At 29.1% G+C, this 121,896-nt stretch overlaps 3 protein-coding genes across 3 annotated transcripts; 1 reads left to right on the top strand and 2 right to left on the bottom strand.

Annotated features, from left to right (window-relative positions):
* The first annotated feature begins 25,983 nt into the window (after positions 1-25,983).
* Positions 25,984-83,416, top strand: LOC135957240 (uncharacterized). Its single transcript, XM_065507946.1, has 11 exons — positions 25,984-26,128; positions 58,805-58,984; positions 64,452-64,664; positions 70,700-71,518; positions 71,582-71,761; positions 71,826-72,185; positions 72,249-72,723; positions 80,186-80,287; positions 81,769-81,927; positions 81,995-82,062; positions 82,170-83,416. Exons 1-11 carry the CDS (start codon positions 26,047-26,049, stop codon positions 82,283-82,285), a joined length of 2,754 nt encoding a protein of 917 aa, XP_065364018.1. The 5' UTR covers positions 25,984-26,046; the 3' UTR covers positions 82,286-83,416.
* A 2,971-nt stretch (positions 83,417-86,387) lies between these two features.
* On the bottom strand, positions 86,388-101,950 carry Ggt-1 (gamma-glutamyl transpeptidase). The gene is made up of 6 exons (XM_065509047.1): positions 101,814-101,950; positions 93,185-93,343; positions 92,894-93,108; positions 92,149-92,542; positions 89,989-90,667; positions 86,388-89,926 (listed from the first exon to the last, which is right to left on the bottom strand). The coding sequence occupies exons 1-6, from the start codon at positions 101,816-101,818 to the stop codon at positions 89,636-89,638; spliced, it is 1,743 nt and encodes a 580-aa protein (XP_065365119.1). The 5' UTR covers positions 101,819-101,950; the 3' UTR covers positions 86,388-89,635.
* Positions 101,951-112,073: 10,123 nt separating this feature from the next.
* Positions 112,074-117,673, bottom strand: LOC135959271 (scoloptoxin SSD14). Its single transcript, XM_065510394.1, has 5 exons — positions 117,543-117,673; positions 116,878-117,486; positions 116,045-116,464; positions 112,780-113,020; positions 112,074-112,378 (listed from the first exon to the last, which is right to left on the bottom strand). Exons 2-5 carry the CDS (start codon positions 117,480-117,482, stop codon positions 112,100-112,102), a joined length of 1,545 nt encoding a protein of 514 aa, XP_065366466.1. The 5' UTR covers positions 117,483-117,486; positions 117,543-117,673; the 3' UTR covers positions 112,074-112,099.
* Between the last annotated feature and the right edge of the window lie 4,223 nt (positions 117,674-121,896).

A 121,896-nucleotide genomic window follows, 5' to 3' on the forward strand; every position in this document is an offset into this window, starting at 1 on the left:
CTTTTACGCTCACATTATACATTCAATTTGGGCATGAAATATACCATTTTAAAGGGATTTATTCCCAGAAGTGCAGAATATATATTTTATTGACATCGGTTCAGTTTTTTAGGAGTTATAAGCGTTTAAAGATGTTACTAACATATATGCAAAAACGTGTACATGTGAACCTTAAGCTAAAACGTAAACAAAGCAATGCGTGTTTGTCGAATTTGTTGTTGTAAATAAATAAGAGAAAAAATTAAACAGTATTGATTTCGCTCTGTTTTAAGTGAGAGTTGTTATAGAAAACAAAGAAGAAGACTTTAGTAATTTAAATTCACTTAAATAAATATATGCATATCCCATATGCATAAACAATTTTTAAATTTATCAAAGGTTTATAAAACAAAATTTCCATTCAAAATTTGTTTTATAAACCTTTGACAAATTTAAAAAACTGTTTATGCATGTGGGAGTAAATATTTAATTGTACATAAGTAAATAGTTATTTTATAATATGTGCAGAACTATAATTGTGACGATTTTCAACAGTTTATCACTGCATGAAGTTTAATGAAAAATGGGACGGGTCGGAAAAAATGATGAGTCGCCTCCCATACAAAGTAAATAGTTATTTCTAAATATTTTGTGAACTATAATTGCAAGATTCTTCAAACTTAGTCTAAATGGCTCTCTTATAATTTTGCATAGTTTCGCTGAAATTGTTCGGGAATATCTGAATTAATTTCGAATATCTGTAGAACTATAATTGTAAAAGTGTTTAAGCTTTTAGCGAATTAATTTCTTATTACTGTGCGGAGTTTAGCTGAATATAGACGGAATTAGATTAGAGGGCATAGCACCTCCCATACAGAGTAAATACTGATTTAGAATATCTGGGGAACCAAAATGGGAGGGGCCGAAAAGGAGGTAGTCACCTCCCATACAAAGTAATAATTGCAAGGTTCTTCAAACTTTCTCCGCATAGCTCTCTTACCATTTTACACAGTTTGGCTGAAAATGGTCGGGATTGCATTGGTGGTTGTGGCACAAAGTAAATAATTAATTTTGAATATCTGGAGAACTATAATTCTAAAAGAATCAATCAATTTATTACCATTCTACGGAGGTTAGCTAAAAACGAATTTATTCCTGTTCCCTGTTCGAAGTTTAGCTAAGCATGATCGGCTTAGTAGGAATGACCCCTCCCTTATAAAGGAAAGTTAAAGTAAAGCTTGATATTTACATAAAAGGTTTAAAAATGGGTGAGATCAGAGCAGTGGAGTGGTATCTCCCATACAAAATTAGTTAGTTATTTTCGAATATCAAGTGATCTTTAATTGAGAGATTCTCAAATTTTGTATGTGTTATTTTCGTATTTCCTTTCATATTTTTTTAATTTTACTAGGGTAGGGGTAGCGAAGTGCACCGGGTTATGCTAGTGAAGATTAATTCTTCATTTTAATTATTGCCTTTTATTCAATTCTACATTCAACATTGTTTATTATATAAAAATTATATAAACATAAATTAAATGTGTATAATCTTATAAGTATGTTAACGGTAATATATAATTACGTGTGCATAAAATATCGACAATTGTTATACATGTTAGAAGTTACTATATGGACCTATAGTTAAAAAAACAACATTTCTTACTTTATGCGATAAATATATAAATGTTGAAAAAAAATTAAAAAGGAGACATTCAAAATGTTAATGATGTGGACAGTATTAATATATACAGTATTAATATTAAATACATATAATGAACCAAAATTTCAAAATACTTTCTATCATACAAAGTATAGAAGAATGTAAAAATCTCTCTTATATAATAAAAAGAAATAATACAATTTAGGAGAAAACTTACATTTAAACATTTCTATATACTAATTTAAGTTTGAAATTAAGGAATTTATTTGGGGACTATCATAATCACAATTAGTTTTAGTTTTATAAAAATATTTCTGAATGAAGAACAAAAATAGTATCGATATTGTATTTCTTCAAAATATACCGCGATTTCTTGTGGTTCTAAAAAAGAACCTGAAATTAAAATTGATGGTTTGAATTTGGCAGGCCGCAACTGTGCTTCCATCAATTATGAAACTCTTTTGTGAGTCTCTTATGGAGAACCTTGTACATATCTTTTTTCTATTTTTCATATTGAGCAAAATATACCAAGGAATCGGTCATCTGAAAAGATTCACAATTATTAATACTAATGTATTAAATGATCAATATAATAAAACCTACTTTGAGTTATATTTGGTTGGATTTTTATACGCTCTTCAAAGACAAGAATAATTTTTGATGAAAACGACTCAAGGCCAGCATTGAAAACATTCGCATGTGGATATAACTGCTGAAAATCTATATCAACAGCCCATGAACAACAGTTGTCGTTTAATATTGCTTCAATGCTTTCATCAATATTTACTTCTGGAGGATCTAAATATAATACTTAATCACAACTGATATAAAATAATACACATTTTAGAATTCTTACCTAGATTAACAAATCCCTTTTGAACAGCTGGAGAAGACTTATTGCATTTACATCTATACATTCACCTGCAAAATACAAATTAAAAATTGATTAACAAAATGTTCATTTCTCAAATCCATTGTATATATTACCAGAATGTACAGGGAAAAGACTTCCAAAACTTCATTCGTTTAGTAGTTTTTTAACTTCTTCTTTGGCATTTCGTGTCATCCAAGAGTTTGAACATGAATTAATATTTGTGGAGTCACTGGGTATTGTAGCTAATGTTGCCAAATTGATCTCACTGCATTTCGGGATATTATTGAGAATTTTATAATAGTATAATATAACAGTTCTTTCGTGATTATTCAATTGGATATGTGATGCTTTTTCGCATGTGTTATAGATGAGAAATTTTTCGTCCATGCTTTTTTACATTTAAAACACTTCATAACCATATATTATTTATAAACTATATGTTCCTGACTTTATATTAATAAAAACAAACATAATCACCACAAACATTTTCAATTTGAATAAATTTAGGTATGTTAATTTGAATAAATGCATGAGTTATTTTAAATAAATATTTTAACGATGAGTTACCACCCTTTTAAATAAATTTTTGTTGATTTGACAGAATTTGTGTGTTATTTGTAAGAAAATTTTATTCAAATTAACAAATGTGACTAAAATAATCTTTTAACTAAAAGATTTTGTTTATTTGAATAAAAAATAGTTTATTTGAAGAATGTTTTCGTGTATTTCAATAAAAACCCAGTTGATTTGAATATTTTTTTCGTTAAAATATACCGATGTTATTTTGTTATTTTTACCTACGGATATTTGGTACAGTGCAGTGGACATAATATCACTGATCACATCCGGAAACAGTCCTGATACGAGTATCACCACATCGTCCGCATAAGCGACAACTTTTATTCCTTTTCTGTCTAGATCAATGAGAATCGAGTTAATAACGATAAGCCATAGTAGTGGAGAGGTGTGCCTCTTCCAACTTGCTTGGACTTAACGCCATTACCAAGATTTGCTGTAACTATTCTTGATTACGACATGGTTACTAACCAGTTATTGATATATTCTTCAACGTCTAGATTAATAGGGCTTGCTGAATTGCAAGAGTAGTTACATTATTGACAAGGCTTTGTTGTTACTTGTAAACAACAAGCGTTTACAAATTGACAAGGCTTTGTTGTCAACGTTGGTGTTAATTTGAATGTGTACAAATTGACAACGATTTGTTGTCAAATTTTTGTGTCAACTTGATAACGTGAAGAAGTTCTTGTAAAACATAAATATGGAATCCATGTTTGAACATTTAAAAAGTTTCAACATTATACATATATGAACGAAAATAACTATAATTCAAGGTTAGCAGGCCCGCCATTAAAAGAGTATCAATTTACTAACTTAAATGATACACAAAACCTAAATTTAAAAATTGGATTAAATACAATATACTAATTTTAAAACAAAAGTCGGTGTGAACAGTTTTGTCCATTGTTTCAAAAACAGAGTAATTTTAAAAGGTAATTAATATTTTGTATGACCACCACGTGATTTTTTAGAGCTTTGATTCTATCCAAAGGTGCTAAATAGGGTTTAAATCTGTGAACTGGGAAGGCCATTCGAGCAATTTGATTTCGTTATCAACAAACCATTTATTTGTTATTTTCGCGGTGTTCTTAGTATCATTGCCCTGCAAAATATTTCTTGTTGACCACGTACAACACCGAATATATCCATACTCGGCAGTTAAGAGGCCTCCAATATGGTAACACAGTTTGTGGCACTAACAATACCATTGATACGCCGAAGTACACCGAGCTCACTGCCACGAAAACATCCCCAAATCATACATATGTTGCGATCTTGTCCATCTGACACCATCCGATTAATTTTAGTTTCATCAGACCAAGTAACTTATTTCCAATCGTCAATGGTGAAGTTTTCGTTCGATTTAAGACATCTTCGACATCTTTTTAAGACATCTTCGAATTGTTTTGTTACTGACGTTGACTCCATGGGCCTTTCTAAGCACTTAATTAATATAATTGCAGTTGAAACTACAGTATTTGTGGCTCCTAAAACGGTTAAGCGCCTTGCAATTCGAGCATCAGCAGAAGATAGCTTCGGTGGACGACTACCACAATTTCGTGGGACTGATAAATTATTTTGTTTTTTTATTTTATTGTAAAGTCCGATAGAAATTTTGTAGTTTTTAGCAATTAATCGGTACGAAACGCAATTTTGTATATCTTCCAGGTTGGTTTTCTTCAAAACAGAACTTATAGCTTTATCCATTATAAAGTAACTGAAGATTTATTAAAGTGCTTTATTTTGTGTTTTTTTTTAACTAATACATACATTGAATATAAAATATGTCCAGTTTTTCGTTATAAAACGTGTCCAGTTTTTCTGGACACGTAATAATACATTACCAGTAGCGATGAAGGGCTATGTTAACAAATTTTTAAAAATAAATCATAGATATTCCTCCAATAAGTACTACATACATACATATGCATGTATATATATACATATATTTAAATAACTTTCACTCGAATGTACACTTGTAGTGCGCATTGAACTTGAGTTTAAAGATAAAAGATATTACTTAAGATTGAATACAAATTTCTTGCCGCATTAGTCTGGTCCAGTTTTTATGGTTCTAAAAAAAGGATGTCGACGATGTCACATGTTTACATTTCTTATTTTTCGCACGATCATATATATCGATGTGCATATACATTAGGGTGGAGTGATAACGTATGAATTTTTTTATTTTTATTTGTTTTCAACGGCATAGCAATATAAAGTTGCCTTTTAATGAGTAAATTAAACGTACTTTAGTTATGTTGAATATAACTATTTTTCTGTATTGTTAGATCAATATAATTATATCCAATAATTAAAAAAAGCAAACAATTTTTTTGGAAATATTAATTTCATATGGACATTGGCCTTTCAAAAGCTGGACAAATCAAAAAAAAATGGGACATTAAAAAATTACCGAGAAAATGTTAATTTTGGTTTTGTGTAGTAAATAATTTTTTTTAAATATATTTTTGTCCATTGTAATCAAAATATATATATATACATATATACAAAATACATATATGTATTACACGGTGCGACAGTGAAAAAATTTCAGAAACACCCTAAAATTCAGAAGTTATTCCAAAAAACCGTTTTCAGTGATGTTCGTCAAGTAACTCAGTCAGTTTTTGTCCGATTTTAATTTTTTAATGGGTTTAGAAAAAAACTGATTACGCTTTAATAATACCTACCGTAAAACAATTATTTCAAAATAACTAAAAATTTTGATGGTGTTTAAAAATCTTTGAAAACGCTATTTGTATGTCCTCACTTGTTCGCTTTCCCAGTTTAAGGTTTTATTACCTACTAAAAAAACCTTAAAAAATAAAAGTTGAGAAAAAGTAAATTTGTTACTTTTTCTGAAATTTGGGCGCCTCGACAATTAGTTTTTTGATATGTCCTCATGCCAAAAACTATCGAAAAATCTATGGCACAATATCTCAATCGAAATAATTAAAAGTAATAAATTAAATACTGAAAACACTGCCACTTTATTTCGTTTTTGAGCTTACGGATTTGGAAAATTCCAAACCTTTAGGGATTTGTAAACAATTTTGAAAATCTGTAGAAGATTCCTCTAAATTTGTTCGTATTGGTATTTGTTTATAAGCTTCACGAAGGAGCAGTAATCGATAGATAGTTTATTGTTATATTCCATATGAAATTCCATATGACACGTATTCCCATCAACATTTTTGGGATTTTTTTTTGTTCCTTTCTTCAAAAAATACATACACGTTTTTGCATATGTTATTACTGTGTACTAATTAGTAGTAAGTAAATATTCATTTATGGATATTATTGTCCAAAATTTCTATTTAGCTGGACAAATTCAATTTTAGCTTGAAACTGTATAGGCATCAAAAAAGCTTAACAATCCAGCCAGGCTGGCAACCCTAATTAGAACCCACATATGCTGAAGTGGCTATTCTTATACCCAATCCACAAAATCGTACTTGTAGCTTAGGAAAATGGGCCTAATCACTTGGTTATTTTTTTACTGATAGAGGACACCTAAGATTACTAGACACAAGGAGGGCATTGATGACTTCCACTCCCACCGTTTTCTAGAGCCGTTTATTTTTTATTATTATAATGATGTTGGGGCACCTCTATATATACTATAAACCAATGGAAATTTTTTGTGTATATTTAAAGAGCAACTTTTAACAGGTATTCCAAAGCGATTGCGAAAAACAGAAACAAAAATCGCTCTACCCTTATATACATACATACATACATACATACATACATACATACATACATACATACATACATACATACATACATACATACATACATACATACATACATACATACATACATACATACATACATACATACATACATACATACATACATACATACATACATACATACATACATACATACATACATACATACATACATACATACATACATACATACATACATACATACATACATACATACATACATACATACATACATACATACATACATACATACATACATACATACATACATACATACATACATACATACATACATACATACATACATACATACATACATACATACATACATACATACATACATACATACATACATACATACATACATACATACATACATACATACATACATACATACATACATACATACATACATACATACATACATACATACATACATACATACATACATACATACATACATACATACATACATACATACATACATACATACATACATACATACATACATACATACATACATACATACATACATACATACATACATACATACATACATACATACATACATACATACATACATACATACATACATACATACATACATACATACATACATACATACATACATACATACATACATACATACATACATACATACATACATACATACATACATACATACATACATACATACATACATACATACATACATACATACATACATACATACATACATACATACATACATACATACATACATACATACATACATACATACATACATACATACATACATACATACATACATACATACATACATACATACATACATACATACATACATACATACATACATACATACATACATACATACATACATACATACATACATACATACATACATACATACATACATACATACATACATACATACATACATACATACATACATACATACATACATACATACATACATACATACATACATACATACATACATACATACATACATACATACATACATACATACATACATACATACATACATACATACATACATACATACATACATACATACATACATACATACATACATACATACATACATACATACATACATACATACATACATACATACATACATACATACATACATACATACATACATACATACATACATACATACATACATACATACATACATACATACATACATACATACATACATACATACATACATACATACATACATACATACATACATACATACATACATACATACATACATACATACATACATACATACATACATACATACATACATACATACATACATACATACATACATACATACATACATACATACATACATACATACATACATACATACATACATACATACATACATACATACATACATACATACATACATACATACATACATACATACATACATACATACATACATACATACATACATACATACATACATACATACATACATACATACATACATACATACATACATACATACATACATACATACATACATACATACATACATACATACATACATACATACATACATACATACATACATACATACATACATACATACATACATACATACATACATACATACATACATACATACATACATACATACATACATACATACATACATACATACATACATACATACATACATACATACATACATACATACATACATACATACATACATACATACATACATACATACATACATACATACATACATACATACATACATACATACATACATACATACATACATACATACATACATACATACATACATACATACATACATACATACATACATACATACATACATACATACATACATACATACATACATACATACATACATACATACATACATACATACATACATACATACATACATACATACATACATACATACATACATACATACATACATACATACATACATACATACATACATACATACATACATACATACATACATACATACATACATACATACATACATACATACATACATACATACATACATACATACATACATACATACATACATACATACATACATACATACATACATACATACATACATACATACATACATACATACATACATACATACATACATACATACATACATACATACATACATACATACATACATACATACATACATACATACATACATACATACATACATACATACATACATACATACATACATACATACATACATACATACATACATACATACATACATACATACATACATACATACATACATACATACATACATACATACATACATACATACATACATACATACATACATACATACATACATACATACATACATACATACATACATACATACATACATACATACATACATACATACATACATACATACATGATTGGACTTGCTAGTACACAGAAAAAATTATATTTCAATGCAAACATTTATCCCATATTGAACTGGTTTCAATTATTTCATAATTAAATCAAGTATTCATTTGATCAAAAACAAAATTTCTTGATATTTTCTATTGAATTTTGAGTTTTGAATTTGATTGTTTCCCCATTTCTTGGCCAAAATGTAAAATTTAAATTTTTGAAAAATGCATTTTTTATGCTTTAGTATAAATAAAAATATAACAAAGTAAACATATATTTTTAAATTTTGCAAAAAAGTTGATTATTTGTCACTTTATCAGTTGTTTTATGTTCGATTTCTAAATAAGTTTTCATATAACGATTGAGTGCAGCAAATTTTGATACAATTTCTAATAAAAGTTTTCATAATAAATATATAAAGGGTACTCATTTAAACGCTTAAGTTTCCCATTTGTTCAATTGTGCAAATTTGCGCGACGTGTTTCATGAACCCACCTTTTCAATTTTGTGCAAGTTTATACATTAAATTTCTCTCTATTTGATAAAAATGTCAAATAAAAATAAATTCAACAAAAGCTTTAAAAAAAGTTTTTCAAATTGTATAATTTTAAATTCTAGAAATGTTGAATGAAAATTAAATCTTTGGAACAAATGGTGGTATATATAGTTTGGAAGATTTTGTTTATATTCTAGCTGTTAGTTAATATTTTCATACACAATGCCATTTAATACAATCATTCTGTTCCAAAGTTACACAATTTTCACATGCACAAAATTTTTATATTTTATTTGATTTTTATTTCTTATAAATAAAAGTAAACAAAAGCAGCTGATTCATCAAATGCACAATAAATTCAAGTTTGCGAGTCTAAATTGTCGCGCAAACTTATCGGAGTTGTGCAAACGAATTTCCATACATTTTTTGACATTTCATTTGCGAGAGTGTAAAAATGCACAGATTGCACAGTTTGCGAGGCTTTTAAGCGTTTACATGAGGACCCTTATAGAGTTTTTAAAAATTAAAAAATGGAAAATAATGTTGAAAGTGAGTACTTTATTAATATATAGAGAAATCTTGGTGAACTCGGCTATTAGACCGATTAAATTGGAAAAATTAAAGTGACCTTACAATGAAATAATAAAATTATGCATTCCCGTTGAATGCTTCGGTGAAGACGCCTCTGAATCGCATCATAAAATATATAATTCTGATAGATTGTTGCATGCACGAAAAAGCAGCCGTGTGAATAATTTGACCGACGTTTTTAATAGAGCATCTGATACATCTGATCCTTTCATTTCCAGTATTTCTCTGAACAAACGGATTAAAAAACAGAAGAAATTAAAGCTTCCTACAGAAGTAATCAATATGCAGAAATCTTATCCTAGTTCTTTAGAAAATTACCAAACAGATGAAGAGCAATCGGAAAGTGAAGATGAAGAAATAGAATCGAGCGTTCTTTTGAACCCTTGTTTTTAAATATGGTTGATAATTTAGAATTAGAAATTCAAATTGATGAATAAATTAAAATTTTAAACATAACTAAGTTTGTTTTATTATCAAAAGTTAGTTTACACTCAAAAAACAAAATAGAAGAAAAGATTTTAGGCAAATACCTAAGAGTTACAGGTATGAACTGGATCCAGATCCAGTTTGGAAGAAATTTTTAGTTAATTTTATTTTTATCTTTGAAATTTTTTTTTTCAGTTTATGGAAAAGTTTTAATGGTCCCTCCCTCCCTTTAAGAGTCTTCAAAAATTCGAATCCAAAAAAATTATTTAAATCGGTCCAGCCGTTTGGCTGTAATTAATTATGGCCAAAAAATGGGGAAAATTTCCTATAGTGCGCTGGTTGGATTATAATATTTTATTTCGTTAATCTGTATTACTTGGCCATACGTGAGTTAGTTCTCTATAAAATTTCAGTAAAACTTTAAAAAATTTCTTTGACAATTCCTTAAATTATGTGTGTGCCCATTTTATGAAGACTCAAATTTGTTTTAACGTTTTTATTTGGTTTATACTCGTTTTACTGAAATGGACAATGTTATTTCTGTTATTGCTGGTTTATTATGTACATATGTGTTTAGCATAAATTAAAACAGATTCATTTATAGATAGAATATATCTTTCAATGACCATTTCGTTCGGTCGTTGCCACAGAATAGAGAATGCCAACAACAAAATTATTCAATTAGCATTTTGTTGTGGACGACGCGTCGTGTCGTGACAGAAACAAAAACATTGGGTATAAATAATTTCTCTTTTCACTCTTTTTTTTATACAATATTTTAATATACAAATGCTATTCGATTAACATTTAAGTATGTACATTGTACTTACTTACCTTTTTTTTTTGCCTTCCTTAACATTGTTTACAGTTTTATTATCTTAATTGGAAATAATGAAATTGTGATGATCTCTAAATATGTAAATACATACATACCTACTTACGTTTATTTGTGTCATGTTTTAATTTTAGTTTTACTTTTGCTAATTCTGTCAAAACTTAACTCAAAAACATTTAGACCTGTTCGGATATTAAAATTATTATTGTTCGTTGGTTTATTGTTTTAAAACGGACGTACTCACAGGTCATATACGACTACCTATACATACATATATATGTATATGGGGGATTTCATGTCAAGTGAACCAACTTTTGAAATCGATGTCTTCCGATCGGGATGAAATTTGCACCAAGGTTAGCTCTATTGGATAGTAACTCAGACACAATTTTTCAACAACATCGGTCGAGAACTCTCTGAGTTATAGGGGGTAAAATTTTGACAATTTGGTCAAACAGGGGTTTTTTCTTATCCATGTAACTTATTACCTATTGTTCTTAGCAAAATGTGTTCCAAATAGTATAGATAGCTATTTCTTCGATCTTTCGAAAAAAAATATTTAAAAAAAAAAATAAAAAATTTTTAATATTTTTTTTCCGAAATCAAAAACTTTTTTGACTTTTTTTTAAAATACGCTATTTTTTTTTATTTTTTTTTTTTTCTTAAAATAAAGTTTAGATATTTTCCTTGAACACCTACTTGGTCGCTTAGTGGGATGCGAGTGGGATATCTATCAAAATAAATATTTTGTAACTCAAAACATAAAATTTTTGACTTTTTTTGCAAAATCAAAAACTTTGTTGACTTTTTTTTTTCAAAATGGACCCTTTTTTAATCTTTTTTTTAGGTCAAACAAAAGCTTAGATATTATCCTTGAAGACCCTTTTGGTCGCTTAGTGGGATGCGAGTGGGATATCTATCAAAATAAATATTTTTTAACTCAAGACTTACAATTTTTGACTTTTTTTTTTGCAAATACGATTTTTTTTCCAAATGGGCCCTTTTTTTAAAATTTTTTTTGTAGTCAAAAGAAAGCTTAGGTCCATTCCTTTAAGATATTTTTAGTCCCTTAGTGGGATGCGAGTAGGATATCTATCAAAATAAATATTTTGTAACGCAAGACATACAATTTTTTAATTTTTTTTTGCAAAATCAAAATTTTTTTCCAATATGGGCCCTTTTTTAATTTTTTTTTTTGCTCAAAAGAAAGCCTAGGTCCATTCCTTTAAGATATTTTTAGTCCCTTAGTGGGATGCGAGTGGGATATCTATCAAAATAAATATTTTGTAACGCAAGACATACAATTTTTTAATTTTTTTTTGCAAAATCGAATTTTTTTTCCAATATGGGACTTTTTTTTAAAAATTTTTTTTGCTCAAAAGAAAGCTTAGGTCTTTTCCTTTAAGACCTATTTTGTCACTTAGGAAGATGTCAGTAGGATATCTATTAAAATAAAAATGTTGTAACTCAAGACATTCAATTATTGACTTTTTTTTTGCAAATTCGAATTTTTTTTCAAAATGGGCCCTTTTTTAAAAATTTTTTTTTAGTCAGAAGAAAGCTTAGGTCCATTCCTTTAAGATATTTTAGGTCCCTTAGTGGGATACGAGTGGGATATCTATCAAAATAAATATTTTGTAACTCAAGATATACAATTTTTGATTTTTTGGCAAAATCGATGGATATATCTTTTGACTTTAAAAAAAGGGCCCATTTGGAAAAAAAATCGTATTTGCAAAAAAAAAAGTCAAAAATTGTAAGTCTTGAGTTAAAAAATATTTATTTTGATAGATATCCCACTCGCATCCCACTAAGCGACCAAAAGGGTCTTCAAGGATAATATCTAAGCTTTTGTTTGACCTAAAAAAAAAGATTAAAAAAGGGTCCATTTTGAAAAAAAAAAGTCAACAAAGTTTTTGATTTTGCAAAAAAAGTCAAAAATTTTATGTTTTGAGTTACAAAATATTTATTTTGATAGATATCCCACTCGCATCCCACTAAGCGACCAAGTAGGTGTTCAAGGAAAATATCTAAACTTTATTTTAAGAAAAAAAAAAAAAAAAAAAAAAATAGCGTATTTTAAAAAAAAGTCAAAAAAGTTTTTGATTTCGGAAAAAAAATATTAAAAATTTTTTATTTTTTTTTTTAAATATTTTTTTTCGAAAGATCGAAGAAATAGCTATCTATACTATTTGGAACACATTTTGCTAAGAACAATAGGTAACAAGTTACATGGATAAGAAAAAACCCCTGTTTGACCAAATTGTCAAAATTTTACCCCCTATAACTCAGAGAGTTCTCGACCGATGTTGTTGAAAAATTGTGTCTGAGTTACTATCCAATAGAGCTAACCTTGGTGCAAATTTCATCCCGATCGGAAGACATCGATTTCAAAAGTTGGTTCACTTGACATGAAATCCCCCATATATATATTATGTACTGTGGTTCATTATCTGCCAAAATACTGTGAATCCACTTGACATTGAGAAACAATACGGATGAGTCGTAATTATGGCTTTTAAAAAAATGTTTTTAAAAATAGAATTAATTTATGACAAAAAAAATTCGGCTTAAAAAATATTTTTCCCGATTTTGACCCATTGTATGTCCCACTTATATATAGCCTTATATACATCGTTGCAATGGACTTTGAAATATCTATCATACGATATCCATATTGTCTATATTAATGACTTAGTAATCCAGACATAGATCAAATATAGGTCAAAAATCGTGGTTGTCCTGGTTTTTTCCTTATATCTCAGCCATTTGTGGACCGATTTTAAATAGCAACCGAGCCGGAAGAATTTGGGAGATATTGGCTTCTGAAAGTTGATTTCAACACACAGACGGACATGGCTATATCGACTCCGCTATCTATAACGATCCATTACAAACGGAATGATATATACCCTGCCATTCATGGTGAAGGGTATAATAATATTACTCATTCGTGGCCATACAAAAACATTAATTTAGAGGATACAAACACATTTTTTATATAAGAGGATTCCCTAAGCATTAAAACTCTAATCTAATGTATGTATTTCAGTATTGTTACATGCTTAGAAAACATATGTATGTAGGTAGGTATGGAGTGAAAAACAATTGTTATAGAGCTTTCTGAGTTTGTTCACGTTACAGAGTAAACAAAAGCTTGTTCACGTTAGACGGTATTCACGTTACCGCGAGTGCACTGTATGAGCTAAAAATTTTAAAAATGTGCAATTATATTTTTGAGCAGAATTATAAACATTTTAATCTCTCAATGCCCAAAAATTACAAATTATACTAACAATTAATACATAGATACATTTTTAACATTATAATTGTTTTTCTGAGAAAACGATGGATATATTAATTCTGATATCTTGGAATTAATACTTGTTTAACCCCATAAACATTAAAGCCTCCATCATTTTGAAATTATAATTTTCAATTGCTGATAGAGAAATGAAGAATTCTTACTGCATTTGATGCTACTTTTTCCTCTCAATTTTTTACACACTCACACTTTTAAGAATTGAACCGAACTTGCATTCAATTTCTCTTTCAAGTTTGTGTTTCAATTTTCAATCAAGAAAACATCTGATTACATTTTTGTTTAACAATTTGTAATAAAATTGCTTTCAAGACGCAGGGTAATAATTTTCATTCATAGGTACTTTTATGCTATTCGAAGCATTAACTAGCATAAGCACCTACATATGTATGTATGTACTACATATTTTTTAGTATCTATGTTTACGTTTTTTATTTAATATACATATGTATGTATGTTTGTATATGTACGATCATTCATCCATACATCAATAGAATAAGTACATACGAGTATTTACTTCCTATATTAAGTTTAATACATCCCAGCAGTTAAGCAAGTAGTCAATGTATCCCTTAAAGACAGTAATTGTCATAAATGTCTTATCACTTGGCTGACTCCAATTTATATATGTTGGTCATTTGACACGTATGTGCTCTTTGTAGTGCAGAGAGAAAACAATTGGTTACTTAATACATCCCAAGTAATCTAGCGAGAAGACAATTGTCACTTAAGTGTCTCTAAGTAATCTGGAGTGAAGTCACTTTAAACGTTTTGTGAGTAATTCGTACAAACTGGTTTTATACAAATTGTGTTGATATAATTCTCATACAGTTTATTTTTGCTTAAGTATACTGATATCCCATGTAACATAGCATGAAGTCAATGTCACTTTAGTGTCTCTTAGTTACCTATGGTGAAGTCACTTCAAACTTTTTTGTACTGCATTTTATTTTACCCACCAGAAGCGTTGACTACTTTCGATCAGCTATCAGACAGTTTCATTGTAATCAAAAATGGTCAATTGATGTCTTAGGACATGCACGTGTTAAAATAACTACTTACGTAGCTGATCAAGTTACCAGTTACAAAGCTAGTAAGGTAACTGACGCTATGTAACCAGTATGTGAATCCAATGTGTTGCCTACTTTGGACCAGCTATTAGACAGTCCCATTGTAATTAAAAAGGGTCAATTGACCACCTGCTTAGGACATGCACGTGTTAAAATAACTAGTCACGTGGCTATTGAAGTAACTAGTTCCAACCCTAAATGATGGATAAAATCTCTAGTTCGGGACTGTCTCCTAGAACTGCAGGGATGCACCTAGATATGTATGTATGTACAATAAACTAAAGAAGAATTGTTCATAGGTTTTATTGTTTTTTTTTTGGGTTATTAATATAGCAACCATTGGGTATTATTTTATGCAAATAATTTTACGCATTATAATAATTACCTCGAAAAGTTTAAAACGGTATTAAAAAAACTTTTTATTTCTAAGTACGAAATACGAGTAGGTATCATTTATTGACCGTTATTTTTTTGGGGTAATTATAATAAGAAAGTTAGGAATGTTATGGTCGATAAAGCTCGACCGACCTTAAAGTAATATAAACATACATAATTATTGATTTAGGCTGTTCTCAATTACTGAAAACTTTCGCTAAGAGATTGATTGCAACCTTTGTTAAATAAATCGAAATACTTATACATACTATGCATCCCACATTTGGGTAAAATGCGGAAAAAATTACGATTTAACAGAATTAACTATTTATTTTGGTTATGTTTTCAATCAGTACGAATTGTTAAAGCGTCAATCAAAAGCAATACCTGCTTTGCCGAGGATTCCTATCGACACTATAGGTTAACTGACTACTTTTTCTGTGCTAAATTAATAACGACTACAAAATCATGGTATTCAAACCAAAACCTTAAAGAATTTCGAAAGTAAGAATAATTCTATTAAAAAAATGGATTTTAATCCACTAACGACCAAAAATTAACCCATTTACAATCATTAATGCAAACTTAATACATTAATTTATTTTAATTATACTAAATCTTTTAGTAATTGCTTAAATCTAATTCATTTTGTAAATTTAAATCAAAAAGGTCCTCTTCGCTTTCATTAATTTCATTGTTTTGGTGGCTAAAGTGAAATTCTTCCATGGGTTCACTGCAACATAACAGTTGAATTACTTCTGGTAGAAATGTGGAACGTTTCCGGTTTTGTAAGCGCCTATCTAAAAATGATGTGGAAATTAATGGATCTGAGGTACAGCTTAATATTAATTCGGAGCTTAAAAAATATGTCTTCTCCGCTTCCATTACAGCGCACAGTGGTATGAGAATAAACAAGTAAGAGTGCTATATTCGGCTGTGCCGAATCTTATATACCCTTCACCAAATTATACCTTAAAATTTTAAATGTTTTTAGGTAAACAAAATTAAATTTTTTATTTTTTTGGAAAAAATTTTTTTCAAAAAAAATTCGGGTTAAAATTTTTTTTTTTCCGATTTTGACCCATTGTAGGTCCAACTTACTATGGTCTTATATACGTTGCAAATGTCTTTGAAATATCTATCATTAGATATCCATATTGTCTATATTAATGCCTTAGTAATCCAGATATAGGTCAAAAATAGAGGTTGTCTTGATTTTTTCCTCATATCTCAGCCATTTGTGGACCGATTTTGCTGATTTTAAATAGCAAAATTCTCGAAAGCATGTCTGACAGAATTATTGAAGATTTGGATCCCAAAGATATCTGGGGTCTTCAGAAAATTGATTTCAACAGACAGACAGACGGACATGGCTTAATCGACTCCGCTATCTATAAGGATCCAGAATATATATACTTTATAGGGTCGGAAATGAAAAATGTAGAAATTACAAACGGAATGACAAACTTATATATACCCTTCTCACGAAGGTGAAGGGTATAAAAAAGAGGGAAATAAATCTGTAACTTCTAAAGCCTTACGCCGATTTGAATGAAATTTTACATGCGCAAAGAGGAAGTGTAGTCGAGTTTAAGTTTTGAATTTGGACCTCATGGCCCCACCAGGAGCGGTTCCCAAAGTAGGACACCTCGGGTATGTTCAATTTTTAAAATGATCATATTTCTTCGTTTGTGTTCCGATTTAAAAAAAATACACATACAGAATCTCCTCGTCTACTACATAAAACCTCGTCGTAGCTATCAATTATCGCTTATAGCTTAGGAGATATTCGCATTAGAAAATTTAATTTTCAACATTTTTACCCACCCCACACCAGTTTTTTGGTTTCCGCGGTTCCAAATATTCTCCGATTTTATCCATTTTTATTTTATAGGATTAACAATAGATCTATATATCAAATGAAGAAAGAAGTGTTTAAAAATCACAACTGAGTCCAAAGTTACATGCATTTGAATATAAAAAAATTAAAAAATGCGATTTTTCGCAATTTTTTTGGGAAAGAAGTACTTTTATTCTTTTTAAGTTATCTAAAAATGTTCTAAGAGGATGTATAATGAATTTATACTTTTTGAAAAGCCAACTTTACGCCAAATATCTTAAATGAAAAAAACATTTATAATTTTTGATACCGACGGGATCAGGTTCATTCAAAAAATGCCTATTTTTTATGTAAAATTCAGCTTTAGGGCAAAAATTCTCAAATCGCATACTTGATATCAAAATATAGTAACCTATTTTAGATGGCCCAATAAGTTCTTAATTATCTTGTAAAGGGTTCCGATAATCCCGACCCTATTATGGATATTATAGCCAAAAAACGAAAAAAACCCATTTTTGGGATTTTTCAAGATTTTTTGGGAATTGCGGGATACTTGATAACAAATTTCAAAATTTGTATCTATGCAAAATTCAATAAAAAGCATTTTTTGTCATATTTTTCAAAAAAGTATTCCATGAATTTTTTAATTGTCAAAAGTTATATACACTTCCTGTTTGCGCATGTGAAATTTCATTCAAATCGGCGTAAGGGTTTAGAAGTTACAGATTTATTTCTCATACCACTGTGCAGCAGTAGGGTATAACAAATTTATTGTTTTCGTTATATGCTTCTCCACTTCATCTGAAAATATGTTTAGTTCAATTTTGTCCACTACATGTTTGAAAACGGCATAATATTTTTCTTTTTTTGAATTTTCGTTAAGTCAAATTTCAAACATTAACCTAAAAAAGATAGTATTATTCGAAAGCGTCTAAAAATGGCTATTATGTGTAAATGAAAATTGGTTTATAACATTTCAATATATTCATTTCTGATTTCATTTAATCTGCCGAACTTTGCCGAAATTTTAAAAGCTTCCACGAAGTTACATTTTGAAAACAATCGCAGCACTTTTAAGGTTATGTTAAAAAAGTGGATTTATTTCAAGCAAGTTAAACAATTTTATCACATTTTTTAACAAAAAACATTACTTACTTACTTAGTTTATTGTTCTCCATTTTCACTTTCTTGTTTATAACTCGCGAAATTATTTAAACATGCAATTGAAAATTTGAAAGCAATACAGGCTTTTCAACAAAAGCTGACTTAGTTAATTTGGATTATTGGTTACAAAATGGCATTCAAAAAAGTGCAATATATGCATTCGAAAAATTGGACTTTAGCACAGTTTTGGTAGCCGTTTAACCTATAGTGCATTTCTAGGAAAACGTAAAATTCTTGAAATTATTGGTAGATTCCAAGAATTGGCAAGAAAATTCGTAATTGCGGATTAGGAATGATTCTTCAAATCATTGGCATTTAAAAATAAGCTAAGAGACCGGTTAGCATATTTTTCAATTTATAACGTATTGCCAAAAAATATGGAAAAACATAGAATTTTTATGTAAATTTTGCATTAATTAACTTTTAATATGAAATTGGACTCATCATTCAGTCTCAAACTACTTATGTCTTGGTCATGTTTTCATCAAAAAATGGTATATTTAATATAGTTTTTATTTTAATACCGTGTTTACATTTTCTCACATGTTTTATGTGCATATTTTCGTTTTTTTAGTGCATTCAAATCTCAGCCCTGATGATAAGTTAAAAATGGAATTTCGTATAAATATGTTGCAGCTCATTTTTTGTCTCTCTTGTAATATTTCTGAAAAGGATCATAGCACGTTTGTACACTAAGCTAGTGATATGATAAATAAAATAAAATTTTAGGAACAAAATACACTAATGAAGTCAAATTTATTGAAAGATATTTACATCAAATTCAATTTAACATTTGGTAAAATCAACATGAATCATTAATAAGATTTAACCTAAACTTCTAGAATTAAGCTGTATTTAATTTTTCATAGTTTCATTGCGTGTAATTGATTCTGAAAAAAGTTTTTAAGGAAACTCGTCGAACACTACTATTTACAATCATTGTAATTATTAAGCATTTTTATTGAAAGGGTTTTATATTGAATATCAGCGGACCAATTTTTTTATTTTTTTTATTTCATATTTTATTTATTGTATCTTCACAAAATAATGTGAACTATCAATAATTTGTTCAAATCTTAAATCTAAATATTATTTTTTATTTACGTCCCACCACAGTTGGACGAAAAATTATATTTAATTTATAGATCCTATCATTAGCGCAGGTCTGTTGGATTCCTTCTTCTTAGTCGGATGTAGCCATTACTTCTCATTAATGTTCGTGCAAGTGGGTTTGGGTGAACTTGTTTTTTTATTTCATTTTTCACCAGGGAGACACCTAGGTCCTTATGAATGTTAATATTTCTCACATACCAAGGCGCTGCTGTTATCATTCGTAATATTTTATTTTGGAATCTTTGAATTTTTTCAATATTAGAAGCTGAGGCCGTGCCCCATAATTGAATTCCATAGCACCATATGAGTTTTATTATTGAGCTGTACAGCAAAAGCTTGCAATCTAAACTCAATCTGGAGTTTTTACCAATTAGCCAGTAAATTTGTAGTAATTTTAACTTCATTTGAGTCAATTTCGTATCTATATGCTTTTTCCAGGTAAGACGTCGGTCTAGATGCAGACCTAGATATTTAACTTCAGTGTGTTGAGGTATTATTTGATTATTTATTAGGATTGGAGGGCACGATTCTCTACGCAATGTGAATGTAAGATGTATACATTTTTGCTCGTTTACTTTTATTCTCCATTGTTTTAACCACCTTTCTATGTCGAGTATATGGTCTTGTAACAGTACAGATGCTTCTTGGGGGTTTTCATGAATGGCTAGTATAGCTGTGTCATCAGCAAAAGTAGATATGTGGGTTCGACTGTTTGTTGGCATATCACAAGTATATAGCAAATATAGGAAGGGACCCAGTATACTTCCTTGGGGTACGCCTGCTTCAATAGGCTGTGGTGAACTTATGAAGTCTCCCTCTTTAAGAACGAACTTTCGATGACTTAAATAACATTCTAGAAGCTTGTGTGTGTTCACTGGTAAATATTGTTTTATTTTTATCGATAATCCTTCATGCCATACTTTGTCGAAGGCTTGCGAAACGTCGATGAAGAGTGCAGAACAATATTTTTTTCTTCAAATGTCTTGGATATGATTTCTACCAACCTGTGAGTTTGTTCTATGGTGTTATGTTTTTCTCGAAATCCGAATTGATGAGTTGGAATACAATCAAAATGATTCACTATCGGCTTTAACTTGTGCATTAACAGTTTTTCGAATAGCTTTGATATATTTGACAATAGGCTAATGGGTCTATATGATTCTACTTTACTGTGATCTTTTCCCGGCTTAAGCCTAGTACTCTGTTCATATTTGCGAAAAATCATGGTTTTTTCATGCGAAAAATTTTATATGCTGTTTGACAGCTAGCTGTTGCTTTTAATTTCGTGCGAAAGAAGTGCTGCGTATGTTATTTCGTGTGGAAAAATAAGGTTGCCAGATGTATTTCACATGTTTTCCACAATAAAAACAGAGTACAACTTTTGCGAAATTATTTCGCATATATTCCATTCCAAATATTTTATATGTAGTTTGACAGCATTTCGCACGAAATGTTGAACAGAGTACCTAGCTATAGGTATCATTGTAACTAAAGAAACCTTACATTCTGGTGGATAATATTCAAGGCGTAATATAGCATTGAAAATAAATAGGATTATTCTTAATGCAATTTGGGGTAGCTCGAGGAGCATCTTGTTACTGATTTTATCAATACCAGGTGATTTTTTGGAGTTTAAATCAACAATAGCCTTCACAATCTCTGAAATCTCAAAACGAAGTGGTTCAGCTGCAGTAATATGGGGTAAAGTAGGTGGTAACTCTATTATGTCGTTTGACTCGTTTGGGGAAAATACATTCTTTAGATGACTAACAAACAGGTTTCCTTTTTCAGTATCGTTTCTCGCCCAGCCTCCACTAGAATTACGTAGAGGAGGTGTGCTCATAACAGGTCTTTTTAATTTGTTTGTAGCTCGTCATAGAGAGTAATTTGAGTACTGGGTGGCATCTAAGCTCTCCAGATATTTATTAATTGAGTCAGTTTTGCGTTTTTGAAGAAGCATACTGAGGCGTTTGCGACATTTTCTAAGCTCCGTTTTAAGTTGAGGGGATCTGTAGAGTTGCCACTCTCGACGAACTCTTCTTTTTTCAGCTAATAAACGTTCAATGTCTGTAGAATAGAGTCTATTGTATCTTATTTGTTGGGTTATTTGAGTGGCGTGTTCAACAGCAAGTTTTAAGTTTTGTTCAAAATTTTTGAGTAAGATATCGATATCTTCTGGAGTTCTTAGCGATATATTTTCTGTACTGTGTGTGCTAATATATTTTCTATATTTCAACCAATTTATTATAGTCGGGGATACTATTTCTAGGGGGTTCAATAGAGTAACGAAGGTGGGTGAGTGATCCGAGGATAATTCTAATGAAGATTTAACCTGCATTAGTTCCATTGGTAAATTTTTTGTAACTGCAAAATCAATGACATAGGGTATTTTGCTTGGGTTCTCCGCTCGACAGCACATTCAAATTCAATTTAGAAATTGTATTAAACAAAGCGCGACCTTTCGGGGTTACAAGTCTTGATCCCCAGTGAGTATGCTTAGCATTATAATCGCCAGCTGCCAGGAATCGGGGTCCTAGTGATTCGTAAAAATGTTCATATTTGTTTTCAGTAATCGAAAACCTTGGAGGTGAATATATCGACGAAATTAATAGGTTTCTGTAGCAATCATCCAAACAGATTGTCGTAGCTTGAAGATAATCTTCACAAATATCACACATTGAATGGTGTTTGATACGGGTTTTCATTATATCAACTTCATGACTTTTTAGAAAATACTCGAGTTCGTTTTTATGTTGGCGAATGCCGTTTGCGTTCCAAAAACATATTCTTAGGCAGTTCATGGTCTGTTAAGCACAGCCTGCAATAACATTGATTGCATCTTAAGCATTTCTTGCATCATGTTACTCATTGAGTTTGTAAAGTTATTTACCGATTGCTCAAGAGTTTCTATTGTAGATTCTAGTCTGGTAAAATTGAAAATTGGCGTTTGCTATCTTACCTCTGGGTTCATATTTTGGTTTTGTGGTTGACGGACTTGCGTCTGAGTTTGGTTGTTTCTTAGTACATTTGCATATGTTTCTTTGTTGTCATATGTCTGTTGCAACGGGGGGTAGTTAAAATTGATGTTATTTAATGGCTGAGCGGGGAAAATCTTCGGTTTATGGCTTAACTGTTACGTATGCATTTCTGCCTTTTACACTCAACCTTCGCTCACTGTTTTCGTTTAAGCGGACCAAATGTTTGATATAAATTGTATGAAATTACTATAAAAAATTCACCAAAACATGTGATTTACTGATTTCAGTCCCAAATTTTAAAAACCGGTTAACCGAGTGATATAAACCGGTTAACATTTCAAATTAACCGGTTCGGAAAAAACCGACATTTTGAAGAAAAACCGGTTTTTCGGTTAACCGGTTAACCGAAACCCATCATTTAGGGTGGGAGCGGCATAAGTACCCAGCAGTTCTAGGAGACAGTACCGAACTAGTGATTTTACCCATCATTTAGGGTGGGAGCTAATTACTTCAATAGCCACGTGACTAGTCATTTCAACACGAGAATTATATGTATGAGAATTATATCAAAACAATTTGTATGAAACCAGTTTGTACGAATTACTCACAAAACGTTTAAAGTGACTGCACTCTAGATTACATAGAGACACTTAAGTGACAATTGTCTTCCCGCTAGATTACTTGGGATGTATAAAGTAACCAATTGTCTTCTCTCTGCACTACAAAGAACACATACGTGTCAAATGACCAAAATATATAAATTGGAGTCAGCCAAGTGATAAGACATTTGTGACAATTACTATCTTTAAGGGATACATTGACTACTTGCTTAACTGCTGGGTATAAATGTGTTGATTTACTTGCACTGTTACTTGCATGTGTAAACGGTAGGTTAGCAATAAGTTACCTTTGTTTTGAGTTAACTGATAAAAGTTCGACAGGGATCTAAGTCTAAATTACACACAATATGTTTTGTGTATAAAGTGGCAACACTGATACATTCATTCCAGGGTTCTATAAATAAAAAGTCGACTTTTCGACCTTACGACTTTTTTCGTTTTTTAAAAAGTCGGCTTTTCGAACTTTTGGTAATTTATAAAAGGTCGACTTTTCGAACATTTGACTTTTTAGTTAAATCGACATTTTTCGACTTTTCGACTTTTTAATACTATTTTCGACTTTCCGACTATTTTCAATTTTTTTACAATTTCTTTTAAAAAATACAGAGTTTCTACATTTATTGATGAGCCTTTTGTAATGTTTAGCAATAAAAATGAAATTTATCAAGAAGAATGTTGGAATAAAAGCTTTATTTTATAAACATTTATTTATTATTTATATTAGCATACACTACAGCTGTTTACTTTGTAGCTGTCGTCTTTAAAATAATTCAGTAGCTGCCACACGACTACAACTGTAACCAGCAGAATTTGTGTTCGTGTAGTCGTGTAGCCTGTTGTCTTGAATGTGTTTAATGCATTACTCTGTTCAAAAAACACGGATTTTGAGTTATGACGTTGTTGCAGCAAATGTATGAATTTATTTATCAGGGATGGAATATGAAAAATGTGTTCAGTATCAAAATAATATTCAAATGAGTTTACCCAAAGTACGATAGTATCAACTTTCCCATCCATGATGGTATGTATGTATGTATGTATGTATGTATGTATGTATGCATGAACGAATGTATCTGTGTAATGCGAGTCGCGAGTAGTTATCGGTCGGCTTTAAGCTAAAAGTAAAACTTTAGTTATCTTTAAGTTGGCTAATAAGACGGTTGTAAGAAGCGGTGAATAATATTTTCAAACGGTTGACGTTGTTGTTGTTGTTGGTAAAACGGTTAAAGTTTTTTATGTTGGCTTTCATCTACAACTTTTACTACACACTTGTTTTCGTCGGCTAAATAGATCCATCGTTCATTCGTTGCTTGGGGTCGATCGTGTGTTTTTGTAATTGTTGTTTTAGCTTTGAAAATAAATTTTATGTTGAAACTTAAGGCTTAACATCTCAAGCTTGGAATGTTTAGTCGCTCTGGAGTATTATAACGGAAAACACACATAATCCGAACACGAATGTGAAGTGGACAACGTAAATTTTAATAAAAACAAATGAAAAGTTTAATGTTGAATAAATAAATGCTTAAAATATTTATGAAAATAAAATGAATTTTGTAGTAATAACGCACTAAAGTTTAAATCAACTTGTACTTAGTGAACAAAAAAAACATAAAAATAAAAATAAAAAAAAGAAAGTTGGTATTGTTAAACAAATGTTGTTGTAGCATTTTTTAATTTTTATTGCAACCTGCTGCGTGTAACGGTGACATACATTTCACAAGAAACGAGAAAACTGTTCACATCTTTACAAAATTCACCTGTTCGTAAAGTTGAACGTAACAAACAAAAAAAAAACGAAAATAAAAAAACAAACAAATTTTAAATAATTAAAAAAAAGTATTAGTATTTTTCACTGATGAAAAATAAAATAAAAGTTTAGACACATGTGCTCTAAAAAATTTTAAATATTATCAAGACGAAAAGAACTCCTTTCCAGCAGCACCATGCCTAAAATAACAACATCATCACTGTTGCTCATCATTAGTCTATTAGGATATTATGCACGCATTGATGCACAAAATATAGGTGAGTGTGTCAAATTTATTCATTTATTTATTTATTATCTATATACATAAATACATAGATACACACAAACATATGTACATACATACATACATATCTACATTTATATGAATGTGTGTGTTTGGGTCTGTCACTTAAGTAACTGAATTCAGTGGGTTTATCACCAAGAAAGAAATATTCAACAGGTTTTTGTTTTTTGCATTCTAAATTTCATTTTTTATTCTTTTTTGTAATAGTACATGTATATGGGCAATTCCATGAATATGTCAACCACAACTGAAAAATTTAAAACTCTTTATACATTTTTCAAGATGAGTTGAATAGAAAACAAGTAAGAGAGCTATATTCGGCAGTGCCTTCACCAAATTAAACTTTAAAATAAAAATTTTAAATATTTTTAGGTAAACATAATTAAAATTTTTTTCCAAAATTTTTTTTAATTTTTAAATTTAAAAAAAAAATGTTGGTGAAAAAAAAATTCGGGTTAACAAATATTTCTCCGATTTTTACCCATTATAGGTCCAACTTACAAACGGAATGACAAACCCTTGCCACTCATGGTGAAGGGTATAAAAACACTAAAATTTTACTATGTAAAGATATTTAGAGGTTATTTACTTTACAACTGAATTTTTTTTATTTAATTAGTATGTAGTAGGCTAAGGTGGCGGCGAAAACTAACTAAGAAATGAATTTGACTCTGATTGTTTTTTGCTATTATAAACGAAAATATATTTTTTATTTGATCTAAACATACATATGTATATTTACAGAATACATACATATATGGGCATTTCCACCGAAAGGACCACCGAGACCATATTTTCATATTTTCATAGCAAAACAATCAAATTTAAATAATGTAAAGAAATTTTCGATTTATTCATAACCCATTTCAAGATATTCGAATGCAAATTCGCCCATGGTCAACTTTTCTGATTTGAATATTTATAATGCACGTTTTGTTTTGATACAAGTTCTTAAAGACTTTTTGATAATCTTCCTGATATTTAAAAAAACCTATGCGATTGCAAATAACTGTAAGTTTTTGCTTTGCATTATCACATATTTAGATGTCCCGTGCGACATTGAAAAACAACGTTTGTTATCAGTGCGTCGAAAGTATATGCAGAAAGATTTTCAAATATTGAGTCTAAACAGAGATTTTTTATTCAATTAAAATAAGAGAAACTTTACTGAAAATTAAGAACATTTATGATCTTGGTACTCATATTATATACGAACTGTACCGTGCGACATCGTAAGTGTGAAATTTAAAATTATTTTTTCTTAAATAAATGAAATAAATCATGTAAATATGCACAACACCTCATAAATAAGGTAAATTTATATCTTATGCCGTCTGATCAGATTGAAAAGCATTCCTTGCTATATAATATAGACAAAAAATGGAGAGAAGTGAAGAGCATTTCAGGTATAGCCCAGTTGGACAACTTTTGTTGCAATGGGCAAGCGTATTCTGGAAAAAAAATCTGTTTGATATTCCTGAAACTACTTTCATTTAAATTTATTTTTTAATTGTATTTACTGATATACAATACTTTACCCTATGTCTATACCTGATAAATTGTTGGCATGATAAACTTCAAAATAGTTGTCAAGATATAAAATTATAATTTGACAAATTTGACAAAATTGTTAGTGTTTTTGCTCAGACAACTTTGTATTGAAAACAAACGACATTTATTGTTATGATAAATATTTGTCAAGTATAGACAGGGCCTTATTCGTACTAAATATTTTTCTTACGTTTTTAATTTGTTGATATTATATTGAAATATATACATTGAATACTTCTTTTAATTTAAAAACTAAGCTTTTTTATATATTATTTCGTAAAAAAGCAACAGAAACTACATAAATATCATGCTGGAAAAAAATGTCCCGTGCGACATGTCCCGTGAGACTGTAATTAAAATTAATTTAACAAAAATTATAACTAATTTTTGCTTAAAATTAAAACCATTTTTAAGAAAACCGTTAAAACCATTTTTTTATTTTTATTCCAAAATGACCCCAAAAAAATGTTATCGTAAATAACACAACCTTTACTATCGCGTAATCCTAGGGCCAAAATTTGATTATAGCCCTAATGTACATACATACATACATATGTACATTTTGTTAATGTTATTGTATGTCACGAAATTAAATTTTATTTATTATAAATTCATCCAAAGACCGATTTTATTTACCGATTGGAAGATTTTCGCATATTTTTACATGTATATACCTCAAAATCACTTCCGGTTTATGTCAAGTATGATATACCCTTATTTCGCTCGATATTTTGGACAACAATGTCCATTTATTTCCCTCTGGATGGAACATAAAGACCAATTTATTTATTTTGCAGTTACTCTTGTTTTTGCAAAATATATTCTACTCTATAGGCGTACAAATGTCACATTCTATGACATGGAAATGCCCATATTAATATGCTGTTCTTGTGTTGATTCTCGTAAAATAGTTTTTTACGACTGAGTTGTATGTTGGTCAATTTGTTAAACGTAGGGTTGCCTTTCGCGTTTTCTTGCACTCGTAATTGTTAGTAAATGGTAGGGTATTCAATTAATCGGGTTTCTGGTTTAATCGGCTAATCGAGCAAATAATTAATCGAGGTTTAGATTTAATCGGTTAATAATCGGTTAATTTAAAATTATTTGATTAACCGAATAATTTATATTTTCATTTCAAATTGAAAATGCAACAACGAATTTTGTATACAAAACCATAAAAAATGGCAAATAAGGTATTTGAGATCATTTTTGTAAACATATCGCCTATTTGCTGCAACAACGTCATAACTCAAAATCCGTGTTTTTTGAACTGAGTAATACAAAATATGCGCTGTTCTTTAATCTTTCAAATAGTTTTATCAGTTTTCAAAAAAATAAATTATTTTTTGTGTGAGGGTGTTTTTCTGTTGTAAACATTGTAAAAATTCATGTTTTCTCGTATATTTGATAAGTAAAAATTTGGATTAAATACAGGTTAGAAAGATATTAAAATCTCCTATTTAAATTTCTGAAATCGCATGACTTGTTGAAAATTTATTTAAGAAATAGTAAAATGTCATAAAATTCACTAAACATGTTTAATGGATGTTCAAAAAATATCTAATTTTAATTTGAAATTTGTATTTGAATTGAAATGGAAAAATAAATACCAAAAAAAATTTAAAGTACAAAAAAAGGAATTATGGTTAATCGGTTAATCGACACAAATTAATCGGTTTATTTGTTATTAGAAAATCGGCAATTTCAAATTATTTGAACAGTTAACCGTCCAAAATTAATCCGTTAGCCGATTAACGGTTAATCGATTGAATACCCTAGTAAATGTGAAATGTTTTGGAAAATAATATATACCTAAATATTTAAAAAAAAAGATATAGATATATCCAGAAATATACTAAAAATATGTATAATAACTATTGCAATTAATGTATTTCAAAATATATTTATGTCTTATGTCAATTAATGTTGAGTATCAAATAAAAAATATTTTAAAGCATTTATTAGTATGATCTAAGGACTATGGTTATCCAACCTTTTATTATATTACCATTTTTAATGGAAACAATTTTAGTTTATACTTTTATTTAACTATTCACGTAGCTACTAGATATGTAACTAGTTGTCAACCTAAATGATAGGTAAAATCACTAGATCGGGACGGTCTCCTAGAACTGCTAGGTATTGTAGTAACAAACATCTAAATCAGCCACAGGCAAAAAGAGAAATTTTAGTTTGTGTGCATGAATGGGTTGAATGCTGTCAAGCAACTGAATGAAATATTTTTATTTTTTACGCTCTTGTTGTGAGTTTTGTTTACGATCGTGTAAATGTACATGTAAATTGCCAAAAATCTTCGTTGCTAGAGTAATATGAATGCGCGACACTGATCTAAAGTGAAAAACATGTGAAATAACATTATTTTTTAACTACGAAATAACACAAATACATAAATACATACTAAAACTAGCGGACCCGGCGAACTTCGCCTTGCCCCAATTTTAAGCCTTCAGCTAAACTTTGGAGTAAAACACGATTTTCGATTTTTCCGGAGGAATTTTCCAAAATTTTCTTCCTTAAAAACCTTCTCCTCGAAAATACGAACAACTGACAAAAAAATTTACAGAAATCGGCCCAGCCGTTCTCATTTTATGAATTACTATACATTTTTTACACCATTTTTATATATATATATAATATTAGTCTATTAAAACAAATTTTTAGTTTCATTCCTCTCAGATTTCTGGCCGTCTCTTATCTGGATGAAAAATGTGTTGGTTATTATTGTTTCAGCCGATTAAATGTCAGTAATAAAGTTCAATTTTTCCGGATCTTTCAATAATATTCGAATACCCAAATCAAAGTTTGAATTAGATGTTGTTTGTTTTGTTCACCTATGGATCGGCCCAACTTAAATTGATTAAATAGTTTTAAATCTGGAATTCGGGAAATTATTAAAAAAAACAACATTTTACTTAAAGCTTCAGAAAATGTTTTATTTACTTGCATTGTGCATATTTCAATTGCTCAATAAATCGTGCAAGTAGTTTTGATTTACCTTTTTTACGCAATATTTATTACAAAAAAATGCATACATTTATTTGATTACTAAATATTTTCGTTTTTGCATTTATCTTGTTTATTTTGTTAGTGGTTTAAATTGTACAGTAAAGCCTTGATAAATTTAAACATTGTTCTTGTATAAAAATGCATTTAAAACACATATCTAATGATATATTATATTTACGTATCATTTAAATAAATGATTACATTTAAAAAGAACATTTATAGTATGTATTCAATTTCAATTCTACAAGTCAAGAAAATAACGGAAAAAAATCTATTAATTTTGCTTGGTAAAATAGTCATTCAATGTTGTTTGTCTAGAATTGTTCAAACATTTTTCCAAAGTTTGTATGAAACCCGGATTATAAAGTTATAAAGATGCAATCAATCCGGATTATAGAGTAAACAATGTAATGAAAACTTATGTCCGGATTACCGAATAATACGGATTATCAAGGTTTTACTGTACTTAATGGGTTTTTGTTGGACAACGTTTTGTTTGTTTTGTTTAGACGGTTGAAGTTGATGAGTTCAAAAGGTTTTGAAGGTTATTCATTGGCAATTTAAATTTACTCAAATAATAAAATAGAATAGGTACAAAGACAATGAAATATGTTTGCAACAAATTTCTCAAAAGAGGACAAATGTATTAATTTCAGAGACCGAAAATAACGGGTTCACTTTCATTTCAAAGGTAAATTCTCATTCGCAGCCATTTAAAAATTACTTTTTGTGATATATCACTGAGAGAGTAATTTATTCGAGAACATTTTAGGTTTGGGTTTGAGAGAAACAGAAAAGAAACATACACAAATAATCTGGATGAGTGATTCATAATTTATTTTTTTCGTAAAGGTCAGCTTGAGACTTTTATTTCCGAACATGAAAAATAAATCGCAAAAATGCATTTGATGCAAATCAACGCTTAAATATATAACATTTATCAAATGATTAATAACAAATTAAAAAAAAAATTATCATTTCTGTTACTCAGACTTCATATTTATCATATTTTTTCCATAATTTGTAAAAATTACTAACAATATGTTATTGTATGCAAATAAAAGAGAAAGTAACAGTTATTAAGAACAAGAACAAATGAATTTTTATCTCGCATCAAACCATTAAAAAACAACAAAAACGAATAAAGGCCATACCATACCAAACCATTTAAATTAAAATCATTTTATAACTGTTTTTCATTTTCAGTGATTTATTTTTTATCACAAAAATATACATCACAATTTGAGTTATTTTCGATCTCTGATTAATTTACTCGTATTCATAAATCTGTTAACAATACCAATTTTAAACTACATAATTCATATAGAAAATATTAATCGAGTTTGTTACCTCAAAAAAAAAAAACCAAAACGTTAAGATTAACAATGAGTGCTAGTACTTTTGTTCAATAAAATTTTTGATACAAAAATCGGAAAGGACCAGCTCTGAAACGATGTTTAAGGAAATAATATTAAACAAAATTAACATTTTGGCTTGGTGCAACGAATAATGTTTTTGATAAAACATGTATCGGATATTTCATAGTCAAAACTAAACTGTCTTAAGTTTTTTTGGACAGCTCTTGTTTTTAAAATATCATGTTATACAATAAAAACTTATATAAACATATTGAAAATTCGCTGAATATATACTAAAAAATTTTGTAAATAACGCAAAGTTTTACAATATTTTTCATATGTTTTTCGTATTAAAAAAATTAACTGTTTTTTTGATAAATATAATTTTTCTTGTTATATTATTGCATTATGGCTAGTAAGAAAAGATGCTGTGTTAACTATCCTAATATGTTTTGTTATATTTGTGGCGAATATATGTTAAAAGCTTAGCGAAAATCAATTACATTCACTGTTCCCCAATTGTATATTGCTTAATTTGGTATTCAAATTCGCAACTTAGACAATTCCTGGATATATAATGTAGAAATAAATCTATATGTTTGTAAAAAATTATTTTTTTCTATAAATAACTAGTGTTTTTAATAAAAATTTTAAGATATTTTCACCAAAAACGCTTTAAATCACGTAAATATAAAGTATTTGTACTGCTGTAGTTAGATTTAAATGTGTATAATATATTTCATTATATTTTTAACTAATTTTAATTAAAAACTATGTTCGCTATAATGCCTTTAATGTGCAGTGCTAAATTTTTATTTAGAATTTTCAGAATGCACAATTTTATAAAGAATAAAGCTAAAAGAGTAAAATTTCAACTTTCCTGAAGATCAGACAAATATGCCAAAACATCCACCAGAATTATTATACTCAAAAGAAACATATGTTCCAGTCTCATGCTAAAAAAATTTCACATTCTAAGCTGCATTACCAAAAATTTTGAAGAAAGAAAACATAGTAGTGAGGGTTCATCAACTTCTCTGTTCCGTAGTGATATGAACTTATCGTATTATGTATTAGTGACAAAATGTGTGTAATTTATATTAGTTTAGTTTCTAAAATGTAATTAATGATGATGTTAATTGTGCAGTGTTATCAGAATGAAAAAAGGAGCGACGAATCCATGTTTAACTTGTTTCAAACTGATGGAAAACATATGTGAGATGTCCTCCAAATAAACCGTTTTCACAGTAAAACTGGAGTCAAAGTTTCACTATGAAACCGGTGAAATACGCTTATGCTGCAAAGTAGTTTCTAATAATAAGGCCACCACTTGTAAGTATAAAACCTAAAAAAAGTAACAATTTGTCATCGAAAAATATGATATTCAGGATACCAACCAATTTTTGTATTAACCAAAGGTTTAACTACATTGCGACATTGTGCAAGTTAGTCAGTCAGTTAGTTAGTTATTTGTAACTCATGTACATGTTAATGAATCAGTTTTTTTTTTACTCAAAACAATGCCCATTAATGAACTAAAAATGCTTATTTTTTAAAATTAATTAGCACTTAAAAAACTAATTACAAAACTTTAAATATAAAATATACTTACTAATACATACAGCAATAACTAGTCTAATGTCGGCTATCAGTGTTCACCTTTCCTTATGGATTTATGAATGTATGTCTATTTCACTTCCTTGTAATGTTAGTCATTGTTAATATTTAATATCACGTTACGATCTTGTAAAGGAAAATATTGAAGAAACAACTGCATACTTTCATTACGTACATATTCAAATACTTATGTATCTATGTATGTTTGTTTGTTGGTATGTATTTTGTATCAATTGTTGTAAATTTGATTTTGATTTCCGTCAAACATTCGTTAAAATGGAAAACCACAAATCATAAATATACATAAACACATACATACATACATACATACATACATACATACATACATACATACATACATACATACATACATACATACATACATACATACATACATACATACATACATACATACATACATACATACATACATACATACATACATACATACATACATACATACATACATACATACATACATACATACATACATACATACATACATACATACATACATACATACATACATACATACATACATACATACATACATACATACATACATACATACATACATACATACATACATACATACATACATACATACATACATACATACATACATACATACATACATACATACATACATACATACATACATACATACATACATACATACATACATACATACATACATACATACATACATACATACATACATACATACATACATACATACATACATACATACATACATACATACGAACATTAGACCGTACCTCAACAAAAAGTACGCCGTACACCCCCTAATATAATGCAGTTCTCCAAGGCAGTTACGAAAAAAAAGTAATTCGATAATATCTGCAGAACAGTCTGCATTTTCCGTCGGATGTATAAGTATGATGTAACGAAATTGTGTATTTTTGTCAAAGATAATTCGACATAATTTGGTACAAGCTTTTCTAATGCTCCAAGGACGAAGTCTATTGAATTTGGTTAGAATCGGTCTATTATTTCTCATAGCCCCCATATAATTGCCCTATCTGAAAATAGTAAAGCTCTCATAAATATCTTAGTTATACAGATATTCAAACCAAATATCCAGCACAAATATGTTTTATATATGCCGAACTCGCATCACAAAATTTTGTGAAGATCGGTCCATAATTAGTCATAGCTCCCATATAAGGCCTATTTACGAAAATCACTTTAACTAGCACAAATCTCTTAAAAATATTGGTATTCAATAAAATTTAATACAAATATGTTAAATATATACAGAAGTCATTTCCCAAAATTTTATACAATCAGTCCATAATTAGTCATAGCTCCCATATGAGGCCCAAATACAGTTCCCATATAGATTTTAAAAGATGACTGTTTATAATCATCTTCTAGGTGTAGGTCGAGCTTGACCGACTATACTTTCTTACTTGTTGTTATTCTTTTGGTATAATTTAATTTAAAAGTGTTTCTGCTAGAGTTATCGAATTACTTCGTTAGCAAAAGATTAATGATTTCTTGCGAGATTGTAGGGTTGTAGGAACAAAGATCTGGTGGATAAATACTAGAACGGGATACTTGATACAATGGCAAAACATTGGTCTTCCCGAGACAAAACCATTGATATATCATACTTTAAGATCCGACTGGCAAGGATATAACGAAAAATGTAAAAAGGCGATACCTACTTTCGGCAAAAAAAAATAAAAAAAAATTTCGTAACTGCATTGCAGAACTACATTATATTAGGAGGTGTACGGGAGGTACGGTCTAGTGTACACGGATGTCAGATTTTACAAAGTTGTCAGAAAAATGCTCAGAAAATGGTTAACACAGCCATGTGAACTTATGTTGAAACATATCGTTGTTAACCATTTATTGAACGTTTTTCTGACAACGTTGTAAGTAAGATGTGACAACCGTGTATCAGAGGCTTAAGTATACAACTAAATACATACATACTTACGAAATCTCATGACAATTATTGCAAGAAACAATTGTTTCCATTTTAACTTTTAATGCAAAAGTTGTACAATAGAGTTTGTTAAATTTTCACACAATTTTCTTTTAAAAAGCACAATAAATATCTTTTGTTATGCACGTAGACAAGAAATATTGTACATACTATGTACATTAGAGCTGCCCTTAAAAAAAATAAATTTTTCTTGGATGGTTACAAATTTAAATTTTAGTACTAAAACAAATAGAGGACTTATTTTATGATCCTATACTAAATATTAAGCCAAAATGTTATGTACTTATGTTTTTGTGAACAATATTATTAATTATAACTAGATGCCCCCCGGCTTCGACCGGTAACTAACCTAATGTTAGTTCTTCAAGTTTCTCCAAAAATGTATCTTATTAAGAAAAGTGAGAAGTGAAAAGAAGGTAATATATTAAAAATTAAAATTTCCGAATTATTGAATTTTTTTCTTTACAAACCATCTCCTGAAAATTTCTAATCGAATTAAAAAAAAAATCAGTTAAATCGCTCCAGCCGTTCTCACGTTATGCCATTACATACATACATGGACCATTTAATTTCTATATATGTATATAGAAAGATTTGTGGTTATGTTGAATGTATGATATGATAAAATACTTATAACTAGGGGGCGGATTTATATGCAAATGCATGTTTTTTCTCGAACGTGCAAATACAATGTAGACTAATTATCTATCCGAATCACACATTTTCTGCAAAATGGCATCGATTTGTTAGTGCATATTTTTGCATATTTTATTGATAATGCATATTTTGTTATATTTTACTTCAAAATGCATATTTATATGCATATTATGCCAATTTTTAATAAAAATATAATTTTTTGTCGTTAATGGGCAATACATTGTTTCGACAAAAATTTTTTTGTCGAATTTGTTATAGAAATAGCAGTAAATGTTATTGACCAACTTCTTTCGTCATCGAGAAACTGGCATTAAGTTCTTCATTTCTCTATCAGTAATTGAAAATTATCATTTCAAAACATTATTCTTCAAAAAAGTCTAGTTTTTTTAAGTATCAAAAATTCATTAAATGTATCGAAAAACATTCATATTTGTTTTCATTGCAAATTCGATTTATTAGTGATTTCGTTATCGAAAGATTTTATAACTTCCTGACAGTCATTTCCAAGCAGTTCTACGAGACTGTCGTAAACAAGTGATTTTAGATAACTTAGAGCAAATGCACTACACAATTAACGTTTAACCTTCGCTTTACCAATACCCACCCGGGTGACCACTTCGTTTTTATTGGTTTAATATGATTTTAATTTTGTTTCAATTTAAATGAAATTTATACTCACTGAACAAATTTTAGAGTTCTATAGAATATAATAGACACATTTTAAACTTTTTATAAGGTTTTCTTAATTTTTAAAAATTTTGTTCGTCGCATATATGTATAGAAGTGCAAGACCACCCGGGTTGGTATTGGTAAACCATGTACATAAAAAACCTTTGGTCAAGCGAAGGTTAAAGTCCCTACACTATAGATTACATAGAGACACTTAAGTGGCAATCGTCTTTATGCTAGATTACATGAGATGTATACAGTAACCAATTGACTTCTCTCTGCATTACAAATAGCACGTCAAATGACCCAAAATATATAAATTGGAGTCAGCCAAGTGATCAGATATTAACATTTTCCGTTTAATCCATACTTAATTAATCCATACTTAATTATTTTATGTTTCTGCATAAAAATATAAGTGCATATTTTTTAAATTTATAGGTCATATTTTGATTTTTTTGAAGCATATTTTAGGCGCATATTTTCCAATAATAAATGCATGAAAATCCGCCCCCTACTTATAACATATCTGGCATGTGAAGAAAGTCGATCGAATTCAAAACGATCCATTTGAAGCATGGTCTTTTCCTTTTTTTTGTAAAATATACCTGTATGTTTTATATGTATATAGTTACATATGGACAATTCCATTATGTCGCACGGGACCATCGTAGACATTTATTGTGAAAAAAGTCAAAATAAATCGAATTTTTAGTTTGAAAAAATGCTTAATTTATAGCTCTAGTAGCCCTATAATTGGTGCTAAGTTTGATTTTGGTCAAGTTTTCATTTTCAAGATAATTGCAAAAAACCGAGGCATTCGCACGGAACAAATACAGAAGTCAATTTCGCGGTCAACCATTCAAACGCAATATTTCAATGTGACTAATTTTAGAATGTTGTGCATTGATGTCTCTTAAAATGGTTTTAATTTTACGCAAAAATAAGTTATATATTTTTTTTTATTAATTTTAATCACAGTCGCACGGGACATTTTTTTCCATCATGAAATTTATGTAGTTTCTGTTGCTTTTTTTACAAAATAATATATAAAAAGCTTAGTTTTTATATTAACAGAAGTATTCAATGTATTAATTTCAATATAATATCAACAAACTAACCATTTTGATGTTTATCATGCCAAAAATTTATCAGGTGTAGGCATAGGGTAAACTATTGTACATATATCAGTAAATACAATAAAAAAATAAATTTAAATAAAAGTAATTTCAGGAATATTAAACGGATTTTTTTCCAGAATACGCAGTCCTATCTGCTTTTCCTTCTTGCCCATTGCAACAAAAGTAGTCCAATTGGGCTATACCTGGAATGCTTTTCACTTCTTTCCATTTTTTGTCTAAATTATATAACAAGGAATTCTTTTCATTTATGTAAGAAAAAATAATTTTAAATTTTTTTTAAATTTCACACTTACGATGTCGCACGGGACAAACTTTATATAAGTACCAAGATCATAAATCTTCATATTTTTCAGTAAAATTTCTTTTATTTTAATTATATAAAAAATCTCTGTTTTAGACTCAATATTTGATAATCTTTCTGCATATACTTTCGACGCTCTGATAACAAATGTTGTTTTTCAAATCGAAATACGTGATAACTTACGATAAAATACGATAAAACTTACAGTTATTTACGATCGCATAGTTTCTTATGCATTCTTTTTTGACTCTTTGTACCCTCAGGAAGATTTTAGATATCAAAAGTCAATGCATAATGTCTCTCTTTAAGAAGTTGCATCAACCCAAAACGTGCATTATAAATATTAAAATCAGGAAAGTTGCCCTTGGGCGACTTTTTGATTGTTTCCCTATGAAAATATGATAAAATAAAATGTTTTCAAAGACTTAATTTTCTGGTCTCGGTGGACCTTTCGGTGGAAATGCCCATATGTATCTAGACAGTACGTGACAGCTACTTGGAAGGGGGTCAATTGACACTTTTGGATTACAATGAGACTGCCCGATAGCTGGTCCGAAGTAATACCTAACTGGTTACTTGATCAGCTACATAACTTCACTCTATATTACTTAGAGACACTTAAGTGACAATTGTCAATACGCTAGATTACATGTGATGTATAAAGTAACTACAAAGAGCACATACGTGCCAAATGACCCAAAATATATGAATTGGAGTCAGCCAAGTGACATTGACTACTTGCTTAACAACTGGGTACTTATTTATGTACACAATCTATATATGTATGCATATACAACTAGCATTTTTAACTGTATTTTCACTTTTACTTTTGAGATCAGCTACCTTTTGTCAGACATAAACAAAGTTAACAATTTCATGTGTAAAACATCTAAATAAGTATAAACACATTGTATTAGACCTGGCCTTAAAAGTAAATTTATTTTGTTCTTTAGTATTTAAAACTAACTGATAATTATCAGTTAGTTTTATAATCGGATAACGAGATTCAGTGCAGGAAATTTGTAATTTGTAATTTTAAAAATTGACTCATCCAAAGCAAAACAATTTTTTAAAGGCCGATCTAATGTACATACATACATATGTATGTATCAGTATTTTATAATTATGTGCTTCAAAAAACAAAATCTGTAAAATGTTGTAAGCCCAAACATTATTTTTATTAAAAAAATCAATAAAATTTCATTAATAACAAAATTTGAACATCGAAAAAGTAAGAAAAACAATCCAATTGTTCAAGAAATTAAGCAGATTTTGTTTTTATATCCTTCACCATGAGTGGCAAGGATATATATAAGTTTGTCATTCCGTTTGTAATTTCTACTTTTTTCATTTGCGACCCCACAAAGTATATATATTCTGGATCGTTATAGATAGCGGAGTCGATATAGCCATGTCCGTCTCCGTCTATGTGTTGAAATCAACTTTTCGTAGCCCCCAAATAACTTACATACACGATTCATACATCAATATCTCCAAAATTCGGTCCACAAATGGCTGAGATATAAGGAAAAAACCAGGACAACCTATATTTTTTACCTATTTAAAATTAACCGATTTAAACCCCTTAACCTAGAAGGTATAGAAGCTAAGGCTTCTGTTATAAATAACACAAACCTGTATCTCTAAAGAATATAATATTTATTCTATTACAAACCACAACTCAGTATTTTTTAACCCTTTCACGACCATAAGACTATTTGGATAAAAGTAATCATTTGGACTATTTAATGTGAATCAGTGAGCGCAAAAAAAACATATTTTGATATTAAAAGAAACATTTTTTTAACGGAAATACCGGAATTTTGGTAAAGTGCAAATTTTTGTTCCCCATACTCATGTTTATTGACTACATATCAATGCAAGCAACATGAATAATGATTTTATAACTTTTTGCAACAAAAATGCACATACCAGGCAAAATATATATCGCAATATAAAATTTATAAAATCCGCTTTACACTTTAAAACATTACCACAGTACCAAAATAAAACTGTAAATTTTCAAAGACAATAAAAAATAAATGCTATAACCGAACTTGTTTTAATCTAAACACATTAATAAGAGACACTTTTACGAACAAATTAAAATTAAAATGGCACCCATACTTTTTTTCGTTATTTAGTTATTCAATGGTCGTGTCGTCAAAGGGTTAATTAAATTAAGTTATGAAGCATGTTTGAACCAAAGTCTTATAGAGGTTTTCGGGAGATTGCTATATTTGCTTTAACCAAATATACATTGCTGCGTTTCAGATAGTTTGATTATCTTCAAAATTAATAATAAAAAAACATTTTAGTTTAACTTAAATGTCTTTAATTCTTGCACGAATTACGATAAATTTTACTCGATATCGAATGCGGTAATTCGCCCCCTGTCTTTGCTTCAATCGGTAGTTTTTGACCACTGATTTATATTGTTTAAAGGCGGTTTTGGTGTTGGCATATTGACTAACCAAAACCATTCATTAAATGTAACTAGAAGACAATATTAGATAAATTAACGATAAAAACATTACAGCCTTTGCTTCTATACCCCTCACAATACGGCAGTTTTTAGCAATTTGTCTGCAAATAAAAATTAAGAAGTATATGTAGAGTGTGGAATCCACACTCTGTATAGATTAGATCTGCCCGTAAAAATATATTTGATTTGAATGGGTATTATTTTGTTCTAAATTTCTAAAAAAATTTGGCTATTTAAATAACATTTTATAAACTCTTAAAAAAACATTAATGTCGAACGAATTTTTTTAAGAAATCCAAAAAAAGTACCATTTTTAACCAATATTGCGATTTTCGGCACAATTGGCCCCACATTTTCCATCAGGTAGTTTTTGCTTCTAAATAACAAAATTAGACCCTAAACGGGGATTTTTAATTTTAAATCCCGGGATTTTCCAAATCCCGTTTTCGAATTTATTAATTGTGAATAAATTCGAAAATAATCCATCGATCGATATCTCATTTTGTTCGTATTACATGTGGCTTTGCGATAAAGTAATAAATCTGCCGTATTTGATTTTTCATGATTTTTTTTAAAACAAAAAAATTTGCTATTTACACGTCAATTTGTTATTATAATATACAATATACTACTTTTAAAACAAAAGTCGGTGTGAACAGTTTTGTCCCTTGTTTCAAAAACAGTGTAATTTTAAAATTAATATTTTGTGATTTTTATACAGCTTTGATGCTTTCTGGCATACTATTTAAAAGATTTTCTGAAATGTTTGGGCTTATATTTTGCCATGCAAGAAGGGCTCGCTCCCACAATTCAACTACGGATCTTGGATAGGGATTAAATCTGTGGACTGGAAGGCCATTCGAGCAGAATATATCCAGACTCGGGAGATAAGAGGCCTCCAATATGGTAATATAGTCTGTGGCACTCATAATACCATTGATACGCCCAAGTATACCGGGCTCATTGTCACGAAAACATCCCCAAACCATGATTAATCCACCCCTAAAATTTCATAGTTTGACATATGTTGCGATATTGTATCTCAATTTTTTACATAGCATGGGGATAATATTTTCAAATTCAATCAATCGAAAGAAGAACATTAACTACTCAATTGTATGTATATCAAACAAAAAAGTAAAATTTTGTGAAAATGAACTAATTCACTTAATTGTGAATAAATTCGAAAAGAATCAATAGATTTTTATGATCGATATCTCATTTTGTTGCTATTATATGTGTGTTTGCGATAAAGCAATAAACATGAACAATCTGCCGTTTTCGATTTTTCATGAGTTTTTTAAAACACAAAAATTAGCTATTTTCACTTAAAAAATATATTTTTTTGCTTCAATTTGTTATTATAACTCTGAAACTACTGAGCCGATTAAATATATAAGCGAATTAAAGGTTATGTAAATTTAAACTTTTCTATGTTTATTTTAATAATATCGGACTAACCCTTTTTGAGTTATCATAAATTATGTGGAGAAACGTCTAAAAAAATTCACAATTTTACAAAAAAAAATTAAAAAAAAACATCTCCATAGAATTTAACATTTGGACCATATTTGTACTACTGGAACCACAATACATCAAAATTGTGTAGTGCTTTAAAAACCCACTAAAAATTTTTCGATTTTGTTGCCCTGTGTTATATTTTATCCCGTTTCCTCGGGTCGGTATTCTTTGCTAAATACCGAACCTCGGGATTTTCAAAAATCAGTCCCTATTAGCATCTCTAGACTTATCCAAGGCAATTCTACTTTTAAAAGGGCCGGTCTAATTTACATATACATATGTGTGTGTACAAACATCGTCGGTCAAAATACATTGGACAAAAGTACTATTTTTTTTGGGAAAGTAAATTTGCTTGTTTTTTAAAACAGAAAGTATATGACGAAAAGTTACAACCCTGATTTAACTAAAAAAACAAAATGATACATTTTCTTGATCATATGTACTTAAAAAATGAATAAAACAATAAATAGCATTTAATAAGCAAGCGATACAACATATTGCTAATGTATAAAAAAGAAAAAAAAGATGACCGTAACAATTTTACAATAAAAATTTCAATTGAACTTCATTCTTACTGTTAAAAAATTTTTTTTACGTGAAAAATTACAGTGGAAATAGGTATCTATGCATATCGAAAACTGCAGGTACAATTTGAAAATATTTGCCATATTTGTGGTTCAGCGTTCCAAAAGTATATATAAATTATGTTTTGCTAGAGAAGTCCCTTTAAAAAAAAAATTACAAAATTTTCAGTTAGTTGAATTATGCCTCTGTCATTTCAAATCTTAGCTCGCTATAATTTACGTGCCTAAGTCCAATAAAATAAATTAGCTCAAAAATCACTGAATAAAAATTTTGCTCAACATTGGTGCAAAAGTGAGACAATGGCCTTAATGTAATGGTATCCATATATTCAGACAAGGAGAGTAAATAGAAGTCTTGTTCTTAGTTATCGAATAGTACAGACTTAATCATGTATGAAACTTAAAACTCCGACATTTTATTGACAATTTTCTAAAAACTTTATAAACTTGCCTCACTTTTGCACCACAGTGTACTTGTATCTTGATTGTTTATAATCATTTGGCTAAGCACACGAAGAGAAAAAAAACTATAAAACCGTTACATAAACTTTGTGAAAAAACAACAACTAGTTTATTTATTATGTTCGTTCAAACCAATATTGTTTCCATTGGGTAACAGGTTCCTCAAGTGATCTAGATTTTATCTCCAGTCGATTATTACAAGTTCTCTATTTAATTATATTGTATTATTGTTGTGTTGAAAGTAGAAAAAAAATAAAATTCATACTCGAACATAATCACGATGAAACTCACTCACTCACTCTCATTCATTCATACATACCTATCCAGCAGTTAAGCAAGTGCCCAGCAGTTTTAGGAGACTGTCCTGAACTAATGATATTATTTAGAGTGAGAACTAGTTACATAACGTGCTACCTGGCTAGTTATTTTGACACTTTTAGATTACATTGAGAGGGTTCGATAGCTGGTCCGAGGCATTGAATTCACATACCGGTTGCATTACTAGCTACTAGGGTATTCATTCGACTAATGATAGTTCGATTAAGCGAATAATTTCTTACGAATAATTATTCGAAAAATTTAAAAATTCCCATTTTCGAACAACGAATAATTCGGACAATTTTATGTAGAATAATCGAATAAAACGAATAAATGTTCATATTTATTAAATTTTTCACAATTTCAAATTTAAATAAGTAATAATGACACATAAAAATTGTATTGTTTCTGAAATTCGATAAATAACTAAAGACATAGGGACTTTCGATCACTGTAGATGAGTGTTCCGATAGCTACTTCTATAAATATATAAATATTACTGCAAGAAGTTACAGTTCTAAAAACAAATCTTTCAAAATTTTTAATTTAGGACTTGAACCAATGAAAATAAAAGGTACGGAGTAAAATATTTGTTATTTAGCTGGCGAAATATTAGAAGAATCGCAATTAATAATCAAAATATTAACTTAGATTAAAGTGGAGTTGAATCTGATGGAGAATGTGATTTTGAAACGGTCGTCGAAAGTGATATTGAGGATGACATTTATAATGATTACATTGAAATAGATGAAGGCCATGATCTTAAAATATATGTATATAAGTGATGTTATTAACCGCGTACGTAAGTGTTGCATAATATTTAATAAATCGAATGATAAACACAAATATTGCAAACTTACGTTTTGTTGCACGAAAAGCATGGAGTTCGTCTTATACATGATTTTGAACATTGTTGAACATCTTTATCTAACATGGTAATACACTTTTTGCGTGCATATTTGTAAATGCGACAATCATGCACTGCCTGACTTCAAATTTGCCACGTTCACTGACAATGATATCAAACATTGTACAGATTTCCTTTATTGTGTAATTCCCCAAGACCACTTTATTAACCAAAGATTCGGCAACGTTGATAGAGCTTGAGGGTATAATACAATTTGTTATAAATAATTTAGAAATAGTGAATAATTAACTTACTAAAGAATTAGTTACTCAATTTAAAACCCGAATTAATGAACGACATAACGAAGTTCTTACTACGCTTATATTGTATTTGAAATCAGGATCATGTCCAACTAGCTCTAATTTTATTAAAGCATAGCTCCAAAACGGAAACTAAAGGGTTTGCTAGTCAATTGTTTTGTAGATTGTTCGGGAGTTAATCTGATCAGTATATTTCTGTTGAAAATTTAATATAAATTAAATAAATAATTTGTTTTCGAATGTTTTTTTTAACATTATCAATACTTGAATTGTTAACTTTAACGTTATTTTTTGTTTTTCCTTAACAATAAAATATTAAAAAACCGACATCAAAACTTCATTCCTTACTTTTTTAAAAAAAAATTTAATTATTCGAATAATTCGATTAATTTTAAACATGTGTTCGAATTATTCGAACAAGTTAAAATCTCTTATTCGAATTATTCGTTTTATTCGAACAAGAGAAAAATCGAATAATTCGAATAATTCGAATACCCTACCCAACTACTAGCTACCCAACTGTTTACATGATCAGCTACATAACTAGTTATTTTAACATGTACGGATTCTAATTGACCTGAAATAGTCAATTAAAGAGACATCTTATAGACATTCCAATAACCGATTGCTTGTAAACAAAACTTCCACTGACATTTCACCAATAGATTACTTCTGGTGTGTAAAATAACGTTTAGAGGTACTAAAGTGAAAATTGACTTCATGCCTGCTGGTCTAACAGAAATCTAACAGATCTAACAGAAATTCAGAAATGTAGCGCGTTTTTCCAAAAACGCAAAAATGCTACTTTTGGGTTATTTAAAAGCTTTAAAACTTTAACATCTTTAATATTTATACATTATACAATATACAATATTAAAACAAAAGTGAAGTTTTTGGTATAGAAATTGATTAAATATTTTAGAAAAACAAATATTGTCAAACAAAATATCAATTCCACTTTGTAAACTGAAAGTGTATTACTGGATATGTCGGGTTTGGCTATGTTGACTTCTATGAACTGTCTTTTTTGTTGACTATTAGGGGTTAAATAGCCTCCACCAAGCTTATTTGATAACCAATGGAGACATAATATCATAGATACCAGCGTTAGTTGGGAGACTTTCACCAGAACTGCTGGGTATGTAAGAATGATTGTATGTATATGTTAGTATAAACCGCTAACTATTCATTTAACTTAGTAAGCATTTAAGCGTAACGTATGCATCATTGTTGGTGCTCTTGCGGTTTATGTTTCGACAAATACAAACTCACATACTAGGGTATTTAATCGATCAAATAAAAAATTATTCGATTAATCGAATATTCGAAAAAATTAATCAAGTTAAAATTTAAGATAAATAGTTAACATATGAAGCAAAGCCAATAGTTAAAAATGTTATTTCAAGTTGTTTACATGAAACATTTTATTAGAAACTGCATTTAACATTAATTTTCACTAATCGATTTTGATTTAACAAACCAATATCATAATACATATTATGAAACCTAACATAAAAACGAAAACCTTTGCAACCGCTAAATCAAAGAATAATAACAAGAAGTGAAACGCTGTCAAAAAAAACCTAAGTCGGTTGTCAAAAAAAACCTAACTCTTTGGATGTATTGGTATCATTTTATTTATATGTATTGGTTTTCAAACCACTTTCACCACACCCCTCAAACACACAGAGTTGTATAAAATCGACATTAAAAATTATAACAAAATTTTATTACAATTAAATTTACAAATTCAAACAATTCTCAAATTATTTGAATTGTATTTGAACTGGAAAGGTTTTATAAATAGGTTTTCCGCTTTTTATTCCATAATTTCTGCAAAAATTAAGTTTATTTGAACTTTTTTATTAATTTCCAATACGAAATTTTACAAATGTGTTTTTTTTTAGTTTTAATTTCAACCCTTAAAAAATTAATGTCAAAAAAATTAAAAAATATTTTTTTTCGTTTGTGCAAAATTTACACATTTCGGTTATTTAAATGGTTTTTAAATGTGTGGAAAAAAATAATAAAAATATTATGTGATGTGTGTGAATTGCAATTTTGTGCAATTTTCAAGAAAAAGTTTTGAAGTTAAATCTCTCTCAAGTGTGTTGAATACATACTACTTGTATGTGAGAAGAGAGAGAAGTTTTTGTTGTAGAAAAAATTAGAGGCTTCCCTTCTTGTTATTCTTTGGTTAGAACGATCGTCCAATTAATAATAAACAATGTAGATATAATTTTTAATATGTATATTTTCGTCAAACGCCTTAACAATTTACTGAAAGTTTTATACGAATTATAAAGGCAATCAACAATTATTTAACGATACTTAATATAACTAAAATGCTCTAATTTATTATTCGTTACTTTTATATATTATCATCATCATAATATTAATAGGCAAGTCGATTTCTTTAGACCCCTTTTACGCTCACATTATACATTCAATTTGGGCAAGAAATGTACCATTTTAAAGGGATTTATTCCCAGAAGTGCAGAATATATATTTTATTGACATCGGTTCAGTTTTAGGAGTTATAAGCGTTTAAAGATGTTACTAACATATATGCAAAAACGTGTACATGTGAACCTTAAGCTAAAAAGTAAACAAAGCAATGCGTGTTTGTCGAATTTGTTGTTGTAAATAAATAAGAGAAAAAATTAAACAGTATTGATTTCGCTCTGTTTTAAGTGAGAGTTGTTATAGAAAACAAAGAAGAAGACTTTAGTAATTTAAATTCACTTAAATAAATATATTTTTAATGTGTTTTTTTTTATTTTCTAACTCCCATATGCATAAACAATTTTTAAATTTATCAAAGGTTTATAAAACAAAATTTTCCATTCAAAATTTGTTTTATAAGCCTTTGACAAATTTAAAAAAAACTGTTTATGCATGTGGGAGTAAATACTTAATTGTACATAAGTAAATAGTTATTTTATAATATGTGCAGAACTATAATTGTGACGATTTTCAACAGTCTATCACTGCATGAAGTTTAATGAAAAATGGGACGGGTCGGAAAAAATGATGAGTCGCCTCCCATACAAAGTAAATAGTTATTTCTAAATATTTTGTGAACTATAATTGCAAGATTCTTTAAACTTAGTCTAAATGGCTCTCTTATAATTTTGCATAGTTTCGCTGAAATTGTTCGGGAATATCTGAATTAATTTCGAATATCTGTAGAACTATAATTGTAAAAGTATTTAAACTTTTAGCGAATTAATTTCTTATTACTGTGCGGAGTTTAGCTGAATATAGACGGAATTAGATTAGAGGGCATAGTACCTCCCATACAGAGTAAATACTGATTTAGAATATCTGGGGAACCAAAATGGGAGGGGCCGAAAAGGAGGTAGTCACCTCCCATACAAAGTAATAATTGCAAGGTTCTTCAAACTTTCTCCGCATAGCTCTCTTACCATTTTACACAGTTTGGCTGAAAATGGTCGGGATTGCATTGGTGGTTGTGGCACAAAGTAAATAATTAATTTTGAATATCTGGAGAACTATAATTCTAAAAGAATCAATCAATTTATTACCATTCTACGGAGGTTAGCTAAAAACGAATTTATACCTGTTCCCTGTTCGAAGTTTAACTAAGCATGATCGGCTTAATCGACTCCGCTATCTACAAGGATCCAGAATATATATACTTTATAGGGTCGGAAATGAAAAATTAATCACAGTCGCACGGGACATTTTTTTCCATCATGATATTTATGCAGTTTCTGTTGCTTTTTTTACGAAATATATAAAAAAACTTAGTTTTTAACTTAAAAGAAGTATTCCAAAAAAGTAAGACAAATATTTAGTACGTAAGCCCCTTATACTTGACAAATATTTATCATAAAAATAAATGACGTTTGTTTTCAAAACAATGTTGTCTGAGCAAAAACACTAACAATTTTGTCATAACGCACCAATAACACTAAAAATTATAATTTTTTATCTTGACAAAATTTAACAAGTATAGACATAGGGCAAAGTATTTTATATCAGTAAATAAATACCATAATACCATACCATACGCAGTCCTATCTGTTTTTCCTTCTTGCCCATTGCAACAAAAGTAGTCCATTATATAACAAGGAATGCTTCTCAATCTGATCAGAAGACATAAGATATAATTTTACCATATTTATGTGGTGTACCAAGATCATAAATGTTCTTATTTTTCAGTAAAGTTTCTTTTATTTTAATTGTATAAACAATCTCTGTTTGGACTCAATATATGATAATCTTTCTGCATATACTTTCGACGCACAGATAACAAATGTTGTTTTTCAATGTCGCACGGGACATCGAAATATGTGATAATGCAAAGCAAAAACTTAGTTATTAGCAATCGCATAGGTTTTTATGCATTCTTTTTTGACTCTTTGTACCCTCAGGAAAATTTTTGATATCAAAAGTCTCTTTAAGAACTTGTATCAAAACAAAACGTGCATTATAAATATTCAAATCAGAAAAGTTGCCTTTGGTCGACTTTGTATTCGGATATCTCGAAATGGGTTATGAATAAATGGAAAATTTGTTCACATTATTTAAATTTGATTGTTTCCCTATGAAAATATGTAAAAACAAAGTGTTTTCAAACACTTTTAATTTTCTGGTCTCGGTGAACCTTTCGGTGGAAATGCCCATATTTATTAGTCATTATTCGTTCGAATAATTGAGGAAATTTTAAAAATTAATCGATTACTCGAATAATACAAAAATTATGAACTTTTATTCAATTAAAATGAATACCATTTGCATTACGTTTTATTTAAAACTGTGAAATCTATGAAAAATAAGACTAGATGTTAGTTTCTAATAAAAATTTCCAATGATGAACATCTATCTTCGTTTATCATTATAAATTATTGCATTTTTGATATTTGAAATTTTTTTCTTCAATACAATTTATAGTTTTTTTTTTAAAATTTTAAATTTATTTGAGTATTATAAAAAAAAAATTTCATTCGAATAAAAATAATTTTTATACAAATACATACATTTATTAGTATGTATAGAGATGTGCGCATATTCTTACCACACGAAGTGTGTGATCGTACATAAAAGAAGAAACTGATGAATCTCTTCTTTCTTCACCTGAGCTCTTCTCTATTCACTAGCCAGCCAATATCTATTCCTCACACTCACACTCCCAGTCAAACTGTAAAATGTTAAAATAACACATTATTCTACCAGATACAAAACACATCCATACATTCAATATAATTTCGGTCATTGATTACGGTTTTTTTTCAGATTTGACCGCATTCTATAATTCTAATTTCTTTTTGTTACATAGATATCAACATATGTATGTACATATATATATGTATGTATGAACAACATGACTGGTATGTATCAATACATATCCATACATTCACATTTATGTGAATAGATAAATACAGACAGGTTTTTTCTTAATGATTTTCTGTGTTGTAGCTATTTTTTTTTATTATGTTTAAAGTAAGTAGAGCGACATTTACAAAGACATATTTTTTCGTTACTCTGGTCCAGTATTAATAAATATATGGGCATTTCCACCGAAAAGTCCACCGAGACCATATTTTAAATTAAAAGTGTTTGAAAAGACTTTTCCATTTATTCATAACCCATTTCGAGATATCCGAATGCAAAGTCGCCCAAGGGCAACTTGTCTGATTTGAATATTTATAATGCACGTTTTGTTTTGGTACAAGTTCTTAAAGAGAGACATTATGCATTGACTTTTGATATCTAAAATCTTCCTGAGGGTACAAAGAGTCAAAAAAGAATGCATAGAAAACTATGCATATATTAAAGTGTGAAATTTAAAAAAATTTAAAATTATTTTTTCTTACACAAATGAAATAAATCATGTAAATATGCAATTATATATTATGCCGTCTGATCAGATTGAAAAGTATTCATTGTTATATAATTTAGACAAAAAATGGAAAGAAGTGAAAAGCATTCCAGGTATAGCCCAGTTGAACCACTTTTGTTGCAATGGGCAAGAAGGAAAAGCAGATAGGACTGCGTATTCAGGAAAAAAAATCCGTTTGATATTCCAAAGATTTTTGTATATAAAACCATAGTAAGTTGGACCTACAATGGGTCTAAATCGGAAAAAAAAATGTTTAACCCGAATTTTTTTTCACTAAATATTAAAAAAATGTTTAAAAACTAAAAACATTTTTTTTTTTAATTTAAAAAAAAATTTTGAAAAAACAACTGGAAAAAAATCAAAATTAGCACCAATCAAAGTATATTTATACAAGTACATACAAGTGATCAGCTGTTCATTTTTTGTTCCTTTGTAAATACTTGTGAGATTGTCAAATTGTTTTTACTTTTTGTTTTTCTTTCTATGTTTGTTTACATTTTTTAATTTTTTTGTATTTGAAAATATTAATCAAAAAAAATAATTTTGAAAAATTCCTATAATAAAAGCAAGAATAATAATTTAAAAATGTGTTTTTATTCATTATGCAAAAAAAAAATGTACCAGTGGTAGTGAGGACTTATTCTATGTGCGAAAAGACCCGATTAAATGGGCAACGTGAGTGAAATTTGTGGAAAAATTGTCAACAGTTTTTGACAATCTCACAAGTTATTACACAAACAAAATTAATGTTGTTTCTTTTATTGTTGATTTGTTGTAGAGTTGCATGTACTTGTCACCAATTATAGGGCTAATTGTCAAACTAAAAATTCGATTTATTTTGACTTTTTCACTTTAAATGTGTACGACGGTCCCGTGCGACTTAATGGAATTGCCCATATGTAAGTACATATGCATCATTAATAGAAAATCACAAAAATTGTTAGTTAGACCTCGATTTACATTTGTATTAAAATTCCATAGACAAAACCTATTCATTTAATTTCTAGACCATTGACAGAAATTGCACAATTTTTCAAATCGTAATTTACATGTAAATTCAGATTCTGGTATCGAAAAATTGTGGTTTGAGTTAAATTTTTCTTTCTTTTAATTATTTTTACTTTACATACGAATGTACCATTTGCAGTTTAAATATTAATTTTTAATGAAATAAATGGCAACATAAAGAAATATTCCAGTCATCTCTGTTATCGTATTTATGTCAATCCAACATACTCGTACATATATTTTTTTTAATACAAAAATAAACAAAAATCAACAATGTTTTAAAAGAGATGAGATTCCACAGTTGACAATAAGTACGAATTCTCGTTGGACTAGGGTTGTCAATTATAGGATCTTTATTTTAATCGAAAAATGTTCATATTTTTCGAGTGATCGATAGATTTTTTAAAATTCCTCGAATCGAACGAATAACGAGTAAAAAATATTATTCAAATAATTTATTAAAATACTATGTATAGATTATAACCATTATTATATTATAATGATTATACCAGGGCAAGGATGTCTATGCAAATCCATGTTTGTAGTCAGTAACTCAAAATCACTTTTGACAATTTTATTTTCGAATCGAAGAATTTGCACAAAATGGCATCGATTTGTTGTTGCATATATTGTTATCAATGCATTTTTTTAAAATGCATATATTTAGCATATTTTTCCATTTTATTGCTGATTTAATTTTATATATTTTTATATCACATATATTCGACAACTCTATATTTTTGCCATTTTTAGTGCATATTTTCTCTTTTTATAGTGCATATTATAAGCGCTTATTTGCCTTCATTATAACACTAAGTTTTTATATGAAATTTTGCTATAATATTCATAATTTACAGTATTATTATATATTTCGGGAATAGCCGGATACCCGGGAATCGGGAATTTTTTTTCCACATTTCGCGATTGCCGGGAATCTTTTTTATTAAAAAAGTAATATTTTAATTCATCAATATCAATTCTCAACATACTTACAATACAAACTTGTGTTTCATTTAAATGTTCCACGAAATGAAATAATATGAAGTTAGTTATTTAAGGAATTTTATAATCCATTAACAACAATCCAATATTTTACATATTTGTATATCCCGAGCTATTTTTCAATTATGTATTTTCAAATTTGTCAAGCTTTTAGAAAAATAAAACTGAAAGCATTTGCATTAAAGGTAAACATTGAAACATGTACTTGACATTTCGTAACCGAAAATTTTTCTCAACATCAGATAATGATGTCAAACAACATCAGTGATGGAATTATTTAGAAAACTTAGCAAAAACGTTGAAATATTGCATGCGGAGAAAATTTTAAAAATGTAAATTCAAAAAAAATTATAATGAATTATTACTTTACATCAGTGATGTTCAAAAATAAAAATGAAGATGTATTGGTGAGAGAGCTACCCAGCAAACATAATGTCAAACACTTAAAATAAGAACAAAATAAAGAATGTTTAGAGTTAGAATTTTTGCCAGATATAACCAATTTATTTAATGAATTTAATTTAAATTTTAAGGAAATGAAAGAATATACATTATACGGCCGAAATTCTCTCAAATTTTTGATTTATTTTTGACTTTGTTGTTTTGTGTTCAATTGTAATTGAAACGCGTGTGTTTGCTATGCTTCGTCCAAAAACCAACCAACAACAATGCTTAATGAATTTCTAAAAAGAGACATTTGTTATTCTCTTTAAAAGAGCATAATAAATGTGTGTAAATTTTTTGAACAATTGTTGTATGGCATGAACATCACTGCTTTACATCTAAAATGGTACATACATACATACAAACATACATAATATGTAATTATACACTTCACCATGAGTGGTATAAGTTTGTCATTCCGTTTGTAATTTCCTTATTTTTTATTTGCGTAGATATACATACATATGTATATTATGGATCGTTATAGATAGCGGAGTCGATATAGACATGCCCGTCTGTCCGTCTGTATATTGAAATCAACATTCCGAAGCCACCAAATAACTTACATACATAATTGATACATCAATATATCTACTGTAGTATACCTCTGTCTTAGATATAAGCAAAAAATTACGTCTACATCGATATTATCACCTCTTTTTAACCCAAATTTTTGATCACCAAAAATAGTTTTTAATATTTATCTTAATGTAAACTTCGGTGAAGGCTATATAAGATTCGATACAGACGAACTTGTTTTTATTTGTTTTTTATTAAAAACTTTATATGCTATTTTTTTGCGATTTTTTAACATATGTACATGTGTATTTTGGTTGAACATATCATTTTGGATTCAACGTGTAATAATTTATTGTTGGTAGCTGGAAAACTACTTTGTTTACTTTCAGACAAGTGGCCATTTTATATTTGTTGGTATACAAAGTCGCAATACGCACATTTCATATAACTATTATGTGACTTAATACCCAGCAGTTTGAAAAGTGCCAATTGGAAACCTTGCACTAGCTATATTACTACTTCTACAACTAACTAGTTCGATGTGGCTGCTAAAGTGGTAGTTAAATGGTTATCATTTGCACTACATTTCACCAGCATATTCAGTAATAAACAATAGTCAGATATTTGTCTTTAGTTTTTGAAAATAAATTCAAGAAAAATAAAATCTTAAATAACCACTTCGATGGCCACATGTAATGCTGAATGTGGCCTTTTGTGTTTTCATTCTCAGTGATGATGTAGAAAATGCAAAAATAGAGAGTAGACTCACATCTTATTCTTGATAACAATTAGAGAGCAGTACAAATAAGAGCTCTGTGGTTTAGTGGTTAGAGCTTTTGACTAGAAAACGAGAGGTTATGTATTTATTTTTTCTTTTTTTCTCAAATACTGGAGTATTTTCACGATTGAATTTAATAGTGAAGTGTTAAGGCTGGGTTAGCCGACCGTTGATGTAATGTAACCGTAATGTTGACTTAACGTAACACTTTAGTGAGATTATAGAACATTAAAAACGTGTCATATGTTTTTGACATAAACAAACAAATTTATACAGCTGTTTGAAAGTGTTATCAACACAATTGTTTTAAATACTGTTCAAGCGATTTTATAATTTTTTCTGCGATTAAAAAAAAAAATGTATTCATCATCATTGTGAAGTGCTTCGAAGTGACTTCATATATGTTTATATTAACCCATTAGGAGACAATTATAAATATTATTTATTACCTTGTCATACAGACTTTATTTATTAAAGGTCCGATAACTTAAAAATTAATATTGTATTGTACTTTATACTAAGGGCCAGTATTACAACTTGCCTTTATGTTCGTAATAGTAATAGTTAACTTTAAGGGTACCTTTTTCTATTGCTTAAAGTTTCACCTTCACTATTTCGAACATAAAGGCAAGTTGTAATAATGGCCCTAATTTGTTAATTTAATTTGTCTATACAAAATATTAATTTAATATTTTCAAACTTATTACTTTCGACTATTATTAGCACAAAGTATACAGAGGCGACACGGCAAAAAAAATATATTTGTCTCTTTCGCTCGAAACAATTTCAACTGGTTTGGTTTTGTGCTTATTTATATAGTTGTTTGTTTTAACGCACTGTCTGTAAACCGCAAATTTATTTTCTCTTTCTATCGAAACAATTTCAAAAAAAGCTGATTTTAGTGTTTTTGAACTGTTTTCCATTTCAATTCAAATACAAATTTCAAATTAAAATTAGATATTTTTTGAACATCCAATAAACATGTTTAGTGAGTATGTATAACAACTGATATATTTAATTTACATGTATTTGAAACTTTGTTTGTATTTACATGTATAGACGAAACTTTTTTTTGAAATGAGTCTTTTATCATAACTGAACGAAACTATTAAATTAATCAATATCTAAAACAATCCAAAAAGGAATATTCTTGATTTTTTCCAAGAAAAGTTTTATTAAATCTAATGAAAAAAATCGTTTAAACTATATTCTTTTTATAAAAGAATATCTCACTAATACTATAAAAAACTCACACATCGCTTCTTTGCTGCAACAACGTCATAATTCAAAAAAAGTCGTTTCGAGAAAAACATCTTTGAATATTTTATGACATTTTACTATTTCGTAAATAAATTTTCAACAAGTCATGCGATTTCAGAAATTTAAATAGGAGATTTTAATATCTTTCTAACCTGTATTTAACCCAAATTTTTACTTATCAAATATTCGAGAAAACATGAATTTTTACAATGTTTACAACAACAAAACAAAACACCCTCACACAAAAAATAATTTATTTTTTTGAAAACTGATAAAACTATATGAAAGATTATAGAACAGCGCATATTTTGTATTACTCAGTTCAATAAACATGGATTTTGAGTAATGATGTTGTTGCAGCAAATAGGCGATATGTTTACAAAAATGATCTCAGATACCTTATTTACCATTTTTTATGTTTTTGTATACAAAATTCGTTGTTGTATTTTCAATTTGAAATGAAAATATAAATTATTCGGTTAATCGAATAATTTTAAATTAACCGATTATTAACCGATTAAATCTAAACCTCGATTAATTATTTGCTCGATTAACCGATTAAACCAGAAACCCGATTAATTGAATACCCTAGTATTTATATTATTGAAATATTTAAAGCATTTTTAGAATATTGAAAATATTGTTAAGCGTTCTGAGCATAAGTATTTTTTATACAAGACTTTTAAAATCAACAAGTTGACAACACCATTAGTAAATGTCACGTTGAAACGTAAAGAAATTCTGTTTTTAACAGATTCAGACGTTACAGTTACGTTACATTTTGTCACTATAACTGCTTTAACTACTTTACACACAATAGAAACGATCAGCTGTTCCGTTAAGGTTACATTACATTACAGTCGGCTAATCCACCCTTTATGCAGAGTGTGCCAATCGGCCACTTGCAATGACATCCCACTTGCAAGCACACAAATTAAATGCCTCTTTTTGCCTACCAATGATTATATGCAAAGTAAATTAATAAAGTAGACTCAGTAGAACAGCTGACTATTTTTTTACTTTGGTCTGAACTGTCAATTCACTTGTGGTTGTTGTGGCGAAAAATACAACAAGCCCAAAAGCAAAAACAACAACAGGCAACTTTGACAGCTCAGACCTTAAACCAAAAACAAAATTGCTTGTGGTTTTTGTAAATGTTGTATTTGTTGTAGTACTGTCGCTACTTTATTAATTTACTTTGATTATATGTATTAAAAATCTAAACTTTAGATTCTAAACAATGATGTTCACATATTCTTATTCTCTTTAAAAGAGCGTAAGAAATGTCTCATTTTTTTCAGAAATTCATTAAGCATTGTTGTTGGTTGGTTTTTGGACGAAGCATAGCAAACACACGCGTTTCAATTACAATTGAACACAAAACAACAAAGTCAGAAATAAATAAAAAAAATTAGAGAATTTCGGCCGTATAATGTGTATTCTTTTATTTCCTTAAAATTTAAATTACATTCATTTAATAAATTGGTTATATCTGGCAAAAATTCTAAATCTAAGCATTCTTTATTTTGTTCTTATTTTAAGTGTTTGACATTATGTTTGCTGGGTAGCTCTCTCACCAATACATCTTCATTTTTATTTTTGAACATCACTGATCTAAATCAAAAATAAAAATGAAGATGTATTGGTGAGAAAGCTACCCAGCAAACATAATGCCAAACACTTAAAATAATAACAAAATGAAGAAATGTTAAAATTTTTTTTTTTATTTTTTTTAAATATTTTTCCAATTTTTTTATTAAATTAAAGTTTTGTAGTCATACAAAATTAATTCGGTCTCTATAATTTCTTGTTATAACGGCGTCTTTACTATCGTCGAACAAAAATTTACGTATTAACGTTTTTAAAGCTTCACTATTTATACCAATATGCATTTGTAAAGCGATCGTTTACCTTGCAAATTTTTGACAAACAAATAGAATTGACAGTTTCTGTGGAACGAAACACCATAATTATTTGCAAAATCTTTACAAATTACACTTTTTAATATTAACGTACGGGGTAAAAAAACGAATTTTCGTAACTTCTTGTACTTATAAGACAGTAACTTAGTTGAATAGCAACTGATTTTAGGTTTCTCCGCTCTCGTTATGTTTTCGTTTAATATTTAAATAAAAATTACTATCAGAAATCTTGATTTTTTTTCTTCCGATTTTGTTGACAATTTATTAAATTCTAAATGACGATTTTTTATCGGGATATTGACGATTTTTAGCCAAATTCGTATGCTTACGTTGAGTAAAAATTGCTGTAAAAACTAACAAATAACTAAATAGGTCCGGTCTGTATAAAAATGTTTCGGTTTCAAGACCGACTCCAGCTGTTTACGACATAAAGTATTTTCTCTTATCGAGTAGTTTCATTAAGAATATTTGTTTTGATATCTTCGTGGTCTCCAAAATTCTGCCTTTAAATAATGTTTTATATTTGGAAATACTTTCGACTAATTTTCCTAATCTGGTGTAGATCTCGTCGGCGAACAGTTTAAATTATATATTTATGTACCCCCATATTCATTAAAAAATTTTAAATTTAAACAATGTTTTAAAGCAAAATGTCCATACAGAATTTGATTTTTAAACGTTGTTTAAATTTAAAAATTGTTTGTGAATAAGGCCTTTAATGTTTTTCTATTGTAGGAAATATATAGAAATACTGTTAAACATCATTCAATCAAAAAAATGGTCACCACTTTTTTCACCTAAAACAGTTATATAACCCGAAAACCGAAACGGTATTCTATAATTTTTTTTTTAATATTGTATTTTCTGCCCATATAATGTATGCATGTGTATTTATTATTATGTAAATCATTACAAAATTTTAAGAACAGAATTTAATAGTGATATACAATTATCTTATAAAGAATTATTTCAGATTTTGTGTTAATATGTATTGTTTTATTTTAATTTCAGAATCGCCGCATTGCAGTTTTCCTGGTTCCCCAGCCCATAGTACAGTAGTGTTTTCAAATGTTAATTTAACAGATAGCACAATAGCATCATATTCCTGTGAAAGAGGTTTTGAATTGTTGGGACCCGCAAGGCGAGTCTGTGATAAAGGCACATGGGTCCCAGAAGGAATACCTTTTTGTGGTAATTATTTAATTTACTTAGTATGTACATATTTATTACAATAATAATATAAAATTTGTATTTTGAATTTTTATTAAATAGTAATCAGAATTACTAGCTAAAAAATTTACAAAATAGTTACAAAGGCGGATTTCCACATATTTTTTTAACATGGAACTTTGAACAATTTTATACAAGAAAACGTATAATACAAACTTAACTAACTAAGGCTTATTAAAAATATATTTCTTTTAATATGTATCTACCTCCTTAACTTATGTATATTGTATAATAATAAATGAGCACAACATTAGCATATTAAATGAATAATATGCAAATGACAAGCCCAAATAAGTAATAAGAAAAAACTCAATAAAAGAAAGTTTCATATCTATTTAACAATAAAACCCCATCAATACGTTCTGATATTAAATGTATTATTGAATTCATGACACAAATTCTTAAAAACAATTCAAATTCTTGAAACTTTCCAAAGACACCAAAATAACTGACGATCATGAATGATCGTATGGAAATTGGAAAAAATCAGTTCATAAATGGCTGAGTTAAAAGCATAATTTATATGGACTTACAATGAGGATGCAATATGTTTTTACCTACGAAAACATTATTATCAGGATTTTTATTCCTATTTTTATATTTTTATATACACTGAGAAAACAAATTCGTAATAGCAACCGAATTTGTTGCCAATCGAATGATTCGGTTGAATACATAGAATTTTTCGGTTCTAGCAACAGGAAATCAGTGGATAAAGAAGAATTTTGGTTGAAGCAAACAAAATTTTACCACTTCTAAAATTTTGTAGTCACAACTGTAAAAATCGGTTAATTAGGCCGAATCATTCGATTGGCAACAAATTCGGTTGCTACTACGAATCTGTTTTCTCTGTGTATGTATTTTAGTGATATGAAAATAATAACGAAAGTTTGAGCTAAGTAATTGCCTCCAATGACATCAACATGTCAAAATTGTTAAGAGTTAAAATTTACTTTGTTATGAAATTTAAAAAAAATTAAATGCTTGATGCATTTCACAAAAAAAACGGTAAATGCAGACTGTTCTTCGTTAGCAAAAGTTAAATGATTTCTTGCGAGCTTCAATTTTATGACATTAGGGTGGCATTAGGTTTGTAGGAACAAAGATCTGGTGGATAAATACTAGAACGGGATACTTGTGGTCAATGGTCCTTAGAGCAAAACATTGGTCTTCCCGAGACGAAAAAACATACTTTAAGATCCGACTGTAAATGGCAAAGATATAACGAAAAATGTTCGGCAAAAAAAAAATAAAAACTGCCTTAAGAACTACATTATATTTGGGGGTGTACGGGAAATATTTTTTTTGAGGTACGGTCTAATGTACATGCAACCATTTCACTGAATCAGTGAAACTAAATACACAATTTTGAATATGAAAATTATTATTTATTTCTGTGTAAAACTTTTAATATTCAAAGTTAACCAATGAGCGGGCCATCTGGTCCGGGACCATTATTTGCATTCGGCACATTGTGCGAATTTGTTGGAGTTATTTGAAAATACATATTTAAAAATACAAAAAATGCCATGTGAAAAATTTGCTGACATTGCATTTGTATAAATTAAATATAAACCTTGAATTTACATATATACATACATCCATATTAATTTTTGTATTTGTTTGATCAAATGTATGTAATGCATCATTTGAAGGTTCTTTCCCATGTAATAACTTTATTTATTGTCTAATAATTACTTGCTTTTCTTTTCTTTTATTTAAGAAAAAACAAATTAGGCACACACTGTTTTGTACGACTTTTAAATTTAAAATATAATTTTCTTAATTTAAGAATAAGTTGTTATATAATGACCATGGCAAGGATTTTTATGCAAATGCATGTTTGTAGTTTCCGAATCGAAGAATTTGCAGCAAAATGGCATCGATTTGTTGGTGCATATTTTGTTATAAATGCATATTTTGCATATTTTTTTTAAATGCATATATTTAGCATATTTTTCCATTTTATTGCATTTTTAATTTTGTTTTGTATATATTTTTAAAGCAGGAAATAGTCTAATGGTATTTTATTCAAAACGTATTCATGTAACATGTTTAGCACATGGTTTACATCGAGTAGCCAAAGAAATTAGATCTCAATTTGAAGATATAGATTTATTAATTTCGTATGGGTAAAAGTGTTTTTAAAGGCACCATCTCGTGTTGCTAAATTTAAAGAAAAATATCCAGTACAATTACATACACATTTCGATTCTTTGCAAAAGTATTTAGTTAGTAGCAAAAATTTAAAAAAAACTGAAAAATTTGCATTATTTTCGAATTTTAGCTATAATACAGTTTTTGTGTCATTTTGGCCTAAACGAGATACAGGGATAATCACCACCATTTTTTTTAATGTAATTTTCATTAATATAAATCTACATATTTCTGGAAAACAATGCAGAAAATTTACGAGTTTCACCTATTTATTTCATATAAATAGTAAAATTTTGCAAATATCTGATCGTTGACCTCGATGCGCTTCCCGAAATCGTTGTCCGTTGGCTCAAATTTTCAGCACTTAACTTTTAGGCCTAGAGTCACAATATTACACCCGGCACTCTTTGAAATCTATTTTAATAAATATATTTCAAATAAAAAACTATTTTGCAATTTTTGTAATTTTTAGTGCATATTTTCTCTCTTTATAGTGTATATTTTAAGCGCATATTTTTAATTTGCAAGAAAATCCTTGCCTTTGTAATGACACTTCAAAACAAACAAAAAAAGAAAAAAATTACTATCTTAAAAATATTATTGAATGAATGAATAGTAGTGATAGTTTGTTAAAATCAAATTGGTATATGGGCAATTCCATTATGTCGCACGGGACCATCGTACACATTTAAAATGAAAAAAAAGTCAACATAAATCGATTTTTTAGTTTGACAAAAGGCTTACCCCCATATGCATAAACAGTTTATAAATTTATCAAGGGTTTATGAAACAGATTTTGTATGTAAATTTTGTTTTATAAACCTTTGATAAATTTATAAACTGTTTATGCATATGGGTATTAGTTTATAGCTCTCAATTATCCCTATAATTAGTGCTAAAAGGGGGGTCAGACGGCATGTATTGCTTGTGTTTTGTGGCATGTATTGGGACATTTTTCCATATGTAAACATATACATACCGTCTGATCCACATGAAACTTTGTGTATGTAAAATACATGTGTATTACTCGTGACATTTTTGGCAATTAGAGCATGTTCTATTTTCGTGTGTTTAACAGTGTTGTATTTTCAAATACAACACTGTGTGAGTGCAAAATAAAAAAAAACAAAACAAAAGCGAGTAAAGAAAAATCATAATAAAATAAGTTCATTGCATTAAATATATTTATTGTGATTTAAAAATTTTTTAAATAAATATATTGTTAAAAACAATAAACATATAAACTTATAGAGGTTATGTCACATGCAATTACATATGTACGTTTGAACGTGGAAATTATGAATCGTATGTATAATGTGAATTATGACATACACATGGAATTCCATATGTATCGAATACATGTCCCAATACACAAGCAATACATGCCGTCTGACCCCCCTATAAGTTTGATTTTGTGCATGTTTTCATTTTAAAGATAATTGCAAAAAGCCGAGACATTCGCACGGGACAAAAACAGAATTCAATTTCGCGGCCAACCATTCGAGTGACTAATTTTAGGATGTTGTGCATTGATGTCTCTTAAAAATGGTTTTGATTTTACGCAAAAATTAGTTATACATTTTGTAAATTAATTTTAATCACAGTCGCATTGTGATTTTACAAAATAATATATATACAAAACTTAGTTTTTAAATGAACAGAAGTATTCAATGTATTTATTTCAATATAATATCAACAAACTAAAACAAAAAACAAATATCAACAAAAAAAAATCCCCTGTAGCCATAACAATAAATGACGTCTCCCAGCGGCGAAATTTTTTAGGCCTTCAGCTATAAGGCCTTCTGTAAGACCTTCCTAGACCTTTTTTTAGATCCAGTACTCATGCTCGCTTGCCTTCTCAGGAAGACCTTATGGAAGGCCTACCTGCTCCCTTCTTTTTGTTGTTACAAAAAAGGTACAAGCACAAAATACCGTTAAAAAAAATCACATTCCAAAGACAAAACAACAAACACAAAAAAATGCAAAAAGTGAATAGAAGTAAACTTAAAATAGTTTTGCTTAAATTTTTTGACAAAGCGGTTGTGCGTTGTGTGAATTTTTTACGAGTTTTTATTATAAATAAATTAAAATAATTTGTAATATGTTTAATTTTTAAAGGTAATTATTAAAATTACCTTTAGAAATGACAGTTTTTCAAATAATTGTGACAGCTATTCAAATAATATACAAAAGGCCTGATAACAAGCCTGTGAAGAAGGCCTACTACCAGGCCTGTTGAAGAAGGCCTTCTATCAGGCCTGTTGAAGAAGGCCTTGGCTGGCTAGGACATCGTGTGTAAAAAATATATGAGTATGGAATGGAGCAATGAGGCCTTGTGTCTGATAAATAAGGCCTTCCAGAAGGCCTGCTTACTACTTCTTTTTGCCGCTGGGCTGTTTTCAAAACAAATTTGTCTGAGCAAAAACACTAAGGCCCTAATTTTGTAAATCACGTCACCAAAGTGATGTTTATGTGCAAAGCAAAAACAACATTTCACACATTTTAAAAATTTGTTTTTGTTTTGTGTACACAATTTTCAAATTATGAAAGGCAAATCAACGCTTGAATTTTTGTGCGTTTGTTTGGTTCACAATTTGTACATAAAACAAAAACAAATTTTTGAAATGTGTGAATTGTTGTTTTTGCTTTGCACATAACTATCACTTTGGTGACGTGATTTACAAAATTAGGGCCTAAAAATTTTCTCATAACGATGCAATAACACTTAAAAATTATAATTTTTTATCTTGACAACCATTTTGACGTTTAACATGCAAAAATTTTGTTTTACATTTAAGAATTATTTCGTCCCCTTAATAAAACAACAGTGCATCATTTGTCATCATAAAATTTTTGTGTTAGTAGATATCTAGAACAAAGGTAATATTTCAATTGCTATTTTGACCCACTTTGTGGAAGTATAATTTCACCAAATTTTGACCACATATAGAATCCATTATGTAGATTCTTATTATGATAATAATGATGTATATGCTTATACACTATTGTTTTATTGAGGGGACGATTTAATGTACCTAGTTAGTTCCAAATGTACTATTCTTTAATAACATGATGTCAAGTATCTATTCGATTAGTAGAAGCAAAAAAAACGGTATATAATGACTAAAAGCGGGGCAATCCCGCGAAAATTGGGTCATTTGACAACGCTGAACATAACTAATCTGTGCTTAACGAAGTTATAAAGCACAAGTAATGTATATACAGAGATGAAATTTATTTACTAAAACATTTTCATTTATTTTTCCAGTACTTAATGTTGCAGCTGGCAAAGCACCCATGCAGATATCTACCGAAGGTACGGGCGCACCGCAAAAAGCTATAGATGGATCAACTTCGGCGTTTTTTACACCTGAAACTTGTTCGCTCACAAAACCTGAACGATCACCGTGGTGGTATGTCAATCTTTTGGAACCATACATGGTACAGTTAGTGCGCTTGGATTTTGGAAAATCATGCTGTGGTACGTTCAAAAATCAATTTGTTACTTTCAAACAATTCTAAGTATTTTATGTATTTATAAATACTAATTTAAAAATTCCTATGGACTCGGATTTCTGTTGAAAATCATGTGTCTAAGTGTATTTTATATAAAAAATATCGTGTTTAACAGTATTTTAAAGCGAAAATCTTGTGTATAACAGTATTTACTATAGAAGATCTTGTGAATACAAGTACATATGTATTGGCAATAGTATGGAAATATTTCTATAGAAAATCGTGTGTAGGTATAAAAGCTTTTTCTATAGAAAATCTTCTGATAACAGTGTTTTCTGCAGAAAACATTGGCCCATAATCATAATCAAAAATAAAGTACATTTTAAGAGAATTAAACTCGACTTTACTTAAGAGTGGACTTTAGGTCTATCATAGACAAGTTTAAGCATACTTCTGACGCTGAAGTCGACTCTAAATATAAAACTAGCTGAAGTTGTTTTTAACTCATTTAACAACAGCATCAGCTGTTCTTCGCCGAGTAAAAAAGTTCGTCACAAAGTAAAAAATGTTTAAGTTACAAGATATTGGTAGAGATTTTGCAATTATTGAACAGTTATCAATAAAATTAGTACCAAAATATCGTAATTATTATTAATTAATCTTATCTTTTCCATTTTTCCACAACAAACAACTTTCGTTCTTTAGATGTCCCGGTTACTTTTATTGTTTACGTTTTTTGTTTTTTTTTTTTTAATTTGAATGTCAGCTGTTCAGCGTTGCCACTTGTCTGTTTTTTGTTGTATATTGTATGAAAACATTTTATACATTTGCGGTGGCACCCAGTTAAAGTCGGTTCAATTTAAAACATGCTTTAATTTTGACTATGGTTGCAAATTAATAAAAAGCAGGTTTTTATTTTAAAGTTAAACCGAATTTAGTGTTTGACTATGATTATGGGCCATTGTTTTCAGCATTTTATATAGAAAATCCTACACTCTAAAAAATGCGTGTAAATTTACTATTATAAAGTAAGTAACTTTTCATGTAATATTACAGAAAATGCGTAAATTTAAGCACACTATGTTTATAAAATTAATTTAACACTTTTGTCTGCAAAAATACACCCAAATGTACATAAGTATTTTGAATGTTGGAAACATGTTTATAATAAAATGAACATTTTAAATTCAAAATTACACATTTTAGCGGTATTCACAATGTACAGTACTTGGCCTTGTAATATAGTAAAAGAGCTTTTCTGCTTTTTTTACTAGGCCAGGTACTCTACATAGTGAATACAGTGGTTTTCGCTTAATTGATTTTCAAAAATGTTTCAGTTCCAGGTACTCTACATAGTGAATACAGTGGTTTTCGCTTAATCGATTTTCAAAAATGTTTCAGTTTTTGCTGCAATTATCCGAAAAATCATTTACCAGATATTCTGTTAATTGATTCAGCAACTCAATTAAAATACACCCGTTTAATTGCTCCAATGAATCAATTAAACGTTCATATAGTAATATACAAATAAAATGCATTATTTTACATTGCCCCAATTTTATTGTTTTAATTCATTTTTTAGAAACAGAGACCGAAAATTACGGGTTCACTTTCATTTCAATGGTAAATTCTCATTCGCAGCCATTTAAAAATAATTTTTTGTAATATATCACTGAGAGAGTGATTTATTCGAGAACATTTTAGGTTTGGGGTTGAGAGAAACAGAAAAGAAACAAACACAAAAAATCTGGATGAGTGATTTATAATTTATTTTTTTCGTAAAGGTCAGCTTGTGACTTTTATTTGCGAATATGAAAAATAAATCGCAAAACTTCATTTGATGCAAAACAACGCTTAAATATATAAAATTTATCAAAATTGTTTTAAAAAATTTAAAAAAAATTCTCATTTCTGTTACTCAGACTTCATTACTTCATACTTATCATATTATTTTTTATATAATTTGTTAAAAATTACTAATAATATGTTATTGTATGTAAATAAAAGAGAAAGTAACAGTTATTAAGAACAAGAACAAATGAATTGTTTATCTCACACCAAACCATTAAAAACAACAAAAACGAATACCAAACCATTTAAATAAAAATCATTTTATAACTGTTATTTTCAGTGATTTGTTTTTATCACAAAAATATAAATCACAATTTGGGTTTTTTGGTATGTATATGGACGAGTTATTTTCGATCTCTGATTAGAAACAATGTTTATAACAATAACTTCTTAAAATAAACAATAACAAAAAGTAAATAAAAGGTAAAAGGAAAAAATTAAATTAACTTCACATAAAAATTAGATCTAAAAAATTTAGATCAGTTCATTGCTTTGGGACTCAATTCTGACAATTGCACGTGAAAGTAGCCCCAAAAATAAGAACTTCTGCATCATTAGTTTTGTCAAGTTGGCTGCCGTAAAAATATAATGTCCATGCGAATTTTTTTAGCTCAAGGTGGATTTTTATCACTTTTTCTATATTTTAATACGGTTATATCTCGGTATACCGTACGGAATGTCTCTTTTGTGTCTGAAGCAAAGTGGTAGATATTGAATAGGAGAAAAAAAAGCGGAACATATCTACCAGAAAAAAACTGCATCCAGTGCCTTAAAAATTTGCTCAATAACTGGATTACAAGTCAACTTTTCTGTTTTGCAATCGACTTTTTACTGTTTTCAAAAATAAATTCTTAATACATAAGTCAATTTAGAGGGTAACGCAAATAAACGTACTCAATTAAACGAAAAGTTTATTGAATATATTGTATGGAATTTAATGTTAGCGTTCTTTCTTGATCAAATAAGCGGGGGACAATTAAGCGGAAACTACTGTACCGCTATTGTGCGTAAAATATATGTCTTAGACACAAAAAGTGTAATCGTACATAAAACAAATAAAATAGAAATTGTCAAAATTTTTTTTCATAAATAAAAAAATATCAAAAATATGTATGTATGTATATGTTTTTAAAAGAATTCTTGAAAAAGCTGAATAAAAACTAAACAAATCCATTCAAATGCGGTTAATTAAAATGTACAAATGTGATATATGTATGTTATACAACAAGCAACGTATATTAAAAGCATTTATACGCGATGAAATTTATCTCGAAGATACAATTATTTTACAAAAGTGGTATAGTACAAATTAATTCGTCTTCCATAAGGGTAGGTTTGGCTAAAATATTTGGATATATTTGGGTTCATAGATGACATTTCTTCAATTTCATTTCAGTAAAGGTCCAAAAATTATGAGCAAATCATTTTTGGACTTTTACTGACAACATGCACTCCCTAAAAAGAACTTTATTAAGGACATATAAGGATTAAGGTCAAGATAATTTTCCCGAAACTTGATAAGAACATTACCCAATATAGTGTTTATAGCCCCCTCAAATTGTAATAAAGTACAATTTGAATATTATTTTGGTAACGAGAAAATTTTAATTTTCCCATCTCTGGTGTACAGTATCAAAAAGTCGCCAAACAGCAACAAAATAAATAAATAAAAACAAACAAATTTTTTGTCAATGCCTTAACGCGCTTACTCACATACTTTCACTTGCTATGTATAGTATCCAAACATACATAGTTATATACTTATGTACATATGTACATATGTACATATGTACATATAAGTATACTTAGTTGCACTGCTTACAAACAACTTACATACATACATATTTGTTTTATGAGTGTTTTTAAAGAGCGCCCGCCAATAAACAAAATTTCCTAGCTGTAGTTCTCTTTTTTTAAACACTTACCAATCGCAATTAACTTGGGAGATCAGAGAGTTAGTAAAATTACTTTATGGGAAAATAAAAGTCTTTTTCAAACAATTTGCGATAACTTTCACTGAAAACTGTACAGGTATATATGTGTATACTATATACCTATACATACATATGTATGTAACAAAAGGTATTTTATTTATTTTAATAGATACCGAAGATTGTCGCAACTGAATTATGAAATAGATAGCAATAATAAAATAAAATTACATACATACATACATATAATATTTTAGCCAGAAGAAATTAACAAAACGCAAATTTTGAGTGATGACCCTTTGTGATATATTTTAAATTTATGGCATTTACTGTTTGAAAATTATATCATGTAAATGTTGGCCATGACTACGTCTGAGGTAGTCCATTCGGAAGGTCCAATTTTGGGCGACTCGTTCGAGCATGGCGACTGGTATCTCGCGAATAACACGAGTTATGTTGGATTCCAAAGCATCAATCGTAGCTGGCTTATTCTGAAGACCTCAGACTTTACATAATAGTCCAAAGGTGTGCTATCGCACGATCTAGGTGGTCAATTTACCGTAGCAAAACGTGCACAAGAACGCTGATTTTTGTAATACTACTGAACAATTTCGAGACGCTGATCTGGTGTGATTCTGGTGTGTTTCCATGATGACTTGCCAAACGATACTGAACAAAATTGACAAAGCAGTTTGATATGAGTCACGCGTGATCTGTATAAAAAAACCTCACGATGAATCACCCTTTATATATGGTCAATTCACAAGATCTCCTATCATGTCATATTGTCACAATGTCCTAATACATATTTCACAATGGTTTGAAATGCCTTTCAAGCAAAAAATGTTTTAAAATAATACTACTCTGTATGTTATTGTGTTATCGTAACCAACCAGCAGAGTCCAGCGCCGAACGCCTAAGAGTCGGTTAAGCCAAGCCGCCGAGTCGTGAAATATTAGGACAATATGACTGATAGGAGACCTTGTGAATTAACCAATAGTATGTAATGTATTAACAAAGTACAAAATAAAAACATTAACAAAGTACAAAATAAAAAAAACTGTCAATTTCTATATTTGCCATATTTTCAAAATAAGTTCTTTGATTATTCCTTCACCTAATGCAAAAATTTCCAGCGCCCTCCTTGTCCCATTTTTTGCTAGAGGTAAAATTTTGAAAAAAGACATGGTTGCAAACGATATTTACCATCTAAACATTTTTTCAATATTTCTCAACTTTGATGGAAAATAAAAAAAAAACTATCAATTTCTATATTTTCCATATTTTCAAAATAAGTTCTTTGATTATTCTTTTACCTAATGCCCGTTCTTGCCCCATTTTTTGCTAGAGGTAAAATTTTGTGAAATGACATGGTTCCAAAAATGACATATAACCGTGAAAAACCAAACCAACAAATTTTTTTCAAAATAAATTTAGTTTTAATCTTTTCTGGAATAATTTTAAATCATAAAGCCTTTAAAAAAAACATAAAAAATCAAAAAATTTTAAAAAATATTTTATTCTACTTCCCATAAAATAGATTTTTCCTCAAATTTCAACTTTGCTAACCATAAGTAGGCACCTGAAAGTCGTATCTATCATATGCCTTTTAAATTTTTTAATTATCTCATTTGGTTCAAAAGTTATGATTTTTGCAACGAAAAAAACTCAAATGGCGCCACTGTGCGACGTTACAAGGATCACAGGCAAACTAGTCATTTAATGGGAGCTCGAAAGACCCTCCGAGACTCTTCTTTGCTTAATGTTTAAACATTTTTAAAATAAATTTTGCTGAGGCACATCCACCTAGATCCTTCCTGGAAGTCTTCAAAACTGAGCACAATATTAAGCTTGGCACAAACTTTATTATAAAATCGAGGGGACTTTAAAAAATATAATTTTGCTGATTTAATGCACAAACAATAATTTCGTAGTATAAAAAAGAATCTCTGTATATTTTTTTGTTGAAAACATAAATTGATTTGGGAACCTTATGGTTAAATTTATAAATACATTTAAAATCCGTTCATCTCTTCTATAATTCATGTATATCGAGATTAAAATTGTTAGATTGTAAGTAATACAGAAGACTAAATATTTTTATTCCTTAAACTAATGTAAATTGGAATGAATACTTTGTTGTAATATTTCTTTAAAGTAATTCACGACAACGGATTTTACACACTGAAGTAATCTTAAAAAAAATATACTACAATTTTCAAAAAATTGTGTTTTTGTATGTATTTATTTTGATTTATTTTAATTTTTACACCTTTAGGTAATAAGCCTGCCACTATTATTGTGCGAGTTGGTAACAATCGACCTGATTTGGGAACCAACCCCATTTGCAACCGTTTTACCGGACTTTTGGAAGAGGGACAACCACTGTTTTTGCCATGTAATCCACCGATGCCTGGTGCTTTCGTTTCAGTACATCTTGAAAACAACACACCTAATCAACTTTCGATCTGTGAAGCATTCGTTTATACAGATCAAGCATTACCCATTGAGCGCTGTCCAACATTCCGAGATCAACCACCAGGTGCCTTAGCCTCATATAATGGCAAATGCTATATTTTTTACAACAGGCAACCATTAAATTTTTTGGACTCGTTGTCATTTTGTCGTTCACGTGGTGGTACATTAATCAGCGAAAGTAATCCGGCTCTTCAAGGCTTCATCAGTTGGGAATTGTGGCGGCGACATCGCAGTGACATAAGTTCACAATATTGGATGGGAGCTGTCCGTGATGCCGAAGATCGAAATACCTGGAAATGGGTTAATGGAGAAGAAGTAACTGTATCATTTTGGAATCATCCAGGTGGCGATGAAGATTGCGCTAGGTTTGACGGTTCTAAGGGTTGGTTATGGAGTGACACAAATTGCAATACAATGCTAAATTTCATTTGTCAACACCAACCAAAAACGTGTGGTAAACCGGAGCAGCCTCCTAATTCTACAATGATTGCACAGAACGGCTTTGAAGTTGGAGCTCAAATTAAATATACTTGCGATGTGAATCATTTATTAGTTGGACCTTCAACAAGAACATGTTTAGAGACTGGTTTTTATAATGAATTCCCTCCCGTCTGCAAATGTAAGTATTTTTAACATATAGTTTGTGAAGTATTTATGTATATAATCACTTCTACTTTAACAGATATCGAATGTGGCTTGCCCGCTTCTATACCTCACGGCTCATATGACCTATTAAATACAACTGTGGGTTATTTGAGTTTGGTGAAATATTCATGTCAAGAAGGTTACGAAATGGTAGGCAGAGCTTTATTAACATGTGATTTTGATGAACGATGGAATGGGCCGCCACCACGCTGTGAAAGTAAGTACATAAACGTAAATGGTAAACAGATTTATTCCATATTAATTACTTTTTTCTGAATTAGTTGTCGAATGTGACACTTTGCCTGGCAATTATTATAGTACAATTATTTCTGCGCCAAATGGTACTTACTTTGGATCAAAGGCAGAAATCTCCTGTCCTACAGGATATCGTTTGGAGGGCCCACGTATAATAACCTGTTTGTCTTCGGGACAATGGAGCAGTACCCTACCACGTTGTATTAAATTAGAACCATTGACACTTCCACCACCATCACCAACACCTACTTTACCATCTACTACATCGTATAGACCTAAAATCACCACCACAACGACGAAACTATACAAACCAACTACCACGTCTACCACTAGTAGCACAACTCACGCCACCAGTCAAAGACCAAATGTTGAAATAAATGGAGAAAGTTAGTACATTTGTTGATCAGTTTTTTAATCATGTTCATAAACTTTGTTTGGTTTTTTTATAGCTGATTCCGATGAAGAAGTTACGTATGTGGTACCTGGTACAGTGCGAGAGGAATTCCCTCCTAGACGCACACTGCGTCCAGTGATTATACCTAAGAAATCCAATACCAGTCCAGCTTTCCAAACTCCTAGTTCCACTGCGTCTTACTCCACAAGCACTTCAAAACCATCATCTAGTTATGGACAAACTCCCAGTCGTGTTCCCTATGTTCCTTCGTCTACAGTGGAAACATCAACTCATAACATACAAAATGTCATTCAAAATGCCCATCCTCAAGACAATGAAATTTCTGACAGTGTTAATATACGTCATAATCAATCTCCTAACGTCAACATCCCTATATCCGTTGATAATCCAGATCGCAAAGAAACCAAGGAAGCGAAATTGAATTTGGGCGCAATTGTGGCTTTGGGTGCTTTTGGAGGTTTTGTATTCCTTGCGGCTGTAATTACAACTATAGTTATTCTAGTACGCAGGTACGTTATGAAAAAACTTTAAATGATACTACAATTTATTTGAAATAGTGAAACAAATATTTATCACTATTAGATATACTCTTTAAAAATATCATCAAACCTATTTAAACATGTCCGATTTTCTTCTCAGTGTTATTGTTTATTGATTATGAAAGCAATAGTTTAAATAAGAAAATTTACGCAAATATTGTTTTAGATTTTAAGTTCTCAGCTACTCTTGATTTTCGAATTTAAATGAATACATTTTTATTTGAAAATCTTTACGTTGCACGATGGCTCAGAACTTAATTTCATCGGCCAAAAGTCCTACTTTTTGTTAACTCCGATTTCAAAAATATTTACAAGGTACAAGGTATACAAAAAATTAGATAAATATATTGACAATTGTGCATGTCACGCATGCTGTTAAAGTCAAATATTTTATGTTATTTTATAAAAAATGTGATTTTTGTAAATTTGATCAGAAGTAAATTATCATTACTAGCAAACTATTATCGATAATTGGATAATTTTTATTGTTATGTTAGTAGGATAATAGTCTTTAAGAACTGGTATGATGTGTCACTGTACCATTTATACCTGCTGTGTTATTTAAATTTTTCTCAGGTACAATATTCTAGTAAAATTTTAATTTCAGTGGGATAGAAGTCCTTTGTTGAACACTTTTTTCATTTGAATGCTATTACTCCCAAATTTGTTTCTATTTTTATTTTACCTGTTCATATGATTGGCGAAAAGTCGCAATTTTGAAGATATTGCGATAAAATTTGGTACATACATTTTGTTCGGTCCGAGAACAAAGCCTATTGAAACTGGCTGAAATTAGTCATAGCTCCCATATAAGGCCCGCTTCCGAAAATCACTTTAATGAGCACAAATCTCATGAAAATGTTGGTATAAACAAAAAATTCAACAGTAAAACCAAGGCAAGGATTTTCATGCACTAAAAAATTAAAAATATGCGCTATAAAGAGAGATACACTAAAAATTACAAAAATATGCAATAAAAACAAGTTTTTTATTTGAAATATATTTATTAATACAAGAAAAATATACATTTGAGGTCACAGTTTCAATATATATGTACATTAGGGAGACAGCCGATTTTTTTAGATTTCAAAGAGTGCCAGGTGGAATATTGTGACTCTAGTCCTAAAAGTTAAGTGCTGAAAATTTGATCCAAATCGGACAACGATTTCGGGACGCGCATCGAGGTCAACGTTCAGATATATGCAAAATTTTACTATTTATATGAAATAAATAGGTGAAACTCGTTAATTTTCTGCATTGTTTTTGAGTCAAAATAACCCAAAATCTATATTATCGCTAAAATTCGGAAAAAATGCAAATTTTTCAGTTTTTGTAAAATGTTTGCTATTAACTAAATACTTTTGCAATTGAATTCAAAAGAATCGAAATGTGTACCTAATTGTACTGGATACATTTCTTTAAATTTAGCAACACGAGATGGTGCCTTTAAAAACACTTTTTCCCATACGAAATTAATAAATCTATATCTTCAAATTGAGATCTAATTTCTTCGGCTACTCGATGTAAACCATGTGCTAAACATGTTACATGAATAAGTTTTGAATAAAATACCTTTAGACTATTTGCTGCTATAAAAATATATCCAAAAGAAAATTAAATATGCAATAAACTGGAAAAATCACTTTATCGTGAATAAATCTCTTAAAAATACAGGTATAAACATAAAATTCAACCGAAATATACTTCATATGGTCATAGATACACAGCCTAATTTCATGGCGATAGGTCTATAATTAGTCATATCTCCCATATAATGCCCTCTTCCGAAAATCATTCACGAAAATAAATTATAGTATAGGGTATTATATGGTCGGGCTTGACCGAACATACTTTCTTACTTGTTTTTATCAGCATATAATTTTTTTATATGTAAAGCTGATGCAAAAAACAAAACAAAATCCGCATTTTCATACTAAATGCTAAAATCAGGAAAATATCTGTCCATCAAAAAAAAAATTCTAAAATATCTCTATCGGTTCAAAAGTTACAGAGTTTTGGCCGATGAAAAACGATGCTCAGCCACTGTGCGTCTCTATTTCACACCATATCTCTATTTCAAAAATACTTAATGTAATTTAGAGTGTCCAAAATATCTAATGTTACAATCGTATACCATAAATATTCAAGTTTTCTCATATAACAATTCTGTTGTATTGCAGTCCATAGAGATTGGAAATTCATAAGTTTGTTGGTTTGAAATTGATTTTACATATGAACATGTTTTACCTTTCAAATGGAAGAGGAAATTCGGCTGAAAATGGTTCAGTTACGGTCGTTTCAAAAAAGCCATCGTGACCGTGAGGCAGCAAAAACTAAAAAAATAAATAGAAAATATATGTATATTCGGTTTCAATAAACAATTTGACAATAGCAAAAAAAAAAACAATCAGAGTCAAATTCATTTCATACTACAAGCTAATTGAAAGCATAGTTTCGGCTCAATTTTAGCCTAAAACATACCTAAAACATTAAAAAATTAAATATAATCAGTTTAAATTATTATTTTTGCCTTTAAAATGTTGTAATATGATCTAAATACTTTCACATAGTAACATTTTATTACATATTTTCTTCTATTCAAATCATCGTAAAAAAAGTTTCAAGGGTTTTTATTTTTTCAGTCGTGGTAGCGATTCTCGTGGAATTGCCCATATATCAATTATCTTTTAAAGCTTAGGAGAAATTCGCATTTTTACCCAACCTACTCCAGTTTTTTGATAACATCGGTCCAAACATTTCCCGATTTTCTCCATTTTTCTAACAACAAATGTATATGTCAAACAAAAAAAGAATTTTTTAAAAATCGATACAGACTCCAAAGCTATATGTATTTGAATATCAAAATTAAAAAAGGCGCTTGTTTTTGGGAAAAATGTACTTTTTTCTTTTTAAGTTATCTATTTGGAATTTATATTTTTTGAAAAGCTAACTTGACGTCAAATATTTTAAATGAAAAACAAAAATTTTATGCCAACATTTTTTTTTCAAATTTTATTTTTTTTCCATTTTTTTTTAATTTTTATTTCTTAAATTAAAGTTTTGTAGTCATGAAAAATTAATTCGGCCTCTATAATTTCTTGTTATAACCGCGTCTTCACTATGGTCGAACAAAAATTCACGTCTTAACGTTTTTAAAGCTTCACTAGTTATAACAATATGAATTTGTAAAGCGATCGTTTACCTTGTAAATTTTTGACAAAATTATCAAAATTTCCTTTGCAAAAATAGAATTTACAGTTTTTGTGGAATGAAACAGCATAATTATTTGCAAAATCTTTGCAAATTACACTTTTCAATATTAACTTTGAACAAGAGAACGTTCAGTGGTGGCCAGGAATTTAAGACAAAAATTGTTTGCTGAATTCCACGTGATTGTCAATTATTTTTTCAAATATTTCCACAAATATGTATGCATGAGGACTGTTTTAACACACAAGTGTGTTTTATTCGACAGTGTCAATTCATACATATTCACCATGAACACATACAATTTTTCTACAACTTGATCAAACATTTTTTTTTTTAAATAAACATATTTTCTCACATTTATGTATATCATTATAATTTTATTATTATAAAATATTCGGACCAAATTTCGTATTTTTAGTTCCATTAGTTTCGGTCATATGATGTTATTAACAGCGGATGTTCGCTGAGGTGGGTCAACGAATTTCTACATATCTTTGTCCATATATGTTTTACCGATTTTTCCAAACACTTTTCAGAAACTAGAAACATTTATAATAAATTTCATACCCTTAGAGGTCCTTTTTTTTGGCTCTATCGCACTTAAAATTCAGCAGATGAAAAAAAATCAAGTATTTGTCTTAAATTGGTGGCCACCACTGTACGTGGAACAGAAATTGCAAAGAGAATATAAAAATTGCAAAAACTTTGCAAATTACACTTATCAATTTCAACTTATCACTTATCAAATTTTATACATCTGAGGAACAGGTCCATCCAAAAAGACTTTTTCATGTAAAATTCAACTTTAAGTCAAAAATTCTCAAATCTCATAGTCGATTTCAAAATATAGTAACCCATTTTAGGTGGCCAAATAAATATGATCTTAATTATTTTGTAAAGAGTTCCGATAACTCCGCCTCTGGTATGGATATTATAGCCAAAAAACAAACAAAAAAACAACATTTTTGGGAGTTTTCAGAACTTTTTTGGGGAATTGCGGGATTCCTGATTACAAATTTAAAAATTAGTTTTCATTTGCATTCTCTGGGATCATTTTTAAAATTGAACATAACCGAGGTGGCCTACATAAAAACAATTTTTTATATGAAGAAAGAAATAAAAATAGTAGACCTTCTTGTCGCAGAATTATTTTTATTGGTCTATTTACTAAACATTTCATATTTTAATATGTATATTGAAAAAGTAAAAATCGAATGGTAAAAATCGGAAATTTTGCATTATGTTTATAAAAAAAAATATTACTTTATAGCCTTTCACATGGTTCCTAAAGCAACAGAATCCGACAACAAATTTCCAAGATAAGAAAGATATGTATAAATTTCGTAAAATTGTTTAAATTTTCAAAAGATCGATATTCGATATGAATAAAATATAAAGACCCAAGATAATGGAAATATTACGCAAAATTTGGAACCACTTTATGAACCATTATAAGAATAAAAACATTATAGATATAATAAAAGCCGTGGTTTCATGATGGAAAAAAATGGTGTAAATATATTGCATACATAGTTAGAAGAATAGAGCGGAAACATAAAAAACTCTATGTGGTTAGATGGTCTAAGTATTTATTTAAATTTTTTTTTTAGCATTTCAATAAGTCCAGACAAGTCTATAAGTCCTCACGTGTACAAGTTTTTGAAACATTATTTACGCTTTTGTTTTCTTTTGTTTTTATTTATTTTTATTCAACAAATCAATATTTTGATTCCTTCTCTTTAGCACCACAAACAGCAAACGGCGGCACAATGCAAAAAAAATTATTTATTCTTCGTCATTACCACCATATTATTTGCCTAAATCCCGATTGCGTTACATGCCCCCACCACCTACGATGACCACACAGTTCAACGCTTCAACATTTGAGGCCACCAAATCATATTTAGGAAACACGGAATTTATACGACCACAAAACTTGTATGATCATTATAGCACATGCTCAAGTATGAAAAAGGAATCAACTAACTCACTGTGGCACAGTGTTTTGGCCTTACCCTTCGATGATCAAAAATTGGGCCGAAGGGAATTGAGCACTTGTGGACGTAGTTATGCCGCTAGAGCTGGAATATTCAGTAGTGAATTTCAACAACAGCAACAGAAACAATCAGAAAATAACTATAACTAAGAGTGAACGAACAACTACTACACATCTAAAAACTTTTTACAATTAAATGATTAAACGAAAACATAGAAGGATAAGATACATAGATGTACATTTAGGATGATAGGAGACATCGTGCCAAAGATAACTAATACACTTTTGTACATGCAAAATTGTTAAAACGACAATTCGAAATAAATGTACAAAACTACGGCCATATACAAACTACGGCCATCATACATAAGTACATACTCGTAGATACATACATATATTTAAAATATAAAATAATAAACTACATAATTTTAAGTGAATCAAGTAAGCAAACAAAGCAGTCTCTGTCTTTCCAAACTACAAAATTCTACACGTTACACGTTACTTACATAAAAGAAATCAATTAAAAAATTAATCGAATGTAGTAGGTGCCAACTAAGTAAATAGGAAAGCGATAGCGAAGATATAACAAATTCTAAACTATTTTTTTCCCACGAACAGGTGCCATAACAACTACAATAATATATATATGTATAGATAGTACTTTTCTTCACTAATAAATACATTAATTCTCATGAATTAGGTATTTTCCAATTCAATCAAGGCGAATTCATTGGGAAGATCCATGTGAATGCGGACAGCAGTCGGATTTACCATCTCCGATTTTAATGAAATTTACCGCATACATAATATATCCAATATGTTTCTCATATTATTGAATTTTTCAATGGAAACTCATTCCGATGTAAAAATATCGCGATTTGAAAATTGAAAAATTTGTTAAAATTGTCTAAAATTATATACACATAATTGCCTATAACTTTGAAACTACTCAAAGATCAGCATCATTTTTGACTCCATTTTAAAGCCAAAGATATTGTCCTTAAAATGGTGTGAAAAAAATTGTTTACTTCCAAAAGGTTAAAAGTCAATATTCGGAGTAAATATTTCAATGTAAAAAATATCAAAGATCGCGGGTTTAAAAATTCAAAAAGAACATGGTATGACACCTAAACTCTCTACTATATTTGTGCGAAATAATTTCGATGGAGACTCGATTAGATTAGGAGTTATAAAGAAAAACGTTATTAAAATTCTTAAAAAAAATTAGAGTAGTAGAGAGTTTAGGTGTCCACATATCATGTCCTTTTTAACACCGCCATCTTTGATATTTTTACATTGAAATATAACTCCGAATAATGACCTTTAACCTTTTGAAAGTAAACAATTTTATTCACACCATTTTAATGACAATATCTTTGGCTTTAAAATGGAGTCAAAACTTATGCTGGTCTTTCAGTAGTTTCAAAGTTATTGGCAATTATGTTTATATAATTTTAAAAAAATTTTCAATTTTCAAATCGCGATATTTTTGAAATGGAAAGGTTTTCCGATGAAAAAGATGAAAAGAACCCTTTGGAACCGTAATATGTGTGGTAAATTTCATTAAAATCGAAGATGTCAAATCCGAAATTAGCAGTTTTCTGACCGTTTTGATATGGATACTCCCCATTATAAGGTGAGAGCGATGATTCTACAACAATTCTACAACATTTACAAAAACCACATGCAATTTGTTTTTGTTTATGTTGGCTGGAACTGTCACAGTCTGCCCGTTGTTTTTGTTGTTTTTAATTTTAAATAAATATGTATCTACTACATTTGCAACAACAAACACTAGTGAATTTGACAGCTCCAAACTCTAAACAAGTGAAGAAAAAAAATAATCAGCTATACTATGGAACCACCTTATACAAATTTGCTTTGATTGCAATTAATCTTCAAACAATACACTACAATTTACTTTGCAAATGCCGCCTGTTGCTGTTGCACGTCTCATTTTTGTTTTTTTTTTAATCTAAAAAAGTAATAATGTTTTAACGGATTCGGTTTCTTTGCACGTCTTGTGAATAACAGATATTGATTTTGGGTATTCTTGTTGTTGATGTTTTTATTATTGTTTTTCTAACCCACAGTAGATAGAACCCTCATTTTTTTTTTTAATTTCTTAAATAGTGAGAATTGTCTTGTGTCTAACACTTGGAAAATATTTGTATCTTTTCACTAAAACTTCCAATTTAATTTTCACTTTTATGTATATTCTTTCAGAAATCGTACTACTCAACATTACCGACATAGAGCTTCTCCCGACTGCAATACAGTAGCTTCATTTGATAGTTCAACTTCGGGTTCCAGAAACGGTTTAAATAGGTAGGTACTTCCGTTTACATATTACTATCAACATGTAGTTGAAAAATATGGAAAAAAATATTTTGTATACAATAATTAAACATAAAAACTTACATACAGTGTCTCACATTATATTACTAATTTTGTTGTACAATGTAAACAAATTAATTTGTAATATGTATTAACTACTTATACAATATTAAATATTATATCACAATTTAAAAAATTACCTCACAATAGTATACGAAGTTTCAAGACTCTTCTTATTCAAACTAAATTTATAAGACTTAATAATTCCTTTGTAGCTTTGGTCAATTTGGGTCACAATTCTGGTGAAAATTGTACAAATCCTTCATATGAGACCTTTAAATGGGCGTATTTTCCAAATATCAAAAAAATTATCGGGACCTGTCTAAACCTTGGGGTATCTAAAGGAAATGGTTTTTTAGTATAATGAACCCACATTTGAAAGTTCCACCCTAACGCTAATTAACACTAATTAATATATATACATTTTTGTAACAAAAGGGTTCAAAATTTCTTTTAATGGGCAATTTACCACACAATCCGCAGGTATACAACACCAAAACATGGTATATTTGATTAGTCTTTTTTTTCGATCATAAAATAAATTAATGCTAAAAAAAGTAAATTCGTATACTTATGAGAGACACTGTACGTATGTACATTAGACCAGCCCATAAAAAAACAGATTTGCATTGGATGGCTTTTATTTTGTTTTTTAGTATCTAAATTTAACTAACGCAAAATTTAAAGTCAATCGGGTAGCGAGAACATATGCCTAAAATCTACCTGATTTCAGTTGTCAAATGTATATCTGTTTTTTTTTGTTTGTAAAACATAAATAATTTTAGTATGTATACTAGGGTGGGTCAATTTTTTTTCACGAAAAATCGTATAGCAGATACGCATTCTACGGAAAATTCTAAGAAATTTTCCCCAAGAAACCATAGGTCTAAAATCAAATCCTATCTTGCGCATTTCGTCTTTTATTCAATGATATTTCAGTATATATATTTTTTTTATAGTTTTTTTATTGGATAAAAGACGAAATGCGTAAGATAGGATTTGATTTTAAACCTATGGTTTCTTGGGGATAATTTCTTAGAATATTGCGTAGATTGCTTTTTTGCTATACGATTTTTTACGTTTTGATCGTCCATACAAATCGACCCGGCCTAATGTATACATATCGTTACCTTAATAACGTTTTTTCCATACTTCGATAGATAATCCCGTAATACACCATTAATAAAATAAAATGTCACAACATTAAATTGGTTGAAAACCTATATAAAAATCTGATTAAAAAAAAAATCGCAACTGCAGAACTTTAAGTTTTATTGAGTTATTTCCTTCTCCTTTAAAGTAAGGAAAATGTTAGTTAGGGCCATTCTATATTAAGGTAGCGATATACGGATTTATTGACTTTTGTTTAAAATTTAAATGCATAACCATATACATATATGTATGTATCTTAGATATTATAGACAAGCTTGGGAAAATTTACATGAATCAGCATCTAAAAACAGTTCTCACAATGCATTGCGTCGTAAAGAAACTCTTGACCCTCCCAGTATGACGCGCTCAAGAGATAATTTAAGAGAAAATATACAAAGGTCCAGAGAGAATTTAGAACGGTAACGTATAAATTGTAAAGAGCGTGTGTTTTTATTATCATTAATTACTTTACTTTAAATGTTTTAGTGTTGGTCGAGACAATTATGGGTTGCGTGAAAATTCTGAAATGGTCGTTTCCGACGTATGTCTAAAAGGTAAAGTAAACACATTTTGGCATTTTCTGTAAATTTTTTTGGATGTTTAATTTAATAAGATAGAGTTTTCATATTGATAATTTCATTTGTTCATATTGATATTTTAGAAAAGAAACGCCATCATCATCACCATCACAAAAATGGTTCCTCACGCAATGGCGAATATCGTGATCATTCGGCGGGCAGACGAGATCATCATCGACATAGTGGAGGACATTATTGACCAGCTATGGTCATAACCATCAATGTGGAACAATAACATAAAACCGGGCTGCAATATTCACAAACTAAAGTTAAATGCATTAAAATAATCCTAATGTTAAAAATCAAAACAACGAAGCAATTAAGTAGTAATTATAATTAGAGTATCTAATATACATACATACATAAATAGATACATACATAAGTAAATTATAAAATTCATAATTAAGACTTCTTCATCCACAAAGAAAAAATAGTCAATAAATTTTTTCCATATAAGTACATACATACATATGTATGTATATAAAGATTTAGAGAATAAGTGAAAACCTATGTTCAAAACATTGATGCACCCAAGTATTGATTTAAATTAAAACAATGTTTATTAACAGATCCAAAATAAAGCATTAACAAGAAAAGTGCTACATTTAAAACGAATGGCACCTTTAATTTATTAACAAATTAAAAAAATTTAAAAAAAAGAAAAAAAAAACACTTCATTATGAATAACTTGGTTTAGTTTATTAAACAATGCATCATGTATCAAACAATTTTAAGCTAAATCGATTTATTCATAAAGTCATTTAAAACCAAAATAACAATTGTTTACTAAAGTATAAACTAAATACATATCTACATACAGGCATACATTGATAAATAAATAAAAAAAAATAAATACATAAATATATAAATAAATACATATGTACTTACTTACGTATATAGTGTGCCATTTACCGGCATATTTACTATACATCGAAATACATTTCATTATATACTTACATACATATTTATATACATACATACATACTTCATTCTATATATTACATTATCTACATACATATTTATATACATACATACATAAATATGCAGTAAATCTACATCCATACATATCTATTATACATACTTAAGTCAAATAGATGAACAATTAATTCATTTAGTTACATAGTTGTTATTCATGTACATAAATATTATGTATTGTATTTAGATACATTGAACAATTTCATTATGCGATGTTCATTATATTTGTCTAGTTTATAAATAACACAACTTAAATTATTTATTTTATGTAAATAAAAAACATATCCATACATATCTACATACACAAATACATATTTAAATAAATGAAAATTCTTTTTGACCTTTTCAATGTGTACTTCATCCTATTGTTATTATTTTTATCCCGATTTAAGTTGAAGCTGGAAATTAATTCTATTGATCGGTCTGTCACAAATTCCGTTCGGAATATTTTCAATTCAGTTCCTTCAAATAACGTTTGATTTTTTGTATATCTCACAAGTAAATCAGTTTATTTCTTTTTTTTATTTTTATTTATTCATTTGTAATATAAAAAGCCGTCAAGGCCAAATACTTATTACATCTATTTCCTTAATATTATTTAACATGATTTGGCTATTCAACATACATACATTTTTTTAATAAACAATTTAAATAATCGAAAAGTATTTGTTTAACAAAACGTATAAAAATGACGTATAGAATTTGTTGCAAGAATTTGTTGGTGTGGAGACACACCATTAGCGTAACTAACAGTATTTAAATGAGTTAAAAATTATAAATTTATTAATTGGCCATATTGGGAAAATGGTCGAGAAGACGTTTTCGAAATAACCTACATGAAAAAGAAAACACTCGTAAATCATTTGGTAAAATATTCCAGTATCTTGCAGATATTACAGGGAACGATCGTTCAAAAACAGAACATGTTTAAGCGGTATAATTAGTTGTGAATTTCTCGTTGATCTTGAAAACATAAATCTTTCAAGAAGATAGTTTGGTATACCATATTTAATAATCTTGTAAAAATATATTAAAGTACGGAGTTCTAGATACTGTCTGAAAGAACAAGATAGAAATTTGATAATAGCTTGAGATATGTGTTCATGATATCCAATACAATAAATGAACAGTACAATTCTCTTGACAACACGAAAGATTCTGTCCAGGATGTGCGAATTTGCCTTAATGCAGTAATTTAGATGAGACATTAACAAAGCGTGGGCTAACGTATACCTTATTCTCGTAGGCAAGTATAAGCCAGAGTGGTAGAGCATTCTGAGTCCATTAAGAAACTGATCCAATACCACACCAAGGCATTTAATTGAATCAACAAAGTCTATGTGTTTGTTGCATATTTCTATCTTGGGATATGTATAATCTCGACGAGCTGTGCGAAACATAATGGCTTTGCTTTTGCCTGCATTTATCGCAAATGAGTTATGCATCATTCAATCGAACAGTTTACCAAGCGTAGATTTTATAACAGCCTCTAACCATAACACAATTACCTAAAAACATGCCAGTAGTGTTATGTATGTCCTATTTTATATGCATATTGTACGTCACTAATAAGATATGGTTGAGAAATATAATCGATAACCTGGACCTTCAATACGTGTTCCATGACCTTAGAAATAGCTGGCAAATGCTTATTGGCCGAAAATCATTAGCAAATTCTTTTTAGGTACAGGAACAACGCGGGAAATCCATCCATCGATTAGAATAGGTAGACGTGGTAATTATCATATTAAATAAATGCAAAACGGGATCCAAAATGTATGGGAAAATTAATTTTATGAATTTAATTGGCAACACATCAGTTCCTATGCGGTTTGAATTAACTTTCGACAGGGCACTAAGTAGTTCATCAGTGTAGTTATATAGGTTTAAATGAAAATCCGTCAATATGTCCACTCAAAGATTCAAAATCAAATTCATTGGTAATATTGCCATTATTTACAACTTTATTTCGTTTCGATTTGGCAAAAATATTTTAAATAGCATGGTAAGTAAGTTTTCGATATACAGAATTAATCATTATTTTGTTTTGAAATCTAGGAATGGGACTATATTCAAAACCCTCTATTTTATCGCTTATTCATAAGAAATATTGAATTATTTATTCTACAATCACCCTTATCGTGGTTGGTGTAAACGTCATACGCCTACGACAGTTTCGTACTAGATTAAAGAAACAGTTTGCATTTTATCTTTAATCTAGTACAAAACAGTCGTAGGCGTATGACGTTTACGCCAATATACAGTGTTGGAAAATACAATGGAAACGAGTGCTTTTTTTCAAATTTTGTTTGTATATTAGTCAAGTTTAATTTTGCTAAAATAAATGTACATATGTATATGCAGTTTTGTTTATCAGACATACAACATAAGAAAAATTGATATGTTGGCTTTTATTCCTGTATTGAAGTTAATGCGCGTGGTCAACATTTTTTGGGTCCAAGTAAAACACAAAATTTGGTAATTCAATGTTTGGTTGTTTTATATAGTTAAAGTGGACACGTAGTTTTGCATATAATTGGTACATAAGTATTTAAGCACATTTAGATTAGTAGGTAAAAATATTTGTTTAATACTGTAACCCAAGTTCGAGTAATGTGGTCCACTTTTTTTTTTGTTTCTCATTCATTTTCTATTTATTATAATCTTTGAAAAAAATGAAAACAAAATACATTAGAAATTGAAATGTTTGTCAATAAATAGCTTTTCTGCTTTTTTGCTAGGCCAAGTACTCTACATTGTGAATTCCGCTATTGTTTTTTCTCATAATTCTAACCCCGCGAAGCCTGGCTTGTCTGCAGGATGTAATGTAAATAAGTTGATTGTGTACTACTGGTCTAAATTACCTGAAAAATTAAATATGTACTTTGTACGCCAACTATGTAAGCCAAATATTAAATACTAGTCCACATTAGCCTCCACTTTTTTTAACGCTTCCTTGACGCAAACAATTTTCAACTACAGAAACAATTAGAGAATACATTTGCTAATTTATTGGTACACAATTTTTTTAATGTCCATATACAGTGGGGAGCACAAATGAGTACATGTTTGTACCATAGAGAATAGACATAGAGCGGAAACTCTCCTGTCAAAGACCTAACTCAGTTGTCAAAAACCTATGTGGTGAGAATGTATTAGTAGAAAAAACTATGTGAAAACAAAAACAACACTCGTATGTGTGATTATTTTGAGTAAATTTTTTGTTTGAGTTTTTTTTTCTAGTTTCCGCTCTATGTTTCTCTATGGTTTGTACTTTGTACACTTCTTATGCTATAAAAACAAAACTAATAAAGCAAATCCAAAAATTGTTTCTGTCGTTTATTTTATGTTTAATATGAAAAAATTAGTATTTGAAATTAAAAAAAGCTATCTTAAATCACTTAATTTGATAAAACATTTGTTTGTATTTTGTATAATATCTACACCGTGGTGCAAAGTGAGGTAGTACTTAGAATGAAAAATGTCAATAGATTTTCGGAGCATTTTAGAAATTTAAAACTATTTTATTTTTCATACATCATTAAATGTGTACTATTAGATAACTAAGAACATGATTTCTATTTTCTCTCCTTGTCTGAATATATAGATAACTTTACATTAACGCCATCGCCTAAAATTTAAAGCATTTTTCATATTTGTACATAAGAAGAAAAAAAATCGATGAACATAATTTCTGTGTATTGAGAAATGAGAAATTCTAAAGGACTAAAATTTTTAAATTTTTTTAAATTCGTTGTATAATTTGTTTGTATAAATATACAATTTTATAGTAGACGATTTAAATATTTCTTAAAAATGTTTATTGTAAAGCTATAAATCATCTACAAAGCAAATTTTCTCATACGAATAATGTTATCGTCCATATATTTCGGATATTTCTCATTTATTTTTTTTTCTCGAATAACGTTTTTCATCTGAAACAGCTAATACATTTCGAGGGCTTTTGAATATCGTCCATATATTTCGGATATTTCTCATTTATTTTTTTTTCTCACTTTGGTTACTTCATCTCTTTTTTACAACTACTTTATTTGACTAGTACAACATTTCAGTTCACCTTGCTGCTGTTTATGGGATAATCTCATTTACAAAAATATATTTTATTTCTTTGGCTGGGGAGCTAAAAAGTGATGAGTATTTCTAAGTTACAGATGAAATCGAATGGAATTTTATGTTTCCGTATATATGTATATAGTATATTCAGGTATTTCACCTATGTTATATAAGTTATTTTGGTCCAAAGGGACTTTTTATATTATTACTATGAATTTCAACAAATAAATATAGAATAGACTAATTCAGTTCAACACCTAATTTACGTGCTGAAGACAAATCAAATAAATTAACCCAAAGAAGAGTAGATATACTGAACAAAACCACTGAATAAATATGTTGCGCAACATTAATGCAAGTGTGGCAATGACGTTAATGTAAATACAAGTCTTGTTCTAAGTTATCTAATAGTACACACTCAATGATGTATGAAACATAAAATTCTTTTAAATTTCTAAAATATGTACTCCGAAAATTTATTGACAATTTTGTGCGATAAATTGGCACTTGAGTGAAAAAATAATAAAATAAATATTGACTTAGACTACTTTCGAAAAATCTTGCACATATACAGTAGCCCAATAAAGTCTACATACAGGAATTCAAATTAAATTTCTTTCGTTGAAAGCTGTATTTGTAAGTTAAAAGTAGTGAAATATATTTGTTAAAAAAATAAATTCACACTAAAAAAAAATTAAAACAACATCACTTAAGTCGGGTTTAGCAACATTTCCTATCACTTCCAAAATTTCACCGTTGTTAAATTTTTTGATTCTGAGTCAAATAACGAACATTTTTTTTGGTTTTTTTGGCTTTAATGTTCAAAATATTATGAAACTTAATAGTGCCGCCCACCCAAAAGTAGGCGTGACCGAGAATAAATTTTTCGTTATTTTACTCAGAATCAATAACTCTAATAACGGTGAACTTTTGGGCGTTATTTGAATTTTTTTTGCTAAAATCGACATAAGACATTTATTATTATATATCTCAAAAAAAATAAAAAAACTGCTTTAAATTAAAGTAACATAATAATTTTTCCTGTATGTAGACTTTCTTGGGCTACTGTACATTAGTGTGTCCCCAAAAAAATTGTTTGTTGGGGCTCAAGCATAATTTGAAAGCTTATAGGGTCAAATATTTTTGAGATTTTTCAAAAATCGTGTTTGTCGGCCTTTTTTTAGTTTTCTTCGCCTATTTTTTATCTAAAATTTAACTTTAGGGCAAAAATTCTGCAATCGCATATTCGAAATCCAAATATAGTAACAGATTTTAGATGACCCAACATCTTCTTAATTATTTTGCAAAAGGGTTCCGATACCCCCGACCCTGATATGGATATTATAGCCAAAAAAATAAAAATTCCCATTTTACGGATTTTTCAACATTTTTTTCGGAATTGCGGGATTGCAGATAATAAATTTCAAAATTTGTTTTTATTTTTCCATTTTTAATAGAAAAATCTACATAACTGTGAAATTTCATTAAAACTATTAATAAATGTTTATGTTTTTTTCGTGCCAAATTAATTAGGGACAACTTAGCAACTCGCAGAGAATTTCCCTCTTTTTTTTCTATAGCATTGTGCGTAGTTTTAATTTGTTGACCAAAGAGATAAATGTCAAAGCTATTAATTCTCTGCGCATAAACCACAACTTCCGACAATACTTTTGCCCATTAAGGTATCAATAAGTATTAATTTTTTGTAACTTTTTGATAAATTCCGTAAAAAACGGTTTATAACTTTTAAAATTTATAGAAAAAGTATAAAAACTAGTGATTCTGTTTCCAAGATAGATAGATTCTAGACAATTTAAAAAAATGTAATTTGGTCTTGGTCTTACCGAGGTATACCATTTTTAAGGTTTGTACCCGATGAATATTAAATTTTAAAATTTCAATTGTTTTGCTTTGTTATCAGCTCAACAATAAATCAAATAAAATAAAATTATTTTGTGTACATAAAAGTTTAAGTTTGCTTTAAATACTGAGAATTTAACAAATCGCGAATTTATTTGCAAATATCTATAGAACATTTGATTTTTATTTATTTTTTGGGTATGAGTTGTAAACTGGCAACCAGCTTATAAAAATATCATAAACTACAAAGCTGGTAACCGGTATAACCAAAATTATTAAGAATTAATAGATCTTTCATACTGCATTGTTAGTTAAAAAAAAATTTAAAAGTTATAAAGCGTTTTTTACAAAATTTATGGAAAAATTACGAAAAATTTTATCTAATATAGCGACCCTAAACCTCTTCCGAAAAATCTGAAAAGCTTTTAAATTATGCTTGAGCACCCATGAAAATAATAAAAAACTTTTTTTGAGAGACACTAATATACATATGTACACACATATACATACATACATAAATACATACATATGTATGTATGTACCTCTATAATTAATATAACATAATATATACATATATACTAAAATATATAAATATATACATACTAAAAATATTTATTTACATTTATAATATACCTATTATCTAATGATTCATTTTATTTCGTGCTTGTATAGTGGCTGTACTACCAACCCTTCGACGATCGTAAAATGGCTCTGGGACTCCGGTCCGCACACCAATAGCAGTTACCGCAGCAAAACTACTACCCTCTGGAGATATGTTTAAATTGTGACCTACTTTTGCTAAATAATTACGGACATTTATCGGCACCTCTAATTCTGCATCGATTCGCATTGGCGCTAACTGATGGTGCAGCCGACCATCATTAACCGACTGTTCCATAGTTTCATTAAATATCAAATATTTGATTATAGCCTGAAAGTAATTGTAATTGTAAATTTAAATTAAATTAAAATGGAGAAAAGCTTTTTACTAACCGATGCAACAGATGTAGTAATTTTCGTACCCCCCGCAGCGCCTACTAACATTTTGACATTACCCTCTTTATCTAAAATTATGACTGGGCACATAGAAGACATTGGCCGTTTGCCGGGCTTGATGTAGTTGGCTGGCGAAGATGGCACCCCAAATGAGTTGATAACACCTGGTGTTGAGAAATCGTCCATTTCATCATTCAATATAATGCCAGTACTTCGCGAGCGCACCTTTGAACCGAAGTAGTTATTAACAGTACTTGTAACTGTAACAGCATCGCCATTTTCGGCTAATACTGCCATATTTGCTGTCCCATGATCTTCTTCAATTGTGAAATTTGCTCCATAATAAGTCATATCTTCAAAAGTTCTATTGTCGTATATAAGACTACGAATGTCTTTAGCAAATTCTTCGCTGATAAGTTTGTCAAATGTTTCCGCAATGGTATTATACATTTCCGTCTCGTTCTCTAGATCTCCCAAATTTGTGCGCTGACCATAAGCATGTTTATAAGTTTCGATTACACGCTGCCAGTATATTTCACGGTCATTTGAGTAGAAATCGCTCATAACATTTAATATGAAAGCTAAAACAGCACCACTCGACGGCAAAGGTGTTGTATATAATTTATAACCACCTGTAACATTAGCTACAACATGATTTGTATCTTCCCATTTAACCCTAAATTAAATATAAAAAATATAAACGTAACACCAAAGAATAAGAGAATTTATGTATGTACACTAGGGTCGATTTAGCAATCGATATTGTGTCATCGATTTTTCGATAACTTTTGACATGAGGAACATATCGAAAAAATCATTTTCGAGGCACCCAAATTTCAGAAAAAGTCTAAAAATTTAATATCGACCAATTTTTGTCCTTACAAATCGGCTTACCATAATGTACACATGACACTAGGCCTAAAAGTTAACATATTTTGAGAAATATTAAAACAAAAACTAACTTTTACCTAAAATGTATCCATATTTACTTGTGTATGACTTTTTGTCTTCGTAGAATAACGCTAACCTATTCCATTTTTTAAAAATTTTGTTAAACAAATTTCAGAATTTTTTGATCATCACATTGGGATTTATTGAGAACATAATAGGGGATAAAAATTTTAAAAAGTATGACAATACCTCCTATATTTTTTCCGTATCTGCTATTTAAATTTTGCGATTTTCGAGAAAAACTAATTTTTTGTCCATATTTTGGCGAATGAGCCCAATTTTCTTACTGTTATAAATTTTAAGTAAAACCTATTCATAATATTATAGTCCAGGTGATTTTGAATATATAGCAAAAAAATGGAAATTACTTGGGGTCCAAATGACCCTCAACTTTTAATATCATGAAAAACACAGTCATTTTGACCCCAAGTGTTCATAAAGGTTAAAATCCATTTTTGTACTGTTGTTGTAAATGTTAGACCCTAATGTATATTTTTCTCAAGTTTCTTTAAAATCGGCTCTAAAATATATAATATTTCGAAATATTTCATTTAGAAATTCCAAATATTGCAAAATTTTACATTTGACCTTCACCATTTAATGGTTAAAGTTGTGCGTTTTGAGTAAAACGTATAGGTTTTACTTAAAATTCATAACAACAAGTAAATTGGTCTCATTCGCCAAAATATGGCAAAAAAAAAATAGTTTTTCAAAAAATTTAAATCGTAGTTACGGAAAAACTGGGAGGTATTGACATAATTTTTTCATATTTTTATTCTCTAATATGATCTCAATAATTCCCAATGTGATGATCAAAAAATTCTGAAATTTGTTTAACAGAATTTTTAGAAATTTGAAAATAGAGATTCGAAACAGCCGTTAAAAAAATATTTTTTTGGCCATACATGCGAATAGGTTATCGGTATCCTACGAAGACAAAAACTCATACACAAGTAACTACGGATATATTTTAAATAAAAATTATCTTTTATTTTAATTTTTTTCGAAATATGTTAATTTTTTGGATGCGCGTCCAGAAATAGTTGTCCGATTTGGCTCAAATTATCAGCACTTAACTTTTAGGCCTAGTGTCACAATATTCGACCCGACACTCTTCAAAATTTTATCAAAAATTTTTTTCCATACAACTTATTGTCACTCTACTGTATATGTATGTATGTTATGACTGGCATCTTCATCACTTACCTATAATTTTTTAAGTCTTGTTCTGTTATTATGCCCCCCATTTCTTGTATGTCCTTAGCAAACATTTTACCGGTCTCACCACCATCATACATTTCCCCAACTCCATTGTTGGCAATTCTTTCTAGAGTGTTGCCCAGTGCAGGACGTTTCATGTAGTCCCCTTCTTTATATAACGAACCATCTTCTTTTACAAATATTTCAGCCATTGTGGGTTCATTTCGAATCGCAGTTTCTTTCGAAATTAGAGCAGCTGCTAAATACTTGGACACCCAATGGCCTTCCTTGCAAAGTTTAATGGTGGGTTGAAATAGAACTTTCCAGGGCAAACGGCCGTGTCTCTGGTGTAATTCCCAATATCCAAGTATTTCGCCAGGAACAGCTCCTGCTTTTGCACCTGTAAACGTTTGTTCAGAAGTATAATTTAAAATGTAATTCAATAGAAAGTGGATAAGCAATTGATTATTCGGACTATGTGGATCATTATCAAGTTGTAAATATTTCTCTAAACGTTTTTATAACTAACATTAATGGCAAAGATTGATAAAAGCATAACATAAATTTCAAAAGTTATTCTAATAAATAATGGAATGATTTTAATCATAGTATTTTTGAGTTTAATTTCCCAAATTAAAAAAAAAATAATAAAAACGTTTAATGCTTTGTCATTATCATTAAATCCTTATCATAATTGGTTGAACGTTATCTTGATTAATGCCATCCATAAATAAATGACGCGCGCACTTACCCGTTATTGAAGTTTGACCCACAAACATGTTTTTATGAGCAGCAGCCGGAGCCGATTCGCGGGCCATTAATGTTTCAATTTTTCCGTTTTTTTTTGTATAAACAGTAGCCATGAATCCACCGCCAATGCCCATACTATGAGGTAAAATAACTCCTTCACATATCAGTGTAGCTATAGCTGCATCCACAGCGGATCCACCGTCAAATAACATTTGACTTTTGACCGAACCAAAGCAAAAGTTTTTCTATTAACATAATTAACCAGAAGACATTTCGAGTGTAATATATTTACCTTCCAATTTCAGCACAACCTCTGCCATTCGATACAACTGCACCCACTATGCGAGGTTCATTGTTTCCTTTAAGACCGAATACTAGACCTAATGTCAATGCCACTACTATAATCGCCGCTATTGTAATCCATATCGTTAATTTTTTATTTATGATAAATCTGAAATATATTATTATGTCTTATTTGTAATCATGTTTGTAAATTAATAGGAGAGCTGTACATGGACATTTTGGTAACTAAAATTGTGTATTCAATTATCAAATTCAAAACTTAAAATTCAGTAGAAAATATCAGAAAATTAGTTCAATATAAATATGATAAATATTTGAATTGAAATGGGCATTTTATTTCCTACGATTAGTCAACCAGGATCGAAAAATAAAATGTTGATAATCATCGTGTTTTATTGAAGATATTTCGATATAATACAATACATATAATTTTTTCGGCACAAGGCCGAAGCCTATTGAAACTGGCTGAAATCGATCCATTATTTCACCTAGCCCCCATACAAATGTCCTCCCGAAATTGGAATTTTCGGTCATAAATGTTTAATTTATGTAGGTATCTACACAAATTTCGATCCAAATATTTATTTATTTATTTAAAAACTTAATAATAATTAATTACTATAAAGTTAGAGTTAGAGCACTAGCTACCAAGGCCATCAGCTCTTGATAAATAAAGATGATATTATTTATCACAAAATTCAATATAGTAAACTTTCATATAGACATAAACTACGACCTAATTTCATGGTGATCGGTCAATAATTGGTCACAGCTCCAATATAATGCCCACTTCGAAAATCACTCACGAATATAAATTATTGAATTTTTAAAAGAAAAATGTTACTTAGTGTAGGGTATTATACCTTATATTACCTTCTTACTTGTTTGTTAAGGAAATATTTATGGGAAAATGCATGGTGATAATAATAAAAAAACATATGGAAAAATCGTACGTTCGCGACCCGTACATTCGCGAATATTCCGTTCCATTTCCCAGATTTTTACATTTTACTACTGTCAGCCAAAGTTGACTTCTATTTTGCGTACGTTCGTTACCACATGTTTATAACTATCATTATGAAAACTTAAACTCGATGATATCCATCTTTTGCACTAAACATAGGGCTACCAAAATGATATCGAATCGCCAAAAAAAGCTAGGTAGTGTTTTGTTTTCTATATTTTTTGGACATCAATAGCGTACGAACGTACATTCGTGACCCTAGGAAATGCCCATATTCGATTTATTTTATTAACAAGGTTCTATTTTTATTAAGGAATATTGCAATAGCAATAATTCATTACTATAATCGCATTAAAGAAAATGTTAACAAATTTGTGTAAAAACGAAATATGAAATCATTTATTTTTGAGATTATTTCCCCTATTCTTGGCGAGCTTAAAAATCCTTTCTGGCATAATTTCTACCAAATTTGCTTTTGATTTCTCAATTTATTTGTCACAAATTATTCATTAAGGCAAAATTAAATGAAGCTATGTACAGGCGGTTGTCAAAAACAACTCACAGGTTTCTATGATATCTCGAAAAATATTTACCGAATACTGATATTATGCCGATCCGAAACCGAATATTCGGTCGGCGGTGTTATAAATGTCCATACGAATTGCACTGCCGCGGGGTCCATTGTAACATAGCAATACTTAGCAAAACTTAAAAATCCCATTTCCCATCGTGATCAATTTATATCAACTTATTGCACCACTATTCGAATAAAAAATACGCGATCAATCGTTTGGACAAAACGGATACCATAATTATAAAGGGAAAATCAAAATACTACAGTGGCCGAATGTATGTCAAAAATGTAAAGTTTCTTTTCATACAAATACATTTTTTACAGAATTTCCAAAAAAATAATAATACTTTATGTTACTACTTAAACTGTAGATCCTGCCGATTTGTTAGATCTCTGCCCAATGGAATCATTAGTGAACAAAGTATGTATATATTTTAGCCAACAAGGACCATGTGTTCAAATTTTGTGTAGAAAGTGCTAGGCATTAATGGGTTAAAGAGTTGTCATAAAAGGTTCGATGTCAATAAATATTTCGTCCGTCATATTACAAGTCAATCATATCGTATTAAAAGAGACAAATCTACAATAAATAACTATAAATGTTACGGATAGAAAAAAAAACAACAAAAGTAAACAAAATATTGGAAAATAGTGAAACTAGCAAGTATACGAACATACTGATTATTAATTAAAATCAAACTACATATTTCTGTTCACATTTATGTCTGTGTAGTTTTTATCATTTAACGACAAATACAATTATAGAGAATCGGTTTAAGATTTAATTTAACTTTTTTAATTAACTTTATCACAATGACATTGCGAAACAAACTTTTCTAATTATCATTAAAATGTTTAACACTTTTAGTAAGATATCATTAATTATTATTATTGTTGTTATTGTATTATTTTGATAATATCAGGGCAAGTTTAAATACATATGAATAAAAACTAAAAATAAGCTCTTGGAAAAAAAATAAAGGTTAAAATTCACAATATTATCCAAAAATACGATTGAAAATTCTATAAGCTTTTAATTTGTTTATCCACTCACAGGAAAAAGGGGTTTGTGTTATAAATACAAACTTTATCAGCCTAACCACAAAATCTTTAAAGACAATTTTAAGTCCATAAATTAAGTCGACTATTATTTTAAATTTCGCACCACAACACTAATATGAAACAGAATTTAAAATGTTTTATAATTTTAATGATTTTTTTGATTGTTTTTTATATATTACATTTGAAATATCTGATTTTGACATTGCAAATCATTTGGCAATTAACAAACATTGTCTTTGTTGTTTTTGTAATATGTATTGGAAAAATATTTTCTATTATTTGAAAGCATGAGCTGGAAAAAGTTTTGAAAGCTTTTGCTACGAAAGATAAAGTCGACTTTAACAAAAATTAACTTTAACATTTCTTTTGTAGTTAGGCTGTAGTCTGTTTTTTATAAAATTTCCAATATTGACACATTTTAAATGAAATTATACGTATGTAGAATATTGAATTTAATATTTTAAACATTAAATAGTATTTTACTCGCTGGAAACTTGTGTTTTCTAAGATATAGTGTTTTGAATATCTATATTAGGGAATATACTAGCAGACATTAATATTATTCATGTGAATAATATACATATGTGGTAGAATTAGGGTTACCAGATAACAAAAGTCAAATAACTGGACCATAAGAAAAATTTAACTGGATTTTTAAAAAATAACTGGACAATTTAAAAATGCGCTTATAGTTCAAAAAAGTTAAATTTTAGTTAAGTTTTTTTACAAAAATAAAGAAACGTTAAATTCAGTCCTACATACATATCGTCACCTAAAATGCAAAACAACGTATCGTCAAAAAGTACGAAGTTGATTTACTACATCATATTACATATGTGTAAAAAATTTTAAACTTTAACTTTCTAAAATAACCAAATTATAACCAAAATTCAAACAACGTAACATGATTTTCTTAAACAAAATAACGTTAATGCTTTGAGTAATTAATTAATAAATAGTATTTTACCCTATTTTAGGTAGTTTCCTTATATTGTTTAATAAATTTGTTGCAATAGAATTTTTTTGGCCATCTTTATGAAAATTTAATAAGTACATTTTTTTATTTAAATATCTTTAAAAACTCCTTATGTATTTAAGATTTTATTTTTTCATACAAATTTATATTGATGATACGTTATTTAAGTTTTAGAAAACATTAATTCAAAATAACGTAAGAAGCATATCATAAAAGAAAAGTGTACTTTTTTATAGAATATATTTCTAGTTTTATTCTAATCCAAATTTTAAAATTTTGTTGCCATATCACAATTGAGAGAATCCATATCAAAACGGACAGAGAACTGCTATTTTTGGATTTGACATCTTCGATTTTAATCAAAATTACGATTCCAAAGGACTCCTCAAATCAATCATCGGAAACCCTTTCCACTTCAAAAATATCGCGATTTGAAAATTTAAAAATTTGTTAAAATTATATCCAACATAATGTTTGATTCCATTTTAAATGCAAGGATATTGCCCTTAAAATTGTGTAAATAAAATTGTTTTGTTCCGAAAGATGAAATCTTTTTTAAAATAGTTACAACTTTGCTTCCATATTTGAACCGATTTTTAAGGCAATTCAAAAGATTACTCACTGTACAGTTCTATAATAGTAAAGGAATCACTTTCTAATACAAATACCCATAACTTTGATACTACTCAAGGACCAGCATAATTTTTGATTCCATTTTAAAGCCAAAGATATTGTCTTTAAAATGGTGTGAATAAAATTGTTTACATCCAAAAGGTTAAAGGTCATTTTTTTAGTATACATTTAAATTTAAATATTACCAAAGATCGCGGTGTTAAACATTAAAAAAGGACGTGGTATGATGACACCTAAACTATTTACTATATTCGTCCTAAAAGTTTTCGATAGAGACTCGATTAGTTCAGGAGTTATAAAGAAAAACGTTATTAAAAGTAAGTTTTTTTATATAAATTCATATAAAACAAGTAAGAAAGTATGGTCGGTCAAGCCCGACCATATAATACCCCACACTAAGTAAATGAGCAAAAACATTTTTCTTTTAAAATTTCAATCATTTATTTTCGGAAGTGGGCCTTATATGGGAGCTATGACTAATTATGGACCGATCATAATAAAATTTTGTGACATGAATTCAGTATATATAAAACTTATTAGTAGCAACATTTTTGTAGATTGCTATATAAATTAAACATTTATGACCGATAAAGTCCAATTTCGGGAGGACATTTGTATGAGGGCTAAGTGAAATAATGGACCCATTTCTGCCAGTTTCAAAAGGCTCCGTGCTTGGGCCGAAAAAATATATGTGCCAAATTTTATCGAAATATCGACTCAGAAAGTGATTCTGTGTCGATCGGTATACTTTAAGCTGGATGTTAACTAATATTGTTGGACGTTACAAACATCAGTAGGGTATAAATATCAGAGAATTTAACTTATTTATGTAAAAAATAAATATTTTGTTAATAATGTAGATAGATACCTATTGAAATATAATTATATTTTTATTTTTGCTTAAGTATACTGATATCCCATGTAACATAGCATGAACACAATAATCACTTTAGTGTCTCTATGGTGAAGTCACTTCAAACTTTTTTTGTACTGCACTTTATTTTACCCACCAGAAGCGTTTACTACTTTCGATCAGATATCAGACAGTCTCATTGTAATCAAAAAGGGTCATAGTGGCTATTAAAGTAACTAGTTCCCACCCTAAATGATGGGTAAAATCACTAGTTCGGAACTGTCTCCTAGAACTGCTGGGCGTTCGATAAACTCAATACATTCACACTTTTTCACTCATACAATCACATACGAAGCCACCTGTAGCGCACTAGGTTTCTATATAGAGTGTCAAAAAAACCGGTTTCCGGTTTAATCGAAAAGTGTGTTTAAAAAAAACGGTTTCGGTTTTGTATTTGAAAATTATGTTAACACTTTATTGTAATTAAGAAAAATAATAAAATTTGGATTCAATCTGCAAATGAACTTTAAAATAATTCGCTATAATAATGCATATGTAAACACTAAATTAACTTGAAGTAATTTCGATTTATTTTCGAAATTTTCAACAATTTACTTGAATGTGTAAATGCAGGGTAACTACAACTTAAAATACAGTTCACAATAAATATTCCCATTTTCTACTTATGTTTACAAATTATATTTTCTTTATTAAAAAATTTACTTACAGGCATGTTCTGACATTTACATTTCGCGTATCATTTGTCATTGTAACTTGAACTTCTAAAGATAGGGTCAAACATGGCACACATTTGTTTGACGTTGTTTACTCTTACAAGTATTTTGTAAGATCAAACAGCATGAAATAAAATAAAACTAAATACATACATATTTGTTTTGAAAGGAGTTTTTGAAATAAATAAATAAGAGAATTTGTCGAAGATCGATCAGTGGTCATCGCTCGCATTGTGAACGACCTGATCAAGGTGCATTTAATAAGGTGCCATCGGCAGCACAGCTGATTATAGAAATAGCACGCACAAATGTCAAACTACATATATAAAAAATATTCGCCCGTACGTCCGTATGTCAAACTCTATATATAAAAAATAAGTGAATTCGCCTGTATTTATTTCAATTCGCCACTGCTGTCACCTTGTTAAATACGCCTTGGACCTGATCGACTTCGACTAAAACTGACAATTTATGCTGTGTAAGAACGCCCCGTTCCAAAGCGCCAACGAAAAAGGAGAAAAGAAGTCGCTTGGCATCGACACACCAAACAAACAACATTAAAAAATCAACACATTACAATAATATAACATATTAAACATTGTGCAAAACAAATAACAAAAAAATACACAAATTCAGAACAATTCTATTGTGAAAAACAAACAATAAAAACACTAAAAATATAAAAGAAGCTTAGTGAAAAAGACTAACAACAACATAAACATATAACAGTCCAACACACAAACAACAATATTTGTAGAACAAATACAAAAAAAAACCTAAGTGAACAAACACGCAAACGTTTATTCTCAATAAACGTAAAACCAAAATAAATTTTAAATTTCTATTAAAATTAACAACAAAAACTCTTTTATTTCTGAAAAAAGGCTCCCTTCTCACCCAAACAAGTAAGTACATTCAATTTCTTGGATTTTGCTCATCTACATCAATATTAGCTGATACACAATGCCGCTATTGTGCCCTACATTTGTTACATTTCGTGTAACAAATTATTAGTAATCTACTTTCGCCAAGTAGATACAACAAATCCAACATACAGTTCGGAAATTGTTTAGAATTAAAATATATTTTATTTAGTGATATACTTCTTTTTCGTCAAATATTTGTCAAATTATACCTTAAGAAAGATGTTCTGTAAATCGTAATCGCAAGACTCTTGGAAAGTTCAAATCGCAAGAGTATTCTGAAGTGAACTAATTAATATACAATTTAGACTAAACCAAACTTTCAGCATTTCTAAAAATGCTGAGAGCAAATCGCAAAAAATTTACGTGAGTTTCGGAACATGCAAAAACAAGTTTGGCGATTTGCAGAATTTCACATGCGATTTGATAATTGTGCGGTGTCTGAACACACTTGTTAATAAAATGTTTCATTAACGATGAATATGCAATGCAACTTATATACTTAAATGTTTGCAATAGTGTTTGCTGTATTTGAAGTAAACAAAATTATGTTCCGATTTTGGAAAATGTGATTTGGTACAATCAGTTTCGAAAAAGTACAATTTTTAAATTTTTGTTTGAGGTACATACATACTTGTACATCGCTCAAAATTCAAAAAATACAGTATGGAGTAAATTTATTGAAACTCATTTTATTTATTAATCGCATTACGTGAGCTACGTTGACATTATTATGGTTGCCATACGGCCTTGTTATACCCTTCACCATGAGTGGCAAGGGTATATATAAGTCATAAATTATTTTTCCAAAATAAAATTAATAAACAATTGTGAAAAAAAATTGTAAAAACATTTAAAAAAAAATTGTTAAACATTTTTAATTTTGTTTAATTAAAAATATTTTTAATTTGGTGAAGGGAATATAAGATTCGGCACAGCCGAATATAGCTCTCTTACTTGTTTTTAACTTGATTGTTAACTTATTTTACGCTTGCCAGGTTGCATACTAAAATAGAATTCGTCAAGCTAAAAAACATGTTTTAATTTCCAAAAAGTATTTCATTAAATAAAAACTTTACTAAATTCACAACAGCTCCATGTTTGGCGTTCGACAACTGATTTTTGTTCGAACCTGTTTTTTATGGAACTATTACGGAGCTCCTTTGAGGGAACGGTTCTGAACTAGTTCTTTATTCAATGAATTTAGCTTGAAATTGTCATGGTGTTCTACGTAAGTATTCTTTAGTTGATAATTTCGTTGGTGATTTTTACCCAAAATTATGAGGTTTGAAACAAGATACGAGAGCCAGTTGTAGAAATTTTGTTACTTCTTCGATTTAATTATAAAATAAGTTTTGAAAGTTTAATATTTAATGAAGTAGTTCCAACATCACTGATTTCTAATGTGATTACAACGAATCTGAACTCGTCCAAATCAAGAACTCGTGAAATCAAGTCGAAGTTGATTAAAATTGTATTCAATCGATTGGGAAAATGTCCCATTTTCACGTTTTTTGGTTATTTTGTATCTTAAAGTCAAAATAATTTTTGTATGAAAACTGTCAGTATAACTTTATTTTTCCCGAATGTCAAGATATTTGAGTAAAGTAATCTGGTAACCCTACTTATGTAAATTTTTGACGACGTGTACTCTGTGACACTTGTTACATGCCGGTTTATTTATAATTCGGGCGAAAACAATACAATACACAAAATGTTTGCGATATATTAACAATTAATTTTAATGTGGTCAATTAAACACGTTGATAACGATAGTTTCAAGATTTTTTGAGATAACTTATTAATATTGTACATTTGTATACTATGTAAATAGTTATTAACTTGAACGAATTACATATGTATAATTCCAATTTGCATATTTTCACTTTCACAACTTACTTCATTTTTCAACTATAAGTTTTTATGTCTTTATAAATATCCTTTGAGTAAAATATTTTATTATTTATTTAAAAATCTTATTTTCTAAAAAATCTTCACTCGTATTTTTCAAATAAAAACACCCATCCACCATCAACCTCAACAATTTACTGAAACAACACAAGTGTTTTTCAAACGATTTTACCTATATGTACTCTCTTAAATTTACAACTCAGAGTCTCAAAAGTACTTTTTCATTTTGTATACAATACTACATACATACTAGGGTATTCAAATTATTCGATTTTTCTCTTGTTCGAATAAAACTAATAATTCGAATAAGATATTTTAACTTGTTCGAATAATTCGATCACACGTTTAAAATTAATCAAATTATTCAAATAATTTAAATTTTTAAAAAAAGTCAAGAATGAAGTTTTTATGTAGGGTTTTTAATATTTTATTGTTAAAGAATAACAAAAAACGAGTAAGAGAGATATATTTGGCTGAGCCGAATCTTATATACCTTCACCAAATTTTACTTTAAAATAAAAATTTTAAATATTTTTAGGTAAACTAAATTTAATTATTTTTCAATTGTTTTTAATTTTAAAATTTTAAATAGCAGCCGAACCGGAAGAATTCCGGAAATATTGATGTATGAATCGTGTTTGTAAGTTATTTGGGGGCTTCGGAAAGTTAATTTCAACACACAGACGGACATGGCTATATCGACTCCGCTATCTATAACGATCCAGAATATATATACTTTGTGGGGTCGCAAATGAAAAATGTAGAAATTACAAACGGAATGACAAACTTATATATACCCTTACCACTTTGGCGAAGTTAAAGTTAACAATTCAAGTATTGATAATGTTAAAAAAAACATTCGAAAACAAAGTCTATCATTAAATTTTCATCAGAAATATTCTGAAGAGATTCCGTCCCGAACAATCTACAAAACAATTGACTAGCAAACTCTTTAGTTTCCGTTTTGGAGCTATGCTTTAAAAAATGTGAGCTAGTTGGACATGATCCTGAATTCAAGTACAATATAAACATATGAAGAACTTTTATACGTCGTTCATTAATTTGGGTTTTAAAATGAGTATGTAACTAATTCTTCAGTAAATGAATTATTCACTTTTTCAAAATTGTTTATAACAAATTGTATTACACCCGCAAGCTCTATCAACGTTCCCGAATCTTTGCCTAATCAAGTGGTCTTAGGGAATTACAAAAATCACACATATCACTTTCGACGACCGCTTCAAAATCACATTCGCCATCACTTTCAACACCACTTTAATCTAAGTTAATATTTTGATTATTAATTGCGATTCCGCCAATATATCGCCAGCATATGTTCATGCTTAGACGCTAAAATGTCTGTTTCGAAATCAATTCTAAAATCATTCAGCATTTTTTTGTTACTAAATAACAAATATTTTATTCTGTACCATCTATTTTCATTGGTTCAAGTCCTAAATTAAACATTTCGAAAGACTTGATTTTAGAATTCTAACTTCTTGCAGTAATATTTATATATTTATGGAAGGAGCTATCGGAACACTCATCTACAGTGATCTTTAGTTATTTGTCGAATTTCAGAAACAATAAGTCATTCAGCCTAACTACAAAAGCCTTAAAATCGATTTTAAGTCCATAAAGTTGACTTTAAATTTCGTACCATAAAACAAATTTCAAATATATGTAATTTAAGATGTTGTTTTATTATTTCATAAAAAAAAGGTTTTTGATTTGAACCTTTAAGTACTAAGACAAATTTATATACCAGGTGGTGTCGATTCTACAACAAGTACACTATTTACAAAAACCACTTGCAATTTGTTTTTGTTTGTGTGGTTTTAGCTGTCAAAGTTTGCCTGTTGTTTTTGTTACTTTTACGTTTGTTGTAGAATTCGCCGCAACAAACACAAGATCAAGGCGAATCTATAGAAGGTGACGACAGAACTACAACAAATACAACATGTACAAAAACAACAGGTACTTTGTTTTTGTAAAAAGATAAGTGAACTGTCAAAGTTGCCTGTGGTTGTTTTTGCTTTTGGGTTTGTTGTATTTTTCGCCACAACAAACACAAGTGAATTGACAGTTCACTTGTCTAAACAACTGAATAAAAAAAATAATCAGCTGTTCTTCTGTCGTCACCTTCTATAGATTCGCCTTGCACAAGATAATTTCATAGCTCAAACATCTAAACAACATCAATCAGCTGTGCTATCAACACCACCTGGTATATAAGGCCCTAATTTTGTAAATCACGTCACAATTCACACATTTCAAAAATTTGTTTTTGTTTTATGTACAAATTGTCAACCAAACCAAGGTATATTAATTATAAGGTAGTGTCATCGGCGAATTCAGAATACCGAGCGAATACATTTATAATGCACTACGGCGAAAAATGAACATAGTAGCAAAAAACGATCAGCTGGTCTGATAACACTACCTTATAATTAATATACCTTGAACCAAACAAACGCACAAAAATTCAAGCGTTGATTTGCCTTTCATAATTTAAAAATTGTGTACACAAAACAAAAACAAATTTTTAAAATGTGTGAAATGTTGTTTTTGCTTTGCACATAAACATCACTTTGGTGACGTGATTTACAAAATTACGGCCTATGTTTTTTTAATTTTTTGAAATTTCTTTTTTTTATTTTTTTATTTATTTTTATATTCATTGAAAAATATTTTCAATTATTTGAATGTATGTATGTATATGTTGGAAAAAGTTTTGAAGCTATAAACTTTAAAATTTCTATCATAATTAGGGTGATTATTACTTATTTAAATTTGGAATTATGAAAAATTTTAAGCAATTTTATAAAATTAAATATATATGTACATTATTCGTTTTATTCGATTATTCTACATAAAATTATTCGAAAATGGTAATTTTTAAATTGTTCGAATAATTATTCGATTAATCGAACGATCATTACTCGAATGAATACCCTAATTAAATGTTGTACTTATAATAATAACGTAATAACGTTCATTTTTATTATTCATTATAACGTTCATAAGTACGAGTATATTTATTTATACCCTATAGTGGGGAGGATATTGTGCGTTTGTGCTGATGTTTGTAACGCTCCAAAATATTAGTATAACACCAACCTTAAAGTATACCGATCGACACAAAATGTGCAAAGTACATGTCGCAATTTTGAAGCTATTGCAATATAATTTGGAACATGTAGTACTTCCTACCCAAGGATCAAGCTTATTTAAACTGATAAAACACGGTTCATTATTTCACCTAGCCCCCATACAAATGTCCTTCCGAAATAGGACTTTTCCGGATCTATTCACGATGCTTTCATTTACCCAGTGTAGCGTATTATATAGACGGGCTGGACAGATTATACTTTCTAACTTGTTTTTTATTCCAGATAGGTACCTACAATTGAAAGCAAAATTAGGTACTAAATATTTTTTTTAGCATTTTATACCTACATATGTATATATAGTAGATATGTAAATAGTATGTACATTAGGGACATTACCAAAAGTATGCAATCTCACTATGTGGTACCCAAAATCGGATGAATTGCAAGCACTATAGGGCTTAATCAAGGATACCACAAATAGTTATTGCTAATAGCTAACTAACATATGGGCAATTCCATATCATCGTACGTGACATTTGTACGCCTATAGAGTGGAATAGCTTTTGCAAAAATAAGAGTATCTGAAAAATAATTTGGTCTTTATTTTCCATTCAGAGGGTACTATATTTTAAAAAAAATAATAAGTTCTTTCGAAATATTGTTGTCCAAAATATCGAGCGAAATAAGGGTAAATCGTACGTGACATAAAACGGAAATAATTTTGAGGTACATGTAGAAATATGCGAAAATTTGCGAATCGAGAGAGGCGTTATGTTTTCTTTTAATTTCTTACACTAACCAAACAGTTTTCCTTTACAATACGTCATATTTAAATAAAAACAATCTTTGAATGATTTTATAATAAATAAAATATAATATCGTACGTGACATACCGTACGTGACAGATTTTTCCCTTATAGTAGAAAAGTATATATTCTGTAAATATATGTATACAAAAACTAAAAAAATAAATAAAAAATATATATTCGGTGTTAATAAACAATTTGATAATAGCAAAAAACAATCAGAGTCAAATTCATTTCATACTACAAGCTAATTGGGAGCTTAGTTTTTGCCGCAATTTTAGCCTAAAACGGACCTAAAACATTAAAAAATTAAATATAGTCAGTTTAAACTATTACTTTTTCCCCTTAAAATGCTGTAATAATCTCTAGTGTAATTGCCCATATGTGTCCAAAAAGTAACAAAATATGTTAAACCACTATACATAACATAAAAATTCGGCTCAACAAGACTCTTACTTGTTACTTCTCATTTTTTCGATTCGATATTTTAAATTTGTAAAAAAGGTTAACTCCCTAATGCTCATATTTAATTATTCATATCTAGTAACGATATTTTATTTACGAGTAAACGTCGGTAACCCGTCGATTAGTATTTTGTTTTGATTATCTTGTTGATTTTAAAGAGATAAGAGAATTTGAAGTCATTAAAAAATTGCTTTATATAAAAGAAAGTCAACAAACAAATTATATGGATTACGGCGCACTGAAGCGGTCGAGATAATACCGATTTTAAAATTCATTAGCAAAATGAAATCTTATTTTTTAGTAAGATTAAATTTTTATGTGCTAAATTCCCAATATAATTACCGCAATTCTATAACTTTAACACAAGTAGTATATTTTTTGTATGTACATTTTTTCAAGTTTGGTGATTATTTTAAAATTGTGTAGGCCCGAGGTTAGCATATTTGGGGGTCGCCCACTTTCCAACCATGTAAATACAAATGATAATAAAACGCAATTATTCCACTTTTTAAGTTTTTCATTTTGCCATTTGTTAAATATAAATATGGTTATCACGAAGTTTAATAATTTTCTCATTAAATATGTAAAAATTTCACCTTAAGGATGTAAAAATGTATGCAAATTATTTTAAACGTTCCGTTTTGTTATTATGGACCACCTCAAAAGAGATATTACACACCTGATATCTTCTATCTTTCACGAGCTACCAAATTATTTCCAAAATAAAAAGTTTCTAAACCACTGTGCGATGTGATATAGACTTGTGTAATATCTCTTTTCTTCTTCTACATTTCTTAAATATACATACATATATGTACATTAGAGGTGCCCTTAAAAAATAAATATTGGTATTTTTTTTGATATATTAAAAAAATGCCCTATTTAAACACTATTTTTTAAACATTTGCAATAAACCTAAGCTTCTAGACCAAGTTATTAGCATTTCCCTACATCATATATACAAGAAAAACGACACTGTTTTGCATGCAAAAGTTATGTAAACAACTATGTCAACAACAATAGAAATGCGTGTAAAATATGCGTAAACTAGTACTTTTTGCTCAATATTTGGTCAGATAAAACTCGTATAACTTTGTTATTTTAAACTCGATGTTCATGTTTTATACCATGTTAGAAAGATAATTTTCTCTAGAAGCTTAGGTTTATTGCAAAGGTTTAAAAAACATTATGTAAATAAGAAATTTTTTAAGATATCGAAAAAAGTACCATTATTTAACCAATTTTACAACATTGAATCGATTTCCGTCACGTGTTCTAGTTATCCGATTACACTTAAATTTTGCAGTACATAGTTAGTTTTAGCTACTAATGAACAAAATCAGATCCATCCAAAGCAAATCTATTTTTAAGGGCATGTCTAGTGTCCATATTTATTATAATTAAGGCCGTATTCTAAGAAGAACATACATACATAAGTAAATATGTCCTTTAGCAAAAGAAATCTAATTAATCCAAATATGCAGAACGACCTACATGTAGTACATATAGTTCTTGTTTACAGGATACGTCACGTTTATCAAAGTACCGTTTTTTATGTTCACGTGTTTAGTACTCATCAATACCTCATGGGATATTGTGTGATCGCTTTATTTTTTGCTACTATTTTTGAGTTATTGAATTTTTAATTTGTGATATTTTCATAATGACCATATTCAGTCATTATGACAATATCACGTTTCAACGGAAAGTAAAATTTTTTACATTTACAAGTGAATAAATATTAAGGGTACTCATTTCAACGGTTAAGTTTCCCATTTGTGCAAATGTGCAAATTTGCGCGACGTGTTTCATGAACCCACCTTCATAATTTTGTGCAAATTTATATTTGATAAAAATGTCAAATAAAAATTCAACAAAGCTTAAAAAAAAAATTGAAATTGTATCAATTTTAATTTTAAAAATCATTCTGTTCCAAAGTTACACAATTTTCACATGCTCAAAATTTTATTTGATTTTTATTTCTTATAAATAAAAGTAAACAAAAGCAGCTGATTCATCAAATGCACAATAAATTCAAGTTTGCGAGTCTAAATTGTCGCGCAAACTTATCGGAGTTGTGCAAATGAATTTCCATACATTTTTTGACAGTTCATTTGCGAGAGTGTAAAAATGCACAGTTTGCGAGACATTTAAGCGTTTACGAATTAAAAACCACTTTTTTCAATAAATTTTTAAAAAACTATAATTGCACTGTTTTTTGTTTCTCACTAGATGACCGCCCCGGATTCACCCGGTAGCTATTTACTAATGTTAGTTCTTCAAGTTTCTCTAAAAATGTCTCTTATTAAGAAAAGTGAGAAGTGAAAAGAAGGTAATATATTAAAAATTTAAATTTCCGAATTTTTGATATTTTTTTCTTTACAAACCATATCCTGAAATAGCTCCAGACGTTCTCACGTGATGCCATTACATACATGGACCATTTCATTTTTATATATCGAGGGTTTATATTTAAATAGTGCTACAGTAATTTTGACTTACCTGCACAACCAACTTTGCACGATATTTTGTGCAGGTAAGTTAAAAGTGCAGTTAACATCAGTTAACTTACCTGCTCATTGATGCTGGTAAGTGCATTTAAGTTTACTGCCCAAAAAAGCAGCTAACGGCAAATAATTTACATGAAGTTTTGTGATGTTTCCCTTTAAAAATAACGACAAATTTGGTATTTTAGCTACTTTTAAAATTATTAAGAAGTTTACAACACAATTTATTATTCAAAATCGCATTTTTCTTATTTTGTTTTGATTTAATTTTATATTACGCAGCTAAATGAAATTTTTTTCATGAAAACCAGTTATAGCTTCCAAAAGTTTTATGTACTTATCTTAAATGCGCAGGTATGAACAATGCACTTAAATTAACGAATTTGTATGGAGTTTGATAAATAAATATAAAAAACACAAGTTTTGTGCACTTATATGCAAAATGCTCTTAAGTGAAAGGCAGGTAAGTCAAAACTACTGTATAAGGAAAATCAACATTTTACAGGAGAGCGAAAAAACTGTTTTTTTCGTTAACTCTAATAGTGCATTTACACTTGTAATTTTCAAACTAGTTTATGATCATAAGCAACTTTCATAAACTATACCGTTTACATTAGCATTTTAGTCAGTTAAGTGGTTTATTTTTGACAAGTCATAAAACAGCTGACTTCAATACAAAAAAATTTAATAAAAATATGGACGTTGTTACGAAGAAACGTTGCTGCACGTTCATATATATGTAAATACATATAAACATACCTTTTATTTTTGTTGTCCTTTTTTCAAAGACAACTGTTTTATTATATGTGAGCAAATGTCAAATGTCACCAACATTGTCAGACAAATTTTGAAAAAAAAAATAGCATTAGCAAAAACTGGTTGTTTGTAACTAGTTTATCTCAAAAGCTAGTTACAAACCTGTTTTTGATTTGTATGGATTAATTTAGTTTCTCAAACTAGTTTATCACCATAAACACTTTTAACAAGTTTATGGCGTAGGTGTAAATGCACTATAAGTGTAATAACTAAAGATTATTTTTCAATGTTACTTAAAAACGACGTCTAAATCCTACATATGTTAAGTTTTTATTAATTCCTGATATTCGCGCTTATATGTTAGATAGCAGTTTTTACAAATTGAAGTTTTTTCGATTCTAATGCATTAAACACATTGAAGACAGCAGGCTTCCGACTTCAATCTGTCAAAAATAGAATACACACGTTTATATGAAGACGATTCTTTTAACGACAGCACAACTTCACGACGACACGACTTCGTTTGCTGCTGCTGCCCAATTAGGCTAATTTCTATTTTTGTCAACTTCAAAACAGAAATAGTGTTGCTAATATAATAAAAAATGTAAATCACATTAGTGCTTGATTAATTAAGAGAAGTTTCTGATAACCATATTGAAATAAATTAATAACAGGTACATAAATTATTACCACATATATATATTTATTCAAAATAATTGTTTAAATCTTAATTACTTTGGAATTTTTTACGGTTATTTTTTATTAAACTTTGAAGATGTCGTATTTAAAAGAATTCAGCGGCTGTCGCACGACTTCAACTTCAGCCAGAAGCATTTGTGTTCGTGAAGCCTGATGTCTTCAATGTGTTTAATGCATAACAGTGAAATAAGCAGAAAGCACTATTTGAACAAAAATAAAAATGAGCTTTAATGTAAACTCTGAGGTTTTTATGTAAGTGATTGTGCAATTAAACTGGACACACACACACTACACCAGCATGCTGGTTCAAAATTAATTTTTTACCAAAAAGTGTGTGGAAAAGGTTGTAATGAATAATGATAAAATTTGTTATTGCTATTATCCTAAAACGAAAACGAAAAAGGAGTAAATAAAACGCGTTTGAAGAAGAAATTGCTAGAAAACAAAGGAAATACAGGTTTTATTTAACTTTTATGAGCTAATTTTACAATACTCGATTCAATCATACTGGTGCAATCAAAAAAATATCATACTATCACACCACATCATCAAAACGGGGTCCCTTCGACTCTACTTGATTGTTCGCACGTAGTGAACTACCACGTAAACCATATCACACCACAAGCTCATACACGAAATTAACTTTATAGTTAATGATACCGCTTGGTAGATACATAAGAGATTTTATTTGTGATACGGTGGGATAATTTTTTTGTCGACGGTATAGTCTTTAAAGAAATCATAGTTCAGATATAGAGCATCAATGATCATCTTTACTATTTCATTATCTACAATAAACCTGTTATAAGATCGTCCTCATCTTCTTTAGATGAAATATAATCGATTGCAATACGCTGTAGGGAATTCATTTTGTTGGTTGATCAAAAATTACAACGAATTTATAATATACATATATTATATTTTATAAAAAACACTTTTAATATTTTATTATATACACGAATATTTCATATGCATATAGCACTTTTTTACGAACAAAATAAATTGTGTGTTAGATAGCACAATACAAATTTTATGAAAAAAACCATTGGAAATATTTTTTTTTAAATTAAAATGACAGATGACAAATTAGCCAGGGAATACGTTGTTATGAAAAACTCATTTTCGGGAAAATGTCGTATAGCACTATTTGAATATAAACCCTCGATATATAGAAGATTTGCTTCCAAAATAATATAAAAGTATGTACTTTTAAAATGATCAAGCTCAAGCATGAAGAAAATTCCAATATATCTAAAATTGCTTATAAATCGTATCGTAAACTAAAGGACCTAGAACGAAAATAATGGAAATCTGTGATCACACATATTTCCCACCAAAATTTGATTTTTATAACGAAAATTCCAAATATCTAATATTGTTTATAATTCGTAAACTAAAGGACCTAGAGCGAAAATCAAGAAAATCTATGATCCTCATATTTCCCACCAAAATTAGATTTTTATAACGAAAATTCCAATATCTCTAGTATTTCGATATGTTTTTGGGGTGTCTCTGCAGCTCTCGATGAAGATGCACTGTGGCGCATTTGATGAAGTCGTGATTCGCGTTCACTTTCCGTTTCTGCGACTCTAGACGTTGATGCCCTTTCGCGAAATCGGTCAAGGCGTTCTTGAGCTATAAGCGAAGAGAATATTGAAGATGTATGTATAAAGTTAGGTTAGGTTGAATAGCTCACTACCAATAGGAATGGTAATCGATGGTCATATGGCAGTACATTACCCCAAACCGCGCTAGAAAGCATTTTATAGCATTAAAATGAAAAACATAATGATGTTGGCTTTCTATATTTTTAATACTGGATAGGCCCATATACTAGCCTACCATTACGATCTGTATTTTTTTAGTTGTTTTAAATCATTAGAATACATGTAATTTATATAAGAATATAATTAAAAAACTTAACAATATTATTTAGCTGGATGAACGACTACTGCGCTACCAACACGTCGACGATCACATATAGGTTGGGGCCAATTACTTTTTAAACCAATGGCTGTCAAAGCCGAGAATGCCCTATTAGGTGGCAAATAATTTATATCATGACCGACTTTAATTAAATAGTCTTCAGTGTGATCGGGTACTGCGGGTTCTACATCAACTACCATGGGTGCCAACTGGTGGTGAATCCGATCCGAATTTACGGACCTCTCAATTGATTCACCAAAAACAAAATAACGTAATATTGTCTGAAAAAATAGAAAAAAAAACAAAAGAATTTATATAATATAACATAAGCTCTAATCAATACGGTGAATGATAATTGTATAAAACCCGCTAAGTTTTTGAAAAAAAACTTTCAAATATTTTTTGTTGAAAAAAATGGAAAAGTGGAAAACTCAAGAAAAAATATTTCACCAAAAGTTGCATTTTTAACAAACAAAGTGTAGTTTTTAATTCTTCCAGTTTTCCAAACAAAAAAATTTAGTTTGTAAATGTTCAAATTGTTTTTCAAAACATATCAAAATGTTTTTAATAATTAAGTAACTAGTATTTTACTAAAACTCGAATGCCATGTAAAACCCGTAAACCATATAAGTTTATAAGCTCGTAAAACAAACCAGTTTATCAGCATTTACATTATGCTCACCTGAGCTACAGATGTGGTGATTCTGGAGCCACCTGCACCACCTACTAACAGTTGAACATTTCCATGTTTATCCAATACTATACTGGGACAAGTAGATGACATTGGTCGTTTTCCTGGTTTAATGTAATTGGCTGGCGATGCTGGTATTCCATAAGCATTAACCTTTCCGGGAGTCGAGAAATCATCCATTTCATCATTTAAAATAATGCCAGTTTGACGAGAACGAACTTTTGCACCTAGACTGATTTAATAAATAGTTTTACAATTAATTGAAATGCATTCATATCGCTGTGTTTTTTTAACATGTATTAAGGGGTGCAATAATATTCATAATTTATTTTTATATAGTAAATGCCAGAACCAAAGCATATACACTAGGGTGGCCCGATTTGTAAGGACAAAGATTTGTCGATATTGTGCGATAGCTTTTGGCAAAAAATCATTTTCAAGGCGCGCAAATTTCAGAAGAAGTACAAAAATTTACTTTTATTTTTAAGGTTTTTTAGTAGGCAATAAAAAAATCAGCTACTAAAAAATCTTAAAAATAAAAGTTGAGAAAATGTAAACTTTGTTACTTTTTCTGAAATTTGGGCGCCCCGAAAATGATTTTGATGTCGTAGTGGAAATTTTTGTCCTCACTATTGCTAAATCGACCCATCCTAATATACACGTTATCCAACTCTTCGACAGCGGTAGCTAACTCTACATACATATGTGTTAATAAAAAACATATTTACACATATGTGTAAACATCTTTTCCATTTATCAAGACTACGATCCTAAGCTCACATCAGGTTTTGCAAATCTTTGGTTGATCCATAACTGTGCCAAATTTATAGAAACTCCTGTACAGAGCCCAGACTTTAATGCAATTGAGCATCTTTGGGAGGAATTAGCTAGGAGAGTGCATCAAAATAAATTTAATACGTTAGTTGAGATAAAAGAGTCCTTACTGGAACAATGGGCCTCAATAGTGCCGGAAGTATGCCAAAACATGGTAAAATCGATTCAAAAACGATTACAGGTCATTCGAGAAAAAAACTAAATATTTATCGCCCACTTTTGAATACCTATTTTACTCTGTCCGATTTTGTGTTTGACGCAAGAAATTGAGTTATTTTGGTTTTTATGCAAAAGTTTACAGTTTTAATTATGCAAATTTTAGTTTTTGTTATTTTTTAGAGATATAGGTATGTGAAGTGTAAATAGAAGCAAAACAAAAAATGTTTTTGGTACATCCTTTTATGTTTAGAGCACATTTATATCAGACAAACTCTTGTCCGATTTTGCGTTTGAGTTACTGTATAAGCTATTAGTGTTTTAGGCCTTATTTTGAATTACGTTATGTTTTGTCTTAATACTTTAAAACCCCATTTGAAAATCTGGCTTTTAGTTATCTCAAAATGTTAACAAAAAAGAACTACCTTGAAAAAACATTTTTAATTTTTTCCATATTGTATCAATTATCATCGGGAACAATTTGTTATATTTTACATCAAGTGACAGAGAATGGCAGAGAAGTGGACTTTTTTGGAAGTAAATAAACCTGTTATTGATAAGATGTGCAAAGTAGAACATAATCTTTTTTCTAAAAAAATATATATGGATTGTATATGGAATTTGATTTGACCATCAATTCTAATTAATATATTATGAAATGTGTACACAAAATTAATCATTTCATAAAAAGAAACATCAGAGATTATTTTTTTAAAAAGAAAGTTCTTCTTAACTGTTCCATCATACAACTGTCACGCGCAGATGATTATGGTGTTTCCAACATCCTTGAAATTCCAGACTTTCTAAAGTTTTAAATTAAAAATATTTTGAGTGTTTTTGGAGCTTTTTAAATAGAAGAGTTTTTGTAGATTATTTAAAATGAAAAAATTGAGAAAAATAAAACCATTAAACTCAAATAGGAGCTCAGAAAAGTGCTAACATTGGTATTTTCAATACCTGTATATAAATTTCTTCATAACTGCCACAAAAGTACATGAATATAATAAATTTGCTTACATTAAATCCATACAATGGGCTATTTTATAAAGGTTTTATAAATTATTTGTTTTAACGTTGAAAACAAATATAGCGTTTTCTGTTTTGTTGCAATTTCATTCCGCATACGTTATCACATTACAACATACAAATCTTCATTTTAAGAGTTATATATGAGGAACTTTTCTCTGCCAGGCTCTTTATCCTAGCGATTTGATACCTATTTGATATACTATACTCTTCAGCAACACACTGCACAATGGTTTAGAAACTTTTTTTTGGAAATAATTCGGTATCTCGGGAACTATTGGATATATTGTTACTAAATTTCACATGGTTGGTCATAAATGGATTTTTGGTGATTTTTTTTAAAAATTTGGGTCCCGAGGTGACCAACTTTGAGGACACACACACTGGCCCCCATTAGCGCTAGAAAGCTGAACAAATGTAGATGAACTCAAAAACACCACGGCTCAAACCATGTGAAATTTCGTAATAATATATCCAATAGTTCCCGAGATACCGAATTATTTCCAAAAAAAAACTTTCTAAACCTGCACAGTGGTGTTGCTGAAGAGTGGAAGCACTCATGAACAAAAATTTCATCAACTATATAATTGAGAATTTATTTTCTACTGAGTGTACCTTATATTGTTGTGTCATGATTGGAAGCAAAATACATAGAGAATAGACATAGAGCGGAAACTCTCCTGTCAAATACCTAACTCAGTTGTCAGAAACCTAAGTGGTGAGAATGTATTAGTAGTAAAAACTATGTGAAAACAAAAACAGCACTCGTATGTGTGATTATTTTGAGTAAATTTTTTGTTTGAGTTTTTTCTAGTTTCCACTCAATGTTTCTCATGGCAAAATATTTGAAAATGATATTATGATAATATCGTTTTCAATTTTAAAATATAATATTACAATCGTACCCATAATGTAATATGGGTTTTACTATCATATCGTTTTCTGGTTTATTGGGATGTTTCTGCTGAAAATTAAAAACGTACTAACACATGTGAAATTTTGTTACTAAAACATATTTAGAGTTAGGTCCATCTTTGTTAATATATAGGGTTAGGTACTATTTGTATATACTTTTCCCAGAACATACTGTTCAATTAATTAGAAACACATACTTTTTTTTGAATTTAGTAGGATATATAAGGGATTGAATTTAATCGCAATTTTTTACAATCGCGATTACGATTATTATAATATTATACGATATAGGTATGTGTATATTCAAATAGAATAATATACTTACTGACTATTAATAGTACTAGTTACAGATATAGCATCGCCGTTTGGTGCCAACGCAACCATATTAGCTGTGCCATGATCTTCGACATTTGTAAAGTTAGCACCATAATATGCCATATCAATGAAGGTGTGATCATCTCTAATTAATTCTCTAATTTCAGCTGCGAATGCAGGACTCATCAATTGTTCAAACACCTTGCTAACTTGTGGTTCAAAGTGAATATCTCCCAAATTTGTCCGGTGGCCGTAGGCATGTTTAAATGTTTCAACTAGACGTTGCCAATAGATGTCGTGATGTCTTGTGTAAAGAGGTTCCATTACATTCAAAATAAATGCTAAGATCACTCCACTTGTTGGTAAAGGTGTCGTATATAATTCATAGCCTCCAGTAAATCGAGCAACAATTGGTTCTTCCCAACGGACCCTGAAACAATTTAAATTAGGAATTATAATTTACTGCATGTAAGCACAAACGCTAACTCTTTTAAAAACAAATTGCGAAATAAGGGTATATCGTACGTGACATAAAACGGAAGCGATTTTGAGGTAAACGTTTTTTTTTAAATTTCTTACACTTGACCAAATATTTTTCCTATACAATACGTTATATTTAAATAAAAACATAATACATACCAATTAAATAAAAACAAATGTTAATAAGCTCTAAATACCTTCACATAGTAAAATTTGAGTGTTTTCCTATTCATCACATCTTGAAAAAGAATTTTTATTTGTTTCAGTCGTGTGTTGACATATGTGGTTATACTAATGGCGAATTTAACCTTTAGAAGAGTGGCATATTTTTGGTACAAGATATATTACTATATATTCACTTACCCATAATCCTGCAAATCCTTTTCGGTAATTATGCCACCCATATCTTGAATATCTTCCACAAGCATTTTGCCAATACGTCCACCACGATACATTGTTTCGGGGCCTTCTTCAGCCAATATTGATAGAGTTTCACCCAATTGAGGACGATACATAATCTCACCTTCCTTATAAAGGTTATTTGTACTGGGATTTATAAAGATTTCGGCCATTGACGGTTCTTTGCGAATACGTTCAGAGTTTAAAGTTAAAACATTTGCCAAGTATTTTGAGACCTTATGTCCTTTCTTACATAAATCAATAGTAGGCTTAAATAATTGCTTCCAGGGTAGTTTGCCATATTTCATATGCATTTCCCAAAATCCGAAAATTTCGCTTGGTATAGCAGCGGAAATAGCACCAGTAATTTCTTTGCCGATAAACATTCCCTGGTGAGCTGACGCAGGTGCAGTTTCACGAGCGATTAAAGTCTCTACTTTACCAGTTTTTTTTGTATATATAGTAGCAACGAATCCACCGCCTATACCTAAACTATGTGGTAATATAACGCCTTCACATAAGAGAGTTGATATTGCGGCATCAATAGCAGAACCACCATCTTTTAACATTTGTCTAAAAATAACTGGGTTAATATTTATAATTTTTATCATCACTACATTCGTACATACCCTCCAATTTCAGCACATTCCTCACCGTTGGATGCTACAGCTCCAACCGCATGGTCTGATGTGTCTTTTTTGAGGCCAACTATTAAACCGATTGTCACGCCAACACCAACTAAAACCAACACAATCCACAAAATGACATTCTTTTTGCAAAATCTAAAAATGTACAAGTCACAAATAAATCCGTAATTTTTAAATTTCTTTTAAAATCGGTTTGTAACGCCAACAAATCGACTCAGAATCACTTTCTGAGTGACTTTGTTTGCCATAATTATCTGATTTATATAGATATCCAAACCAATTCCTCCACAAATAACTTTTAAAAAAGAGTATTAGATGATAATTTGTTTAAATGTACATAACTTATTTTTAAATTTATCTGAAATATTATTGTTCATTCAATGCATTTATTAAAAAAGTTTAATTATGTACATTAGAGTGGCAATCAATCAGTTGTATGGAAAAAAATGTTTGTTAAAATTTTGAAAAGTGTCGGGTGGAATATTGTGACACTAGGCCTAAAAGTTAAGTGCTGAAAATTTGAGCCAAATCGGACAACGATTTCTGGACGTGCATCGAGGTCATAGTTCAGATATATGCAAAATTTAACAATTTATATGAAATAAATAGGTGAAACTCTTTAACTTTTTGCATTGTTATCTAGAAATATGTAGATTTATTTATATTAATGAATATTACATTAATTTTTTTTTTTTTTAAATGTTTATCAATATTGTTACAAGTTTTTTAACAATAAATACTCAGTACAATTTCAAAAAGTGATGAAGAATGTGAAGATTACAGTTTTGATGAGGAACTTCCAGACAACATCGAAAAAATTCTTAAAATCCAGCACTATTGTCTGCCATGGCTAGAGAGAATAAAAGTCGTGTCGGACATATGTGTCCGACGTGGCGTAAACCGCATAGTGCAGTGTCACACATATGTGTCCGACGTGGCAGTCAATGTGTTAATGTTTTATAAGGACGGATATTCGATATGAGGTGGTGGATAAAAAACACAAAACACATATTTTCTTTAATGAAATTATAGTCGAAGTGCAAAATATGCATATTTATGCAAGGTTCAATAAAATAAGCATGTTTTCAAAATCTTGTAAAATATGCAAAAACTTACTTTTCAAGCAAAAAGCTTGAAAATTATATCCTGAATATCACTATATAAAATTCTCGGAATTTTCTTAATTATTACTGTTTATATGTTTAGTTTATTTAATCACTTACGCCATTTTATTTCCAAAAATATATGTCGTCTAATAATGGACAAAATTTTTTCTTTATATTATTTCAATAGAAAATATCGCGTATATTTAAAATTGTATGCACTTAATTATAATTATACAAATGATCGTTTTTTGACCAAAGACACCTTTATTTATAGAACCAATAAATAATAGTGAATGAAAAGATTTTATATGCATATGTACTTTTATCTAATCCTAAACTATATATATGTATGAAGTTAAGTAGATATATGTATGTATATTTTAAATTAGAATAGATTAAACATGAAGCAGATTAAACTAATATCTATGTATCTATAATATAGATTCTATATACATATATATAATATTTATATACTTATACATATATATATGTATATGTATTTATGAATATGAGTCACTGCCGTGAAGACCGTCATAATTTCATAAATACAGTTAATATAGGTTAAGTATTTTAAAATGTTTTATTCATATTTATAAATATCTCTAAACTTTTTAAAGATTTGCTTTCGGTTTTTTGCGAACCGGTTAATTTAAAATGTTGATTTTCGGTTAACCGGTTTATGTATTAAAATTTGGTCTGATTTGAAAACTAATCTGCTTATTTACAATATAAACATCTTTAGATAAAACTTTTTAAGAATTACAATGATTCTAAATAGTAGAGGATGATAGTTTACTTAAAAACTTTTTCAGAATTAAAAATTAAAATTAAATTCCGCATAATTTTAGAAGTTATGCTAAATCTTACTAATGATGCATTATAAACTTAGGGATGATTTCACCAAACGCTAAATTGATTTTGATGTACATACCTTCTTTCAATAAATTTGACTTCATTAGTGTATTTTGTTCTTAAAATTTTATTTTAATAATCATTTCGTTAGCTTAGTGTACAAAGTTCCCTTTCAGAAATAAACGGTCTAAAATCTATGATTTGAAATATTTTTGAAATCTGATAATGGAGTTTTATTAATTACATATTTGGTAAGATTTATAATGACAAATAATCACAGGTAAGAAGAAGTGAGTTTGCATCTTATGTGTCCTTTTTTGGGACTTGGAACATTTTCTGTTTCATATCAGAAAGTCGAAGTGATAATAAATTTTTAAAATTATTAAATTAAAAAAATTGTGATTTACATATTTTGGTTTAAATTTAATGAATAAAGCAGTAATTAAAAAAGTATTATATATTTAGTAACATATTTATACTCCATTCCATTTGACTGAGATAATCATTTTTAAATTTTTACAAAGTAAAATGGACTTAACACTTTTGCATATTTATAGTTATTTAATATTAACCATTCCTGACTTTAATAAAGGCCAATTTTGATGAAACATATATGGTTTAAAAGGTTCTTTTGTCTATTTAAAAATTCTTATCATAAAAGTGGTGAAAAGCGTTTTAAAAGTGGTCGAATTTCGGCCACCAGGCGATCCTAGAATTCATAAATACGCTAATATTCATACGTATCGGGTTTGTGAATACATACATACATATAAAGAAAATATAAAAAATAAATAAAAATTGCTGAAAAATATCAATAACACTGTGCTCGAATTTGACACATTTTTTCTGTCAAGCGGGTTAACCCAATGCATATTTAACCAGGTGGCAGCGTAACGCCAGCTGACTATTTTTTACTCTACTCATGTTTACCCTCTGAAATGTCAAAAACTTGTTTACAAAAATGTTTAAATTTATTATAAGAGTAAAAAGATTATTTTATATTTTTATAAAAAAGCTAAAAACAAATACTTCATTTTAAAAAGTGTGTTTTTGTGAAATTTTGCTTGACAGTTTAGAAAGTACAAATTAATGTTGTTCTTGTATTGTTGTAATTGTTGTAGTTACGCTGCCACCTTGTTAATACATATTGGGTTAACCTAATTCGAGTACGCTGAAAATAGTGGTGCTAACCGTTTTTTAGGTTAGCTCTTGTTTTCGAGATATAGCGTTATTTTTTATTTTTATTTAAAAAACAAACACAAACTGTGAAGCGTCGGTCAAGCCCGACCATATGTCGGTTATCTTTTAAAATGTATATGGGAGCTAGAATTGAATACCAACATTGTTAAGAAATCTCGTTAAAATGACTTTCAGAAGTGGGCCTCATTTGGGAAAATTAAATTTTATTTGAATACCAATATTTTTAAGAGATTTATGCTAGTTAAAGTGATTTTCGGAAGTGGGCCTTATATGGGAGCCATAAGCGTAGCTAGACTATTATTCTGGGGTGGGCAAGTGCCCTTCCCAAATAGTAAAAATAAACAATTTTTATTCAGTTTGCTAACATAACTACTTCATTTTAAATATTTAAAACTGCTAAATTTGAAAATCGTTTCTGAAGCATTGCACTACGTAACCATTGTTGTATTCTACGCATAGCTGAGAAACTTCTTTCGCGACTAGCAGAGCTAATAGTAAGGCTTATTGCCACTTGTAAAAGTATGTAAATGCTTGGAGAGATATTCTTGTCAATTTTGGATTTTATCATATTAAAGTTTAATTGTTTTTCGCTGAATATGTGTAAACATATTCTTAAGAACTAGAACATCAGCTTTCATAGAATCAGAATCAATTTGCAAAACATTTTTGTAATTAATAATGAATTCATCGGCGCCATCCAAATCTAATTTAAAGAAATTGTTAACAGCTTTATGTAATGGAACGTTTTGCAATCGGTATTCGATATTAAAAATTATGCTTTCTATCACTGGATTATATATACTTAACTTCCAATAATCAACTGAAGGAATAAAACTTGTTTGTGCTGAATTTGGTTTGAATATCTGTACAACTAAGAGATTTATTTATTTTATTTATATGGGGGCTATGAGAAATAATGGACCGATTCTAACCAAATTCAATAGACTTCGTCCTTGGAGCATTAGAAAAATTATGTCGAATTATCTTTGTCTTGCAGAACTGCATTTTATTAGGGGGTGTACGGCGAATTATATTTTTGAGGTACGGTCTAATGTATAGTTTTCTGTGCCATAGGTGAATTCTTGAGTGAATGGAAATAAGAAGCCGAAAATTAATCTACAAAATAATTTATTTAAAAATTAATGCGATATTTTATTACTTCTTACTTTATAAGCATT

The sequence above is a fragment of the Calliphora vicina genome, chromosome 4 (assembly GCF_958450345.1).
Source record: "Calliphora vicina chromosome 4, idCalVici1.1, whole genome shotgun sequence".
NCBI lineage: Eukaryota > Metazoa > Arthropoda > Insecta > Diptera > Calliphoridae > Calliphora > Calliphora vicina.

What these genes read in the sequence shown, in the direction of transcription:
- LOC135957240 (XM_065507946.1), top strand. Translation starts at nt 26,047, where the DNA reads ATGCCTAAAATAACAACATCATCACTGTTGCTCATCATTAGTCTATTA. An exon ending in CATTGATGCACAAAATATAG is followed by an intron (nt 26,129 to 58,804) that starts GTGAGTGTGTCA and finishes TTTTAATTTCAG; the next exon opens with AATCGCCGCATTGCAGTTTT. An exon ending in TTTTGGAAAATCATGCTGTG is followed by an intron (nt 64,665 to 70,699) that starts GTACGTTCAAAA and finishes TTACACCTTTAG; the next exon opens with GTAATAAGCCTGCCACTATT.
- LOC135959271 (XM_065510394.1), bottom strand. Translation starts at nt 117,482, where the DNA reads ATGTTAAAAGATGGTGGTTCTGCTATTGATGCCGCAATATCAACTCTC. An exon ending in ACTAGTACTATTAATAGTCA is followed by an intron (nt 113,021 to 116,044) that starts GTAAGTATATTA and finishes TTATTAAATCAG; the next exon opens with TCTAGGTGCAAAAGTTCGTT. An exon ending in TCACCACATCTGTAGCTCAG is followed by an intron (nt 112,379 to 112,779) that starts GTGAGCATAATG and finishes CTATTTTTTCAG; the next exon opens with ACAATATTACGTTATTTTGT.
- Ggt-1 (XM_065509047.1), bottom strand. An exon ending in GGGTCAAACTTCAATAACGG is followed by an intron (nt 92,543 to 92,893) that starts GTAAGTGCGCGC and finishes AAACGTTTACAG; the next exon opens with GTGCAAAAGCAGGAGCTGTT. An exon ending in TTACTACATCTGTTGCATCG is followed by an intron (nt 89,927 to 89,988) that starts GTTAGTAAAAAG and finishes AATTACTTTCAG; the next exon opens with GCTATAATCAAATATTTGAT.